General features: G+C 32.8%; 10 protein-coding genes and 1 pseudogene across 11 annotated transcripts; 8 read left to right on the top strand and 3 right to left on the bottom strand.

Moving 5' to 3' along the window:
* Positions 1-5,727: 5,727 nt before the first annotated feature.
* LOC114713139 (U-box domain-containing protein 34) lies at positions 5,728-11,250 on the top strand. Its single transcript, XM_028897728.1, has 9 exons — positions 5,728-5,996; positions 6,930-7,051; positions 7,127-7,242; positions 7,400-7,527; positions 7,708-7,991; positions 8,076-8,174; positions 8,597-9,025; positions 9,608-10,360; positions 10,611-11,250. The coding sequence occupies exons 1-9, from the start codon at positions 5,843-5,845 to the stop codon at positions 10,791-10,793; spliced, it is 2,268 nt and encodes a 755-aa protein (XP_028753561.1). The 5' UTR covers positions 5,728-5,842; the 3' UTR covers positions 10,794-11,250.
* A 139-nt stretch (positions 11,251-11,389) lies between these two features.
* LOC114713140 (uncharacterized) lies at positions 11,390-13,335 on the bottom strand. The gene is made up of 5 exons (XM_028897729.1): positions 13,235-13,335; positions 12,638-12,782; positions 12,275-12,358; positions 11,977-12,180; positions 11,390-11,720 (listed from the first exon to the last, which is right to left on the bottom strand). Exons 1-5 carry the CDS (start codon positions 13,286-13,288, stop codon positions 11,626-11,628), a joined length of 582 nt encoding a protein of 193 aa, XP_028753562.1. The 5' UTR covers positions 13,289-13,335; the 3' UTR covers positions 11,390-11,625.
* Positions 13,336-34,368: 21,033 nt separating this feature from the next.
* Positions 34,369-36,304, top strand: LOC114713115 (protein ALP1-like; annotated as a pseudogene).
* A 10,605-nt stretch (positions 36,305-46,909) lies between these two features.
* LOC114713166 (protein ALP1-like) lies at positions 46,910-48,342 on the top strand. Its single transcript, XM_028897754.1, has 2 exons — positions 46,910-47,011; positions 47,254-48,342. Exons 1-2 carry the CDS (start codon positions 46,910-46,912, stop codon positions 48,304-48,306), a joined length of 1,155 nt encoding a protein of 384 aa, XP_028753587.1. The 3' UTR covers positions 48,307-48,342.
* Positions 48,343-51,524: 3,182 nt separating this feature from the next.
* Positions 51,525-61,154, top strand: LOC114713138 (serine/threonine-protein kinase tricorner-like). Its single transcript, XM_028897727.1, has 11 exons — positions 51,525-52,061; positions 53,310-53,484; positions 54,931-55,014; positions 55,176-55,417; positions 55,514-55,757; positions 56,704-56,783; positions 58,352-58,436; positions 59,611-59,742; positions 59,826-59,939; positions 60,485-60,532; positions 61,062-61,154. The coding sequence occupies exons 1-11, from the start codon at positions 51,886-51,888 to the stop codon at positions 61,152-61,154; spliced, it is 1,473 nt and encodes a 490-aa protein (XP_028753560.1). The 5' UTR covers positions 51,525-51,885.
* An 8,436-nt stretch (positions 61,155-69,590) lies between these two features.
* On the top strand, positions 69,591-80,458 carry LOC114713134 (uncharacterized). Of its 2 annotated transcripts, XM_028897722.1 has the most exons (16): positions 69,597-69,726; positions 70,169-70,329; positions 71,657-72,191; positions 72,268-72,544; positions 73,097-73,395; positions 74,829-75,008; positions 75,234-75,992; positions 76,136-76,230; positions 76,322-76,381; positions 76,461-76,549; positions 77,591-78,181; positions 78,369-78,443; positions 78,625-78,695; positions 78,782-78,839; positions 78,921-79,179; positions 79,384-80,458. In XM_028897722.1, exons 3-16 carry the CDS (start codon positions 71,779-71,781, stop codon positions 80,082-80,084), a joined length of 3,927 nt encoding a protein of 1,308 aa, XP_028753555.1. In that variant the 5' UTR covers positions 69,597-69,726; positions 70,169-70,329; positions 71,657-71,778; the 3' UTR covers positions 80,085-80,458. The 2 variants fall into 2 exon arrangements, with proteins under 2 accessions (XP_028753554.1, XP_028753555.1); XM_028897721.1 differs by lacking the exon at positions 70,169-70,329 and having other exon boundaries at positions 69,591-69,726; positions 73,097-73,397; positions 74,828-75,008.
* Positions 80,459-85,586: 5,128 nt separating this feature from the next.
* Positions 85,587-89,448, top strand: LOC114713135 (protein phosphatase 2C 50). The gene is made up of 4 exons (XM_028897724.1): positions 85,587-86,786; positions 87,176-87,517; positions 87,791-87,896; positions 88,331-89,448. The coding sequence occupies exons 1-4, from the start codon at positions 85,998-86,000 to the stop codon at positions 88,660-88,662; spliced, it is 1,569 nt and encodes a 522-aa protein (XP_028753557.1). The 5' UTR covers positions 85,587-85,997; the 3' UTR covers positions 88,663-89,448.
* A 36-nt stretch (positions 89,449-89,484) lies between these two features.
* Positions 89,485-94,875, bottom strand: LOC114713136 (mitogen-activated protein kinase kinase 2-like). The gene is made up of 9 exons (XM_028897725.1): positions 94,564-94,875; positions 94,368-94,452; positions 93,374-93,508; positions 92,124-92,348; positions 91,847-92,029; positions 91,518-91,747; positions 90,927-90,972; positions 90,722-90,821; positions 89,485-89,982 (listed from the first exon to the last, which is right to left on the bottom strand). The coding sequence occupies exons 1-8, from the start codon at positions 94,638-94,640 to the stop codon at positions 90,732-90,734; spliced, it is 1,071 nt and encodes a 356-aa protein (XP_028753558.1). The 5' UTR covers positions 94,641-94,875; the 3' UTR covers positions 89,485-89,982; positions 90,722-90,731.
* A 2,921-nt stretch (positions 94,876-97,796) lies between these two features.
* Positions 97,797-98,210, top strand: LOC114713165 (uncharacterized). Its single transcript, XM_028897753.1, has one exon. The coding sequence runs from the start codon at positions 97,797-97,799 to the stop codon at positions 98,208-98,210; it is 414 nt and encodes a 137-aa protein (XP_028753586.1).
* A 2,115-nt stretch (positions 98,211-100,325) lies between these two features.
* On the bottom strand, positions 100,326-103,175 carry LOC114713137 (pre-mRNA cleavage factor Im 25 kDa subunit 1). The gene is made up of 7 exons (XM_028897726.1): positions 102,839-103,175; positions 102,701-102,746; positions 101,606-101,699; positions 101,421-101,494; positions 101,259-101,345; positions 101,075-101,185; positions 100,326-100,603 (listed from the first exon to the last, which is right to left on the bottom strand). The coding sequence occupies exons 1-7, from the start codon at positions 103,015-103,017 to the stop codon at positions 100,532-100,534; spliced, it is 663 nt and encodes a 220-aa protein (XP_028753559.1). The 5' UTR covers positions 103,018-103,175; the 3' UTR covers positions 100,326-100,531.
* Positions 103,176-110,243: 7,068 nt separating this feature from the next.
* On the top strand, positions 110,244-113,719 carry LOC114713182 (uncharacterized). The gene is made up of 6 exons (XM_028897777.1): positions 110,244-110,394; positions 111,144-111,212; positions 111,349-111,465; positions 112,313-112,418; positions 112,492-112,609; positions 113,437-113,719. Exons 2-6 carry the CDS (start codon positions 111,203-111,205, stop codon positions 113,509-113,511), a joined length of 426 nt encoding a protein of 141 aa, XP_028753610.1. The 5' UTR covers positions 110,244-110,394; positions 111,144-111,202; the 3' UTR covers positions 113,512-113,719.
* Positions 113,720-120,921: the final 7,202 nt, after the last annotated feature.

The raw sequence follows: 120,921 nt of genomic DNA, 5'->3' as shown, positions 1-120,921 counted from the left end.
TAAAAATAAAAATAGAACCAATAAAAATTATTTTGTAAAAGGTGAGTCAACTTAACCCACCAAGCCTTTGTGATAGTGATATAAATCTTTGCTAATTAAGATGCTTTTCTTTCTTTTTTTGACCAGCAATTAAGATGCTTTTCATACCAGTGAAAAAAAAGGGCTTTTAACATCTTATTTTTATATGTTTTTTGGCCCAAAAAAATCTGATCGTCATTGGTCATTTCATAGAAATCCTCTTTCCCCACGGTGAGTTGTGGATATTACTAGGAGTATTCATGTGGCCTGTTAGCCCCCTATGTCTGTCCAAACCCAGTAGAAAAATGCCCAGAACTATCCCAAAAAATCCCGAAGGGCATTTTTAAACAGGGCCATTTGTCAAGCACGACTGCACTTATGCCAGTTAGAAAACCTACGTTAAAATTTGAATTTTTTTTTTTTAATAACGACTCCTTCTGTAACTGGTGTATAAAATCAACAGTTATATACTTCAATTATTTATGAAAATTTCATGGGTAACATTTTTTACGCCAGTTAAAAACACTCTTTTGCACTAGTGTCATCTTCTAGAATGGATAATTTTCTTTGAATTCAACATCGCCTTCAAGAATATAAGCTTGTTCTGTGCTTGTCTTCACATAGGGCTACATAAGACAATAAACAAATTAGCTTGGAGCATCCAACCAAAAGAAAAAAGATTAGGTTTGGACCATGATAGTTCTTCGATCAAACGTCATTAAAACCATCCAGTTCATCATAAAATAGTATATATACCAACCCATTTATATATACTCTTGCTATCCTTTATATAAGACCTAATTGTTAGATTAACTTTGATCCTAAATATAAGACCTATTTCTCATATTTATCAATTTTTTCTAATTATCTTTATAGATACTCCCTCAACCATAATCAAGTAAATGAGGGAGGGAAGATATTAAGAAAAATAATTATGGTATTTTAAAAAAAATATGTTATATCTTTTATAATTAAATAACTTACTTAACTTTTTTAATCTAATCATATTAGTTAAAGAGGCCTTATATTAAGGACCGAAAGAGTATATATTATTGTGTCCTTCACCACAATAAATAAATTCTTTGCTAGCTAAGATTATTGGGAATTTGTGAGTTAGAATTAGACTTGGAGGTAATGAATTGGGTCATTGATTATTCTGGTTTTAAAAAACATGGAATGATTCCAAATTTAAATTTTATGTAAATAGTTTTGTAACCTAATGATATGAAAGTTCTTTTGTAAATGCGAGGTAATGCGTTAAATAGCACTTAAAAAAGATTAGAGAGATGGATTATTAAGTTGTAAAGATTAAGGGATTATTTGTACATAGTCTGTAATTTATAAGAGTTTTGTGTAATTTAGTTAAAGATTTAATATTTTGATGAAAATTTTTTAGAATAAAACGTTATACATTGGCAAACAGCAAGGAATGAGTTTGGGTGCCCATGATGTGCAAATCTAGACAGTCAAGCACTGATGATTTATTTATTTTTATTTTTATAAAATAATTACTTTAATAGATACAAAATCTAAAATAAAGACAATCTTTTAACTATTATTTTTTAAAAAAATACTACCTCCGGTCCTTAATATAAGACCCCGTTTGACTTTTTGTTTGGTCCTAATTATAAGACCCCAATCCATTTTGTCTCTCATATTTATACATTTTTTTCCAAGATAGTCCTTCTAATAATGATAGTTCTAGCCAATACACTTAATTAGCAAGGATATTTTAGGAATGACAACACTTATTTATTACAAATAACTAACTTAACTTGCTTCCTTAATCTCCTCAAATAAGTCAACTGGGTCTTATAATTAGGACCGGAGGTAGTAGTTATTTTTATTCAAAAATAATTATTTAAAATTTTTAAATCTTTCAATCAGATCTGAAACTGATATGCTTGGAGTACCCAGCAATCAACGCAATAACCCGCCGCCGCCATATATATTCTATCCGAATGAATGGTTTAAATATTATAATTGTGGAGGAAGTGCCAAATAAGATGCGAATCAACAAAGAAGGGTTAAACCATGTTATTCCCTGAGAGGTCATATCATCGTGGCTATGGAGGGTTCAATGAAACATATATTCCTCAACATCCCTCTCCTAATAACTCCTATATATGCACCACCAAGGATCCCGCTTATACATACACAAACCCTTGAAAACTTAGAAGCTCTCTCTCTCTCTCTCTCTCTCTCTCAGAGTGTGTGTGTGTGCGCGTCTTTGAAGCTATATATATATATTTACAGAAACTAAGAACAAGCTCAGAGAATTAAGTTGCAGAAGTAAGTTGTGGAAACGGAGGTGACAGAAGAGAGTGAGCGCTTGGCTTTTTCTTGCATGGCCATTTCATGCTAAACGCTGTGTGCTTGCTCTCTTCTGTCACCACCTTCCTCTCTCTTTCCTCTCTCTCTCTCTCTCATCTCTCTAGTCACACAATAATTTGCCTTTACTACATTTAACTTATGTATGCTTCTTCATGTACGTTTGTTTCTATACATGCTGATCCAATTTGTGTCGCTTCAGCTAAGTTATTACATGTTTTCTGAAGCCTGCTTCTGTTCCACAACAGATGCAAACAAGAAGACACCATACTGATAGATTGAAGCTGCGCGCGCGCGCGCGCACACACACACATCTCTGAATCAAACGATTCTCGATCTGTTTGACGACCACACACACACAATTGTCTTCTTCGGGAGACAGATGTTGTACATGTTTTAAGGCTTACTTATGTTCCATCATGGAGGATTCCACGCCTGTTCTATATATATAGAAGATATGAAATTGTGTGTGTGAGGAACATTTTAGTTATATGTCTTGTGTAAAGGCATACTTAAAGGTGCAGTAGTGAAATTATTCTCTCTTCAAAGAGACACCTATACATGTAAAAGTCAGCAGAGTGCCATACATGCCCCCACCACATGAAATCGTGTCGTCATAGACACGCACATATATGATACTCCTCCGATACTTAATATAAAACTTAATTAATTAATTTAAGTAGATTAAATATGTTAGTTAAATTAGTTAATATGAAATATTTTTTTTTCTGAAACGCCATAGTCATCTTCCTTAATTCTCTCCCTCCCTTCTCTAATTGATTGTTGTTGAAGGAATCAATGGGTTTAATTTAGAAAAAAATTAATGAACATGTAAAATAGGGCTTGTATATATGACCAATATTAATTCATTAATTAGTTTCTATATTAAAAATGAGTGTGTGTATCATCAGTGACGTGGGAAAATTCTGAAGATCAAACCATGTGTATGCTCATCATGTACAAGTTGGGTATGGGCTTCCGTCCATGCAAATTGCCAAGTAAAGTGGACATTCCGGTCAAAAATATAAGCATAGTGGACAGATTAGGATAAGAAAGTGAGAGATATCATTTAAAGGTGCTCTCGTTTGAGAGAAAGGAGATATACTTCATTTTCGCATCTTCATAAGGCAGTCTTTTGTGTGTTCATTAACAGTTGGATCAGGTCACTTTCAACATTTGCATTGATGATACGTTGCTTGGTATAAGAAAGTTGGTTTTGAACTTTATTTTCTGGGTAGTTTTTCAGCTTTTTTATTCTCTATTATAAATTTATTGCTTTTATTGTTTGGATAACTATTTGCACTTTTGTGCATATGATTGAGGCTCTCCTATATCCCATTTTAATTATAGTTGAACTAATTCTTGGTTTGGACGACTCATAGTTTTTAACTTGTATTTAGGGGTTTCTAACAATGATTCCAATGTCTGTTGTTGTTGTTTTGTTTAATTTCTGCTGTATATTTATTTACTCGCTCCTCTAACATTATTGCAGGTGAAGAGAATTTACCTTCGTATAGGTCATATTGGCCTCAATTGTGTTTTTCTTATTAGTACGTACACATAAAACATCGAACTTTGTGTCTGATTTTGTAATCTCTCGTGCCATTTGGATAAACCTCTTCAAGAGGGAAAATTTTATGTATTGAACTTAATTTTCTAGGAATTTAGTTTTGCAAATTAAAGTGAGTCATGATAAATTATAATGGAAATCCATGTCGCATCGTTATGCTGTTTGTTTTCCTGTATTATTATATGAACCGATATGCATGAACAAGATAAAAAACGGCAAGGTTAGGCTATTTATATATGGATAAGAAAGTTATATATTACCTCTCGTCTTTAATATAAGAATTTGTTTAATTTTTATTTTCATTCTAAATATAATATCACAATTCATTTTGTCTCTCATATTTATCTTTTTTTCCCTTTAAGATAACCCTTGTAATAATAGTAGTTCTAGTTAATGTACTTGATTAGCAAGAATATTTTAAGAAAAACAGTACTTACAAATAACCAATTTAATTAGTTTTCTTAATCTATTTAAATTAGTTAACTGGTTCTTATATTAAAAAACAGAAATATTATTATTTCTGCTTTTCTCTACCAATTATTGGTAATTAATTAGGCGGCATATAAATCTATCTCTTGGAAACAAGAATTTTGATCTGAGCATGTTGTGAGACTATATTCTTGACGATCATACACTTGACTGGGTTTTGCATGAAGCACAAAAACGTCACCTAATAAGTTGACTTTACCGCTACTACTAATAATAAGGGGGTTGTCCATCGTTGTCCCCATCTGCGGCCAAAACGCCTTTTTGCACTGCTTTCTAGGGCAACTTGTCCCACTAACAAATTTGATTGGAAAGAACACTTACAATGAAATTGTCTTAAATTACTTCCAAATCCCTTAAAACTTATTAGTAATAATTTGGATTCAAAATTTTTTTTTCCTTATTACGCATAAGTATTCCTTTAATATAAGTAATTTTGTTAGAAGCATTGTCAGATACTAAATGTGAATGTCTTTCCGAATAAAAATTTAAATATTAATTCATCACATTGTAAGATATGAATTCAAAAGATTTATCAATAATAATTCATTTGTTTTTTTAAAACTTATGTTTAGTTTTTCCTTGAATCTACTGGGAAAAGTTACAAGTTTCATTGGAATTCCTTACTTATTTTTTAATTTAAAGATATATAGTTTTTAACTTTCATTAAAAAAAAAAGAGAATTCTTTAACATAACGAATAAAAAGCTATAAATTTAAATCATTTAAACTTAATTTGAACGATACAAAGTTATAAACCTCATCTTAAGAATAAGCACTAAAGAAACATAAATGTAACAACAAATATAAGTTTAATTTTTATAGTAAAGATTAAAAAAATACTAAATTTTTCTTGTATATTTAACTTACAATATTTAAATATAAAAACTCCAAATTTATTTTTAGTAAAACCCAAAACTAAAAGAAAACCAGGTATATCTGAAATGTGGAAATTTTAATAAAATTTAAAGGTTGTAGCATCCATTTTGCTCTAAAAAAATACTACCTCCGGTCCTTAATATAAGACCCTATTTTATTTTTATTTTAGTCCTAAATATAAAACCTCAATCTACTTTATCTCTCATATTTATACATTTTTTCCAAAGTAGCCCTTCTAACAATGATAGTTCTAACCAATACACTTGATTAGTAAGAATATTTTAGGACAGATAACACCTATTTAAGACAAATAACTAACTCAACTTACTTTCTTAATTTTCTCAAATTAGTGAACTGGCTCTTATAATTAAGATTGTAGTAAAACCAAAAGAGAAGTCAACTGCAGGTCAAAATGCATTTGGTTATAGTTTGCGAACTAAAAAACAAGTTTTCTGATATTCGATCTTCCAGTTTTTGCTGCAAAATTTGAAGCCTTTGACGAAGAAACAAGTTCCGACGAGTTGACCACTCTACAATCCCTGGCCTTGCCGGCATAGGGATGAGATCAGTAGCCGTTGCTGTCAACGGCGGCTCCAGCGCTGGCAGGGGTAGCCGGCGAGCCGTCCAGTGGGCGGTGGAGAATCTTATGCCTCAAGCCGATAGGTTCATCTTAGTTCATGTTATGCCCCGAATCGCTTCAATCCCAACACCATGTATGTAACTGATTTATGCCTAATTCAACAATAACTCAATCTTCGTAGTTTTTTGTCCCAGTAGTCAAGTTTGCTCCTGTATAATTTTTGTATAACCAAACAATTCCTTTTGGTTTTGTGCTGCGAATTCAAACTGCATATCTCTAGAGACAAAAGGGTTTCTTTTTTTTTTTCCTGAATTTTTAAAGACATCTCTTCATTTCTTCAGACATAAGCAATCCACTCTCCAAACTTGAAAATGAGCTAAATTTAAGTCTTGATTATTAATAAAGTTGTTTTCAATTCCTTCAACTTCTTATCCATCGAAATGGTCATTAATTGCGAAGCATTTTCGTCTTGAAGAGAGAATCATGAAAATTAAGAAAAGCAGGTGGGAGGTTAGAATAAGTAGTTCAGCCGGTAGCGTGTTATTAGCTCGAACAATTATCTGGACTAGCCATGACAAATTGAAGTAATTTGCTATTTTCTAATTTTGATATGTTTTTAATTAGAAGTTAAACAGTGCACAAGTAGACAGAACGTTCCATTTCTTATGATTCTGAGGCCGATGGGTTAGGCAATATCAAACTATTTGAGTATTTTTCTTAACAACAAAAGCTTTCAACATAGACATAGAATCAATGCCCTTGTGACTAGGTCTAGATCTTGATTCTTATAGCACTTCTTGCAATTCTCCAGCGACGCCAAGCATAGTGAGCATATAAGAAATTGCTTCTTTCTGATAGATTTTAATCAGAAAATAGAAATTATGATAAAGCTATCCATTGGCCTAATACACTGAACCTCAAAAGTAATCTATAGTTCTAAACTGAACGCAGCTTAAGACAATCACATGATTTAATACATTTTTGCTTCAGTGAAGATGTTTTAGAGGTCACTGGAGACCCATACTGAAAACTAGTGCATTGATATTGTTGGATTTTCTGATGTTAGCTGGAGAGTGTATCCCTGTTATGGATCTAGATGCCCATGTGGCAACAGCTTATATTCAGGATGTAAAGGAGAAGTTCGAGCAAATCTTTACTCAATTGAAGAAACTCTGCAAAACAAGCACAGTGAGTACATATTCTTGTCTTTATCTATTGCCAAGACTGCACTGCCAGAGAATTCATATCCTGGAAATGTCGTAGGTTGAAACCTTGTTGCTGGAAGATGACGATCCTGCAACTGCACTACTTAGATATATATCAGAATCAGAGATTCAAATATTAGTGTTGGGAACTGGCTCTTCAAATTTTATAACAAGGTGCGCATCTTGAAAACTTCGTAACATTAAAATATGCAAATTCAAATTTTGAATTTTTATTACCTTTTCTGTGCTAGTGAGTTACTAGTACGTATGATTAAGAAAATGAGTATTCTTTTCATATACTTCCCCATAAATTCCATTTTTATTTTGTCAGGAAGCTAAAAGGACCAGGGATACCAACAACTGTTCTAAGATGTGCTCCTGACACTTGTGATGTATATCTTGTAGCTAGAGATAGAATTATATCAAAATTAGGCGATTCTTCATCTTCACCCTCACGTGGTATGGCGGAAATGCTTCCTTTTTAGCAATATCTGCTGCTAAGTCATAAACTCTTGAATGTGTCCACTGTCCACTTTACATTAATTTTCAATCATGCTTTTTGTAGGTTTGGGGTCATGAGTATATATATTAGTAGAGGCAGTTGTCAAGATTCTGACTCTCTCACTTTTCATCTGACAGAGAGCAGCTCAAGGTACTCCGTGTCTACACAAGGGAATCCAGGACATGTCGATGCTCAAATAACAGGACTTAATTCTTCCACAACGGGACTTGAATTTCTTGCAAACAGAATCCCATCAATGTCAGTCTCGGAGTGGAGTTTCATAGGTTCTCAAACATCTAGTGCTGCAAATTCTCTTAAAAATCTCACTATAAACGAAGGCAATCTAGAAAGCTTTAGAGATGATGCTGAAACTGCAAGCATCCACTCATTTGATTCCACGGCTTCTGCACAAATTGAACAAGTAATGTTTTTAGCCTTCCTGTTAGTATGATACTTGTGATTTTCCTATTCAGAAATGGTGTTCACATGATATTTACATATGCAGCCAGTCTTGCAAGAAATAGAGCAGCTGCAGCTGGAGTTACGGAATACTGTTGCCATGTATAAACAGTTTTGTGAAGAGTTGGCTCTCTCTCAAAGTAAGGTGAGAGTTTGCTAGTTTTATTCTAATTGTGACTTTTTGTGGGTCTCAAATTTAACTAACCTTATTTTCCTTTGTTATCAATTCTTAAGTTGAAGATTAATCAACAAGTTTTAACGTAAATATATGTTCTAAGTAATTACTTTACAAATATTTTCTAATTTTTGGACAAGGTAGACCTGACAAGGGACCTGAAGAATTCAATTTCTCAGAAATGGAAAAATAGCTCGTAAACTTTCTTATGTAATAAGACTTCAATTAAAGTTTACTTATCTGAAAGCCACAACCATGTCTGCTTCATTGTGGCAAGGTTGCCGGAACTGGAGTTCTATAATAACTAGGAGCTTGAAATACCACATTTTTGTGTCTCAAAATAAACAGCCTCACGGCTTGTTCTTACATCCTCTCATGTGTGTGCTCTGTAGGTTCATTTACTTTCAGCTGAATATCTTGAAGAATCAAGAAGAGTAAATGATTCCCTGAAAAGAGAGGAGGCTTTGAGAAAGATTGCTGCTGAAGAAAAAGAAAAGTATTTGAAAGTCATGGAGGAACTTGAGGAGGCAAAAATGAAGTTTGCAAAAGAGTCGTATGAAAGGCAGATGGCTGAACTTAATGTCCTCAAAGAATCTGTAGAAAGGAAGCGGATAATTGATACATTGCTCTCGAGTGACAAGAGGTACAGAAAGTACACTATGGACGAAATTAATGAAGCAACAGACAACTTTTCTAAGGATCTTTTGATTGGTGAAGGAGGTTATGGGAAGGTCTATAAGTGCAGGCTCGATCACACTACAGTAGCTGTAAAAGTTCTGCACCAGGATGCAATTAACAAGAAAGAGGAGTTTCTGAAGGAGGTTTTCCTTTCTCCTTTGAATTACTTCCTTATGAAGTGAGATTGATTGTGCTAACGTTTCTGTGCCAAGTTGAATTGGTTTTGAATTGTCATGTTCATCTGATGAAGTTCTTCATTCTTTTGATATTTCTAATGGGTGAACAGATATGTCTTATTATCAGACTTGATATAGGCAAGCTTCAGTATCTGATTAGTTTGAGAACTTTCAAAACTGGCAAGCTCACCACCAGAAGAGGAAAAGTTTTTATCCATAGATAGTTGCCAAATAGCTCCTCCTTGACTCATCTTGAATATTATTCCTGATGTTTTTCTTTCCAATTTGCCGCAAAAGCCCATGCTCTAATTCTAACCATGTATAATAATAATGGCAATCCCATATATTAAACTGACCTCTTGATACCTTGCTGGTTTATAAATTATTTAAACACTCATATCTGTGCTCCTTTACCTCTCATTGTTCCTTGTTTTCTAAACAACTGATGTGGTTTATAGTATCTTCAATGCATATTGCACTTTGTTCCCTTACTTTTTACAGTAATCACGTGGCTGGCATTCCTTTTGATTGTTTCCCCTTTTCTTGCAGGTTGAGATTCTAAGTCAGCTACACCATCCACACATGGTTTTGCTGCTAGGAGCTTGTCCTGAAACTGGCTGTCTTGTTTATGAATACCTGGAAAATGGAAGCCTTGATGACTACCTTTTCAGTAACAGTGGGAAACCCCCACTTCCTTGGTTCATTCGATTCCGTATAGTTTTTGAAGTGGCTTGTGGGTTATCGTTCTTGCATAATTCAAAGCCTGAGCCAATTGTTCATCGAGATATGAAACCAGGAAATATCTTGCTGGACAGAAATTATGTGAGCAAAATTTCAGATGTTGGATTGGCTAAATGCCTTTCAGACGTCATACCTGACAATATAACTGAGTACAGAGAATCTATGCTTGCTGGTACTCTGCATTACATGGATCCAGAGTATCAGAGAACTGGCACTGTCCGACCAAAATCAGATGTATATGCATTGGGGGTTATAACTCTTCAATTGATAACCGCTCGCCATGCACGCGGACTCATTTTGGCTGTAGAAAATGCGGTTAAAAAAGGCTCCCTCTCTCTTATTTTAGATAAATCAGCTGGAGATTGGCCACCAACTGAAACGGAAGAGTTGGCTCAAATTGCCCTGCGATGCTCGGCACTGAGATGCAGAGATAGACCAGATCTTGATACTGAAGTTCTTCCACTGCTCAAAAGAATCTATGATGTGGCAAATGCTACTGCAAAAGTGGGAAGAAATAGTAGCATGTGCCCACCAAGCCAATATTATTGTCCAATCCTTCAGGTAAAAGGTCCGCTCGTCTACATGATATGAGATTATAGCAGAAATTTTCACTGTGTTGACTTAACAGTTTAAGCTTTTTACATATATGGTCTTTGAAACCATTCATGGACATTTATTTAATAGTAATGAAGTTTTTCAGATGAAGTTGTTGTTTGGGTTGTCCTCATCGTATTCAAATACTTTTTGTTCTTTTTTTCTTTTTTTTGGATTTAGCTTTTTGTCTTTTTTCACTGTGACCTTGTTAATGTAGGAAATAATGGATGATCCACACGTCGCTGCGGATGGTTTTACCTACGAGTATAGAGCAATCAAGGCATGGCTCAGCAAACACAATGTATCACCTGTAACTAAGCATACAATGCAGCATTCTACATTGACTCCAAACCATACGTTACGTTCGGCCATTCAGGAGTGGAGATCACGACAGAAGTGAAGCAAAACCATATGGTGGTATTTGATATGTGAATATCTTAGTTTTCCAAGTATTTAAAACATGTTTTTGATCATACCAAATATGATAAATCCTTATGCTAAGATACACACAGACCAAAAGCCACGGGCTACAAGGGACAGAATTTTTCACCACACGTTTGAACTTTAGCATGTAATATTATTTGAGTGGCATAAAAGGGTTGCACCGTTCCAGAACATTATGGAAGCTGAGGTTTTCACAATTGTAAGGATGTAAATTGTCTTGTTTCTTTTCTTTTCAGTTGTAAAAAAAAAAACACATCATAGATATTTCAGGTATGTAAATTGTCCGATGGCCTTTTGGTTTTTCTGTTTCTAATCATTTTGGACTGAATTTTGTGTTTCTAATCTTGTCGAACATCTTCCCACGATTTCACTTACCACTACACATTGTCGCTCTTTTTTGGAGTGTCCTTAAATTGGAGGAGTTAATAGTATCTTTTTTCACATTTTCATATGCAACCGGAGTGCACTCCGTGCATTTACACATAACCTGAGATAAACTGGACTATTTACAAGCTTTTCAACAATGCATCTTCATCTCTATAGATATGTTAATATTAAAATATATTCTTAATATTCTGACCCAAAATGAAAAAAAAGATGTACTCTGAATATGATATCACTATGAAAAACAGCACCATCATACAAGATCAGCTAATACATTGATGCTGCTTCTGCATGGCAGGTTACTTGAGTAGTGTTCAATATGCGTAATCCTTTACATTACATATATGAATTCATCTGTACACTCATTTCTAGAGACTTTTTATCCAACTCAATAGCCAATAATATCAGACGTCTACTTGTGTAAATTCTAGAGCATTAGCATCTGGATCACGTGTGAAGATTGCTGGTCTTCCAGATTTGCTTAGTGTGTAAGGTATACCTGAAGTGTAAGAAAACACTCAAACTAAGAGTTTGTTTGGTAATCAGAAAAATAAATGAATTGAACAAAATGGTGATGAAGATGAAAAATGATCCTTATTTCCCTATGTATGAAAAATAACAAAAAGAAAAAACATAAAACTATTGAATAATGATTATGAAGATATAATAGACAGTACAAAAACTTCACAGCTAGGGGCCAAACAGGAAGACATGGTGAAGGGCAAGGTATTAAATTTAAACAAGGAAAGGAGTACCAGCTTCATCAAGGATTGTTTTCAGCTTCGACACATCCCGGATTGCGATGCATGTATGACGATCTCGACCTCCATGTTCAGGTCTTCCAGTTAAAGGATCAGGATTTGGAAGCTCCATCAAATGAATCATCTCAGAACCTACCCAAAGCCAAGCACCTCTGTATGGAAGCTTATCATGCGGCCTGGCTTCATTAATCTTGAGACCTGATTTGCATTGAAACCAGTTGTTGAAACAGTTTATTCTTGTCAAAAACAAAGTGTACAGAAAAAATATTAGTTAGAGAGCAAATATACATACCTAGCACGTTTTGGTAGAAGTCTAGTGATTTTTCCAAGTTCTCACATAAAATTCCAACATGGTGTACACTAACAACCCCATAATCTGAAAAATAACAGCAGCATGAATTGGATAAGAACATAAAATAGGAAAGGTAGGCTATATGCTTCCCTTTATGACTCAAATCTAAATAACAAGATGGATAAGGAAAATCTAGTCCGAAATATATTAATATCAGGAAATTAACAATAATTAGCATATTTTCCATTAGGTGCTTAAATAAAAATATAGCAGCAGTACGAGACACTATCTATTTGGAGCAAATAATGTGGTGTTCTGGTGTAAAAGATGACGGCGTGATAAAGGTATCCTTCAACAGCATACCCATTTCTTCGTTGGCGCGAACTGGTTCTTTCTCGAGCACATTTCCCTCAATCTGCTGAGCTTTCACTGACAAACTAGACACAGGACATCTACCAGTTCTTCCGAAAGCATGATCGAATTTCACTGGGAAGCTAACATAATTCGCCTACAAGAGAAGAGGAAAAGAGAAGAATAAGCCAGATGATTTAGAGAAGAATCAAGATGTTAAGAGACGAAAGGAAGAGAGGGAATCTGAAGAAAACGGACGTTAAATGAAAACTCTCTTTCCCCTTGTTTGAAGAAATTTTTCCCCACAGGAAAGTCTCTTCTCAAGCTAATGGATTACTACAGCTTAAGTTTCTTTAAGCTCAATTCTTCGTTCCGCATGATATTTCCCACAACACAAAATCAAATATTCCATTACCCTCTTCCTCTAACTCAAGACAAAGACTGTGTCATATTCATTCCCTAGATTCAAACCCTTTATTTCCCTGATCACAACTAGAGAACCAAATTCCCAATTTCCCAACTTAAAAGTCCTGTAAAACCTCAAATAACAAGCAACACAAGAGTTTGATGTATGCGAGATTGCGACATGACTGTAACTGGAAAAACTACCTTGTTAAGTTGTAGAGGAGAAATAAAGGAAGAAGCTTTGAGAAGGGAAGCCATGGTGGAAGTGCATTTGCTGAAATCTGGTGCGTGTTTTGTTTTATGAAGTCGGAATCAGACAAGAAGCCTCCAACGAGTGGACAGAACCCTTCTGCGCCTGAGGCTCACAAATTGCAGAGCGAAAAGGAGCCACTCGTATGGGGAATGGCGGACTAAATTAATATTGTAAATATCAAACATTTATGTGTTCATGTAATAAATACTAAGGAAAATCATATTGGAGGTACTTATACTTTTTTTCAATTTTCAATTTGGTATCTATGTGTTTTTTGTTCTTAACTAAATCTTTATTTTTCCTCTATTAACATCATTAATCCTTATGTAGAGACTAAAAATATCAATAGAACAAAGTTATAATAGCTAATGTTGCTAAAAAGATAAAATTAAATGTTTAATTAAAGGGAAAAAAACACATAAGTACCAAATTAAAAATTGAGAGAAAGTATAAGTACCTTCAATATGGTTTTCCCTAAATACTAAATACTTCCTCCTAATAAATAATTTATAGATATTTAAAAAATAATTAAACTAGTTATTTGTATATTGATTTCTATAAGATATTCTTTATTTGTAAAATTTTTACATTGATTTCTATAAGATATTCTTTTAATTATTTACATTGAAAATTATCTTATTAATAAAAATTCAGCGGTCAATAATGATGGTTTAAAAATAATTATAAATTTCAGGGACAATATATAGTCCTATTTATAAGTCACTTCCAGTATATTTTACACAGATCAAAAAAAAAACCTTGAACATCATTAACTCTCATTTAAAATTTAATAACTTTTTAATTTTATCCCTATTTAATATACATTATATCTTATGCAAACAAAGTCAACACAGTAATAAATGAGAGATAAAATTGTATATTCATATAAAAAATTTCTCTCAGTACTCTATAAATAGGGCCAAAAAGGATCTTCTCTCTACCATATAAATAAAACCAGGGGAGTATAAGAGTTAGATAACTAACTTAAAAATATTAAAAAATTTTATTAAATTAGTTATTTGTCATTGGTTTTTCTAACTATCCCCTTCAATCATATAAATTGGATGATTGAAATTGTCCCTTGATAGAAACTTCTTACAATCAATAAGAATATTTTAAAGAAAAATAGAAGACAGAGTAACTTGAATTCTTTTATCTAAGCATGGGAGATAGGTAGCATATAAATACCAAGATTCATGATCAAACTAGTGGTGGCCACCATGGATCTGATTCTAGAACTTTTTTTGTAAATTAAAGTTCAACTAAAAAAAACAGAGGATCTAGACTTCTTTTTGGGCCAGGCAAGTTATGGGGTACTAAATGTCAAGGAATAGATAGGGCCATGTTTGGTATGTTGAAATGCTTGGGTTTTCCTTTTTTGTAAAACATGACCTTATAACCAACCAAATGGGCCCAAAATTTTCCCGTACCCATAATAAGGCCAGTTTATAAAACCCTGAAAATAAAATAACGAATTGGAAGCTTTTCAGTTTTCAGTTTCTGGGAAGCTCTCTGTGGGGATTTCTTGTGAGAGCGAATAGAGGCGCGCTGGCATTTTAGTTTTATATGAAACACACAACTTTAACAAAACCATGAGCTGAGTCAAGATTTGATTTCAAGTTGAAAATTTCAAATTAAATTAATTTTTATCAAATTTTATAATGATATAAATCAAATACAGAAAATCAAATCGTTCGTAAAATTAAACTGATCAAAATAGTGGTTTATTCTTAATTGTTTATCACTACCTCCAATTTTAAATATAAGACCTAGTTTTAATTTAAATTAAATTATAAGCTAGGTTTTATATTTGAAATAAAAAGTAATATGATTTCATGGGGTTGTTACCCCACATTGTCGTAGTCCTTGTGGATTATTCTCCAAAAATTCAAACAGTCCTCTGGCGGGGTCTCTTCTTGTAGTTGGCAAAATAATACCTCCTTCTGTTGTTGTAAGCTTTAAATAATTAATTTTTAGATAATAAACTATTAATTAAAATTAGTTAAAAATAATAAATATATTAGAAATGTACTTTTATTTCTAAATATACTTTTGTAATAAATAAGAAAGAGGATTAAAGAGAATCTGTTTGGAAATATGGAAGAAAAGAATATGACAAATGAGAGAAAATAAATAATTAAGAGTAAAATGAAAAAAATGCATTAAATGTTGAGATAAAGTCAAATCGAAGCTTATAAAATGAACTACACTTATTTTTAAATTTGAATCTTATAAATATTACTTCCGATCTTTAATATAAGAGTTTGTTTAATTTTCAATTTGATCATAAAGATAAAACTCCAATTGATTTTGTCTTTCATATTTATTCATTTTTTTCAAAGTAATCCTTATAGTAGTTATATGTGTTAAATATTTCATCAAATGGTAATTCTAACTTATATATATGATTAGTAAGGGTATTCTAAAAAAAATAATACATATTTATAATAAATAACTAACTTAACTAATTTTTTTAATCTCTCTAAATTAATTATCTAAATTGTATATTAAAAATAAGAGGTAATAATACGAGAGGGAGTAGTTGGGATGAAAATTGAAAATCAAAGACCGTGAGCTAGGCAGGCGGGCAGGGAGGCAGGCACACGTGGGATAGATAACAACCCACCGGGATTCCACCGTTGGAAAGAAATGGTGTGGCCCACACATTTTTGGGGCCCCTCTCCGTCCATTTTAACCAATGAAAGGTCTTGGGTTTTTCCTACACACGTTTTCCGCTTTTCAACCCTTGCAAGCAAGAACCAACCCTTTTGATTTACGGGATATGCTTTGAAGCACCCTAATTTTCAAGTCAACCTTATCATTGACTTATCTTATGCTCAGTGGTCTACTCGGTTCTTCTGATTTAAGTGGCATTTCGGCAAAAGATATTAATATATTATTTCAATCTTTTTCTGGTTACTCTTTTTATAAAACTGAGGTTTTATTAACTTCTCATTAATGTCAGTCATAGTGTATAACTTTCTTCATTTCATATAATTTATTTTTTACCAAAAAAAGATATTACTTACTATTCTTATTATAAAAACTAGATAACTAATTTACGAATACAAAAAGAATTAATTAAATTATTTATTTCTAATAAATAAGTGTTGTATTTTATAAAATATTCTTATTAATTATATGCATTATAATGAAACATTTTAACACGTGCAATCATCATAAAGATTGCTTTAGAGAAAAATAAATAAATATGATAGATAAAATGGATCATGGCCTTATATTTAGGACTAATTTGAATATTTAACTGTCTCTTATTTTCAGGATCGAATATAGTACTAAATAAAAAATATATATACAGTCCCATGTTAAATGGATAAGCTAGTTAGAACATTTATTTTAGTATTAAATATAATATCTTAATTCATCTTTTTTTTTATGTTTATTTTTTTAAAATTAATTTATCTAACTTATAAACTAGGTTTATAGGACTATAAACCTAGTTTATAAGTTAGATAAATTAATATATAATATAATGTCACATATAATTACAAAAACTCATGGGCTAAGACATGGAAGGATCATAGTATCAAAATGACATTTGAATGATGAGGAATTTATAAAATTCCAGAAAAAGGCTAAGGTTAGATCTTAAAAAAAAAAAAGAAAGAAAGGAGCAAGAAGAAGAAATAAATAAAACGCACGAAAAGTACCCTTACATGATAAGGAGCATAGTTTAGTTGTGTAAATCCTTAAAACTCAATTGCAAAAATAAGATAGAGATAATGGAAAAGTGAAAACTCTATAAATTTCAAAGTTTTGAAAATATGTTACATATACCTAAATATAAGTTATATTTTCTTTGGTCCTATTTATAAGACTTCATTTATAATTTACAACAGAGATCTTATAAATAAAACCGGAAGCTGTGTCCTTTTAAGAATCTAAATCTTTAGATGCCATAATGAATTTTAAAAAGAATTACAATGAGATTTCAAAAAAAAAAATAATTATCAATAAGTGTTAATGAAGAAGTGAACAGTTATCATTTATTATCCTAAAACTTGTCATTGGAAGTTGTCCTGTTATCAATAATTTTTTTATTAATTATATTTCTTACTTAGAATTTGATTATAATTCTTCATAAATTTTACAATACAGATTTTTTCAGCAATTTTTCTAATTTTAATTTGAATTGAGAATAGATGCATGGTATGGGGTGACTTCCCATAGCTAACTAAAAATCAAAAGGAGACAGAAGGTGGGAGAGAGTACTATAAGGTACGCGTGGGATACTGACAAGACCAACGCTGACGTGGAAATTGATGGTACCAGAATCCGAGGTTGGACGGCGGGTGAGTGGTCAGCAAATTCCAGGCAGCTTCCACCAACCGCCTATCCGTCCTTTTTTTTTTTTGGCACCAAAAAAAGGCCAAAAAAAAATCAAAACAAAAGTCGTCGCTTCTCATTTACACGCATTCAACCGTTACAAGCAAACTCAATCCTTTTATCCCTGATTCCTTATTCTCTTACCCCCACCCCTCAAAAAACAAAAAAAAAACCCAATTGGTAATTCTGAAATTCGGTTTAAACATTTTATCCACAGTAAATTATTCTCGTGTCTAATATAAGAAGTAATTATGAGTTATATTTGATTATAAATGTAAAATCCTAATTTATTTATTCTCATACTTTTCAAACTATCCATGAATTTGCACTGAGGGTGATTTCAATACAAATTATTTATCAGAGTATTTTGAAAAAATTAACACACGTTTTTTTTTAAAATAACAAATTTTATTAATTTTTTAATATACTCAAATCAGTTAAATTCATCTATTTTTATTAAAAGCTAAGGTAGTATGTTCTTACCCTGTCGTATTTTTAAATTTGTGTTAACTTGTTTCAAAAATGAAATCTATTATTAGGACAAAACTAAAAACTCAGCCTCGAACTTAACACATAGTGCAATGAGCTATATTAATTATTCACGAGTTGGGGCCATTCGTTTACGTTTTATTTAAATTATTTCTAGGGAAAACCATATTGAAAGTACCTATACTTTCTCTCAATTTTTAATTTGGTACCTATGTGTTTTTTTCCCTTTAATTAAACATTTAATTTTATCTTTTTAGCAACATTAGCTCTTATAACTTTGTTCTTTTGATATTTGTAGTCTTTACATAAGGATTAATGATGTTAATAGAAGAAAAATAAAGATTTAGTTAAGAACAAAAAACACAGGTATCAAATTGAAAATTGAAAAAAAGTATAGGTACCTCCAATATGGTTTTCCTTTATTTCTATTAAGAAAAGTCTACCACTGATCCAATAAGGGAAGCATATAATCTGAAAGAAGAGAAGATGACAATGAGCTTATTGAGCAAGTTTGATTAGGTTGGCTTTGACGCTCAATTATTTAGACTCTAATTAAATATTTAGTCAAGTTTAATTATTATGCTATGTTATATACACTCATTTATTAGTCATTTTTTTGGAAAGGTAGAAGCTCAGATCTATAAATACTACATTCGATTCTTAATATAAAACTTAGTAAACTAGTTTAGAAATATTAAAGAAGTTAGTTAATTTAGTTATTTGTGGTAAATAGATGTTGTTTTTTCTAAAATGTCCTTATTAATCATGTGTATTTGAATTACAAATTTATAATAACTCCTTAACATATACAACTAATATAAGGTTTACTTGAGGAAAAAACAGATAAATATTAAAAATAAAGTGGATTAAGTCTTATATATATTTAGGACCAAATTGAAAATCAAACTAACTCTTATGTCAAGGATTGGAAGTAATATACTACCTCCGATCCTTAATATAAGGTCTTATTTGACTTTTATTTTGGTATTAAATATAAGACTTCCATCCACTTTGTCTCTCATATTTATACATTTTTTTTTTCAAAGTAGTCCTTCTAATAATGGTAATTTTAGTCAATACACTTAATTAGCAAAGATATTTTAAGAAAGACAACACTTATTTAGGACAAATAACTAATTCAACTTACTTTCTTAATCTCCTCAAATTAGCCAACTAGCTCTTATAATTAGAACCGAAGGTAGTACTATTTTATTTTAAAACCATGCTTATATCTATATATGATTTTTATACGTAATGTTCGGAATCGACTTAGCTGGTCCAGGAAGGAAAAAAGAAGAAGAATCGAATTAATTATGTGTTGAGATTAAGTCATATTCGCATGGGATAAATCATTCTTTGAACTTTGAAGAAAGGATTTGAATATAAGTTTACTTAGAGATTATATATTTTAAGAAAATATGTATTATAATATGATTCAATCAACGTGCTTTTTTTCCTTCATGATTTTAGTCAAAACTAAAACTGCACGAGAAACTACAATATATATTATACTTGGAATCTAATAGTAGAATCAAAACTAAATTTTTAATTTCTTTCCAAAACTCTCCTACATATTTGTTACACATATGAAGAAGGTTTCTTTCAATGAAAACAATTATTAAAGTAAGTATTTTTAAAAAATCAAAAAACATTTCTTCCTAGTAAAAAACTAATTTAACTAATTTTTTAAATATCTATAAATTAATTATCTAACTTCTATATATCAAAAGAGAACACCCTAAATATTAATAACAAATTAACAATCAATAATGAGGAAAACAAAATGCACGAAAAGTACTCTTACATGGTCAGGAGCATAGTTCAGTTGTTTAAAATCCTTAAAACTCAATTGCAAAAACAAGATACAGATGATGGAAAATCGAAAAATTTATAAATTTCGTAGTTTTGAAAATATGTTACACATACTTAAAAATAAGTTATATCCGTTTAAGAATCTGAAATATCAAGAGGAGAAAATAATTATCAATAAATCAAAAGAGCAGTTATTATTTATTATCCAGAATTTGTTATTATAAACTGTTCTATTATCAATCAACTTTTTACTGATGATAGTCTTAACTTAGGACTTCATTTATATTCTCCATAAATTTTACAATAAATTTTTTTTCCAGCAATGTTTCTAATTTTAATTTGAATTGAGAATAGATGCACATATTGGTATAGGGGGACTTCGCTTGGTTGACTCAAAATCCAAAGAGACAGAAAGTGGGAGCGAGTACTATAAGGTACGCGTGGGATACTGACAAGACCTACGCTGACGTGGACTCATTGATGGCATCAGGATCCGCGGTTGGACGGCTGTGAGTTGCCAGCAAATTCCAGGCAGCTTCCATCAATTGCCTCTCCGTCCATTTTTTTTTTTGGGCACAAAAAACAGAAAAAACAAAAGTCGTCGCTTTTCATTTACACGGATTCAACCTTTACAAGCAAACTCAATCCTTCTATGATTTATCTCAAATTCCTTGTTCTCTTACCTTTTCCCCCCAAATCCCAGTCCGTAATTCTGAAATTCGGTTTAACCATCTTATCCACAGTAATTAGTGTCTCTTGTCTATAATACAAGACAACTAAGAGATGTATTCGGTCGCAAATATAAAATATCAATTTATTTTATGTTTCGTATTTTTCAAACTATCCATAAATTTGCATTAGGGATAATTTCGATACAAATTATTTATGATAGTATTTTTTTAAAAATTTCTACTCAAATTAATTAAATATATCTATTTTCATTAACAACTAGAAAAGTACATTCTCACTTTGCCGTTTTTTTTTTTTGAATAATACGGTGTCTAACCCTATCTCATTACTTCATTATCATTCTTAAGTAAGTGATCCCTACAATATTCCTATATAACAAATTTCTCACTTTCTGAGAAGGTTTCTCAAAAACATTAATAACCTTACTCATATCAAAACTAAGGTTGGTAAGGCAATCTGCACAAGTGTTGTCCTCTCTATACACATGTTTAAACCTTACTTGTTCAAAACTATTTGGCTCAATATTTACACTCGTTAACAAACTAGAATCAGCCACTCTGTTGGGTTTTTAACTTTGTGTTCGCTTGTTTCAAAAATCAAATCAAATCAATTATTAGGACAAAACTAAAAGCCCAGCCTCAAACTTAAACACAGTGCAACGAGCCATATTAATTATTCAAGAGTTGTAGTTTATATTGGCCCCTTTTTATACAATGGATATAAAAATTGCTCCAATAAGGGAAGCATATGGTCTGGAAGAAGAGAACAAGACATTGAGCTTATTGAACAAGTTTGATTAGGTTGGCTTGGACGCTCAATTATTTAAACTCTAATTAAATATTTAGTCAAGTTTAATTATTATGCTATATTATATACACTCATTTATTAGCCGTTTTGGAAAGGTAGAGGCTCAGATCTATAAATACTACATTCGCTTCTTAATATGAAACTTACTTGACTAATTTAACTAATTTTTTTAATATCTCTAAATTAATTATCTAAGTTTTATATGCCCAAAAGAGAACACCCTAAATATAAGTAACAAATTAAAAATCAATAATGAGGAAAAGAAAATGCACGAAAAGTAGTCAGGAGCATAGTTCAGTTGTGTAAATCCTTAAAACTCAAATTGTGAAAATAAGATACAGATGATGGAAAATTAAAAACTTTATAAATTTCGAAGTTTTGAAAATATGTTACACACAAATTGTATCCGTTTAAGAATATGAATCATTAGATGTCATAATAAATTTTAGAAAAAATTACAATGAGATGTTAAGAAAAGAAAATAATTATCAAGAAGAGAGCAATTGTGATTTAATATCCGAAACTTATTATTGTAAGCTGTTCTATTGTCAATAAATTTTTTACTGACTATATTCTTTACTTAGGTCTTCATTTCTATTCTCCATAAATTTTACAATAAAATTTTTTTCAGCAATTTTTCTAATTTTAATTTGAATTGAGAATAGATGCATGGTATGGGGTGACTTAGCTTGGTTGACTAAAAGTCAAAAGGGGACAGAAGGTGGGGGAGAGACGGAGAGTACTGTAAGGTACGCGGGGGATACTGACAAGACCAACGCTGACGTGGAAGCATAATGGCATCAGAATCCGCGGTTGGACGGCGGGTGAGTGGTCAGCAAATTCCAGGCAGCTTCCATCAACCGCCTCTCCGTCCATTTTTTTTCTGCACCAAAAAAAAAAAAAAACTAAAGTCGTCGCTTTTCATTTACACGTATTTAACCTTTAGAAGCAACCTCAATCTCTTTTATGATTTTTCCCAAATTTCTTATTCTCTTACCCTTTTCCCCCAAAATCCCAATCCGTAATTCTGAAATTCGGGTTAACCATTTTGTCCACAGTAATTAGTGCTCCTTGTCTATAAAATTTTAGCTCATTTTATTTCTCCTATTTCTCAAACTATTCATGAACTTGCATTAGAGATAATTTCGATACAAATGATTCATGATAGCATTTTTAAAAAAATCTAATCAAATTAATTAAAAATATTTATTTTTATTAAAAGCTAGAATAGTACATTCTCACTCTCCCCCTTTTTTTTTGTGTGAATAATTCGGGGCCTTTGCCCACCGCACTACTTTCCCATCATTGTTAGGTAAGCAACCCCGACATTACTTTTGTATAACAAATTTCTCACTTTTTAAGAATGTTTCTCGAAAACATTAACAACCTCGCTCATCTCAAAACTAAGGTTGGCAAGATAATCTACACTAGTGTTGTGCTCCCTATACACATGTTTAAACCTCACTTGTTTAAAACTATCTAGTTCAACATTTACACTTTTTAATAGACTAGAATCAGCCACTCTATTGTGTTTTTAACTTTGTGTTTACTTGTTTCAAAAATCAAATCAATTATTAGGGCAAAACTGAAAACTCAGCCTCAAACTTAAACATATTAATTATTCACAAGTTGTAGTTTATGTTGGCCCCTTTTTATATAAAGAATATAAAAATTGGGTCCATTAATTTGCTTTTAATTTAAATTATTTCTGTTGAGAAAAGTTGGGAAGCATATGATCTGAAAGAAGAGGAGATGACAATGAGCTTACTGAACGAGTCAAGGACCCGAAGTAGGATAATATTTTATTTTAAAATCATGCTTATATGTATATATGATTTTATATACGTAATGTTCAGAATTGACTTAGCTGGTAAAAAAAAAAAAAGAACAATAATCGACTTAATTATATGTTGAGACTAAGTCATGTTCACACGTGATAAATCATTCTTTGAACTTTGAAGAAAGGATTTGAATATAAGTTTACTTAGGGATTATATTTTTTAAGAAAATATATATTATAGAATAATTCAATCAACGTGCTATTTTTGCACGAGAAACTGCAATATATATAATACTTGGGAATCTAATAATAGAATCAAAACTACCCTTTATATTTATTACATATATGAAGAGGGTTTCTTTCGATGAAAATAATTATTAAAGCGAGTATTTTTTTTAAAAATCAAGACACATTACTTACTAGTAAAAAAATAATTTAACTAATTTTTTTAAATATTTATAAATCAATTATCCAACTTCTATATGCAGAAGTTGAATAATTGATTATTAGTAACAATCAATAATAAGGAAAAAAAATGGACGGTTTGAATTAATTTGGTCAGAACATGAAATAGAATTCCAGCAAAATAGACAAAAGGTGGGAAAGCAATACAAAATGAGATGTCCACACTATGATGGAAATAAATGCAATATTTTTCCAATGGCGTCATTAATAATGCGGGTCGATTGTGATTTGAATAATGGTCAAATTGATTTACACATGCTAATGGCTAATATGCCAAATATTATTAAATTTCACTTGGTCTAACGCGTATTCGTTGACCATTATTTTTAATTAAAGGATTACGAATGATTAACATATGTGGGACCTTTAATGAAGGGGATAAGAGTGAAGTAAACAAGGGGCACTCTTACGGGAAAATCACAAGATGTATTAAAAAAATTTTAAAAAATTCATCCAATTAATAATTATAAAAATATTAATAATATAAGGAGTCGTGTTTGCACTATTTATAAATGGGTTAATATGTAAAAGTCTCATGAAAAGTTTTACTGAGAAGTAAATGTTGCCCCACGAGGCTCTTTGGATTTAAGGTTGCACCGAAAATGTTAAAATGGAACAATATATCGCCCCTTACTATTACTTTCGGTTTTTAATATAATATTTTAATTCATTTTGTCTCTAATATTTATCTATTTTTTCAAGATTGTCCTAACTAATATATATGATTAGTAATGATATTTTAGGAAAAATAACACCTATGTATTACAAATAATTAATTTAACTAATTTTCTTAATCTACTCAAATTATCTAGTTAATACACATGATTAGTATTATTATTTTAGAAAAAATACCTATTTATTACAAATAATTAAGTTAACTAATTTTATTAATATATTCAAATTATTCAACTAACTTGTATATTAAGGAGCGAAAATAGTATTAAAATTGTTAACAATCAATGACAATATCTTAACAGTTAATGTTAATTTTTTAACTGAATGAAACAATATTACTGCATTTTAAAATTTTCAAGGCAACATCGAATCTAAAACAGCTTTCGAGACAACTTTGCTTTTAAACGAAAACTTCTTAAATGAATTTCCACCTTAACCCATTGTAAACTGTAAATAATAATAGAACTTCTATGAGATTTTGTGCAAATATTTGGGGGAAAAAAAAAAGAGGGGTAATATGTATAAGTTAGGGACAAGCACAAAGATTTAGCCCAGAAAAAAAAAAAAAAGATAAGAACAAATATGTGCATCAAAACACACATAGAGCCACAATGGTACACTACTACAAAATACATTATTTTTGTCTATTCTAAAAGTCTTTTTTTTCATCTGTTTTAGCAGAGATGTTGATAGAAGAGATATAGATAGTAATTATATATTTGTCTATTTTAAAATAGATCAATATTGGCATCCATATATTCGTCTGTTTCCATAACAGACGAATATGTCCATATTCATCTCTTCTATACATGTCCATATTCATCTCTTCTGGTCAGAACAGATGAATATGGGCATGTATATTCATCTGTTCTAAAGAGAACAAATGAATATGTGTTTTTTTTACTAATAAAAGGCAAAAATATCTATATTGTCAGTTTTTATTTAACCAGTGATTCCAAAAGCATACATACAGTAGAACTAAAACAGGTTACAGCAAAACAATAACAGCAATTCAGCACAACCAAATCACATATTTTTCATATAAATAAAATTCACACAATCCACAATTTTAAGGGTTAAAACATTTAAAATAAATAACATCCTAATTAATTTGCTTAATTAAGCAAAAAGAACTAAACATTATAAGTTAGTCATATAACAATTAAAGCAATTTTATCCAATTAAGCTCAATTCCAACAAAACTAAAACAATTCAAGACTAAGTTAAGCTATCCAACACAATTAAACCAAACAATTGTAACAAAAAAAAAATCAAACAATTTTAGCAATCCATAACATGTAAAAACATATATACCAAAGTTTTCATCTTCATAATATCAAATATAATTTCAAGCTTACTTGCAATATTAATTAAGATGATTGTAATATTCAAATACTCAAGCTTCTTAATATAATTTGAAGCGTAGTTCTTCTAACATGATCCACCTACAAAGTAATAAAAATAAAGCTACATTCACATATACGTTGAAATAGCATCTAAAACTCTCTAAAATTTAATATGAAGATTAAATATTGAGAATACTTAATTAACTATTATATTCCCATCAAATTGCTCTCTTAGATATTTTCACAAACACTTTATGTTCAGTAAGATTTAAACAAGTTTAGCAAGCTTTTTAATCATCAAAATGTAACCCAATCGATATTGAATAATTCCTAAATGCAACTTTTACCAACAATCACATACACTTACATTCATTCCTTTTAACATCCAAATTAAAAACCCACATAATATAAGAAACACACCTCCATGTCACTTACTTTGTGTTGTAAACAAGCTTAAGTTGGACGAGGATTGCGACTTAGAAAACGTTGCTCTTGGTTTTGGGATGGAATGGATGAAGAATGGGAAAGAGAAGGAGAAGAATAATGGGGAAGAGAGGGAGAAGAAGACGATGAGTTATTAGCGAGGGAGAAGGCAGACTTGGTCGTCAACATTGGTGCTGGAGAGGGAGAAGTAGAAATCTAAAGAAGGGAGAGAGAGCTCACCGCATATGAAGAAAAGAGAAAAAGGAAGGAGAAGGTGTATTTGCTTGGGTATATTCAGATTTGTGTGCGGCAAAGATAAAATTTGAATTAAAAAAAACATTATTCATCTATTTTTAAGAAAAACATGTGAATATTGGGAGTTTATACTCGTCTGTTCATCATAATAGACGAGTATGGGAAGCTCATACTCGTTTGTTCCTCATAAAAGACGAGTATGAGAGCCTATACTCGTCTGTTACAACGTAACACACGAGTATGGTCACCCCTATTCGTCTCTTATGCTCTTATATTCGTCTGTTCCCTTTTAACACATAAGTTTAAAGACCTATATTCTTCTATTTTTTAAAATGGACAAAAATAAGTGACAAAAATGATTTTATTTGTAATAGTGGCGATTATAAGATTTTTGCCCTTATAGAATTTAATATTCTCACAACTTTTAAGATAATCCACTCAATATAATTGTGAAGGTTGAAGAATCTTAGAGACACAATCATAAGTTTGATTATATTAATATAAAATACTTTGATTAAACCACGTTACTTAAAAAAAATATAGAGACTCCGCCGACTGAATAGTATTAATTTAAAGTTCTAACTTCTAATTGGCATGTTTCTTATTACTATTGTTTTATCTCTAGATAATAACGCCACTTTACGTCGTCTCTCCAGTAGGCTCTCACGTGTATAATAAAGTAACATATTTTATTTATTTTTTTTCTTGGCCAGAATGTTAAACGTGCTACAAATATTGTTTTAACAACCCTCAATGATTGCGAAGATTTTTCTTTTAAACTTCAATGATTGCCTAGGAGAGAATAAAATATTTATTCATAATTCATTGATTATATAACTTAATTTTTAAATTTTTACAAGAGTAAGAAAATGTGTTTATTTTATATATGTTTTTAAAAATAAAATTTATATCCAATCACATTATCAATAAGTCATACGAGTAATTAATATTATATTATTTATATAACAGTCTAATATATAATACTAGTTATATTAGACTCGAATTTTTTTTTATAAGATAAACACTAAATTATTAAACATTGCATGTGATTATTGCACATGACTGTTGTGGGTTTTGTATGCTTGAATAGATATATACAAGATTAATCTTGTTATTTATAATTTACAAATAATGTATTTCTCAGTGACTTTTATAAATATATAAATACTAATGTCACCTTGTTACTTATTCAATTATTTAATTAGTAAAATTTGTCATGTTAATGATGTTTGAAGGTTTTGAGTTTTGATGTGTATCTTAATTTTTCTTGTGTAATAAAATCATCTAAGAGGGTATTTGGCAATTTTAAAAAATACTTCTGAGAAGTACTTTTTCACAAAACGAGACAAACTCCTCCACACATTTATTTTGTAAATCGTAAAAGTAATTTTAAAACCATAGTTTGGTTTCTATTTTTTTTTACCCCAATGCGCCAATCTGAACTTTAATCACACGCTATTGTTGGTTTTTTTTGAGATGTAATTTAGAGTTGCTTAATATAGGCACTTATATTTGGCCAAGAAAAATATATAAACACTTATAAGCACTTTTACATAAATTGATATAAAATTTTTTTGGCATTCTTACTTTATATGTGGTAGATTAATATTAAAATATTGTTTTTGAAGGTTCCAATAGTTATTCTAAATAAATTCTTACTCACCCACTCTACAAAGGCATGAAAATTTCTCTCGGTGACTATAAAAAATATTAAAAAGTATTTTCTTTTCTTTTAAAAATAAATTAAAAGAAAGCTCACAGCGCATCCTTATAAATGGGTTTGGATTTTAATCCACCAAGAGTAAAATAGAACCCAACAATATTATTTATACAAAACTTTAAATTTAGAAATATCAACGCAGAAGATAAGATAAAATTTAATGAAACTTGTTATTATTATTACGAATGGCATATACTAGGCTTCATGAATGAAGAAACATAATTGTCAAATAAAGATTATTTTCACAGATTGTAGGGGTTTTTAAGTTCTTGCAAGTATTTTCATATAAATTGAAACAAGATTTTCTTCATATATTTATCTCATTTATTATAAATTATAATTAAAAAGTTATTTTTAAAAGCTTGTATCACAACTCCAAATAAACATTGGGAGGTGTTTAGTTACTTTCAAAAATACTGTTAAAAAATATTTTTATGTAAATCAAAAGAAAATTTTATTCACATAAATTATTTTTAAAATTATAATTTCGTTTTGCCCAAACAATAAATAATTAAATTGATGTCCATTCTGCGCAACGCCCCAGAAGTAATGACACGTGAATTGGATGTCATTGTAAAAGTAAATGACATAATTATTACTAATTTTATGACGTCAGCAATAAATGGGCTTGCTGATGATATGCTTTATCTGTCGGTTAGAAGTCAATTATCAGCTTTGACTATTGACTCGGCCTCAGATTTTTTTTCCAAAAAAAAATATCTGTATTTCTTTTGCAGGAGGAGTAAGCAAACAAAAATTGATCAAAATACTTCGTCCGCCTGCTGGATCATCCAGATTTTATAATTAATCCAGTCCATTAAGAGTCACTTTAACTTTATCTAAACATTAAATATATTATTTATTGTTATCTTATCTTTAATTAATATACTTTCTCTCTCATTATTTTTTTCCATACATTTTCTCTCATCTTTTTTGACTCTCACCTACCCCACTTGTAAATAAGGCCATATTAAGAGCCCAAAAAAAAAGGAGTATACTTCCTACATATTCGGTGTACTCATCTGGTCCTATTTATATGATAGAGAGATAAGGGTCTTTTTATCCTATTTATAGGTCATCTCGTTAAATTTTCAGTGTGAATGTATTATTTTATCTTTTATTTATTTTAGTATAGTTAGTTATTTCTTTTAAAATGTGTATATATTAAATATGGATAAAGTTAAAAAATTGTTATATTTTAATAGAGAGTTAATACATTTTAAGGTTTTTCTTGGTCTGTGTGAAATATACTGAAAGTACCTTATAAATAGGACCAGAAGAGTATTTTACTAATTTTAACTGTTTTAGTTAACCATATATTCAAGTGTTTGGCTCTTGTATATAGAAAAGAAAATCTTTAGGTTTTGAATCATGACTAAAATAATATATATAATGATATTAAATATACAAGATATTTATGTATAATCTTGATAAAAAGGTAATATTTAAATAAACAAATATAATCATTAAGTAAATTAAACCTTCATGTATAAATTACAAAAAATCTAACAAAATAGAATTACAAAAAGACAAATTTAATGGAGTGTTATTTTCTCTTTATAGCTCAAAATATATTGTTTTAAGCTTTGCGAAGAAAAAAAAAATATAATATTCAACATTTATTTTATTTGGACACCGAATCATTCTCTGTACCAATGGACGTCCTTATTTTTACACCTAACAATTTTACGTACTAATAACTTGTTCAATGACATTTCAATTGTAAATTTCTATAAATCAATCTTTTAATTTAAGCAATATGCTGACTTAAAAGTGGTTGTTAGTTTTGTTAGGCGTACAAAATAATATTTTGAAGTTCAAATAATATCTTTAATTGTAGACTTCGTGCAGTCCTTGTTCTTAATATATAACTGCATCTGAGTTGTGAACGACATGAGTTAAGTCATTTTTATAATACTAACTTCGCTCCTAATTATAAAAACTAATTAACTAATTTGAAGAGATTAAAAAAATAAATTAAATTAATTATTTGTAATAAATAGGTGTTGTCTTTCTTAAAATATCTTTACCAATCAAGTATATTAGTTAGAACTATTATTGTTATAAGGATTACCTTGAAAAAAAAACTTAAATATGAGAGACAAAATAGATTAAGGTGTTATATTTAAGACCAAAATAAAAATTAAACAAAGTCTTATATTAATGATCGGAGGTAGTAGTACCTAAAAAATTTCTAATGGTAGTCAACATTTATTATAAAGTTTGAAGTGTTAGTAGCATTAATTACATATTACATTCTATTTTTAATATAAGAGCTACTTGATTAACTTGAGTAGATTATATAAATTAATTAAATTAGTTATTTGTAGTAAATGGTATTGTACTCCGTAAAATACCCATGTTAATCATGTGTATTAGTTACAATTACTATTTGATGAAATTTTTACATGTGTAATGACTATAATGACTACTGTAGGAAGAATAAATATGAGAGGCAAAATATATTTTTGTATTATATTTACAATCAAATTAAATGTTAGATTAATTCTCATATTAAGAAGTTGAGATAGTATGACATAAAAGTTAGGCGGTGGTATAATTTTGCATATTATCTATTTATGTAAATAAATTAACAATGCATCTCCCAAAAAAAAAAGAAAGAAAATTAACTATGACATCACATTACTAAGAATCGAACAGAATAAAAAGCCCTCTAATAGTAGTTACGAAAAAACAATAAGTAAAGACATCATTCATGAAATATGGGAAAGCAATGCAAATATAAAGATGCTGACTCAGAAAATAAATTATATCATGGAAAGAAACGTAATAATTATTTATGACGTCATGGATGACGTGGGCCGATTGCGACAGTCACATGTATATTGACTGTAGGTTAAGACTTTAGGTTGTAACATTAATTAATTGTCAACCTTGTCCATTGACTTAGATACTTTTAAGTTTTCAATGTATATATTCCAACAAAATTCAAAAATACGTTGTCGTGTTCAGGAAATATATACTCCTCCTGTCTTCCGGTCTTTAATATAAGACCTAATTCTTGAGTTGATTTTAGTTTTAAATATAAGACTCATTTATCATATTTATCAATTTTCTCTAAATTACTTCTATGGATACTCCCTCAATTATAATCAAGTAAAAGAGGGAGAGGGGTATTAAAAAAGATGATTATAGTGTTTTAAGAAAAATGTGTGACTTTTTTTATAATTAACTAACTTACCTAACTTTTTTAATCTAATCAAATTAGTTAAATGTGTCTTATATTAAAAACAGAAGGAGTATAATATAAACAAATAATTTAAATACATTTTTAATTTTAGAAACAAATATTTCGTGACTCAGAAGAAGCTTTGGCCTTCCATTCTCTAGTTCTTATATGCTGTCAAAGTACACCCTATTTTAATAAAGTTAGTGTTTATTCGGATTGGTAAAGACCATTCGAATACCTTTTCAAACATAATTTATAACATATTAATAAGTATATAAAAAAAATTTATCTTCATATATATGTACATCCTTATGAGTATTTATATTAAGTAATTTCAAACAAGCACTTGATATAGCCTTAATAGAAACTTCTTGAGATTTTATGGTAAAATTTAAATAACTTAACATGTGCTAACACCAAAATGATAATATTTAAGTATTTCAATCTAATCAGGAAAGAGATTATATTAATACTGATCCAATAAGACTTCTAATCTATAAACAAAAATTATTAATCACTAATCATTAATCAGGTCTCAATCATCTTTTTCCCACAGATGCCAATAAATTGAGCTATTATCTTCTCTTCGTAAAATTAAAATATAAAGTGCGCAAAAGGATAAAACACAAAATTCAAAATGAAAGTTATTTATGAAAATAAATGAAAGACTTATTATCTAATTTTTAGAGAAATAGATGTGAAAATAGTAATTCGTTAATATTTTTTTAAAAAATTATAATTATCGTTTGTAATAATTTAAAAAGTATAGCTAGGAAAAACCCAATAATTTAACTGCAAGAATTTGCAGACTAATTTTGTAAAATTAATTGACCAAAAATGAACATAAAGCTACAGGTTTCATCATGTATTCATGTGACTGTTCCTTGCATATTTCCCCTTTAGTGTTGACTAAAGCATGCATACAAGTGGTGGTCCTGAATTTAATTTCAAAAGCATTCATTTTTTAACTCCTAAAATCTTAGTTTTAAATAATACTCCCTCCGTTCCTTATTATAAGAGACAAATAACCGAAGTACATTGATCAAAAAAACAGTTAAAGTTAGTTAAGAACAATTAATGTATAAAAAGTATAATTTTTTTTTCCAAAAATGCCCTCATTAATAAGGAGAGAGAGTATGAGAGAGAACAATTAAATTATTAAAAGAAAGAGAAGTGGAAGGGAGAGAGAGTGTGAGTTGGAGATAATAAATATGGGTAAAATAGTAAATCAACACAAAAAAGTAGAGACAACTTGTAAGTGTCTCTTATATATAGAAACATGGCATAAGCATCAAGTGTCTCTTATAATAAGGAACGGAGGGAGTAATTTTCTGTAAGAATCATGATTTTTTGAAAAATTAAAATTAAAATGTTAATTTTTAAGAATATTTTAATTAATATTAAAAATTTTAGTATTATTATCATTTATAATGATTTTAAGGTTAAAAGACTAAAAATATATTTTTAATTTAAGAAACTAAATTAAATATTGTATAAAATTAAATTTATAATTAATTACTAAATTATCAATTATATTATTTTTAATTAAAGAAACATGTATTGACAATTTGAGATTATAAACGAGAGATAAAAATAACAATTTTCCACTTGTAGTGAACTCTTATGCTATTGTACTGCAAAATCATTGATAATAATATTTTATTTGAAGTAGAGAAGAGACATGAATACATATTTATGCCTCATTCCTTCACGTTGTCTCCTCAAATGGGTTAGCTAGGGGAGGAGGGGACTCTCCTTTAAAGAACAAGTCAGAAATGGTCAGAGGTCCCAGAAGTACAAAAGCGCGACTGTGCATTGTCACAATCACCCCCCATAAGTTCCATAATATCTTCTTCATGCCCCTATTCTGTACAAGTAAAATTAATTAAGTTTTAAAAAATAAATCATGTGATATTTACTGTGTTATGGATGGATTGATTAGTGACACTGTTATTGTTTAATGATATTTTAGTATTATTTTCTCGTTCAAAAAAATCTTTTTATAAGTACATAAAGTATAAAGACAATTAACGTGTTTAATTTATTGTAAAATTTATTATATTTTCATTACTATTAGTTTTTAGGTTTTTAAGCAGAAGTATTTCCTTTGCTGAAGAGTACTTCCTTGTGCTCAGTGGTCATTGCTCTTTCATAGCCTTCATTTTTCTTATTAACGTAGTATTGCTTGTCTTTAATATAAGGGTTAGTTTAATTTTTATTTTGATCCTAAATATAAAACTCTAATTTATTTTATCTCTCATATCTATTCATTTTTTAAGATAATTCTTATAATAATAGTAATTTTAATTAATATACTTGATTAATAAGAATATTTTTAAAAAATACATATTTATTATAAATAACTAACTTAACTAAATTTTTTAATTTAACCAAATTAGCAAACTAACTCTTATATTAATGACCGGAGGTAGTATATATAATATTTTTATCAATAAAATTTTTATCTAATATAAAATTATAAATATATTTTTATTACAGTACCAAAGCTATGTAATGTAGGTCAATGTTACACTGCAACAAAAAATATTTTATTTTCAATACAGAAAATGAAAATAAAGAATCCAAATGACCAGGAAGTTCACTAATATTTTTAAGATGTAGACCCAGAAAATAATCGATAAATAAACGTGTAAGAAGCAGGTATTCTTTCCTTAACCAACTTTATTTATTATTGAAAACCAACCCCTCATCTTCTTTTTATTCTTGCTTCGTCCCCACTCTCTCTCTCGCACGGCGAAGCTTCTCCCTTTCCCTCTCTATTCTCTTTCTTATCTTCGGTGATATTCCTTCAAGTTCAACAATCTCAACCGAAACTTCCACAGCCCGCGGCTTTTTCCCAACGTTTTTCATTACCACAAAATTCCAAAATTAAAAAAAAAAAAAAAAACCCATTCTCCCCGGCCGCGTAAAACGACACGCTTCCCAGATGGATCCATAAATTATTATTACGTCAAATCATTTTTAAATTGAAAAAGTTTCAACTTTTATCTCCAAAAACGAGTCATAGTCACCGTCAAACTACAGCATCCCCAACCACGCGTTCAGATTTGCTCACACGCTTCTTCTTCCTTGTCTATCTCTCTCTCTATATATCCTCCCAAGACTCCATTCTTCTTCCTCACACCCAATTCTTCAGCGTTCACACCTTCCTTTCACACAAAACTCACCTTTTGATCTTCCAATTGGAACCTGTTTCTGTTGCGAACCTTGATTTCACACCAACCCAGAGGACAAAGACCGATTCTTTGATGGAGATTAGCCCGGTCCCATTTCTTAATCAGGAAGATTATTCACACTTCTATAGCTTGTATTCAGAGATGGATTCATATTTAGGTGTCAGCGACAATGCAAACAAGAGGGGTCGAAAGGACGACGAAGGAGGGAATGATGGTCGGAGAAGTGTTAATGAGTACCATGATTTGAAGAAGAATTCGTTGAAGGATATTTTCACTTCATTGGTTCTGTTGGACGAAGAAGATAAGCAAGAGGAGAAGAAGAGAGCTATGGAATCCGAGGAAGACAGAGCTATGTTCGAGTATAACTATAAGCAGCAAACCCAAGCTATGAATGATTACTATGCACAGTTTCAGGACCACTACTCTCAGATGGATGAGCTCGACCATTCGGTAACCAAAAGGGCCCGCCGTTCTGCCTCCGCAACGTCTGCTTCAGCTTCAGCTTCAGCTTCTGCTGCTGTTTCCGAATCTGCTTTCATTCCTGATAATGTGGGTTCTGAAATTACGGCGCCGGCAAGTTCTGCATCGCCGTCTTCGGGTCAGCACCATCGCCGACTATGGGTGAAGGACCGGTCAAAGGATTGGTGGGAACGGTGTAACCATCCTGACTTCCCGGAGGAAGAATTCCGGCGATCGTTCCGGATGAGCAAAGCAACATTTGATATGATCTGCGAGGAACTTGACTCGGTGGTGATGAAGAAGAACACGATGCTTCGTGACGCTATTCCGGTGAGGCAACGTGTTGCTGTGTGTATTTGGAGATTAGCCACAGGGGATCCTCTTCGTCTTGTGTCAAAACGTTTCGGATTGGGCATATCAACCTGTCACAAGCTTGTTCTTGAGGTGTGTTCTGCCATCAAAACTGTTCTAATGCCTAAGTTTCTTCACTGGCCTGATGAAGGGAAGATGAATGAGATCAAGCAGGAATATGAATCGATGTCTGGAATACCAAACGTTGGAGGATCAATGTACACTACCCATGTTCCCATCATTGCACCTAAGATCAGCGTGGCTGCTTATTTCAATAAGCGTCACACTGAGAGGAACCAGAAGACTTCATACTCAATCACAGTTCAAGGGGTTGTAGATCCTAAGGGGGTTTTCACTGATGTGTGCATTGGATGGCCTGGTTCAATGCCTGATGATCAAGTGCTGGAGAAATCAGCTTTATACCAGAGAGCCAGCAGGGGACTTCTGAAGGACGTTTGGATAGTAGGAAATTCTGGGTTTCCTTTAATGGATTGGGTTTTGGTTCCATATACCCACCAAAACCTCACTTGGACTCAACATGCATTCAATGAGAAGATTGGGGACGTTCAAAAGTTGCCAAGGAGGCCTTTGCTAGATTGAAAGGTAGGTGGGCTTGCTTGCAGAAGAGAACAGAAGTTAAGCTACAAGACTTGCCTGTTGTTCTTGGAGCTTGCTGTGTTCTGCATAATATCTGTGAGATGAGAAATGAAGTGATGGATCCAGAATGGAACTTCGACCTCTTTGATGATGAAATGATAGCTGAGAACAACATACGCTCTGCCAATTCAGTCCAAGCTAGGGATTACATAGCCCACAATTTGTTGCATCATGGTCTTGCAGGCACCAGCTTTTTGTAGTAGATTTGGTTTCTTCTTCTTCTGATTTTGTATTTTTAATTTTATTGTCATTCTTTTGGCTATGTATTCTTAGTCATAGCAGAGAATAAAGGTTGTCATACCAGAATAGACATGTATCTGCCCATACACATTATAAATGAATACCTTTTTGTGTGAAATGGTTTTTTGCCTCTTCAATTACCAAGGTTAGGTTAGTGCCACATCTTTCCTCTGCTACCATGCCAAGTACTGTGTCCCACCATGTTTGACTCATGAACTTTTGGCTTTCGTACTAGCAGTATCTTTCCCAGGCATGGATCAATTCTAAATCTTGGCTCACCAAAACTACTTATCAACAATAAATTTCCAAAGAAATTGATGGTTGTTTCCTGAAATCCTCAAGTCAGCAAGCAGTTTCAAACTTATTTGGCCTTGTCTGTTACATAATTCCTGTGCTTCCCTTTGCTGGAGCAGAGCACACCTTGCAGAGTCAAGATCTCTAACTTTCCAGATGAGAGTCAACATGAAATCTTCTAGTCTCGGACTCTATTTAAATTTGAACAGACACAAATACAATTCTCAAAATCGTAGATGCCCACTAGAAAAAAGCTACAAATTTCCTCTCGTCACCTCAGAAAACAGGAACCCTGTTCTTTCCCCCATATCATTCAAGGCTTCCTCTATCACAAATAAGAGAAATTCGGAATATCGATCATTGCCGGACAGCTTAAGAGGACGGTGAGAAGCGATGCGATATAAGCCCGATGTACGCGCTTCATCATCCGCAACTGAGAGAAACAAGAAATGAACAGTGCATCTACTGCATTTCTTACACATAGACCATTGATTTTCCCTCAAGCTAGAAATGACTTGGGATTATAGTTAACTAGATTAGTAAATTTGGTCAAACCTTATTGTCACGAATAATTAGAGGTCGTCGTATTGGGGGAATGGGGGCTGGACGAATAGTGGTCCATGTTGATCCCAAGTGTTGTCTTCCACCACGAAATCTTCAATTTCCAATGTCGCGAAGATTCGAACGAACCAATTAGCAGCGAACACTAGTCCGACGGAGAAATTGAAACCTGAGAGATCAAAGAGAGTGCGAGAGAAAGACTTGTAACCGTTTATTCTTCTTCCGGAGTCTCTAGGCTTCACTGCCTCAATTATCCAGATTGTAAACCCAGAGAAATTAAGGAAGGGTGAAAAGATCTTCGAAGAAAAGGTTGGGAGAGGGAAGGGCTTTGGGAATGGAGGACGATTGGGAGGAGAAGGAGGCGGAGGAAGGGGGAGGAGAAGGAGGCGGGTTGGGCCGGACGATGGAAAAGAACGACATCGTTTCGATTAAAAAAAATCTGAGCCATCTAAAGTAAAGATTAACCATTGTCGTTGCTTCCTTTTCAAATAAAAATGCCTTGCGTGCAATAAAAATTGCAGGAAATTTTTTTTAAAATTACTAAATTTTAAGTGAAAATTAGAAAAATAGTAAAAAGAAGATTGCGGAAATTGTAAAATCACATATTAAGACCCATTACAAGAGTTATATAGGTTTTGACAATAATCGAATAATAAATGACAACAAATTTTTTTACAAAATACCTTACTTGCAATTTCACAATTTCCACAATTTTTCTTGTGATTTTTTTAAAATTTTTATAAAATATATTATTATTTATATAAATTCAGTGTTATCAAAATTTATTAAATTATTGTTATTAAACTTGATTTGGAATTTAGTAAATTTAGGGTTTTTTTTTATGGGATTGTCCTTGATTCTTTTGATGTATATAACTTCTTTTTGCCAACATTTTCAATTTTCATATATAACCCTTGATAAATTAATAATCCTCCTAAATTTTTAAATTTATAGATATAACCTCTTACTAATCCATTATTACGTTATTTCACTACCAGAATGTACCACAGCACATTATTGACCGAATGCCTTTCAAAATTTTATATGCATAATTATTTTAGTGAACTAAAAAAATGAATTAATAGTTTTTTTGATAAAAAACAATTAAAATGCATTAATCATAAAAATACCGAGGAACAAAAAAACAAATCAGGACTTAAACTAGTCAAGATAGCGCGAGTCAAGGATTACTGGTCACATCGGTCATATTAAAATAATATAATATAATTAATCAATACTTTTTATCGTGATGATTCTGAGGGACATTTATTACTTATTTCATGTTTGTGAGTGTAGATGACAGACAATTCCATTTTATTTACTCTAGTTGTTTATTTTTTATGTGTCTGACATTCAATGCTATTCTGAAAGTGATTGACCCATTGAAACATTGGCATCGCAGGGTCTGGTGCTTTCACTGCCTTTGCTCAGCATATTGTCCTTGATTTATGAGTGCGGGTAAATTGCTTTTCATGGATGGGTGTGCGAGAATTCCAAGCTCCTACACGATTCTTTCCAATGGATAACTTCTATTATGATTTTGTGTTTATTTAGACTCTGGAGATACTTCCAGGAAAGGTACAGATTAGAGTGACTTGTGTTATAGGGAATAGTCTGATTCTGCAACAAAATCAGAATCTGGATGAGTTGCAAATCAGAAATCATCCCTTAAGAGTAATGCAGAGAACCTGAAGCTAAAGCGCACTAACTTCTGTAATGCGAGTGGCAAAGGCGAAACAAGAGGTGGTGATTGGTGAGGTTGAGGGAGACTCAGGCTTGCGATGGCTGGTGGTGAAGGTAAAGCAGGGAAAGACCGAACAAAGAGCTTTGCCATGGACCGTGCTGTCAGCGACTCTAGGGAGTAGGGATTTTGGAGGAGGACAGTTGCGCGAGTAGAGGGGAATCAGGGGAGGGAAGTAGGGATTAGGGAACTCAACGGTGAACCACTAAACCGTGAAGGCCGAAAGGGAAGAACCAAAGAACTGAAGAAGGGTTTCTTTTTAAAAATAAAACTGTGTCGTTTTGGGCATTCTGGAAGGCCAAAAAAAAATAAACCGAGCACCCACTGAATGAGGGTTACCAGATTTAATACCAGTTAGATCGGTTTTTTACCGGTTTAGTAGACCACCAGTCCAGCAATTAAACCAGAATGGATTGCAGACTGGTTCACCAGTTTTTCGGTTGAATCGACCGGTTCGGTCTGATATTTTTTCCTTGAAAAAAAAACAATACAAGAGTATAACTAGATACAAGAAAGGAAAAAAGTACAAGAGCTAAGAAATAAAATTAATCTAGGCTCTAGAGAAGAAGCTACTTGCACAAAGGAAAAAGTAAAAAAAGAAAAGTAAATTAACAATATCCTTGTGAATAACATTAGAAGAGTTTGTAATAACTCCTTTTGTAGGTAAGTATCTCTTGTTAATGCAAAATACTTGTAGCTTTTCTTTACCATCCACTAGGAATAAAGGCGACCTGCAGATCCAGATAAAGTTAGCATGAAAACATGAAATGCTAAAGTGATGGTTTTGCCAAGGAGTTTTTTTCCACAAGAAATGTTGTATAGGTTGGCCCTGGTAGCAAATCCATTATCTGCATTTCAGCTGTCTTTGAGACTTGAATTTATACATTATTATTGTCCATCCTTCTTTGCTTATGGAGATATTAACTTTTTGCTGCTCAAAGCCCTTTTTTAATAATGTGGTAATTCCCCCATGCTTATCTTGAACTGCTAATTCACAAAAAAATGAAGCATTGTTGATTTTCTTTATGATAGCATGATGTGATGGTTTTACTCCATGATGTAGAATGGCATTTCTAGTCCTCAAATGGCACTTAGCAAGAGGATGATATTTTGCATAACAATGAAATGTCCATCTTTATGCAAATTCGTGAGTATGGTTTTGAGCCAGTTCTAGAACTCTGAGAAGGAAAAAGGTGGCAACTTGATATTGAGACAGTCAAACCAAATTGAACGAGTAAAAGGACAAGAGATAAAGAGGTGTTCTAAGGACTCAGGAACATTGCATCCAAAGAAACATAAATTAGAGACATTGAGATGGTGTTGGGTCAAAATATCACTTTAGGGAATTGCATTGCATTGTTAAGGATCTTCTAGACAAATACTAAATTTTTCTAAGGAAGGGATATTGGCCATAGAAATTTCTTTTTTTTGAGTTACAAAGGAGCGGGATCGAACCTGCGTCACACACACACCCACGCTCACACCCACACCACTAGGCCAACAGGCCGGTGGTTTACCATAGAAATTTCTAGAATTGATCATTTGAATCAACAGAAATTATTTGTCTATTAAGCTTGAATCCTTCCTCAACTGAGTAGGAACCTGAAGAGGTAACACCCCAACACAGTTTATTAGGAATATTAGAATATGAAAGGGGATAGAGATAATAAGATCATCTATCTGATATTCACAAAGATCTTTAACCAAGTCCTTATTCTAAGATAGCGGGTATAAATTACCTAAACAATGTAGTAATAGGTTTGCAACACATTAGATTGAGTTGGAAATTGCAAGCCTAGATTGCATGGGCCACCAACATGGGTGGTTAATGGGAATAGAGTTACCTGAACCCACCTTCCAATTCAAACAATCCTTAATGAGATTCCAGCATTGGAGGATACCTTTCCACATCCATGAAGAATTATAAGGTTGCTTGAAAAGATTTGGACTTGAGGTATCCAGATATTTCACTTTAACTGTGTGTGCTAATAGTGAGGAGTCAGAAGATGAAATCTCTGGATTTTTTTGGCCAAGGACATTATTGTTTACCAAATGCATTCTGTTTCTATCACCTATAGCTTCCCAGAAAAAAATTTAAACATCGAGCACCAATTCTAGAGCATATGCTTTGAGGCAATTTAGTGCAGGATATGATATGAATCTTAGTAGCAACAAGTATCGATTTAAGAGGGGTAAGTCATGATGCTTGTGAGAGTAGTTTTGTCTTCCACGCTAATTAAAGTGCGTCTCTCAATTGATTCAATCACTTGGATATATATTTGAGATTTATTTCTCCCAGGATCTATCCAAGTTCTGAAATATTTTCCCAATTTCTCAGAAAAATGTACTCCTAAAACTTGAGAATATTGCAACTTAAGACCATGAGGAGTACTTGGACTGAAGATAGTAGAGAACTTTGGGAGATTGATTCTTTGACCAGACCATAAGCAATAAGTATCTAGAACTTGCTTGACATTATTAATTGCTTCCTCTGAGACTTCAAAAAACAAAATTGAGTCGTCAACATAAAGCAGATGAGAGATGAGAAATAGCTTGACCTGTGTTGCAAATTTTGATTCCGTGTCATTGTCCTTGGGATTCCAAATGATTAATAAGGCAGGAAAGAAGATTAACAGTGAGAATGTAAAGGTAAGGACATAGGGGTCTCCTTGTCTAAGAGCTCTATGAGGAAAAATGGGTTGAGTAACATGTCCATTAAAAAAAATTTGGTATTGTACTGTTGTAATGCATTGCAAGATAAGAAAAAACCATTTTTAAATTCATATGAGTCAGTATAGCCAAAATAAAGCTTCAAGAAACACTATCAAAGGCCTTGGCAATATCAATTTTGAAAGCAGCCAATATTTTCTAACCTTTCCTTGATAGGTGAATTTGGTTTATCGGTTCTACAACTAGAACAATATTGTTCGAGATGAGTCTTTCCTTTAAAAAAGCACCTTGATTGGGAGCTATCAATTTTTGGAGTACCTTTTTAAGCCTGAGACATAAAATCCTAGAATGGATTATATACATGACATTGCATAGACTTATAGGCCTCGGGTCTTTGAAAGATTGCAAGTTGTCAAACTTCGGTATAAGAATGATGTGTGTTTTGTTAAAAGACCGAAGTAAGAATTCAAAGGACCAAAAACTATTGAACATTGCATGAAGATCATCACCTATTAAGTACCAGAGTTTTTGGGAAAAAAAAGGGCATGAAAACCATCAGGTCCAGGGGCACTATCTTTTGGTAGTGAGAACACAGCTTCCTTGACCTCTTCTAAGGAGATAGGTTGTAATAGCCATTCAGTGTCCTCATTTTATAAAGTTGGAACAGAGATTTCATTTAGAGTATTTAGGACAAACTGGGAGTCCAAAGTACTAGAGGAGTGATAGACATCTAAAAAATGCCTAAAAGCCATGCCAAGAAGCTCCTCAAAATGAATTGACCTACTTTTTATGAATATAGAAGTTTTAAGTGTTCGTTTTAAAGTTTTTTTTAAAAATTTATTTGCACATAACCCAAATTTTAAGGGCTCATAATAATTTGATTGAAAAAATGGTATGTACTCCCTGACTTCATCGACAATTGACCAGATGGATGGTCAAATTACCTATGAAACGCCTATCATAGTGTACAAATGTGAATAATGAGAAAAGCTAGTTATGCCAGCTTTTGTATTTAATATAAAAATTAAATAATGAATTTACGGATATTAACAAATAGTTAAATTAATTATCTATAATTTATGAGTATTGTTGTTTTAAAATTAAATATTATTATTAATTATGTGTATTAAAGTTGTTCTTTGATATAAACCTTTTAACATGAACAATTAGTATGACAACTACTTTAGGGGGAATGAATAAATATAAGGAGACAAAGTAAATCAAAATTTTATATTTAGGATTAAATTAAATTTTTAATTAGCTCTTATAACAGGATAAGAGGGAGTATATATTTCATTATGTATTTAATTATTTGTTAAACAAATAACTCCTTGACTTGACTGAATTATTGAGAATCAAATGTAAGTTAACGAAAGAAGAAATTAACTCATATATTATGTAACAATTCTCCCAATTTTATTCAACGTGCTATCGATCCTACTTTAATGGGTATATAATATAAAATAAGAATAATTTATTAACTGTTACTTTTTCAAAAAGAAATTTTTTTATTTAAATTTAATTAATTAAAAATATTAAATTTGTACCATTCAAACCGAATCGGAAGAATCCAAGTGAGGTAAGTTTTGAGCATCTGTTCCTCGTAAAAAAAGGTTGGATTGGCGTATTCTTGACTGTCATGCAAACTTTTTCAGGCTTTAAAATGGTAATTGTACCAGTCTTCCTAGCTTTTTGGCATCCACTTTTTTAATTAAAACCAATGAAGGAATTCAACACGGGGTTTTAACTTCATTTGGCTTTTTCTGCGGCAAAATAAATGAACGCGGGGCAGCAAGGCAGTACAGATGAGATGACAGCAAGAGAACTAAATGTAGTCCTGCGAAAATTTTCATGCTGTTGCTTTCATCCTGCATACGAGTATACAGCTAGCGCAATTTTTGAGATAAAGTTATTCTCTTTTTCAGTCTTTTTTATATATAAACACTATAAAAATAAGTTTTATATTTAAAACTGAAAAAATATTACGTACACTATTTTTTATTTTTTTAAAAAAATTATTCTCTCTCGCTAACTTTCTCAATAAATAAATAAGAATATATTTAAATTTTTTTACTTTTTAGGTGTATTCATTAGACGGGACAGAATATTTATTTTGATCCCGTCCTAGGGCTGAGCAATGAGCGGGGTGGGCTAACCCGAAGGTTAGCCCATAGCCCGCCCATTTATTTATAAATAGGCATGGGCTAACCCATAACCCGGTAGTAGCCCATTTAGCCCATATTAAATGGGCTACGGGGCAGCCCGTTTGGGCTGACCGGGTTATGGGGTAACCCATTTATTTTTTTAAATTTTTTTCAGTATAATTATTTTATATATGTAACCTTATGAAGCTGTCAATAAATTTTGCATGCCAAATAGCAAATCAAATATGAAATAACATCAACCATATTCAATCACACAACCTCACTTAGATTCGCAAACAATTAAAGTCTGATAAAATCATAAAAATAGTCACCAATCATAAAGTCTCATAAACTTTGAAAGTTCCAACTTTTACCTAAAGGATAAAATAAAAACTTAGACAAGTATGATGAAGGTTTAATAAAATATGAATGAGAAACAATATCATCAATTAAATGAAGAATAAAAATATTTTTAAAAACTTAAAACTTAAATGGGCGGGTATGGGCAGCCCAATACCTTGCCCATAGCCCAACCCGTTTAATGGGTTACCCCGCCCATTTAAGTCTGCCCGTTTATAATCTCTTATTTGGGCTAATTGGGCGGGCTTAAATGGGCAAAAATTTCATGGGTTATGGGCGGGCTAGCGGGTAATGGGTTTGTTGCTCACCCCTATCCCGTCCTGATAATCAAGATGAGACAGTCCTTTTATTTCATATCTTATTCTGTCCTATCTTTTTTTTTCAAATTTTTTTATTTGATAACTAATTGCAAATGAAATATAAGAACTCATGATAAAACTGGTACAATAAAAAAAAACGTTGGTCAAAAATGAAAAATAATTGAAAACTACCGAAGGAAAAAAGTTTAATCTTAAATAGACTAAAAGTAAATAAACTCAAAATGTTGGCTAAAAACAGCATATAACCGATTAAAAAAGCCTTGTAAACAACATAATTAAAATAATAATTAATAAGTAAAGTAAATTTATATTAAAAAAAGTTACATGATACGCGGAAATGGGACTCAGACAGCGCACTCTACCTCGCACCCTGTCCAGAATTATTATTATTATTATTATTGCCATTACGCACCCTTTCCAGATACTTTTGTTCCATTCTCTTTTTGTCCTCTCCCAAAATATATTTTGAGGCCAAGACGAGACATTATATTGTTAAATATTTTATTGTTTTTAATTAATTTTAACAAAAATTTTTTATATTTGATTTAGTTATTTATGGTGAGAGTTTTAACAACTCATATAAACACTTAAAAAAATGTTTTTATATAATTTGAAATACAATTTTTTTAGTTGAGAAATCATTTCTAAAATATTAATGTAAGCAGCACCATCCCCAGCAAGGAGTAATAATCCTTTTCCTACGGGCCCAGTGATGATGCGAGCGATTACGATACTCCCCGTGACGTATGTTATACATTAATTGACAGCCTTGTCCATTGACTTACTTTCAATTTCAATTTTTGTTCAAAAAAATTTAAAAACATATTCTTGCTATTTAATATCAATAGAAGATCTATATTGATGATGATTAATAAATAAAAGATGATATTATTAAAAAATTAAAAGAAAATGATCAAATTTGATGAATTTTGAGTAAAAACATGTGCGGAATTTTATATAATAAGTTGAAATTGCCTCCCTTAAAGAAAATTTTTTTTTAAAAATAAATTGAAGTCCTTGACTACCTAGACTATTCCAAACAATCCAATAGACCAAGTTCAATCTACTACCAACCTCGGGCGGTCTTTTTTAGTCCAAAGTTTTTACTAAAACAAACTTCGAGTTGATGGTAAATCCAATTCAATATGGTCTATAGATACTCTTAATGAGTTGTGTTACTACTTACTACTTGAATAACTAGCTGTTGACATGGTTTTTTGTTATGTGGCAAAGGGATATGGTTTATAAATTTGTATTCATTGTTTGCTTACCATGTGAATGCAACGGCAACAAGTCTCGATGAAATTGCTTATTATGTTAATAAATAATAAAAACATATGAAATGCCATGTGATATAGCTAGTAGGGTCCAACCTACAAAAATAGCTCAAGTTAGTTAAAAGCTAACCCGCTGAAAAATCGAAACCAAAACTTGTATTGCAAAATTCATGCCATACCACCAAACCTACAATTCGGAAGCTAACTCGCATTTTTTCAATTTTACTAATTATTATAATTATATAATTATATTTTATATCCTATCTAACAAATAAAAAGTACCATATCATTTATTTGGTGTTTTCAACCAAGTATATGAAGGGAAAATAAAAATTTCTTTATATTTTGTTTATATCGTATAAAAAAAATTTAAAAAAAAAAAAAAAATTAATTTAAAAAAATAATAGTTGGTGAGCTGGTCAACTTACTGTGATAGGTGCCATTACACAGAATCTTTTTAATTAGTACTGTCTAACCTTAACCCATTATGAGCTAATAAATCACAACCCGGGAGTTGGCTGTATTACCACTCATGATAATATTGATGTATGCCAATTGCATCAAAGAAAAATGATAAATACCATAGTTCAATAACACTTTTACATAGACCAAAAAATGAAAAATAACGATTTTACATTTTTTTTTTTACAAAATTTATTAAGTTATCATTCATATCTCATGTTTATTCAATTAACTTTATCTCACAAACTTCACTAGGATGAGTTGTTAATTGTTATATGCACACACATATATACATATTCTATTTCCTAAACAGTTCAACAAATATAAAATGCAAACAGAAGATCTCACGACTTGCTTTCATGTACGTTCCAATTTTTTTTTTGGCCAAACATATACTTTCCAATATTATTAAAAAAGCTTAGCAGCAGCACATATTGTATTTAGCATACACCTAACTTTTTTCCCTACATTTATTGAGGATATACCCATCACATTTTAACATTTAAGAGCCAATGCCCTTCAACATCATTTTATAGACTTATCTCATTGATATATGATCTCAATCGTAAATATGTTGTCAGGTCAAAAAAAAAATCGTAAATATGTTGCAAACTGGGAGTTGGTTGTCATTATCTTTATCTCTCCCTAACCTTTTTTTTTGGTTACCAAAAATGAGTCAAAGTCTCCGTCAATCAAACTACACCATCTTCAACAAGGCGTTCAGATTTGCACACTCACTTCCTTCTCCCTATATATTTCTTCATCATCCTAACTAATAATTCCTCAGACCACAGCTCAGGCCAACCCAGAAACAACAAAAACTCGTTCTTTATGGACCTTAGCTCTTTCCCCTTTCTTAATGATACTTCACACTTCCTTAACTTGTACCCAGAGATGGATTCTTGTTTCAGCATGAACAACAATGCTAACCAAAGGGGTATTTTTGGTTCGTTGATTCCGTCGGACGACGAAGATGAGAAGCAACCGGAGAAGAAGAAAGCCATGGATTCCGATCAAAATGAAGCCATGTTCAGCGTAACCATAACCAGCAAACTCAAGCTATGATTGACTATCACATCCAACTTCAGGATCCATGCTCTGAGATGAATGGGTTCGACCATTTGCTAACCAAAAGACCTCGTCGTTGTTGTACTTCTGGCCTCGTTTCTGACAATGTGGGCTCTAAAGTTCAGGCGCCGGCGAGGTCTGGATCGCCTTCTTCTTCGGGTCTGCGCCATCGCCGGCTATGGGTGAAGGAACGGCCAAAGGAATGGTGGGAAAAGTGCAGCCACCCTGACTTCCCGGAGGAAGAATTCCGGCGATCGTTCCGGATGGGCAAAGCAACGTTCAGCATGATCTGCGACGAACTCGGACCGGTGCTGATTAAAAAAAACACGACGCTTCGTGAGGCTATTCCGGTGAAGCAACGAGTTGCTGTGTGTATATGGAGTTTAGCCACTGGAGATTCTCTCCGCCTTGTGTCCGAACAGTTTGGTTTAGGCGTATCAACCTGTCACAAACTTGTCCTCGAAGTGTGTTCCGCCATCAAAACAGTTCTAATGCCTAAAGTTATTCACTGGCCCGATGAATCAAAGATGAAGATGATCAAGAACGAGTATGAACAAATCTCCGGCATACCAAATATCGGAGGCTCAATTTACACAACCCATATTCCCATCAACGCACCAAAGATCAACAACGGAGTTGAATATTTCAACAGGCGTCTCACTGCGAGGAATCAGAAAAATTCATACTCAATTACAATTCAGGGTGTCGTAGATCCTAAAGGGATCTTCACAGATGTTTTTATTGGTGGATCTGGCTCCATGAACAATGATCAAGTGGTAGAGATATCTTGTTTAAACCAGAGAGCCAATATGGGATATCTAGAAGATGTATGGATAGTGGGAAATTCTGGGTTTCCTCTGATGGATTGGCTTTTGGTTCCATATACAGAAGAAAATCGCACCTGGAGCAAACATGTGTTTAACGAGAAGATTGGGGATGTTCAAAAGGTTGCTAAGGAGGCGTTTGGGAGATTGAAAGGTAGATGGGGTTGTTTGCGGAAGAGAAGAGAGATGAAGCTTGAAGATTTGCCTCTGATTCTTGGGGCTTGCTGTGTTCTGCATAATATCTGTGAGATGAGGAACGAAGAGATGGATCCAGAGTGGAAGTTCGACGTTTTTGATGATGAAGTGATACCTGAGAACAACATAAGATCTGCTAATTCAGTCCTGGCTAGGGATTACATAGCTTATAATTTGTTGCACCATGGCCTTGTAAGGTATTAGGTAATTTTTCCTAGTTAGGAAAGGAATTCATTTTGATTGAAGGTAGGTCTCACTTTGCTTGAAAGTTTTTATATAAGAGCCATGAGTATTCAAAAATTTTTTTAAAGATCAGTATCATCCTAGAAGTGTTAAAAAAAGAGCAAATTCGCCCTAGTCATTAAAAAAATAATGGTGGTCTTTAATATTTTTAACTGTTAGGGGGCGATTCACTACTCATTTTTTAATACTTTTGAGATGATAATGATCCAAAGAAAATTAGGATATTCACAACTCCTATATAAAAGCTTTTAGGATAAAACTGAGACTTATCCCTGCATTAAATGATACGGAGAAGTGAGACATCTATTACTTGCTTATAATTTCTATTCAATAGCAGTGATTATAATTATTGAGATGCATGTGTAGTGACTTGTACAAAGACAAAATAGTGCAAGGAAAAATGGTGGTATTGCATATGGATGGTACAAAATAGATCTCTCCGGATTTCAACTAATTGGAAGAAATAATAGTAGCACATCCATATCATTATTTCTGATTCTTAATAGAAGAATTAATTAATTTAACAAGATTAAAGAATATATTAAATTATTTAATTATAACATATGTTACGTACGTGATTGCTAAAATATTTGTATGTATCATTAGATTATATATCAATTTATAAATTATGCAAATTAATTAAAAAATAATAAATATAATACTTTAAATAACCTAATAATTTTTTTTAATTTCTTTAAATTAATTAAGTTATACTTTTGACCTTTCGGTAGTCATATGAAAAGATGTGGCCGGAGACCAATTAGGCATTAAGAAAGGTTCGCGTGTTCAATGATTCAATCAATGTGACGACAAAGCCAGCTTTTTCAATCACGTGTTCAAAAAGAACTCCTCAAAGTGAGATTGAGATTATCATCTTCCAGTAGATATGATTGGCTGGGACGTTCTACCCTTTTACCAGCCTTGTTCTGACTTTTATGTTAAAGTTATTTCCTTTTCCTCATTTCCTAATATTTTCCAGAATCTTATTTGTACCATTTGGAAGCCAGTTCAGCGCTCATCAGATTAATAAGTATTATTATTCTCATCGGAGCATTTAGATTTAATATACACAGTCTAGATTTAATTTTTTTTATTCTTTTATGTTTTTTTTAATTTTTTTCATTTTAAAGTGTATAGAATCCAGAGAAAAACAATATTTCACTTGTTAATTTGTTCAAAAATGACTTTTTAATTTAAAGATTATTACTTAAAAATTTTAAATTAAGACCATTAAAACTATATTTGGATGGTGTAGATCTCACCATAATGAAGAGTACCAAAATACTCCTCCGGTTCTAAATATAAAACTAATTTTGTAGTGCAATTTACTATTAAAATGATCATATATTTAGGATCGGAGGAGTATTTATTAGTGTGATCAGCATTGAAAGTTCAAACTAATTCCGCTCTCCTCATATTGTCAGCTATTGAATGCTTGTTGAATTAATATCATTTTGTCTTTTTTGGGGAAGAAAAAAGAAGACATTTAGGAAGGTATACGACATGATCTCCTGTGAATGATATTTTGAACATCAAATTGTCCGTAGGAGTCTAATATTATTAGATGATTTATATAGTTGATTTCCCTTGCTTAGATAAAACTTTGCAATTATACCATTTCTAGTCCTTAATATACAAAATTATTAATTAATTTATATACATTAAGAAAATTAAATTAATTAATTTATTATAACAGATGTGATATAATCTTTTTAAAATATTTTTGTATGACAATAGATTATATATATTAATTTATAAGTTAAACAAATTAGTTTTAAAAAAAAAAAATATAAGAGATATAGTGATTCTCATATTTAAAATTAAATTTAACTCCCAACTGACTTATAGACATGGGTATTAATTTCTTTTTTTGTCTTATTTGTATCATCATATGAATAATTCAGAGTTATCCTCGCTATGATGGGTATTAATTTCTATCCATGGATACACAATTTTACACATAAAAGGTCCTTTTTTTAATAAAAAAACAAAAAATCCTTCTCCTGTCCGTTACTTCCCACAAGCCTACGTAAACCTCATTAGTCAAACAGGACACATTTGTATCTTGCCCATACAACATGTATAAATGGCTACCTTTTGTGTTGACTTTTCTATTCTTTTTCTTTTTTTGGTCTTCACTTCTAACTTCTCACATAAGCCTTTTGACCAAAAACAAACTTCTAACATAAGCTTAGTGCCACATTTTTCCTTTTGTTTCCGTGTCAGGTGCAGTGTCCCACATTGTTTAATAATTCTTGAACTCTTGTCCTCTCCAAGTCAAAGTCAACATCAACACTTTATATATTACTATTATCAACATGGTTTTGGCTTTTGTACTTACCATTTACATATAGTATTTTACTATTTTTGCCATGTACTGTCCCGGCAAAATTGCAAAAATATGAAGGTTTGATCTTCCTAGAGTGTTTAGCCTGTCTTATGTAGTCCCCAAAACACAAAATAAACAAAAATGACAATAAACTTTAACAAATTGCCTCTAATATGTCCTTATTAAAGTCATTATTGGGTTAAATGTTATAAGTTTCACTAAATCCTGTTCCTCATCATCACTTTGCTGGAGCAGAGAATACCTGAAGATTCCATGTTTCGCCTCCCCGGTAGAAATTCAAACATGAAGATTCCATATGTCTGCCTACCTGAAAAAGTGGGGAAAAAGGGCAAAAAGGAAAGGCCACAACTTTCTTCTTCTCTTCACCTCAGACTCAGAAAGTACGACTCTTTTCTTTTCCCACTTATTCCACGAGAGAACCCATGACATGACTATTTACCATACATTTTATGAGGAGGGTGAAGAGTTTTGCAATGAGAACCCGATTTACTCGCCGTATCAACCTCAAAATCAGAGAAGAAAGAAGAAGAAGAAGAAGAAAGCATGAACGGTGAATCTGCTTCTACAGTTCTCTCACATGCAGAGAATGTATCATCTTTGTTTGGTGTTTTCCAAATAAAGCCTGGTTAAAAATCCACAAACTTGTAGATGGCCGCTGTGTTTTGCTCCATTCTTTCTAAAAAAGAATATCAAAAGCCAGGATAGTACAGCCATGTCGAGCTATATTGGCATTGTTTTTTTTTTTTTTTTGACTTGAGAACCGTCACAGAGTCTTCTTCAGAGGTTCTATCAATGGCATAATTTTCGCTCAAGCTAGAAATGACTTGGGATCATAGTTAATTGGAGTGGCAAATTTAGAGAAACAACAATGTCGTCGATAACCGTTGGCCGTAGGATTAGGGCTTGATGAGTGGTGGTGCATGGTGATCCCAAGATGTTGTCTACCACCTCGACATCTTAGATGTCCGACATTGCGGAGATTCCGGAAAGGGCTAATCAGTAGTGAACACTCGTGGGAAGACAGACATGTAAGCGTTTCTTTGTAAGAGGTCTTCTTCGTCCCGAGTCTCGAGGCTTCATTGTCTCAATTATCCAAATCGCGAGAGAGAGAGAGAGAGAGAGAGAGAGAGAGAGAGAGGAAAGGAAAAAGAATCTTTGAAGAAAGTTTGGTACAGGGAAGGGCTTCGGAAATGGAAGACGTTCGGGTGGACAAGGAGGAGGAGGAGGAGGTGGGACCCATGGTTGGGGGAGAAGAGGAAGGAGAGGCAGGTTCGAGCTTAACGATGGAGAGGGTGGCTGTCGCCAAGAAGTTCATCGAAAACCATTACAAAGCCCAGATGAAGCTCATACAAGATCGCAAAGAGAGGTAATACAGTAGTACCCTCCTTTCATTTGACGAGACAATTCAGAATCCTCCAATTAGAGCGACGTGCATCTTAAATTAAGCTGGAGAATCTCAAAACGTCAACTTTTTTTTTTAATAAATATATTTAATTTAATTCTTATTATTTAGGATCAAAATATGTTGAGAAGAACTAACTTGACAACAATGCTTTTCTCCTACCACCAAAGGCAGCTCCTTTGACAATCTTCCCTCTTTACGCTTATGATTTTGTCTCCCATTTTCTTGCGTGTCGTTGGGACTTGGGGGGCTTTTCCTTTTCATGCTTTATTTATTCTGGAGGTGTTTTGGAAGTCTTCCTCGTCAAACATGTTTATTCTTGGACTTGATGCCAATTGCGAATCTGTTAATTCTGTAATTTATGCGGGTTATGGGGTATGGACCCTTCATATTCTGGCTATTCATACTCGGTGTATTATCAGGTCTGGGTTTGGTCTCTGCATGCTTAATCATGTTTGTTAATACTTGAAGATTATCTGGATTACTAGGCATCTAAAAGTTCTTTGCAGTTTTCCATTTAAACATTTTCTAAGCATAAGGCCCTTTGGAGTAGTATTTTATTACAATATCACTACTGAATCAATTTAGCATCACATTGAATTTTTTTAAAAGTTCTTTTCCATGTTAATTTGTTAAAGGACTTGATAATGAATATTTGAAAAATTTTTCTTACTTTTCTCCATACATAAATTCTGGAAAATTTTGAAAAACGAAGAAATGCTGTCCTTCCAATGCGTGCGCAAAGAAGTTGTCGATAATCATAGTAAATTTTATTTGTGGTCCAAGGCCATTTATTCGAGGATATATGAGCACACACCTCTGATCAATAGCGAAGCAGGTGGAAGATGAATTCATGTCAACTGCGTTTTTTTTTTTGAAGAAATCGATTGGTACTATGAGTTTTCAACTTACTGGGGAGGAGGGGAAGGTGGTTTCGATATTTCTACTTGAATGGGACAATCCTTCCTTTATGCACCGTATGCATGTATTGAAAGGCCTATACATCATCAGTGTGGCCGTCTCCTTTGCGCACTTGTTATGTTTTCTGTGGCCCCTCAGTAATTTAGTTCCGTTAGACACTTCACAATTTGAATTTCATTATGATGGAATATTATTGATATTTGATATGATAGAACTCTAATTGATTATTATCTATCTTTTTCTTTCTTGCTGATCTCAGTATATTACCTGACATAAATTTATTATTTGCAGGCGTTCAGTGCTGGAAAAGAAGTTAGCATCTTCTCATGTACCAGAAGAAGAACAGATGCATCAACTGAAAGATTTAGAGCGCAAGGAGACTGAGTATATACGGTTAAAACGACACAAAATATGTGTCAGTGATTTTAACCTTCTTGATATTATTGGGAGGGGAGCCTTTGGAGAGGTACAAATGTGTTCAATGAGATTAAGTCATTAGTGGCCTCTTTTTGTTCCTTAATTTTGGTGCCATTAGAGCATATTTTTTTGAAGTCTGTTGGAAATCTGGGACGCAATTCCCAATTTTATTTTTAACATGGGAGAATAATCAGTTCTTCTGGTTAAACTAACTATTTCCAATAATTTCCCGGCTAATCTTTGAAACAACGGAGCTTGCCGGGAGTAAACTTTTCTGATATGAACTAAGATTTCAACGGGAAAAAAATATTGGAAGAAAAAACTGTAAGAGGAAAACTAGAGGAACATCTGCTTTCAAAGTTTCACTAACTTCCATGAATCTAAATCAGAATTTCCGTTCGTTCCTAATAGCATGTTTTTTGTACATGGCAACTATGCACATGGTTGCCCATTGGTCATTTATTTTGCCTCGATTTGCCCTCTACATTCTCAAAGACAAGTGAATTCCGATCTTGCAGCGCAATTTCACAATTAAAAGAAAATTCTTCTTTAAGAACAGAAAATTATTTAGTCTGGAAAACCTGAAAGCCATTGAATTGATAGTTGCAACATGATGATGATGTCCTGTGGAAACTGTGATGCTGGGGATATTCTTTTGCCAAAAGCATAGGCATACGGCTACTAAATTCAGGATGTTAGGTATCTGTAGGTTTCCTTTCATTGGTGGCTATCATCATCATCCTAAATGTGCATAAGGTGTCTGGCCCAATGATGGTCAAGCTGCATGGGAAGTATTTAAGGTTCTCATTACATAATCATCTGTAAGATTGAAGTTTTCTTGTTTGCTGGAAATTGTAGAGGCATCATCAACGGGACAGTGATAAATGTTGATGCTGCAATTTAATTGTTATTATCAGATAAGAAGTCTTAAGTGGAGAGAGTATCAGAGTTGAAAGCATGAAGGAGGGGACCTCCTCCTCTTCACTTTTGATTGATATGGGAGAATTTATGTTTCCATTGTAGCTCAGAAGACCTTGTTAGAATAAGGTCATGGTTTGGTGGTTGCTGAAAAGATCTGTTGATAAATGAAAGCTAGTCATTCTAAGCAATACTTCAGATTTCTAAATGTTTTACCCCTATGCATTCAACTGATATAACAGATTATTGACGCTAAATTTCTTAACAGGTTTCTGTTTATAATTACCTCTAAAGAATCTTGGCCTAGTTTAACTACTGATTGTGCTTGAACCAGAAAATACCTTTCCTTGTAGTTTCTTCCTTCCTTAATCCTGTGTCATCCCATTACCATATTTACCATTCTTAATCTATCTCTTTCTCTTTTCTTCTAAGTTATTATTGCTTCAGTGTATGTTGGTTAAATATGCAGGTCACGCGTGATCCTCAGATCCTGCTGTGAATTTTACAAGCCATTTACTTTTTTTTCTATGACTGTACCATGAGATTGATTCAATGCTTTTAAAATACGATTACACAGGTAAGACTTTGTCGTGAGAAGAAATCAGGCAATATTTATGCCATGAAAAAGTTGAGAAAGTCTGAGATGCTCAGTAGGGGGCAGGTAAGTTATCATTATAATTAAGTTGTACGAAGTCCCGTTCTTTCCATTCTTAAATTATGTCACTCATAAAAGAAGAGTTCTTTCAGCTCTTATGTTTAAGTTTCATCATATGCTGCAAATTGTTTGTTTTTGTAATCTTGCTGGCTACATTTGCAATACAGGTTGAACATGTCAGAGCTGAGCGGAACTTATTAGCAGAAGTTGCGAGTCATTGCATTGTGAAACTCTATTACTCCTTTCAGGATGCTGATTATTTATATCTGATAATGGAATATTTACCGGGTGGTGATTTAATGACTTTGCTGATTAGAGAAGAAACCTTGACTGAAAGTGTGGCTAGATTTTACATCGCTCAAAGCGTTTTAGCCATAGAATCTATTCATAGACATCATTACATTCATCGGTTGGTAATTATATCTGGATCATTATGTGGGTAGCATGGTCTTTCTCTTGGAACCTGATTTCACCACTGTAAATTTTTCCTTTTTCCTTTCTGCAGTGATATAAAACCTGACAACCTTCTTTTGGACAAAAATGGTCATATGAAACTCTCTGATTTTGGTCTTTGCAAGCCACTTGATTGCACAAATTTATCATCAATAAATGAGGGCGAAGTCTTAGATGACGAGAACTTGAGTGATACCATGGACATTGATGAATCCTTACCAAATTCTAAATGTGGACGGCGCTGGAAAAGTCCCCTTGAACAACTTCAGCACTGGCAAATAAATAGGAGGAAGTTGGTAACTGCTTTATAACTACATTCAGAAATAACATTTTGTTGCTTGCCTGCTTAGATTTGATTTCATTTCCTCTTAAAAATGCCTAAAAGAAATATGTAATTTATTTTTCACAAAAATTAAAGGATATCTGTAAGTTGGAGGTAAACACGCAATCTGATATGTGCCATCTTATACATCATCATGCTTGCTGCGCAGTTGTCTTTCTTAAACAATATGGAAAATACTTTATCACTGGGGATTGATGGATCAGAAAATGAATCAAAGCTTTACAATGTTTGTCTTACTTCCAAATGTTGGGCATAAGGTTCAAATTCTCAATTCTTAACCAAATAGGAGATTAATGCTTTTCAGTTGTTTACCTTTTAATCTCTAATTTTCTAATAATCTTTTGGAATCATTTCACCCAAAAACCTTAAGCTATTGGGCAAGGGCTATTAGTGATTTTTAATATATATTTCAAGTATGCCTTCTCGCATGTAAGGCCTTTGAGTTTGACGCGTCAGGCGAAGTGTTGGCCCACCATACCCTAGAGTGAAATTTAGTTTATGGGTTACAAAGGTTGGTTGAGTTTATGAGAACTTGGCTCATACCCACATGGTATGAGTTTAAATCCTGTTTCCGGTAGTGGCAAATAAAATGTTCTATTGCGGACATCTTGTTGGTAGATAATCAGTAATTTATGGAAGTGCAGGGAAACAAGTATTCAACTATTGATCACTCAATCATGAAATCCCTAATACTGATCTGGCAATTTTCCAAGGTTAAGCTATTAGGAGAAGCTCCATAATGATTAATATACACATCATAAATAATCATTTAAGGCCTCAAATGTAGCATTAACACATGAAATTTCAGTTGTGAATTGTATTTTATCATTTTAACGGATCTTATCTTTAGATACCTGCATACATATCCTTCTCCTACTCATTTCTTTATTTCATGACAGGCATTTTCCACAGTTGGAACTCCAGACTATATTGCTCCTGAAGTGTTGCTTAAAAAGGGATATGGTGTGGAGTGTGACTGGTCCGTTGATATTCTGCTTTTAGTTTCTTTTATTTGAGCTGCATCTGATCATTAAGTTAGCACATTTTGAAGTGAAAGCAGATAATAAATTTGCAGTTTTCACCCAAGGAAGAAAGATAATGAATTTTCAGCGACTTCTTATTTAACATCTTTGGATGAGATTCATAGAGTTCTAGGTTCCAAATGATGTCATGTAGACTTTTAAGTATAACGGGGCTAGTGAATTGTGCATATGCTTATTATTATAAAGTCAATAGAATATCTCGTTTTTGAATATCATGCGCCAAATACTATACCATCTGCTAAGTGTTTATACCCAAGATAACATTTGTCACAGTGAAATGAAGCGACTTGCGATATTTCAGCCAAAATTTGTATGTAGGAACCGTTTTGAAGCATGTTTTCTAGTGAGATTTTAATTGAAAGATACTGCAAAATGAATATCTAGGCTAATTTTAAGATTTAATGTAGTGACCTTTTCTATATGTGCATGCTCCTATCCATAGGGACCATGACTAAGGATGTTTGGGAGGAAACCAAATTATGATTTTAAAAGTGATTTTACGTGCACAAATAAGTATGTGAGAAAAGTTTCATCTCGATTTTTGTGAAAACACTTTTTAAAAGTGCTTTTTGATCATCCCAAACACCCCCAAGAAAAGAATCATAATTTTTTAGTAAATGTTTAAAATCATTTTTTACATGAAAAGAAAAGCATCTGTGAAAAGGGTTGGGGCGCCCTGAAAACCTTTCACGTTTATCCAAATGAAACTTGATAGTTCACCCAAGTCCAGTTTTAGCTGCACTAAAAATTTAGCACTCTCGGATATTCCTTGTCTCTTGTATTAAATGATTTTGCAATTGAATCTTCCTAAGGAAAAGGATCAAATTTAAATGCAAAGCTGGATAGCTTGACATGATTAATGTAATTCTTGCAGTTCTCCGATGTTTTCTACCATGAAATGTGACTCTCATTCGCAATTTATTTATTTATTTTTGGTCAAAATATTAGCAATTTATTTTAAAAGGAAGAAATATTAGAATCTAATGAAAGATGGCTGTTCAAAGAGGATAAATATTTCCTCCCTCATAACATAAATTGTTTATGAGACAAATACAAGAACTTGATTGTTTTTGGTATCTATATATTTGATGAAGAACAGAAGTCATTATGTCCTGCTGTGATCATTTGACTGAAGTAACATCAAGTGATATTGAAGTGAGCCTTGGCAAGTTAAGTGGTCAAATACTAGTATTTCAATAGATAATAATTCTGACTGGATATTTTCCCCAGTTGATCTTTACGAACTAGATGTCTTGAAATTTAAAAATTAGTTGAACTGAAATGAAATCATCAAGAGCATTTGAATGATATGGAAAAATGTGAAAAAAGAGAGAGTAAAATTGAAGATTTTAAAAGACTCCTGTGTTTAACCAGTATCTGGTGGAGATTATTTTTCTGTTTCGCTGCTCTTACTGGGAAAATGCTGCTTTTGCTTAAAACAACGTTTCCTTTCTTGAAGTGGAACTGTAGGCTTGTTGCTAATATCAATTCTGCCTGGTTGCAGGTGGTCTCTTGGTGCTATCATGTATGAGATGCTTGTTGGTTATCCCCCGTTTTACTCTGATGATCCAGTAACAACATGTAGAAAGGTTTTAATTTCTTTATTCATTTTTCCTGTTCCTCATCCGCCTTCCCTCTTCTTTAGAACAACTCAAAATATTTTTGTCTCAGCACTACTTCCGAAGCCCCTAGATAATAAAATATGATGATTGGGAATTCCAGTCTCTTGTATTATAAATTTTTGTAAGGGCTAGACAGCAGTTATTTGGAAAACAATTTGACTGTTAACAATCCTTCATAAGTCCTTTTAAGGAAAAAAGTTGGACGTGGCCGTAATGGCAATTTCGATCTGCTAATTTATTTAGATTGATGTTTCAAAAACAAAGGTGAGTAAATAACAGATTGTTTTAATTGTTCTCACCACCATAAATTTTACTGCTTTTCGTATATCTGGTTTCTAATTTTTTAATCCAGAAAATATTACTTTAACTAGAAATATTTTACATAAGCTCATGGAAAGCTCTATAATCGTAAATTTTGATTCTTCACCCATCATAAATGAAATACCACACAATGAACCAAACTCTGAGAAATTGTGGAAATCCAAGGTAATATAGAGTTTTTACTCCCTTGTCAAGGATTTAGCATGAGAACATTTAGATGGAGTTTTATGAATTCAAAACTTGAACCCTCTAGTAATTATTTGGGCTTGATTAGTTACTTTGAACCATTTCTCATGATACACTTTTGATGTCAATTATGTGGTTACTCAACCCTGTGGCTTACTTGTTAGTCTCATTTGCTGTTGGTTTTTTTTTTTTTTTTAAATACAATGGAATAAAGCCTATACTCCTCTGGGTCCTATTTGTAAGGCAGAGAGAGAAGACATTTTTTGGTCTATTTATAGAGCACTAAGAGAAATTTTTTTGCATAAATGTACAATTTTACCCTTCATTTATTATTGTTTGACTTTGTTTATATGAGGTGTAATGTATATTAAATAGGGATGAAGTTGAAAAATTGTTAGATTTTAAATGAAAGTTAAAGAAGTTTAACGTTTTTCTTGGTCTATGTGAAATATATTAGAAGTGACTTATAAATAGGATCAGAGGAGTATTAATTATCTTCCTTCTAAAGTTTATGAAAATTTGAGTAGATGCTAGCATTTATCAATTATTTTACCTCTTTTTGTTTGGATTTGGGGCTTTAAGTTGAGGTTGAAATTACCTTCCTTTCTGTGGCCTTGGTGATGATTGGCTGCAGATTGTACATTGGAAACATCATTTAAAATTTCCAGAGGAGGCAAGGCTGACACCTGAGGCAATGAATCTAATTTGTAGGTTGCTCTGTGATGCTGACCGAAGACTTGGAACTAGAGGGGCAGATGAAATTAAAGTTTGTAAAATGTGTTTAACTATAGAACTTCACAATTACATCACTTTTCCCTGTCTTAACATTATCGCCAACTAATTGACCAGGCACATCCTTGGTTCAAAGATGTTGTATGGGATAAACTCTACGAAATGGAAGCAGCATTCAAACCACAAGTCAATGGAGAGCTTGACACACAGAATTTTATGAAATTTGATGAGGTTAGATATGATGAATTCTTTCTGGCTGCTATGCCCGATGGGGTTTACATCCATGATCTCTCTGACTCTGTTTCTTGGTCCTGCCAGTTGTCCATCCCTTGGCCATCATGACCAATCACTGATTTGTATTTACTCCGTTCATTCAGATGCAATATGTCACAACTTCTGTAACTCCTAACAAATACTTCTTGTTGAATATCAAAGAGAAGGGCATAATTACTTTGTCCTGTGATGTTATTATATCGTGCTGTTTCATTGAGCCAATACTAATTGCAGATAGAACAATGTCTGAGCTCCTTCAAATTGTATGCATATGTGAGTCTGTTTGCATGATTACTTGTTTGTCTGATTAGATCCAGTCTCATTTAGTAGAACCATTCTCTAATAGAATGGATTTCTCTAAAAAAACGTTGTGATGAAGTGATTGTTTGTAAATGTGCCTTCTTTTGGATGCTATGTTTGTTATGGGCGAATAAATTTTCATATCTGTTTCTCTTACCTGGTGTGATTACCTTCTTATGACATGATTGTAATTGTGTTAATAGGTTGAGCAACCAAAACCAACTAGAATTGGATCTGGTCCCATCAGAAAGGTATCCATTCCATTTACTTGAAAATTAATTGCACCTGTAAGGCAACAATCTAGTAACTCACTTCATTTGTTTACTTTTGTGTCATTCATTTTGAAATGGAAAGTTTCAGCTGCCTTAGTGTGTATCATCATTAGAGTCCTTAAATCTATTTTCTGATCTTTAGGCTTCTAATCCCTCATCAGAATGGGGTGTAAGAATAATTACTTAGTAGTTATATATTTTTTTGAAGTCAAATACAAAAAGTTCAATTCTTGCTGGTGCTAGGTGGGTTGGCTCAATTGGTAACATTGAGCTATATCAACCAAAAGGGTCTTTGGTTTGATTCTTGCTGGTAATGAACTTTCTAAGATTGATGGTTTGAGAAATAACTTAGCAATCTGCCTGTCCTTATGATACAAATTAATGCATCTGATCATATTTTCTTCTTTCCTGCTGGCGTTTATAATTTTTACCTTGACACATTTTCGCTGAGCTTTATGGTAACAATGTGTTTGGAAACACCTTGGGACTTTTTTTTTTTGGTATGCAGATGCTATTGACTCCTCAAGATCTTAGCTTTGTTGGTTATACATATAAGAATTTTGATGCTGTCAAAGGCATGCATCATACTATGGGTACGTGATTTATTCCCCAGAAATTCCATCATACTTTTCCCTTCTTATCTCTAGATCTCTCGACATTTTGTTATCAGCTGAAGTCTTACAAGGGCAGTTATACCTTTTTGGCATTTTTTTCACTTTTCTAGATAACTAAATAGGCAGGCCCCTTGCATTGCAAAAAATTTGAGAAATAAGCCGCATTGTTCATGGTTGTTAAATAATACGGCCAGATCCAAATTTTATATTATATGCTGGTGATAATTTGGCTGAATGGGGATTCATTATGCTTTTAGTCTGAGATACAAACACTTGTTCAATCTCTGATTGTAATTTACCAGGAGCAATATGTGGTTAAAAGTTAAAGATCATGAATAGTTATCTTTTCTGAAAAAATCCCTCCCCCCTTCCTTCTCAAGGTGTAAAACAGCATTAGCTGCATCAACATCCACTTGTGATCACATTGACGTTTTCTCGCTAATTTGGGTATCTTAGTAAATATTACTCGAATCTCTGAAAGAAACATGTTCTGCTAATTCAGTCCTTAGAAGAGGTTGACTATTTTTTTTAAAAAAAAAAAATTATGTGGTCATGTTGTGGACTAAATTGATAGTTAAACGAACTCTTAATAGGATTATATCGATGGGTTTTAAAAAAATGTTGGAGTCAAATAATGGTAAGTTGGCAATGGCAGCCGTCTTTTGTAGATTTGATTGATAGAACATTTATATTTTAAGACCCAAGTAATAATTTTTAATTTTCTTTGGTTTATCACTTTGACTGGCTATTGTGGAGAGGAAGAGACATGATCATTAATTTGTCATTGGGTTATTACTAGAAACATTTTTCAGTGTATTTATACAAAATCTGAGAATGAGCCGTATGTGGCTGCTGAATAATTCGGCTTGTTATAAATTTTATTATATATATATTGAATATATGTATCAAATATTGATATTAATACTATATTATTTCCATTCAACTGTCACAGATAAGGGGATGAGGAGCATGTCATCACCTATCCCACCAGTCACTGAATCTCCACAGAGTAATGAGCCTGGCTTCTATTAGTACTCATTTAGTTTGCATTATATCAAAGTTAAATTGTTCTGATAGATGCATTTCTTTCTAGGTGATTCTGGAATAGACTATTCTTCAGGATTCTCCAGCCGGTAGGATTCTTAGACAGTCGCGTCCTAAGGGAATGCAGCTTTAAGGTGAAGCATGACCGGACTCCTTGCCATATATAGAAATTCTGATGTAACAAATGGATATCAGAACCTTCTATGGTGATGTTGGGTAGGCCTGTTTGGTGCTTAGTTTCCAGCCAGCTTTGTCATTTAGTTCTGAGATTGGTTGGCATATCGGTGTGTCTTGAGGTTTGGCTTGATTAGAAGCTGCACCAAAATACATAGTCTATAGTAAATCAAGCTAGTTATGATTTAAGCATGTCTGAGAAATTCTTATCTTCATATTATGTACAGCTAGTTGCACAATGAGCTCTTGAAAATCCACAAAAAATTGGTGGTGCAACTGGAAGTTTCATCTTCTCCTTGCACTTTTCTGACTATGCAAGAATTGTACTTCAGAATTGTCTGATCCACTTTTCAGGGGGAACCACCTCTGTTTTTTTTTTTTTGGTATGCTTGTTTGTTGCAACCCAGGTTTCTTTCAGAATTGTGTCTAGAAATTGCAATTGCAACACGTCTGTGTAACAGTGAATGTTTTGAAGATGTGCAGAGACCACTTTGTTAGATAAAACTTTGTGGTGGTATGAAGCTTTTGATTCTCCTTATGGTAGCAACTTTAGGGTACCAAGAGGTCATATGTTGATTTTAATGACCATAAGGAACACGTCATATGTTGATTTTAGTGACCACAAGGAACACGTTTTGTTTCCAAAGATTTCATGATCAAGCCATGATTGTTTTGTACAACACTGTACAGTTAACATAGCATTTTTGTCAATGTTTGCTCTTTTTCTGGCACTGCCTTGTCTTCCAGCCAAATTTCCATGTTTAGTCTGCTCTGCACCTGTCGTTCAATCATAGCTTTCCGGTACAGTGCAACCTCAGCTTTAGTATATCTCTGGTCCTTAATATAAGAATTAGTTGACTAATTTGAGTAAATTAATAGAATTAGTTAAGCTAGTTATTTGTAATAAATAAGTATTGTTTTTCCTAAAATACCTTTGCTAATCATGTGTATTAGTTAGAACCACTATGTGATGAAATCTTTAACATGTGCAACCATTACAAGGATTACTTTGATAATAAATAAATAAATATGAAAGACGAAGTGGATTAAAGTCTTATACTCAAGACCAAATTGAAAAGTCAAACAAGCTCTTATATTAAGATTAGAGGTAGTATTTGACAAATGGATTTTTTTCCCTAGCACATAATATTTAGCACCTTGATGTTATATTGTTATTTCTTACTGGCACCACAGCATTCTAATCTTATTTATTGTTAATGATGCTTGATGCAACTAGAAAATGATACCCGTGTGTTGAATGCCACTTTGTGTTTTTGTTTGAATAAGAAGGGCAGACATCCTTGACCTAAACAAGATTAAACTCATGACTTTTTGTTTACAAAGGAATTTACTTATCATTGGGGTTGGTTTGGACGGAAGGAAAAATGGAAGGAAGAGAGGGGATTATTAAATGAAAAATCCTTCCCCAAAAGGAAAAAAAGGAATTTTGGGAGTTTTTCCTTCTAATATTTTTTCTCCATTTTCCCATCCAAATTAAGGGTTAGAGTATGTAAATTTTTAGTCTAATGTAGATGAATTTTCAGACTCAACTCACCGATTGTTTTTATTTATTTGCTAAAAAATTTACCATCTATTTTGATTTGTTGTTTGTGCTTGCATCATGTCATCTAATTCATACCTCACAAGTAAGAGTTAAGTTTTCTTCCCTATATTTTTCTTCATTACATTTTTTGCAATCTTGAATTGTTTATATCAAATTTTAACTGAATAATTTGCATTTTTACAAATTATAAAATTTAAACCATTAAATTTAATCGGATAATTTACCATTGCAGTGAACTATCAACTTAGCAGAGAAAATCCATATGGAGTTTTTTCCCCCCCCTTTCATAACAATGGACTAAAGACACGACATGATATCCTATTGCAACAAAGTAGACATACAAATCTATATATGTGTGTGTGTATGATTAAAATGGGAATTATTGAACATTTAGATTCCCAAAAAAAAAAAGGGTTTAATTAATTCGTAAGTCCTTATAGTTTCAACAAATTTGAATCAGGTCCTTATAGTTTTTTTTCTTTTTATCAGGTCCTTATACTTTTACCTTTTTTTAATTAGATCCTTCTATTTATTTTTCTTTTAATTAAATCCTTATAATTTCACTAAATTTTTAATCAGGTCCATGTAGTTTTAATTTTTATTTATTAATTAAATATAAGCTTAATTAAATAGATTAATACTGAAATATAAAATATTAATAATTAAATTAAATTAATAATTATGTAATAAAAAAGTAATAGAATTAATTAATTCAGAAATTTTTTAGAACGATTAATTTTTTTGCTGAAAAAAATAAAATCATTATAATAATTCAATATCTTTAGAATATTATTGTTTATAAACTAATATTAAATAATATATACTATTTTATGTTTATATAATAGTACTATTAGAATTTATAAAATAAAGAATAAAAAATTCAGGGACTTAATTAAAAATAAGATAAACTTATAAGGACTTGATAAAAAGAAAAATAAATACAAGGACCTAATTAAAAACAAGTAAAGTATAAGGACCTGATAAAAAGAAAAAACCATAAAGACCTGATTCAAATTAGTTGAAACTATAAGGAGTTGTGGATTAATTATCCCAAAAAAAAACTTATCAATCTTTATTTGGGCGAAAAAATAATAAAAAAGATGATGATGATGATGTACGGTGTTTTTAAAGGCTAAAATCAACAAGCCCAAGTGCTTTAATTAAAAGGACGGGATATGCTAGCCCAAACCTATGACCCATTTAATTCTGGCTCTATTAATTTTTAATTCATTGTGTATAATTTTGTGAGAAAATATTCGTATACCTGAACTTCTCACATCGTTATAAGTACTGAAACATAGCTTGTGTAATTTTTGGACGATAACCGGTGCATTTGTGCTTTTAGGCTCATAATAGTTTCATTTTCTTTCCAACTTTATTGGGTCAAAATTACCTTTTAATGTCTAAGCTGATTCCTTTGTATCTCATTTACAATCTTATGATAACAAAAGGCAATAATTCAATTAACTAATTAATTTTCTTGTATCTATATAATTCGTATGATCTAAATTCATTACTTTAATTACGTGAATACATTGTTTTTAACAAAAAAAAGGTACAATAAAAAATTACACCCAATATATTTGGGTTTCATAAGCCTCGTATGGCAAAATAAGTTGAGTTGTTCATCATTTTGTGAATAATGTATGATAAATAGCAATATTAATTCTTGGACCAAAATGAAAAAAACTAGTAACTACAAAGGAAAAAAAATTTCTTTTAAGCTTAAATATTAATTTTAACTAAAATAAAAATCCCCAAAAAATATCTCTAAATTTTTAAAATCATAAATTAGAAATGACTACAAAATATTGCTGTTATTTACTTTTTAAATGTTGTTAATTGTTATTAAAGTGTAATGAATAAGATTGATATAAACTTTTAAAATCTAAAAATATTTTTTGGGATTCTCTCTGAATTAAATTACCATAATCAACATAATTTTACTTGAAATGAGATTTAATTTCTTACAAGAAATCCCAAGTATTGCATCACAAGTCAAATTGTGAAGTTGAAAAAGCATCACTGCTTTTTCTTTGTTTCTAAGAAATTTAACTTAATTTTCTTTTCAAACATGCATTTTATTTTCCCCCCTTATAACACTAATCAATTTCGAAATTATATTAGACTCTGACTAATCTAGATCAAACTAGATCAAACTACTAAGGTTTAGATTTAATGAACACATTTTAATTATATCAAAATCATCACTCATACTTGCTATATTTTGATTTGTTTTAAATAATTACTTTCTCAATATGCATATTATCTTTTTTCCCCTCTTCGTGGACTAAAGAGTGCCACTAACTGACATGATGGTTATGATGAATCTTCACAAACTGTGGCCTTAAATAAAGCCAAAAAAAACTTATTTAACTTTCAGCTATCAACACCTTTTACAAATAAAAAGATAGTTCCGATAAAATGAAAAAAAAAGGAGAAAAGCAATTTTATTTTGTTAAATAGATGGCAGAATTTTTTTTCCCCCCAAAAACAACTTTTTCATTCTCATTTTGCACACAACAACCTCAACATTGACTCAACCCAAATCCTCTCAAATACCTGTTCTCTCAATTTTGTCTTCACTTTTCATCTCGTTCATTTGTACAATCAATGGGTTGAAAAAGGAGCTAATAGACATAACATGTGCCCATAGTCACCAAACCAAAATTCCAGTACATATTTTTTTTATAAATAACTAATTTAATCAATATTTTTTAGTTTCAGCTACATTTAGAATAGGAGAGTATAATATGTACATATACTTGTAATTTTTTTTTAATTTGTCTTGGTCACAATGAATTCTTTGATACATATGTTACCTAAATTTTCAAGGAAATAATAAAAAAGCATTTATAAAAACTTTAAAAATGTATAATTAAAATTTAAGAATAACTTCAAATTCATGATTTTTTGTGCAATATAAGAGCCTGTTTGGGGGTGTTTGGCAACAATGTAAAAAGCACTTTTAAGGTCTAAACCATGGTTTGGATTAAAATATATCCAAACACCTCACATAATTTTGAAATCATGGTTTCACCAGAAAATCATGATTTGGCCAGTGTTGGCAACAATGTAAAAAGCACTTTTAAGGTCCAAACCATGTATCCAACCATCTCAGATTAGGGGTGTTCAATTTGTCCCGTCCCGGTCGTCCCGTCCCGGTTCCGGTGATTTCGGGACGGGACAAAAAAAAATTCGGAACGGGACAAGTACAGGACGGGACGGGACAGTGACCGGGACGGGACGGGACGCGGGACGGGGTTGTCCCGTCCCGTCCCGTCCCGGGATATTTTTTTTTTAAAAAATTATTTATTAATAATTATTATTAGATTATTCAATTTACTTATTAATAATAATAATTATTATTATAGTGATTTTTAACTCTTAAGTTGTAATATTATCTGAACAATATCTCTTTCCTCAATAAAATAATTCATAAAGCCATTATATAGTGTTTCTTTTATGTATTTTTTTTTACAGTATTGTTTTTACACCTTTTTTATACTATATAATTGAGCTTTCTACATAATATTTTTTATAATGTTTTTATCTTTAAAAGCCTAACAAAAAATAAGCATTATAACATAAAAAAATTTCATATAAAAAATTATAGTATTTTTTTTAAAAAAAAGGGGAGGGGAACGGGACGTCCCGTCCCGTCCCGGTTCCGTCCCGGTCCACACGACGAGACTAAAACCCTGTCCCGTCCCGTCCCGTGAACCCCTACCTCAGATAATTTCGAAATCATGGTTTTACCAGAAAATCATGGTTTGACCCGGTAAAACCATGGTTTCATCTTAAGTGAAAAAATTTCGCTTCTGAACGATTGAATGGGTGGGTATGCATGATTATTACACTGTCAGAATACAGCTAATGACAAGTGTCCAGAAATACCCTTCAGTAAAAATCCAAAACTTTACATTTTCTCTTTCCTCGTTCTACTTTTCTTTCTCATTTTCTTCCACTTTCTCGTTGCTTTTTATTTCAAACGCTGTATATAGTTGCAACCTCACAATAGTTATGACACTTGATTATTAATCTCATACTTTATATACACTTTTAATTATTAATTAGTTATATAATTAATAAATTATTTTTATGTATGTTTATTCAATTTTGTAAGAAAAAAATATTATGAGATATCATGTTTAAAATCTTTAAGATAAAATAACATTTTTTTTGTTGAAAAAATTATTTTTTATAAACATATTTAATCTTATATTTTATAAATACATTTACACATATTAATTAATTATTAATTATATTATCTTATATATTATTAATTATGTTGGTAAAAAATATATTATTAACAATTTTATTCCTTCAAATTAAAATATATTATAAAATCTATCTTTGATGTAATTATTATATTAACTTATACCCTTTTTAGTAATTTGTACATATAAAAAATGTTTCTGATAATAACTATCCAAACATTCTCACTTTATCAAAATCATTTTTTTACAAAATCTATTTCTAAAAATCTGTTTTTCAGAAGCTATTTTTCAAACCATGGTTTGGTTTTATCCAAACACTCTCGATGACATCACATGGTTTGAAAGGTAAAACCATGGTTTGGATAAGATAACATCCAAACAGCTTCAATTTTTTGAAACCTTGATTACAACTGAAACCATGGTTTTGAAGGGTGAAACCATGGTTTGGTGAGAAGTGAAAAATTGTTCCTCCTGGGAAGTGAAAGCTGAGTCATTAGAGTGATAATTAGAAGTCAGATGGGAGCAACAATATATTTTAACCAAAAACACCCAAATTAATAATTTTCACGGAAAATTAATAATTTTCTGCTTACAATAAAATAATTCATCTTCTCCAAAAATATTTTTACTCTTATATTTTATAAATATATATACATGTAGTAATAATTAACTAATTAATTATATTAAGATCGGAGGCAGTATGTTGTTACAAAAACTAGTTGTGAAAAAATATTATGGGATTTTATGTTCAAAACTTTAAAGAAAATTAATATTTTTTTGTTAGCGAAAAAAGAAAAGTCATTTTTTTTCTAAACATATTTAATTTTATATTTTATAAATACATATACACATATTAATTATTTATTAATTATATTATCTTATATATTATTAATTATGTTGGTAAAAAAATATTATTAACAATTTTATTCCTTCAAATTAAAATATATTATAAAATCTATCTTTTGTTTAATTATCATATTAATTTATATTCTTTTTAATAATTTGCACATATAAAAAGTGCTTCTGATAACAACTATTTAAACACTTTCTTTTTATTAAAATCATTTTTTCATAAAATTTTTCTCTATAATCTATTTCTCAGAAGCTTTTCTCTAAACCATGTTTCATATTGGCATAGAGGGAAAAATTACTATTGGAGGAGGATAATGCCGAAATCTAGGAATTGTTGGATTGCGTATATAATGTTTTTGTGTGCTATAGTACAGGGTCGTATAATCACATGTAACTCTTTTGCCAGGTATATTACCGTATTGAACATTGTTATGACGATAATACCCCTCGAAAAATGCTCATCTTGATTATTCAAAAGCCAAAGCCGCATGGGCACAGGGGTAATTTTATAATGGTCCAATTCATTGCCGATCAAAACACCGGACTCCTCGTCCTCCATGGCTTCGTACGATTTGGAGCTCCAACTCAGGCAACTGCTCACAATATCCAATTCCAAGAAGCGACCTCTGCAATTCTTCTGGTGAGGGAATTCTCGTTGCTGAAGCAAAATTTATAGCTCTTTCGTTCATCATTGCGAGATTGAAGGTAGATTTTGCCGTTCAATTTTGATTTGCTTTCCTTTTCTTTCGGTTTTGTTGATTTAACTTCTAGGGTTTTGTTTCTTGGATTTGTGATTCTTTCCTAGTTGAGGAACGCAGTTTGTGATTTCTCTTCGTGGTTTAAGGTTGATTCAAACCCTAGGATTTCATTTGCTATGTGTCTTTTTTTTTTGGCTAAAAAAATTAATTGACCGTACTTATTAAACGGTGATGAAAGCAAGAGAGGAGAGGGCGTATCTGCATGCATGAAGTAGCTAGACCATATGCAACCGAACTTATATTGTTGATAGATTCATATTTAATTTTCTTTTGCTTTTTATGATAATTCTACTTGCAATAATTTTCACATATATGTGAGGGGAAAAACTGCTCGGGGTTTAGGTTGTATGAGAATTTTTAACCTTGGTGTCATTGCCTAATACGAGCAGATGATGATTTGAACTAAGTAAGTGAGCTTAAGAGCAAGGGAAGACGGGTTGGATGGGACAGGAGGAAGGATATTAGCTGCGCTGTGCATCTGATGTAACTGGATGACGCATGGAGAAAGTATTATTCAATTGGTATCGTGGGATTACTATCAAATATCAATGTTACATTTAGAAATAATTATATGAAGAAACGATAATTATTTGCATTTTCTTGTTTGAAAATTCTGATAGTGTTATGTTAAGTTGTCATGATTTCCTGTCTGATTTATAGGATAAGGTTGATTTTTTAAGTGGAGAGGGTTTAAGTTATTGCATTCTGCAGTTTGCACATAGTATGTCATTCATGAATCTTCAGGGTATTTTCTAGTCATAATAACATGGATTTTGCCTTGATTCATGTTTGAGCAGTTATTTCTATTTACAAATCTGTATATCATCTTGGTGTTTGATGAAATACTAAAATGCAACCTTTGTGACTTCTGTGAGACGAGCTTGCTTGCAATGCATCAACAGAGCACCATGTTGAGTCGCGTAGGATTGTCAAAATTTTTTCACTTGCTTACGGAGACACCTTTTTTCCCTCATTCTCACATGTTGGTGCCCACAGGTGTTAATCGCAATTGTTCTTAATTTAATTTTCTTCAGTTTTGAAAGATATCTGCATCTATAGCAAAAGGGTGCACGGTGGTAGATTTTTGCCATTTGAAGTACGGGGAAATATACAGCATCATTTAATTTGACCTTTTTTTTTCCTCTCTAAAGAAAAGCGGGGGAGAACAAACAAGTTTTTGCATATTTAAGAAGTATGTGGCAGCACCAACTGTCAACGAGATTGTTGAAGTCATTTAAAGAGTTTGATGTGGTGTGAAGTTTTATCGCATCATCAGCTGTGATGTTCAATTTTGTTCAAATAAAATTTTATTCTAGATATTGAGGTTGATTTTTTTTTTTGGTTGAGGGTGCATATGTGTGCGGAATATGACAACTTGCTGATGTCAGAATTGGATATGGTTACAAAGAGCAGGATGGGATGATATATATGAAATGATAATATTTTTTTAAATGAAAGATTTATTAAGCAGATTACCGTCATAACTATACTTTACAAAGACTCGGGGTTCCTTTTAATTGTAATCTTCACCTCATATTTTCGTCATCCATCTTGAAAACCTGTTATGACTTATGATAATGGTGGTACTGTAATTGTAGTTTTTTTTTAACATCTCTAAGTATATAAATTTTTGTGTGTTCTTTGATTGTTTTGATAATCTTTTCTTGTGGTATAATTGGCATGCATGCTGATTAAATCATGCCTTTTCTTATAGGAGAGAGGATGGGACTTAAAGTATCATTCTTATTAACCATGCGGATGAATTTTCTACTCTGTCTTAACAATACATTTTCTCTTTATATTTGAAAGAATTACTTTTCTGTGTCTCAGTGTATGGAGGTTAATTTTAATTTATGGTATGAATTTAATCCTTTCAGGTGTGTTGCCTGATTGTTCGGCGCTTTAGATTTGCACTTTATGTGCCATAGTAATATATCTTGGACATGCACTACTCTTTGCTCTGGATTCTTGTCTCAAAGGATGTGTGGAAACTAGTGCAATGGCAACATCTAGTAAGTTTGATGTATCTTCTAGTAGTCCTGATAGACCATTGTACACTGGGCAGCGTGGATCCCAGATAGCTGCTTCATTAGATAGATCAGGTAGCTTTCGTGAAAGCATGGAAAATCCAATTCTATCATCTCTGCCTAACATGTCACGAAGCAGTTCTTCAGTGACACAAGGGGATGTGACAAGCTTCTTTAAACATTTGCGATTCGATCCAAAGTTGGTAGCTGCAGAGCATAAGTCTAATCGTCAAGTGGATCTCAAACGACATGTCAATGTTGCTCTTGGGCTTCCACCTGATGAATCTTCACCTGGTTCCTCCAAAGGCAAACTAGTGGCCACCCCAGTCCCAGAAGAAATAAAGCGAGTAAAGGGTGGATTATCTGAAGGCTTGGTGAAGGCTAGGTATTTTTTTAATATCTTACTAGTTGCAAACTTATAGTAAAATAAGGCTGTTTAATGACATTTTGTTATTTGACAGGCAACGTATAAAGACCTTTAATGAAGCCTTATCTGTGTTCAACAAAGTTTTCCCAAGTATCCCTTCAAAGAAGAGATCTCGATCAGAATGCTTTTCTAATGATCGTTCTAGTGTCATGTTAAGTGATCGATCAGTCTTGGGACCAAGTGGAGGTAAGGCTGGAGTTCAAGGTCATGCTGTCACTGGTGGTTATGAACTTGAGCAGCAAAAGACAGAAGAGAGGACCAAGAATCTTGTTCCAAGCAAGCGCACTCGAACTTCTTTGGTTGATGTAAGGGTAAGTATCTTGGATTTTGCAGTTGCATGTTTGCTGGCTTCCCAAACTTATAATTTCATTCCTATTAGTGTCTGATTTTTTTGCTTCTCCAGTTTCTTACTATTTCAAGCAAGTACTGCGTGATTGTAACATATAATTAATGTACACTTCTGAGTGGCATGTTTGAAGCCGTGCTCCTTTTATACTGCTCTCCATATCTCTGTTCTATGTTATTTTCCTTTTCTAGAGTTGTGTTAGAACTTTTGCCCTGTTTTTCTGGTGGGGATGTAGTCTTTTATTTTTTAATTGTGCATCTATTTATGTAGTTTAAATACAATTATTAAATTTTGCATAACACTCTAGGAATTTGTTTCATGAACCTTAAATTTCTGTTATGCCTTTCTCACTGTTGTGATGAAATCCGAAATAAATTGAAGACTATGCTTTTCAGTCTTCATGATCTAATAATAACTGTTTGTAGTTTTCCTGATATTATGAAATAGCTTCAAAACTAATTCAGTATGCCTAGAGCCTGTGGGGAAAACTTAACATTTTTTTCTTTTTTGAATGTAGATGGATGTGCGGACTAGTTCTCTTGTCAGGCCATCTGGGACTGTAGATAGAGATAAGGACATGCTACGGCTTGCGAGTAGCAGTGCTGCTCAGGCTGAGGAACGAACTCTACCTCTTGGAGGAGATGGCTGGGAAAAGTCAAGAATGAAGAAGAAGCGTTCCTGCATCAAACCTGATGGTTCTCCTAGTGCAGCATTGACTAAACCTATTGATGCTTTCCAGGAATCTAAACAGGGAATACAACAGCGACTTGTTGCTGATACTCGGTCTAAATTGAGTAACGATTCCCATTCTTTTAGGTATGAATGCATTGAATATATGTATTTTTTCTTTACTCGGTAACTAGCGTGGTATTATTTTGACAAGCACTTCAATTATCATATTCATATTGGTTTTTGTTCTGTTCCTTAAGAATAGAGCGAGAACAATGTAAGAGGATGTATTGCTGATTGATGGTTTAAATCATGATTTATTATAATTGTTAGATATTAATTTTAAGTTGTGATCTCCACAGCCACACCTTTTAATGCAGATTCTAGGGCAAGAAATTTGTGTGTGTGGGGTTTATTATATACACATAGTACATATACATTGTATGTATGCATGGATGGATTTATGTATGGTATTACTGTATGGGTCCTGTTGAAGTTGTGCTACTTCCTGATTCTTACCTTTGTTTTCCTTGTATCATTTTATGAATTGTAATAAAATACTTTACTTTTGCTGGTGATATTTTCATTTGATCATATGTTTAAGGATGTGCAGGAGTTGCATTTTGGCACATAACTGTTGACTCTGTTGTTTGATATTTTTGGTCCATATGCAGTTACACTCACATGGAACGATAAGTAGTTCATATCAGTTTCTATGTCACCATATATAAAGTAGTAGTTAGTAATCAATGAATCAATAAATGGTCCATGAATCTTTTAAGAAGAAAAGGCTAGCAACCTGATGTTCTGAGAAGACAGTGAGTCCCATATAAAGGAAAATCTAGTCCATCACTTTTATGTTTACTTGCTAATGTCTAATGTAATAATAAAATGATTCTGTAATATCTTACAGGGATCATTTTGTTTTTGGAACTAAAACGAAAACAGATCAATGCTTGGTTCAATCTTAAAGTGTTAGGGAGGCCTGAGTATTGCTTTTATTGTAATGGGGCTAAGCAAATATGATTATGGATTTTTATTGCTTTTATTATGATTATATTCTACGTGTTCGCGTACAAGTATGCCTTACTGTGAATTTCTGTTGTATTTTGCTAACATAAGTTCAAGGTTGCACCATCTTCCAGTTCAATTTAAAACTGTCACTGGTGCTATGTTAAGCTAATGCTAGATAAAAATAAGGCCAAATCAAGGAAGTATTAGACAGTTTAAGATTTTCCTGTTCCATACAGGATTATTGTACTACTGTGATTAGTGATTGGTTGAACTTTCTGCCTCTTGTGGTTAGAATCCAATTATGGATGGTAATTAATGAAATGATATAAAGGAGACAACTCTAAGGAGTTTCCTACTCACACTAGAAAACGTGAAAAGCTTCTCTTCAAATACTGTGAAAAGCAAATATTGTTGTGGGGGACTTTGCTAGGTAGGTTATATGTAGATTTGAGGTTCATAACTTTGACTCCTCAGTAAAAGATATCATGTTAGAGTTTCTTGATTCCAGTTATTATTTTTAAATGATCAAGGCTGGGATTATAATGTATCTGTGGGGCTTTGTATAGGGGAGTTTCAAATGGAACTGTGGGAGCTGGAAAATCAGATGGCACCTCTCAACAGACTGGACTGGGTTTACGTGCCTCTACTCCTAGAAATGACCAAGATAATAGTTCTCTCATTAATGATAGGCGGGATCGTCCTATTAATTCTGACAAAGAAAGGCTTAACTTCAGAGCTGTTAACAAGTAAGTGCAAAATATGAATCACTACTTTTTTCCATGATCAATGCTTTTGGGAAGAAAATGCTTTTAACCGCGGCATTCAGGTTTCTTTTTCATGTTGCTTTCTATATTTTCTTGTTTTGGTGTAGTTGTTGCTTTCTTATGTTTCCATATGTGCGCCTTGCAAGGTATCCATTGATCTTTGTGACATATTCTATTATTAATCTCTAAATTCCATGCAATGCCTAGGACAACTGTTCGTGATGAGTTTAATTCAGCTAGCCCCACCTCAAATACGAAAATGCATACTTCTATTCGGGCTCCACGATCAGGCTCAGGGGTTGCCCCCAAACTGTCTCCAGCTGTCCCTAAAGCAGCTGTATCTAATGATTGGGAGTTGTCTCATTGTACCACCAAGCCCCCTGCTGGTGTCAGCCTGAGCAATCGCAAACGTGTGGCATCAGCGCGGTCATCTTCTCCACCTGTAGCCCACTGGGCTGCACAGAGACCACAAAAGAACTCCCGCACTGCCAGACGGACAAATTTCATGCCCATTGTTTCTAGTAATGATGATTCTCCTGCTTTGGATACAGGATCTGATGTGGCTGGTAATGACCTTGGGTTGGGATTTGCCAGGCGTTTAGCTGGCAATTCTCCCCAGCAAATTAAATTAAAAGGTGATCCTTTATCTTCAGCTGCTGCCTTATCTGAAAGTGAAGAGTCTGGGGTAGCTGAGATCAAATCAAAAGATAAAGGCTGGAAATCTGATGAAATAGATCAAAAACCTGGACAAGGTGTTCAAAAGGTTTCTAACTTGGTCCTGTCAACAAGAAAAAACAAGCTTGTGTCTGGGGAAGAACATGTTGATGGTGTTCGGAGACAAGGGAGGACAGGGAGGGGTTTTACTTCCACAGGATCTCTGATGCCTATTACATCTGAAAAACTTGGAAATGTGGGAACAGCAAAACAACTTCGAAGTGCAAGACTAGGCTTTGAGAAGAGTGAAAGGTCAGAAGCTTCTTATCTGGTTATCTGTAAATGTAAACTTGTTTGCTGATTTGGCAACTATCTGCTTCTGTGCTTTTTATGGAATTATTTGAACATGCGGATTAAAGTCTTACAAGCTTTTATATTTTAAAAAAATTATGCAGCAAGGCAGGCCGTCCCCCGACCAGGAAACTTTCAGATCGTAAGGCATACACACGTCAAAAACATGTTGCTATTAACACAGCAGCAGATTTTCTTGGTACTAGTGAAAGCTCTTCTGAAAGAATAATTGAATAAACCTCTTAATAATGCTTCTACTTCACAATTGACTTTTTCTTTCATTGATTTAGTTGGTTCAGATGATGGGCATGAAGAGCTGTTGGCTGCTGCAAATGGTGTTATTAACTCTGGTATGGATGGTTCTAGAATATCATTTTTATTTGATAGCCTAAATGTTTTCTCTGATGGAGGATTTTGTTGTTGCTGCAGCTCGTGCCTTTTCAAGTCCATTCTGGAGGCAGATGGAACCTTTCTTTGGTTGGATATCTGAGGAAGATATCACTTATTGGAAGCAAAAGGTACTGATTTCTGTTTTGAATGTTTCTGAGTGACGAACCTGTTGGTATTGCTATCATTCTTTGCAACATTTGTTGTATGATTTGGTATGTGTTCAGTATGGTCCTTGTCACACATAACTAAGCCATGGGCTTTTGAAAAAGCACAATTGAGCAGCGGTTCTGATATTTGCAGTGACATGATTTTAACCTATAAACTATTTTATGCATAAGTTTTTATTGAAGAGGAACATGATATCTGATCCCCCCATCCTGGGTAATAAGGTTTGTTTTAGTTCAATTGCATGATGTAATGACATCATAACTATTATACCTCTGGATGATTGTTTATTCTTCTGGTGATTGCAGATCTGTTCATAACTTTTTTTGGCTGTTTTTTTGCTAGTGATTCAAAATGAGAATTTTCCTTAATGTCATGTCATAAACGGTGATCTTTAGTTGATTTTTATATTTTTTTTTGTCCGACGTTGGATTTCTTTTTGTTTTATTGAAAAAAAATCTTATATTCTGATGCTGCATGCAGGACTGATGTTTACTGTGATATATTCTGCTTAATTTTTAAACATGTTCTATAATAGTTTGTGATAAAAATTGAACAAAATCATAGTCAAATGTGGATATAATTGCCTCTCTGTTTTCTTCTTCTTTGTTAAAGAGAAAGAGTGGCGTCTGGAATGGAAACATGAGCTGCACAGTTTGGCAAGTCTTTTTCCACACAAACATGGGCTCTCAAACTGAAAACAGATCTTAGTACTAATCATCCTGAAGCACCAACTGCTGTAGTAAAATTACTGAAACAAAATACGCAGTGCGAAAAAATTGTAAATGTTAAAGCAAGCTGAAGGCATCAGTTTTGCCACGTGACTCGTACAGCACGGCAACACTGATATTCCACTATTTTTTTTTTTTCGTTTAGCACATATAAATGATTAAAGCATAGTTGAATTGATCTAAAATGTCTAAAAATTTTGAGAGAAACTCAACAGAAGAACTTTCTTCTTTGTTTTCTTATTTTTTAATTTTAATACTTCATTTGTTCGCCAGGAAAATCATGAATCTAGTGCACCAGTGCCAACTCCAGTTTCTTCAAATATTGATGGCTGTGAAGCATTTGTTAATGGTTTTGCATTGATTGGTGGTGAAAGAGATGTTGGACTTGGCATTCAAAGTAATGCTGGAGTTGTTCCAGAACAATTACAGCTTGCTAAAGTAGATCATAATGTAATTCCCCTCTGTCAAAGGGTTATGGCCGCTCTTATCTCAGAGGAGGATTTTGGCAGTGGAAGTGAAGATTTCAGTTTTGATGCTTATGAATCTGAATATGAGCCAGATGGGGAGTTGGAACTGAGCAGTTTGGATCATCACTCAAGGGCAGATGCTCATTTTTCTTGCCATTCTGCTTATAATGGTCATAGGAAGACTGGGAAGCCAGAATATGATGAGACCGAATGCAATATGGCTCCTATTCCAACATCTGGGTTGAATGCAAGCTTTGGTAATTCTACAAATGGTTCACTTCAGGACAAAGCTTTACTTCCTAGTTTGACCTGTTCAGAATTGCAATATGACAACCTTGATATGAATGAAAGGCTTCTTTTAGAGCTTCAAAGCATTGGGGTTTTCCCAGAACCAGTGGTAAACTTACTTTCCCTATTGACTCATCTGTTTCTCTTTTCATTGTTCTGTCATGTGATCCTGTTGATAATCACTATATCACATATCAGATTCTGCTAAAGTGTGGGATTCTGATTTGCTCCGTACTTCTGTGAGAAGTTTGTTACATAATCATTATTATGATATTGATTTCCTTTTCTTTTTCAAGCCTGACATGTCACAGAAAGATGATGAAGGCATTTGTGGGGACATTGCTAAGTTAGAGGAGAATTACGAAGGACAGGTACTAACTGTCCTTTTTTGGTAATGGTGACGTGTCGTTAATTTTTCACAATTGTTTCCCAACTTTATTTAAATACATAAATTAGTTGTAGAATTGGAGATAGTTGATTAATAAATATTCCAAATTCAGAGAAGTTAATTTTTCTATGTAAATAATTTAGATTTGCTTTCTTATATTATAGGTGTCCAAGAAGAAATGCTTGCTGGACAGATTAATGAAGTCTGCCTCAGTGACAAAAGAACTTCAAAAGAAGTAATTGCACAGCCAATTATATGCTGATTATTTGATTTAATGTTTGGGTCTTGCTCTGAGTGGAAATATAATATTGTGTATAACAGGGAATTTGAACAGAATGCTCTGGACAAACTTGTTGTCATGGCTTATGAGAAGTACACGGTAATGTCTTTGACATTCACTGCTCTCTATATATTGAAATTAGGTCTTGTGGCTGAGTAGATGGACATCTTTGTTTTGCAGGCATGTCGGGGTCCCGGTACCTCAAGCGGGAAAAGTTCAAGTAACAAAATGGCGAAGCAAGCAGCATTGGCATTTGTTAAACGAACTTTGGAACGATGCCATCAATTTGAAGATACAGGGAAAAGCTGCTTTAGCGAGCCTTTATTCATGGATATGTTCCTTGCTGCATCTTCCCAGTTCAGTACTGTTCAACAAGTAGATGGCAGGGAGGGTGAACTCTCAAGACTATACCCTTCCCTTTCTCTGGAAGCAAGAACAGGTGTCTTCATTGTCTTTTGGATTGGATGCTCTAAGAAAATTGTTTCTTCTATCAAGGAGAGTCTGTTGTGACCATTTTAGGCTGCCTGCTCTGATAGCTTTACTTTTATATGCTATTTTTGGTCCTGTCCGTTGTTATATCTTGTTTTCTTTCTTGCCTGCGTAGAGGTCAATATCTTATTCTAACGTCTTTCTCTTTCTGCAGCTTCAATTGGTTCACAACAGAGCCCTTCACAATTTAGTCAGAACATGGATAATCATGATTTCAATTCATCAGATGCACTTAATACATCTGAACAAACAAGTGGGAAGGAAGATCTCTGGTCGAACAGGGTGAAGAAGAGGGAATTGCCGCTTGATGATGTTGGTGGTTCTACGATTACTTCAATTACCCCACCGGGCATTGGAAATTCTCTATCAATCAGTGCAAAAGGAAAGAGGAGTGAGAGAGACAGAGATGGAAAAGGACACAGCAGGGATGTACGAAATGGATCTACCAAAGTTGGTAGACCAGCACTATCCAGTGCCAAGGGAGAAAGGAAATCTAAAACAAAGCCCAAGCAGAAAGCAACTCAACATTCTGTTTCTGTCAATGGTCTTGTTGGCAAGCTATCAGAGCAATCACAACCAGCATTGCCTTCCGTTTCAAAGTTGAATGAAACGTCAGATAGAAATGCCAAGGAAAAAGATGAATATGGTATGGGTGTAATGGATGATCCTGAGCCAATTGATTTGTCCCATCTTCAGTTGCCTGGAATGGATGTACTTGGTGATGATCTTGGTGGCCAAGGCCAGGAGGATCTTAGTTCATGGTTTAATATAGATGAAGATGGATTACAAGATGAGGATTTTGTGGGCCTTGAAATTCCAATGGATGACCTTGCAGACTTGAATATAAGGGTTTGAAGCTGCTCTCTTTGTATAGTCCTGTTCATTATACCAAATGACAAAGGAAACAAAGTAATTTTAAGAAACGACTAGTTACATGGGATGGTTTTATGGCTATCCTGTCCACAATTAAGTTATATAGATTCTTTGGTAGAAGACTCCTCCCCAAGTTGCTTGAGTGACTTTTCCAGCTGTTTCAGATTTTGCTCGTGTTAAAGTTTGTGACTTCCACTGTAAAGATCTTTTTGTTCAAAGTTCAAGTTAGTATCCCTAGCGATTATATCCTAGCAAACACTGTCCTGTTTGTAGCTCTTACGAATCAGAGAACAAGGCCTCTTGTACATACATTTAATATTTCTAATAAAATCACCTTTTCATTTGCTGAAATAAAACCTGGCTATCCACTTCCCCCCCCCCCCCAAAAAAAAAAAACCCAAAGCCTCCAGAAAAAGTCTTTTGTATTTTGCAGGACACGTGTCCCTCATAGTGCAATTGAAAGCTGTTCACTGCAGGAGTTACATCCAGAAGTTTATCCAGATTATCTCTGGGGGATGAGGAATGATCTGTGTGACTATGTTACATCAGATAATGCTCTTCACACTTTGTCAATCTGCTGCCTTGGTTTTTCTACTTCAGATGTATGTAACAATCTGATGTAGTGAAACCATTTGAAGGGAATCAGAATTACAATATAACCTGAGCTTGTAATATAATCTGTACAGAAAAGCTCATACCTGGTTGCAGGAACATCTCATATTCTTTTAGTTCGTTTTGACTTAAGCTATTCTTCTGTTGGACGAATTCTTTTGTCTGACAATTGCAGGAACATTTTGTTTGGGACAAATCTCCAATGATTTTACAAGGTCTGAGAAACTGAATACGCATCAAAGTCTTTCTCTGGAAACCATCGAGTTGCAGATTCCTTTCATGCATGGAGTTAAGCTTTGGATTATTGCAGGTCTGTCTTACTTGCATCTCTCTTATAACTTAAAGAATGTTTTCTTTTGATCATCTTTTTCCCTTGGAGTTTGTATATGTTATGTCCTCAGGAGATAGACAATGCTATGATTTTGTGTTAAAATTCCTGTGGAACATGTAGCTTGTACTATTGATTTACTTCCTTAAGCCTGCCTTTTGTTGAAATTCTATGCGAATTCAAGATTGGTTGGTTGTTTTATAGACTATTGGTGCTGTTATTGTATGTGATTATTTATGTTTTAAAACTGTGGTCCCATCAAATGATTTGTCCACTGCATGAATGGCTTGTATTGAATTAAAATGATGAACTGACCTGTCGAGTAGTTTGATATAATCGCTGTAGACCTCTGACTCCCAAAAAACTCTGCTTTTCATTTCAGACATGCCTTAAGTATGAGTTGTTGTGTATTGATGGTTTTTGAATGCATGAAAGCTTCCTATAAACAGAATTACATAACATATATGGAATGATAGTTGCACAGTCTTGCCTGCAAGCTGATCTACATCATTGACAATTATCAAAGTCGCCAATGGCCTCTTGGCCTAGTGTTATAGAAACTTTCTGACAAGTAGAAGGTTGTGAGTTTGATCTCAGTTGTAACATCAGACCATTAGTGTCTGTCCCTCCATTTTCTTTTTTTTAAAAAAAAAAGATCAAGGTCAGATTTCCGATGGCGTCCATTTGCCTTTACATTAGGCTGCAAGTTAATTTTCTATCCCGTGACCCAGTAAATATCTTCTATACTTTACATGCTCGTATTTGGAAAAACTGCATTGAGGTAAGTTTTGGGATTTTAGAAATATTAAGCAAGTCAGTGCTTAACACTTGCGAATTCAAGTGATTTTTGCATGGTTTCAGAACTCGTTGGTGCATGTATTGCCGTACAATGAAATTTCAGTACGAGGTATGTGGATCTGTTTTTAGCCTGAAGTCCTCAGAATATCACCGAACAGCTTGCTTTTCAAGCTGATTTGGCCTGTGAAATGGACAAATGACGAGGTTTCTGGTTTTCATTTCAGCAGCTTTGGCATGTTATCTGAATTACCCGAACCTCAAAACCCTCAATTCTTTCTATCAAAGCGTTTCCAATATTGTAATGTTTATGAGTGCATGAGTTCCCTGAGCATTACAATAGGTTTTCGCAGCTCAATCATCAACTACCATTAGCATCGAACAATTTTTTGGGATATTCATGTTGAGCCCTTTGATTCTTTGAACATTATTTAATGAAAAAGTTTGTTTTGGAAACAAACATTGTCCGATTGTTGGACAAAGTCATGAATGCACCAATGCATTTAGCAATGACATTTCTCCTTTGTTAATTTAATTTGATGTCTCCTTTGAGGTGTGAAAAAATGTATTTCTGGTTCATATTTGCATCCCTTGCCTCTGATTGATGAGTGATAAAACATGAACCGTAAGGAAATTTTTTTCAGGAAAAAAAAAAAAAAGTTCAATGGTTGCTTCTAATATTGATCAAGTATGTTCTACAAGTTGTCATACAATTGGCTGCAAAATTTACATGTTGACTGTATATGCTTTTGCTTAATCATTTTGTTTGGTATATTCCATTTCATTATGTGCGGCGCAGAAATCTCCTAGTTCGAGTTGGTTTATGAGAGGATTGACTTTGATGTGACAGATGAATTGATTTTGTGTCGAGAAACATATTTGTTAGGTTAGGAAAGTTTAAGAACATAGTTGCTGATTTGAAATTTAGGGATTATTTATTGATTATTGATGGTCGGAAGTTTTAAAAGAATTGTTTCATAGTCACATGATTCAACTTGTTCATATAAGTTTAAGAATTAATTTTCGAAAGTTTTAAATAAGTTGTTTAACCGTCATGATTCAACTTGTTCATATGAGTTGTTTAAGAATTAACTTTTTTACCAAGAGGCATTGGTGATGGGGAAAAAGGTTTTGGCTGCCTAAGCTATGAGCACGAGTTCTTGAGTTTGAATTCTTTTTTATTTTTGGGCACATGACTTTTTTTTTTTCATGTGCACGCAGAAAACTGAAAACATCCTTTTAAAAGCTGTATCCAATTGGGCCTGATAATGCTGATCCAATCAAATAGCCATACCAAAAAAAAAAACTTAGTTCGGGGAAAGTTTCAGAGCATAGTTGTTGATTTTGAAATTTAGGGATTATTTACAGATGACCGAAGGTTTTCAGAGAATTGTTTATATGATTCAACTTGTTCATATATACTGTTTGTTTATTTCATCGAAAAAGTATATATTGTTTGTTTAAAGTCAACATGGGGGGTTAAAAGTTAGGTGTCCAGGATCTTGGATGCTTCATTCATGCTATTATATTGTCAATGTCGTTATATACCTCTCTGTTATATTAATTTGTAAAAACATGTAAATAATTCAATTAATATAAACTTAATTATTGTGACAAAATTTAACAAGTGCCCAAATTTTTTTTCTTTTTTGGGTGTACAACGGGTCACTAAAAGGAACTAATCTTGTATGACAAGCACCCATAACAGATGCCCAAATATTTTAATCAACACTAAATACTAAAAAGGAAGATTTATAAGGTATGAAGAAATAAACTTGCAATTTTTGACTAAATGAAAGAATTAATTTCAGGAATTTGTCGTATTAAATTGTGCAAGAAAGTGTTTGTTTGATAGTTTGGTTGAGTGAAAACTTAAAAAAAAAAAAGTACTAAATTCAAATATCAAGAATGAGAAAGATCATAGTGAAATATTTATTTTGAAGACTTCTATGTTAATAGGCAAAATTAAATACAAGCAAAATCAGTCAATAATAATATTAACTATGCTATGATTGTCACCCGCAATTATTGTATGTGGAAAATTTAGCTCCATAAAAGTTTTAGAATATTCTGGACCCTGGGATATCCACGTGTCATGGATTGATACCATATTGGCACTTATAATATTTTCAAGAACATAATAAGTAAAAGGCAAAGGAGATACGGTCGGCGGGTGAGGATCCGATTAAGGGCACACGTGGCGATGAGGAACAGTGATTGATTAGCACCAAACCCAAAAGTGTAGTTGTCATTCGCGCCAACTGTCACCTCTCTATTTGATGTAATAATTTATGCAACGAGTAGTACTTATTTTTTAATAATGGTTATTATTATCTGAACATTAGAATTATTATTATCTTGAAAAATATTTAAATATGTGAAGTTCTTTAATTATATATGACCATATATCCTATTTTTTCATGTTAGTTTATAAAATTAAATGATACTCCCTCCGTTCCTTATTATAAGAGACATTTGATGCTTATGACATGTTCCTATATATAAGAGACACTTAAAAGTTGTCTCTACTTTTTTTTGTTGATTTCCTATTTTACCCATATTTATTGTCTCCAACTCACACTCTCTCTCCCTACCACTTTTTTTTCTTTTAATAATTTAATTGTTCTCTCTCATGCTCTCTCTCCTTATTAATGAGGGCAGTTTTGGAAAAAAAATTATACTTTTTACACATTGATTGTTCTTAACTAATTTTAACTGTTTTTTTATCAACGTAAATCGGTTATTCGTCTCTTATAATAAGGAACGGAGGGAGTAATATTTTTAAAATAAAATATGTATTTTTTTTTTGTTGACAATAAAAAAAATGTGTTGAAATTTGGTTTATTTTTATGAAAATAAAAAATCATAATTAAAAAAAATAAAATTTGGATTATCTAAATTTCGCCTAGATAATTTACATCAAAATTAACATCCTATACTTACAATTGAAAGGAATGGGAAATTTCTAAAGTAAAAATTATAGAATTTCTTTAGAATGAATTTAACTTCTTTCTATTTCAGAAAATTGTATAATAAAACTTCAAAATATGCAACCAAATTGTGTGCGTATTATGAAAATTACTAATAATTTTAGGTAAATTGTATTATAAGTTTTAAATGAACTTAAATTTGATGCTTTCCTCCACTTACTTAAAAAACAAATTAAATGACAATTTTTAAATGGTCTATTCTTTCAATAAGGTACGAACTCAAGACTACATGATTCTCCAGCTCCCAAAGCGATTAACTTGAAAGATTAATATCTTTGAATTAAAAAAAGAATGTTAGGCGTAATTAGCCTCACTGGCCTGTGGGCGGTGAGGGTTGACACGAACAATAATATTATTGTTTGTTTCGATGATTTCGTTATGCCAAAGTTTGATCTTTTCTTTTGTTATTTAAATATTCTTGAGATTTACGTGTATGTGAATAACTTATAAAAAATTTATATTAAAGCTCCAATCTTTTACATGACCTTATAAAAATCGGCAATAAACAACTCATCAGACCAACTTCTCCATTAGAAAGAAAAAATCTTTTTAAGCTCAAAATGTCGTTATCAAAGGGGGTGGTGACCTCACTTGCACTTGACACATGGAAGTAATTCAATGGAGAACCTTAGTGAAGTTTTCAATGGTTGATGGAGGTTGCCTCACATGGAGGGAACTTTTTCTTCTTGTTTTTATTCTTTTGCAGGTTTCTTGCACAATTTTTCTTCCTCATTACTCCCATTTGCATATGTCAACCTTTCTTTTTTAAATAATTCAGCTCTTGAGTCATCTTTTGCCTTTGCCATTTCAGAAATAAGAGGTTTGGTAAGGAGGTGGAAGTGTCAGATTTTGGGAGCTTCACTTGTTCATCATTGTTTGGCTGGTCGAATTTCAAAATAGAAATCTATAGGTTTTCTATTTCTAGCATCTAGCTTCGCTGTGTCAACAATAGTTTTTTGAACTTAGATGCTTAAATAACGAAATTTTAAATGGGTTTTTTGTTATAAGCTCCTACTGTAATTTCTTGCCGTCTAGGTGTCTGTTTCTTTGTCGGAATGAAACCATGTTCTATAAAAGAGGCTTGTGAAAAAGGATGGAGAAAAAGTAGGTAAAAGCTGGCAGATTATATAGAATCCTAGAAGGAGTGAGAGGATAAAAGCTATTGCTACAATGCAAAGCAAGGCTATGGAGGAAATATCCTCTACTGTTGCAGTGCCATTTACACTTGGGAAGTTGACTCAGGAGTCATCAGTAACAACCCACATGGAGATATCTGGGTTGAAGCTTATGGCTAATACAGCAGCTTTGATTTTGAATCCTGCAATGGGGGATTGTGAAAATCAAAGGGGTTTAAGTTCACAACATCAGATTACTGTATCTGCAGAAAAAAAGGAGAATCAAGTTGGAGATGCTCTTGTGTCAGATTTGACTATTGAACGTCACAGAAGATGGATTGGGAATGAAACCAACAATCAGAAAAGCGACGATGATGATTTTCATTGTCCAAATGATTCAAGCTCTCAAATTGTTGCAGGGGACCAATCTTCAACTTTAAGAACTAATTGTTCTGAGATTGATCCACCAATTAGTACCATCGAGGTTGAAGAACATATAGCACTAAAGCCAGTGCAGAAAGTGGTCTCTGTTGAAGTGGATATTGAGATTTATGATGGCAGCGGATCAGATGGGTGTGATTCTAAACCATCAGATTCGCTTCTTGCGATGTCAGAGGAGAAAATATGCAGGAGCCACCCGAATGGATTAGAAATGAATAGTGGGGCCCTTTGGGGATTTTCATCAATCTGTGGAAGGAGAGATGAGATGGAAGATGCTATTGCAGTTGAGCCTCAATTCTTGCAAGTTCCTTCACAGATGCTAATGGAAAACCATGTGACTGAAAACCCAAGATACTCAGAAGCCCACTTTTTTGGTGTCTATGATGGACATGGGGGATGCCAGGTACGCCTTAATATTTACTGTTTTTAAATGATACCAAAAGTCTGGTTTACAGAAGTTAATTCATTTAACTGATGGTATTCTTTTGGGATTAAGAAAAAGACTATAAAAGCCCAGGTTGACCGGGTTTAAGGAATTGAGATCTTCAGAATAATATACCTTGCATTCATGAAAGAGAATGACACAAAAGAATGGAATTCTTGTATTCTTTTCTGCATATGTTTACTTAGACCGAAATCCATGTTTGACTCAAAGTCCAATAGATTCCCCTGTATTATTGGACAAGAGTAGGCTAAACAAAACCTGATTTAGGATATCATCATTAGAGGCTGAGTAACGGATAAACATGGGCTAGGTCTACGCTAATTGAGAGGAAATTCTTGGATTCACAGGTTGCTAACTACTGTCGGGAACGTCTCCATTCAGTGTTGATTGAGGAGCTAGATGCTGCCAGAACAAGCTTGGGAGACAACTGGCAGGAGCACTGGAGGAAAGCATTCTGCAAGTGTTTCCAGAAAGTTGATGATGAAGTTGACGGAAAAAGTGAAGCTAATAATGAAGATAACAATCATGGATCTAAGCCTAGCTCTGAACCTCTTGCTCCTGAAACTGTTGGTTCTACTGCAGTGGTAGCCATTTTAAGTCAAACCCACATAATAGTGGCAAATTGTGGGGATTCAAGAGCAGTCTTGTGTCGCGGAAAAGAAGCCATTCCATTGTCTACTGACCACAAAGTAGGACACAACTTTATACATTTACAGATATTTAAGAAATTAACAGTGTGAATTTCCCTGATACAAATATTGTTCAATTTGAATCCTCTATACTCACAAATGATAAGGATAATGCATTCGAAGAAAGATAGAGAGAAAAGAGTGATTAAATGTAATTATGAGATATTCTCTTGTATAATACCTAATGGACACATGGTGCCTTTCTCAATTTTTGTAGGACTTGCACTTGAAGCTGACATTGTCTGATTAATTTCCCTTTTATATGGTTTGCAGCCAAATAGGGATGATGAGTGGGCAAGAATAGAAGCTGCAGGAGGAAGGATTATACAGTGGAATGGGTACAGAGTTCTAGGGGTTTTGGCAGTGTCAAGGTCCATAGGTATGCTTTTACGGCACCTTTTTAAACTCTCGAGTTTGTATTATCCAGTATAACGCAAGAGAGTTTCTACAACTACGTGCTTGTTATTCTTTAGATTTGATATCATGTGCTTGCTTGTTACTGCAGACTTGTTACTCAGAAGAAAAATTACTTGTCATGATCCACTTCTTAAAATATTTGGATTGATTAAGGAATGGTGGAGCATAGGCATAACACGAGTTTTCAAATCAAACATGATTGTTTCAAGTTTTGTCACTTGTTAGGGTTTGCGTTTGTATTCTGAATTGTATTTGGCGTATGTGTGATACTTGTTTGGGTTAAGGGATTAAATTAAAGATCAAGGGAATTAAAGGGTTTTTCTTCCTGCGCCTTGTTTCTATTGGCTTTCATTTGACTCATTTAGATTTAGTTCAAATTTGCTTCCTCTGCGCCAGGTGACAGATATTTGAAACCATGGATAATTCCTGAACCAGAAATAGAGTTTATCCTTAGAGAGAAAAATGACGAGTGCCTTATTATAGCCAGTGATGGTCTATGGGATGTCATGACAAATGAAGAAGCCTGCCAGGCTGCAAGAAACAGGATTCTTCTTTGGCACAAAAAGTATGCCAATGGCAACAACAAAGGATCTGCTGAACAAGATCCTGCAGCTCAGTTTGCTGCAGAGTATCTATCCAGACTTGCCCTTCAAAGGGGAAGTAAAGATAACATATCTGTTATTGTGGTAGACTTGAAGGCACAAAGAAAATTTAAGACAAAGGCATAAACATATCTACCTATCATCTCTTAGAAGATGATGAATAAGTAGAACAAACTAAAAATGAATACATAGAACTATGGCAGAAATGGATCCTGCATTAAAAACGTGGGATATGAAGAGTTCCTCTTCTGAAAGAGGTTGAGGATTTTCATTGTTAGATTTACTTTATGGCTGTGTTTGGCATATGAAAATGGGATTTGAGGAAAGGGAAAAGATGATAGAAAGTATTTTTAGTTGTATTAAGTTTGACAAAAGCTTCTTATATTTATGGGAGAGAGCTTTCTCATTCTCCTTTCCTTTCCTATTCCCATTTATGCCAAACTAGCCTGGAGATTCTCATATTTCTGATTAAAAAGGGTGTTGCTATTGAAAGTAATACCTTCAAAGAGATCAATCTTATTTTACTATTGGATTTGTATCTTTGCCAAGATAATTTGCATTATATCATCTGACTTTAGGAGCTCTCCAAAGAATGATACAAGTCCAACGGTAAAGGACTTCCAGAATGAGAATCTCAAAGTATATCTTATAATGGAAACAGAAAGCACTCAATTTCTTGAGAGTTCTTTTCATATAACTGTTCAAATATGTGTTTGACATTCTTCAATGTCTATTCATGTTTAGTTTATTCTTTTCTTTTTTTTTTCCAGGGAAATATTGTCTACATTAGTTGGTAGCATATCTAGCCCCTCATTTTTATACCAGGGCTAAGTCACCTATGTATTGTGTACAGATTTGCAGTGGGAAACATTGTCTACATCAGAATATTAAATTTATTTCTTTCCTCAAAAACAATTATTAATAATGAAAGTCAATTAGAAGCCCAAATGATCAAAACATGCATTGTACATTGCATTAACAAGGCTTAATCGTTTCAAATACAACCACAATTAACAGAAGAACATCCCAACTGTCACTTGATGGAGCACATAATCTCGAATTGAACTTGGAAAACTAGTTTCTATGGAATAACAATTTCAAAAACCTCCAAATGTAAACTGAAACATGCCTCTGCAACAGCCTGACAAAATTTTCCATGTCTTATAATATTGTACAGTAACCCATATAATCTGTATACAAGGCATGTACCAGTTATAACTTTCATTACAATCATATAATTCCACAACTTTTTCTTCAAAGTGGGCCCTAATTCTAAACGACAGCATTGAGAGTCTACGTGAATTGCCAATCATCGCAGATCTCATGGCACTTGCATCCACAAGAATCTCCCGACAAAATCTGGAATTTCAATCACTCAAAGTCACTTTCATAAACCAATCCTAGAAGCTTGTTTCTGTGACTCTAATCTGCAGACGGGCAGTGATTCTACACAGAAAGGAGTTGAAAGTACAGTTAATATAACAGGCTGTGCGTCTGCTACCATAGGGTGCAATGACTTCCAGTGTAAAGCTATATCAGTTTTTCGAAGACACTCAGGTTATCCAGAAATATTTAGCAGGGAAAAGTTGCATACAAACTAGATCAATCCTTCATACCGGTCATTTCGTTTATGAAAAAATATCAGCACCAATCAATCTATATCAAATATATTCAAATAAGTAAATACACATATATATAGCGAAAGATGGAGGGGTGTGAATTTCACATAAAATCAATCATACTTCTTTTTTTTTTTTTTGTGAACATATTTCTTTTATACTACTGTCTCACACCAAATGCAATAGAAAGGATCCAATTGTCAAAACCCAATGAGTAAATGGACGATATTGGTTCCACAAAGAATGTCTCTTCCTCCCAAGCAACCTAATACAGCTAGCTTCCAACACAATAGCCTTTTTCAATTGAAGATTCATGTGGCCATATAATGTTTTAGAGCCTAAGCAGGGCTTATATAGTTTACATAGAAAGTGCATGATTTAGGAAGGAGGAGTGATCAAGCCCAAGACATCAGGTGTAGTTCAACTTGGAAGACTAAGTCAGCGCTATGTGAGGTAGTAATTATAAAATGGCACTACATTCAACAGTATAATTTATACTTAAAGCAAAAAGAACATGCATTTACCATCAAGTCAGAACACAGGTTAGGATTAAAGGTAAAACACACCTAGTAAGTTTTATAAAGTAGCAAGCGGAGATCCTGCGGTGGAGAAGTAAGCTGAAAGATCCACATCCAGGTCCTCATACATATTGATAAATGGATGTCTCTGGGTTTCAAATTAGATGCTATATTAGAATGGCAATTGAATAGAGCAAAGTTCTATACATTATCTTTAATACAGGGTATACCAATAAATGAGATTTACACATACCAAAAGTTCTTGAGCTGACAATCTATTCTTCGGATTTTTCTGCAAACTGAACATATAGGATATAGAAAAATGAGAATCAGGAACCAAATAAGCACCCAGCGAAGGAACTTTTATGAAAAGGAAGGGGGGAAAAAAAAGGTAAGGCATCATGTTTTAAATTGAAAAATAGACTGGTTCCATGAAGTCATGAAAGATAGATTATGTTAAAATCTAAACTACCAAGTCCTGAAAAATGCATGTTCCATCAATTCATTCCTTGGGAAAAAAAAATTACAATAACTGAATCCAAAAATTTATAAGAAGAGAAAAAGAAAAATCATCAATATAACTCTGCCTTGAGTTTTATTAATCATCAATTTGTCAGAGACCCAAATGATGTTTTTCTCGAAAATAAAATATTTGACCATAGCCTTGCATCTATCTACTTGTTTTACTTCAAAGTTAAAGGACAATCAATCATTCCATCTAATTTCAGGAGATAGCTAAGAAGCTTCTAGTATTTTAAAGCATCTCCTTCCCCCGGAGAGGGGTTTCCGTAGTTTTAGCACGTCAAGATTCTAGAGATTTTATACAAGGAAACTCTATACTTACCATGCTGATATGAATGAGCAGAACTCTGGAGAAAATTGATCAGGTGGAGCAGAGGGAGGAGGAGCTTCAACGACAGATTCAATAAGCTGAAAAACATTTTCCCATCTTTCCCCTTGATCAGGCGGTTTATATGGAAACCTCCCTGTAGCACACTCGAGCAATATTAGTCCCAAACTCCATATGTCACATTTGTAGTTGTAGCCACGCTGGAATCCATCGATTCTCTCAGGCTGTAAATCAAGCAGAATGAACAAAGTCATATCCAAGAACTAGCAGTATCACAATATGATCGGAGGAAAATGATATATAAACATCAATAATTTACTCACAGACATATAGATGCGTGTTCCAATGAAAGTGTTAGCCTGACCAGATGTACTTTCCATGATTGCACTGACGCCAAAGTCAGTGATCTTTACTTCCCCTCTGTGATTTATCAACAAATTGGAAGGCTTTAAGTCCCTGTGAATAATATGTTTTTCATGGTGAAGATACGTTAAACCCTTCAGCACCTACATTGAAAGGGGGAAAAAAAACACAGGTCTTATTTGATATTCAGTAAAATAACTATATGTGTAAAACTGAAATATTATCTTTACTCCTCACCTGCTTGCAAATGGCAGCAAGGTGTGGCTCTGGAATTGATTTCACTTTCTTCAGAAAATCTTCCAGAGACCCTCCATCCATATACTCTAAGACGATTGATATTACACCATTTTCGTAGAAGGACTGGTAACAGACAACAACATAGGGACACTGAGCTGATTGATTAATTTTCAGCTCCTGTGCTATCTGCTTGCGCGTAGACTCGTCAATATTCATTTGAATTACCTAAATGGAGGAGACACAATAAAAAATAATGAATAAAGTAATGACTGAGATGGTCAACAAATCAGATAATAGGAAAACTTTCATAAAATGAGGGACCTAAATTAGAATAATGTGTTGAAATTTTATAAATCCATAAATATGGACTAGCATTAGTCACATCACTTTACAAATTTAAGTAGAAACTCACATCGGCATGCGTGCACAAACCTTATATGATATGTCCATAGGTTAACTTATGAATGGATTGTGATATGCTGTTATGGGTTCAAGTTGATGATAATCAGTTTACTCAGGAAGGAATAATTCACGCTAATAAACTAGATAAATAAGCTATACAGGCAAATAAAGATTAATAGTTTATGAATGTCAGAAACAGAAAGAACAACATGATATTCATTATTCCTATGTTGCTCTACTTTCAAAACTAATAAATGCATCCAATTAATACTCACGAAAGAAATTTAAAGAAATGAATGGGTACATTTTCCTTGAAAAAGAAGGAAGAGCTTCTCATAGATATCCTGGAATGATAAGCTAAACTTATTCCACCGAATGATTGATTAAGATTGAGAAGTTTCCAGGAAATAGGTTTGCATCTCAATCATGTTCAGAGACATCAAAAGATTTAATCATGCGTAAAGAAAGACGTGTCTGACATGAGGAACATGAATGTACTGCAACAAGTTATCACTAAAAATAAACAAGCGTTTTCCATATGAATAGTACGCTGTCAAGATAAACGTCATATTCTAAAACTCAAGGTAAGTGCTCTTTTATTACACTGAAATTGCAGGGAGGAAACAAGTTTTAAACATCACACTAACTGAAGCAGGCTGAGGAAATTAGAGTGAATATTTTTTTTTGGGGGGGGGGGCATGAAGGATGAGAATTAAATAACCTTTGAAATAATGTTACTTGGAAGAAAATTCGAAGATAAAGGGAACAACTAACCACAAACTATGAAAGAGTAGAGAACAGAAGATGAAATTTCCAGCAAGGTTATACACGGCAGCCAGCAAGCGTACCTTTAATGCAAAAAACTGATTAGTCCATTTGTGTTGCACCAATTGCACTGTACCTCCGCTTCCTTTTCCAACCACTTTGATTGCGTCTAGGTCTTCCAGACTTAACTGGTTGTCTATTGGCCTGATAGGGGGTGGCTGATATTAATAGCAAAGATGTTAATCCATAAGGGGCAAAAAAATCGGACAGCATGAAGATCTGTTAGATTAAAGATTTCCACCAAATATAAGTTCGCACGGGAGATATTTTAACATATGGTGGTAAATTGATGGTTTCCCTTCATCTAATTCTACAGTTTGCTAAGATACACAGGTTAGTTCGTTAAAACTAATATGACAAATGAAAAACAGGTGGAGTGTGTGTGTGTTCTATAGGTTCTGACTAGTGACAATTCACACAAAAATGCTCGCAAAGAAAGTGTTCAATGATTGAATTCAAATCATTATTCACTGCCCCAAGTCTGGCGAGAAAATAAATGGAAACACTGGCATAAAAGTGAAAGTGCATGGTTGCTCCTCTACTGCATGATGTCTACTGAGCTCAAGCTTTCACTTCGTAAGCATGCAGCTTATCCACCACGTCAAAGACAGAATGAATAAAACTAGAAAATTGATAAAGGATTATGTTCATCAACATTTCCGAGTTCCAAACAACTGCAAAAGCTATGAAACCATGCAAAATTCACCCGACCTCCCCTGCCTCCCAGAAAAAACCGAACACTCTAATGAGCACATTGACATATGGAACATAAAAGGATACATCCTCTATATGACTCACTGCCTTTCCCTTTACAAATAAATAATTCCCATCTGGTTTTTGGAATTCAAAATAAGGAAACTACAAATTTAAGGAGTCCCTCAACATTTCAGCATATAGAAATGCAGCAAAAGAAACAAACACGTGAGTAATCCGAATAAAAAAATAAATCCATAAAATCAAATAAAATAAAAGTAAGAATGAAAGAGGAAGAGGGGCAAGTGGAGAGAAATATCTTACAGCTTCAACTTCATTGTGAGAGATAATTCGAACGCCATACTTGTTGACCAGAAGATCCCCATCTTGGAAGGTCCCGCTCTCAGTTCTACCATATTCACACAATTACGTACTGATCACTCCAATCCGACAAATTCAAAACAATACGAACACATTCTTTCGCGAATAGAAACAATCACACACCCAAAGAAAGACTTACAGGAACTTGGCGAAAGAAACTTGATCAGATGCAGGGACTGTGAGTTTGAGATTTGGACCTAAGCTTCCTTTATTCATGATCACGGGTTTTCTGATGCGTTTCGCCAGCTTTGTGCCTTCACCAATGGCAAAGACTTCGGCGGCGATGGAAAGAGAGTAGTACAGAATGCAGGAAATCAAGATGATTTATATATACTCATGTGATGCAACTATTTATGAATGGACCAGTATTTTAAGTTGAAAAAATAAGATGTTCATCACAGAGGATTGTGATACTAAAATTCTGATACGCGATTGGTTAGTGAAAGAGCAGTCACCATTGACGACCTGGAAAAAAGAAGAGAGAGACTTTGGCTGACTTTTCAGACTACTCGCTTTCTTACCAGCGCGTTTGACCTCATTTTTCTCCTCCTCCTTCATCACTTCACTCCACACTCACTATACTGCACAAGAATTTCAATTCAACTGCGTGTGTACCTATATCTATATATATTTATTGCCAACTACATATACATATATATATTGACCAAGGCGATTCAAGTAAATAAAGACTTAACAAAGTTACAGTATCTTTAGTTTTTTTTATGAGTTATAAAACTTTCAGACTCTGTATAATGCATGAAGATCATACCGTAAGAAGATGATGAAGTTAAGCATCTAGCTTATGAAGATATCACCTTAATGTTACTTTTTCTGAATTATATCTAACACTGTAATCTCTCAGTATCTCAAATTATGGTGTAATTCATAAATAACGCAATGATTTGTTGCCAGATTTACAAGTACGAATAACATGGTTGATTTAGTGAATTTTGCATGAAATATTTAAAAAATAAATTGTCAAATTTCTGAATATGTATTGTATGCAATCAGAAGAAGACTAATCTAGAAGTTCTTAATAAAAATTGATAATCCAATGAGAATAATATAAGGATATTCCCTTGCAGATCAATCATATTATTATAAGATGTTTTTTAGCTGGAAGGTAGGTAGGTAGGCGAGTGATGCGCTATTTAATGAGAAATTAAAGTAACAAAAAGAAAACGGAAGCAAATAATAAAAAATTAAAAAGTGGCAGAAGCACGTGTTTTGGAAAAAAGGCAGTTGACGAACCGTCCAAAAAAGAAGCTCGAGGCAAAAGGAAGACATGGATTGCTTGTTTGTTATAACATTTAAAAAACTCGGATTAGACATGAAACGGAAGAAATCGTTTCATGGTTGACTGGTAATATTAATAATTAAATAAAAATTTATTACATACATACAGTATATGTAATAAATTTAATTGTCAACATAATAACGTCACAATGTATGTAAAATTTTCAATAAAACAATATCATAAAACTGTAATGTAGTCTGAAAATATTAGATTTTCTGATAGGGTCAGTTTCTTTTTTTTTTTAATATAATTTTTTTAAGCATTTAGCCAAAAAATTCATCATTTTTTAAAACTATTCCGATTTTATTTAATTCCAAGTGCCAACCCAACAACTTTCAATTCTGCTTAACAAAATGCTCTTCTGATTCTTAATTAAAATCTAATTAACTAATTTGATGTTAGTTAAAGTAGTTAATAGTTAATGCTCGCAAGGTCCTCGTCTATCATTTATTTTTTGTAGATGGTTTGGTGCTTTTTGGAGAAAGGCCTCCTCTTATCAGGTGGATGTGATGAACGAATGTGTGAGTAAATTCTGTTAGTTTTCGAGGCAGATGATGAATAGGGCAAAAACAAAAATATGCTTCTCACAGAATGTTCATATATCTAGGGCTTTGGATTTGAATTAGAGGATGGGAGTAGGATGAACAGGCGACCTGGGAAAGTACTTGGGAATTCCTCTCATACATAAAAGACCCTCCTATGTTCTTTTTGCTCCAATTTTGGAAAAGACCCACTAGAAGCTTGTAGGATGGAAAAGAAACTTTCTGAATCTAGTTGATAGAGCTACACTTATTAAGGCAATTCCATCTGCCCTACCCTCCTATCACATGCAAACCATGCTGTTACCAAAACAACTGATCAAGGACCTAGAGAAAATGAGCAAAAATTTTCTTTGGAATGAAAAAGATAATACTGAGAAACTCCACTTGTTAGCTTGGAAACACATTATTCAAGAGAAGAAAGCTGGTAGCTTAGGGATCAAAAATCACAAGAAGCAGAATGAGGGTTTTCTAATGAAACTTTGCCGGAACTTGGTTCACGACAGGGAAGCGTTATGGGTCAAGGTTCTGAAAAACAAATACAATTGTGGTAACATGGTTTTACCAAATGTTCAAAAAGCTGCCAAACAATCCTTGACTTGGAAGGGTATCTGATAAGTTTGGCATTCTTTTAAAAACGGTTTAGCCAAGAAAATTAGTAATGGCATGTCTACATCCTTCTGGTTCGACAACTCGTCAGAACTGAACAGGCCTCTTCTTGAGTTGATACTAGGGTATGAAGGTTGGGTGGATAAGGAGGAAGGAGTGATCGATTATGTGACCCCATTGGGGGAATGGAATATGTAAAAACTCAACTATTGGTTTCCTTAACATGTTACGAACCGAATCACTTCTGCACACTCACCTGATGAGGAGAGAGGAGAGGATAAATATTTTTGGTGGCCCTCAACTGATGGTCGCTTTACTGTTAAATCCGCCTACAATTTTCTTCTTGCAAGTCACTGAAGACAGGAGGACAACATCTGGAAGCTCCTTTGGAGATGGCAAGTACCAAAAAGATTCATTCTTTTATGAGGCTTTTCTCACATGTTCAAGCCCACACAACAGCTTTGAGATGCATAATAGGACTTGCAGGAACAGCAGATTGCCCTTTTAGATGCAATGAGGAGGAATACTCTATGCACTTGCTGAGGAATTGTGCCAATGCTATTCACAAGTGGAAGTCAGTGGTCGATCCACAATTTTGATCTAGTTTCACTACTTTACAGGGAGCGGAATGGATCAAATGGAATTTAACTATAGAGGCAGGTTATTCTTTCACAAAAGAGATCCAATGGTCGACTCTCTTTGATTATATATGTTGGGACATCTAGATTTCTTGATGTAACGAGCTGTTTGATTCTGGAATAGTTGGTAATGTGATCAATGCACATGATAGTCTATTCCGTGCTTGCTGGGATAGAGATTTAATAACCAAATGTAAGTTCTACGATACCACTCACGTTGTAAAAGACTGTAACAACCATTTCCAGGATGATTTTACCAAATTGGAAGTGGATGGATCAGTCTTACAAGATGGCAGAAGTGGTTGTGGTGGTACTGCTTGGACAGTCAAGGAAATGGATTGGGGAATTTGGTTGCAAGATTATATCTGTACTGCTAGCTGTTGCAGAACTTCTTGGCGTGATTCATGGGTTGCAACTTTGTTGGAGCAGAGGCTACAGGAAGATTGTGATTTTTACTGATTGTGTAGATGCCATGTCTCTTTTTTGTAGAGGTTGTGATGAGAATTATCCGTTTAAAGATGTAGTTGATGATGCTAGGCTTTTATTCCATAGGGAGTGGACGATTACTCTAGTACATACCACTAGGGAACAAATTCCTATTGCTGACCAGTTAGCTAAATTCTCTCATTTCATGGAGAGTATTTTTTGTATCCTGGGCCAACCACCTTCTATGAGTGAGGGGGAGGTTGTGAAAGGAAATTAGGGTCTTTGACTTTGGCAAGTGTATTGACTTCTGGTTTTTTATTATAAAAAAAAGGCAATTGAGGTCAAACCGTCCAAAAAAAAAGCTTGAGGCAAAAAGAAGACATGGATTGCTTGTTTGTTATAACAATTTAAAAACTCAGATTAGACATGAAACGGAAGAAATTTTTTCATGGTTGACTGGTAATATTAATAATTAAATAAAAATTTATTACATACATGCAATATATATAATAAATTTAATTGTCAACATAATAACGTCACAATATATGCAAAATTTTCAATAGAACAATATCATAAAACTGTAATGTAGTCTGAAAATATTAGATTTTTTGATAGGGTCAATTTCTTCTTTTTTAATATAGATTTTTTTTTTAGCATTTAGCCAAAAAACTTCACCATTTTTTGAAAACTATTCCTATTTTATTTAATTCCAATTGCCAACCCAACAACTTTTCAATTGTGATCAACAAAATACTCTTGTGATCCTTAATTAAGAATCTAATTAACTAATTTGGTGTTAATTAAATTAGTTAATATGATATGCTCTTTGTAAAACCCCCTAACCATCTTTGTTAATTTTTTTCCTTCCTCTCCTCCTTGATTATTGTTAAAAAATATTAATAGGATTAATTTGAAAAAACATTAATAAATACATGAAATAAGTTTTACATATAGCACCAATATTAACTTCTAAATTAAATCTTACATTAAAGACTGAAAAAGTATGAGATAAGCATGTAAAACAAGTTCTCGCCTCATGTAAAAATGCCTATAAACATTCAAACAAATGCAAAAAAGCCAACAAGTGTGACTATCCTATTCAGTCTACTTCTTTAATCATCAGTTAGTGGAAAAATTGGGGATAAATCCCCATTTGAAAAGTTAATTATAGAATGAGACCTGACTTTAGATGACAATAAATTTGAGAGGTAAAAGGATCAAATAACCCAAGTTGCATAGCCTTGATTTTGAGTTAGATAAGTTTGATCCTAATTACATATTGAGAATGTCTAGTTGCATATAAGACCTAATTGCATATCACTAATCCTAAGTATATATCCTTGATCCCAAATTACACATCTTTGATCCCAGTTGTATATTGAGGATGCCTAGTTGTATATATAACCTAATTACATATCACTAATCCTAATTGCATATCATTGATCCTCAGTTGCATATGCTTAATCCTAATTGCATGTTACATATGCCTAGTTGCATATATTTCTTCTGTCCTAAATATAAGACCTTTTTTGTAGTATAAATATACAATACAGAAAGAGTCAGAGTCTTATATTTAGGACTGGAGTAGCGATACTTAATCACATATCACTGATCTCAAGTTGCATATGATTGATGCTAATTACATGTTGAGGATGCCTAGTTGTATATGCTTGATCCTAATTGCATATTAACGATATCTAGTTGCATATAGAATTTAATTGCATATACTAATCTTAATTATATATAATTAATTTCCAGTTACATATGTTCAATCCTAATTGCATATTGCATATGCTTAGTTGTATATAAGATTTAATTGCATATCAATAATCCTAATCACATATCTCTGATCTATAGCTGTAATGATTCATTCTAATTGCATTTTATTAAGAGTATTGTAGTGATTTTTTTTCCTTTTTTTTTTTTTGAAAAGATCTCAAAAATTCAGGACCCATTGTGCAATTAAGTATTAACTTTTTAACCGGAGATTTGTCCCCAATTTTCCTTTAGTTATTTAGTTTGTTATTTGAAATGCATTAATAAAACAATTGGTGATACATCATTAATTTATTAATGTCCTTAAAAAAACTAATAAAAAAATTACAAATAAAATATCAATAAAATTTTATGACGGATTATTATATAGAAGTATTTATAAATTTGGCCAAAAAAACATGGGTAAAAAGGAGAACAAGCCAACATAAATTTAACTTCCATGTCCAGCCCCCTCCATTAAAATCAAGAAACTTCACCCAAACATCCTGACAAAAATTGCTTTAAAATATGCGATTTCCTGTCAGAATTAACGTTGGAGGGGAAAAGAGATAAAAGTAAGAGCAAAGTGATCCCGACTGACACCATTCGTGTGCTACGTGAACTCCAGTCATGAGGGAAAAGAGAAATATACTCAAACCATATATGATATATGCATCTGTTTTCAACTTACAACATCACTCTTTTGGTAAAAAAAACAAAAAAACAAAATTTACAATATCACTCTGTTATAGGATGGCATATAATATAATCTAAAATATATACAAGGCCCTGCACGGAACCAAATAAGCAAGGAGGGAGTCACTAGTGAGTCAGCCATTTCATTCAAGACTCGATCATGTTGAAAGAAAATTTTGACAGTAGCTGGGGAACTCCTGATATGATTGTCCCATATGTCTGCAATATGCCCAAACAAAAGTAGCACAGACACATCAACATGAGACCCCATCCAAAAAATTGCGAGTTAATGTCAAACTTAAAGCGTCACATCTTGTCTAGCCTGAATATCCAATAATATAAATGGAATACAAACACAACCAATCAGTTTGGTGAGCATATAAATCCTTTTTCTGTATTGTCTGTACTTCACGGGCAGCTCAAAATGTCAGAACCACACGTTAAAGAAATAAAATAGGGTACCAATGTGAAACCATCATCACATGCGATAAAATGAACACATGAGGACTAGTTAACCTCAAGTGTTTACATATAATCTTTTGGGGGTCATTTATGCCTAAACCAGGCCAGTGACACACAAGCTAATATCAAATATTCCCAAGAAATTCCAGTCCAGAACAAATTTCCAGCGTACTGCATGGAATACTCAAACATACCCATATATTTTCCATGACTGATAGAAACCCATACCTTGTGATTTTCATGAATTTGGCACAAGGGGACAGCAAGCAGTTTGTGATTCTTAGGCACAATGAACTGTCGTGACTCTGGTAGCTTCACAAGGTAGAGTTTCGTGCACTCCTGCAGTTAAAGGATTTAAGAGAATGAGACATTTTCCCTCATAACTTGTTCAAGAAGCATTTGAATAGCGTACCTTTGGGCTCTTCACATTAGGTGGCAGGTACGGATACAGTAAAGTTTCAAAATCAGGTCTCCACCACATTCCAAGGCATTCGCCCACCTAAATCAAGTAAGATACGTTTCAGCATTTCTATATGCAGTAAGGTTCACAAAAGAAAATATACGAATTTAATACCTCCCATTCAGCCCCATCCCTATCTTCACCAGCATAAAGCTTCCTTGCCAGCTTACGCTTTAATCCATCAATATCTGAAAATTCAGAAACCCCTGACTTTAGCAAGAGCTTGAGAAAAAAAAAATCCCCAGATAATGCATTAACTTTTTAGATTCTATTAGAAAGTTTGCAGTTTGATCCCCTACCTGACTCGCCAGGTCTTAGGCGACCACCCGGGAGTTTAAAGATGGAATTTTTTACTTGTAGCAGCAACAAATGTGGGTGTTTGAACAACTCAACCTGATCCAAGAATGTTACATTCTCTCAGTTCAGAATCATATTCTGAATCTTGACTCAGTATCAAAAGATGTCAATATCTAGTGTTTCAACAGCAAAGCCAGATGACCAGTAATCAAGATGAGAAGTATCAATAAATTCTTCAAGTATAGTTCACCAACCCTAACTTCAATCTTCTATATGAATCTTATATGTTAACCTTCTACAGGAAGCTTGGAAGAGATTATGCAAAGAAAATACCCCACAGGCTTCAAGATGATATCTCTGAATTAGAAATTAGTTTGTGTCTTATATGGCACGGATGCCCACGGTAGAACAGAAAACTGAAGACGACCTTAAAAGAAAACCCATGATATTGCCAAATAAACTGATTTCTCAATCTTGAAGTATGCTCGTTGCACAACTACATCAGGCTTTCTCTATGTCTAAAACCAACTTTCTAGTATGGGATAATAAAACAGTGTGATGAGGTTGCGGAAACCCAGGCCTGGTATCACCAAAATATGGAGATTATAAGGATGTGAAGAATTTACACAAAGAGGGAGCACTAAAAGATTTTAAAGTTGTGATAGTCAATCACAATAACAAGCTTAAGTAATAATTTAGGAATATCCCATTTATTCACACAGCACCTATTTCTATCTTGTTTTCTGATCCAAGTCAGGCAAGGCCAAGTCTCCCCTCCCAGTCCCAAAGGATATAAGAATGCAGGACCTACGTTCTATGAATGAGACTGAGAAACACCTAGATAGCTAAATGAGAAAGAACCCAGCAATCTAAGGTCTCAGCTAAGTCACATAGACGACTCTTTAAATGACCTATATACAAACATTAAATTCGAATTTTTGTTATATCTTTTGTGCACAAGCATCTAGGTGCCTTAGTGATCGAAAATTATTATTCCCACAAATACATCTAAAATTAAGGAGTTCAAATCTTAATTCTTTGAACTTGAAATACTGTGGACAAACAAATGGGCAATACAGAAATTGTAGAGAACGAACCAGCATGACGGCTTCCACGCAATTTCGTATCCCATGAGCAGCATAGCTAAAACGAAAAGGCGGTTAAAAGTTGAAACTGTAAGAAAAGGCTTCCCGACAGAAACGAACAAGGAAAAGAAAAAGAAAACGAAAACGAACTTAGATTTCATTCTCTGAAGACGATCAGCCAAGGTCTCGTCCTTGAAGGCAATGGTATTTTTGGAGCCAAAGTAGTAGCTATTCAAAGGGTATATGTCAAATTCAAGACTCTGATCACTGCTGCCTCCATTTTGGTGCCTGATCACTTCAGTAGCATCCATGCCGGCTTCTTCCCCCATCACCAAAATCAGACAACACCTGTATCTGTTTCGGCTTTTCAGAGCGTGCACTAGAAGAAACTGCTCAAGGCGAGGAAGAGGATGGGGATGAAGGTTGAAGAAAAAGGAGTAGAAATAGACAGGCGACTAACGAAACGAGTCCATTCCAGAAGGGTGATTGGAAAGGCGTTGGCGCGTTCTGGAACGTGGCGTTCCAGAGTAACCTCAAACCTGGGTGGGCGCCACGCGTGCTCTTGGTCAGCGTCGAGGCGCTCCAGGTCAAATCCATTAAAGTTTGAAAAAATTACAATAGAAAATTAAATACCAAAAAATTTCCTTAGATGATCAAATTAATTTGAAATTTTAAAAAATTTCAGAGATTTTACTTGTTTAATTATTAAATTATTATGATTTTTTTATATTCATTGACAACTAAAAAAGTGGTAATTAATAACTTAGGATGTAATGATTAATAACTGTTTTGGTAAGTATTAATAATATATTTTCTCAATATATCAGAAAAATGTAATGCATAAGTTGTTAATATCTGTCGCGATAGTTGTTAATTGTTATACCTTAAGTTAGTAATAACCGTTTTTTTAGTTGTCAATATATACTTTTAAAAAAAATAAGGGTAAGGTAGTACCTAAACAAGTAGAATCTCTAACAATAAAATCTCTTGAGACTTTGAATTAATTTAATAAGTTCAAAGCACATTTTTATATTTGATTCCCTTAGATGAAAGTTTATTGCAATTTTCCCATAAAAGTTTTCAGGGGCATAACAGATGAGAAAGTTGTTTATGTTTATTTGTTGGGCTGATATAAGATTTGGTCATTTAAATTTATTTTTATTTTTCAATTTTCAAATTTTAGGTTTTTGTTTCTCAAATTTCTTTTTATTTAAAATATTGATCCCTATAATCTAATAAAATCTCATACCATTTTACCCTTTGAGGGATCAAAACCCATGGTTTAAAATTTAAGGAACTAAAACCAAAATAAAAACAAATTTGAAGGACTAAAGATTATATTAACCCCCTTTTTTTTTAATGTTCCTCCTAATTTTTTTTTCCACCAGTGTTCCTCCTAATTAAATGTATTAAATGTGAACAAAATTTTACTTTTTTTTTTTTTGCCAGAGTGAAAATTTTTGTTATGCCTTATCAAAATTGCAAGGAAAAAAAAACTACCTTCTATAAACCTTGTTTATAAATGAAATCTTATAATTAGAACCGGAGGTAATATTAGAAAAGAGACAAAGATGATAAAAAAAAATTAATCTAATATATTTGTTGTAATTTAGCGGCATGAAATATTTCCTTTCTTAAGTTGGAGATCGTAAATAGAGATAGGAGAGAATTTTTTTTTATTTGGAAATATAGAATTGATTTGAATGATTTACTAAAACGGATAAAAAGAAAGATTAAGTTCAAGTGTTCTTATTTTCTTAAAGACAAATTGGTTGTGGTTTAGTATTCAAATTAATCAATTTCTAGCTCTCGGATAGTTGTTTTTTTTTTCATTAATATAAGTTAATTTGGGCATCGGTTTTTACTTTTATATTTGTTTTTTCCTCATATATTAGTTCTTTATCAATAGAGAATTTTGTTTTTCTTATTATTTATCGTAATATTATATTAGGATTTTAGAGTGCCACACGAATTTTTTAGGAAATCAAAAAAATGATGCCAACTCTAGGCCAAAGAATCATCTTATTCATATAAATAACCATTAAAAACTTTGAATGTAATAAATAACTAGAAATTCTTCCCAAAAAACAAACTAGGAAAATAATGTAAAGAGGAGAAAATATGAAATTTAAATGTTATTGTTGTCTCTCCCATGAGACAAAAGGAAGGGATTAAAATTTTAATCTTGGATATTCATTTTCTATAATATTTACGTCTAATCTTTGCCTCCAATTTGTTACTTAACGGTTTCATTCATTATATGCGTCAGCACCTGGGATTTCAAATTTTATACACCCGTTAATAAGAGTTAATCCAATTGGTAAAGGGTCGGCCCATAATCTAAAAGATTGTGAGTTTGAATTCTACTACCAATGTGAGAATCTTGTTAGTGGATGATCGGTAAGTACCTTTAAAAAGGTGAACAATGACCCTAATAAGTTCTCAAGACCTAATTCATTTGATTTTTTTTTGTAACAAAAAAAATTATACACACATGCGTTGCGTGGGTCCTAAACTAGTTTTATAATAAATATTTCAGGGACTGGCTATTGAGCCATTTAAGAGACTAGCTTTGTGGAGCAGTTTAACATCAACTCCATGTAAAAAACTGTTTCACATAGACGGACGGACGGTGCATGTGCTTTATCTACTCAGATGGCACGATACATCGCTTCCCGAATTTGAATCACCCTCGTCGCCGTCTTCAAGGCGAGTAGTATACAAGGCATACTTCCTTAATTCTATTTATAAAGCTAAGAAAAACATTTTTCTTAATTTTATTTATAAGTTATTTTATTAAAATTTTAGTATGAATGAACTATTTTATTCTTTATTTATTATAGTATAGATAATTATTTTTTAAAAAAAACATATATACTCCTCCGGTCCTTAATATAAGACCTATTTAACTAATTTGATTAGATTAAGAAAGTTAGGTAAGTTAGTTAATTATAAGAAATGTGACACGTTTTTCCTAAAATACCACAATCATCTTTTTTAATACTATCTTCCTCTTCTACTTGATTATAGTTGAAGGAGTATTTATAGGAATAATTTAAAGAAAATTGATAAATATGAGAAATAGGTCTTATATTTATGATCAAAACCAACTCAATAATTGGGTTCTATATTAAGGACTGGAGGGGTATTAAATATGGATAAAATTAAAAAGTTATTATATTTTAATAAAAAATTAATACGGTTTAAGCTTTTTCTTGATCTGTGTGAAATATATTGGAATTGCCTAATAAATAGGAGCATATGAGTATAGTGCTCATATTAGTTCAACCTTTTTCAAAATGTCTAATATTGATTAACAAATTATCGTAACGATGGTGCCTTGAACGGTCAAGAGCTGAGGGTGATGTTACACCGTTATTACTTCAATTGAAGTACGAGAATGCGTTCCATATGGGTATAGACGGAAATAATACTGCAGTAATGGATTGGATCTGTGCTCAGGCAGTTGTTAGAAACAATATACACACTAACTTAGCATGTCTTGTAATTTGCTTAATTAAGTCCATTGCTTTCTTGTGATACCTCCCTCTCTCTCTGGAAAGGATTATTCAGGCATTGACATGTTGATCATGATATCGAGAAATCTTAATCAATTATGAGTTACTTTAAAAGTCTACCAATCATTTTGAAAAAATTTAGGAGTGTTATTCAAATTTAATAATCAATTCCATCTTACCAACGCTATAAAAAGGTTGTATTAGTGTAGAAACAGGTGAATTTAAATTTTTATGAGGAAAAAATGAAGGTATTAATAACAAAAGTTAATTAAAAGATGAATCATGAGGGGGGAAAAAAACAAATGTCATTGGCAGATTGAAAACAAGTGCTGAACTAAACAAGGCTAACCAGGTAAGATCTAAAATATTAGTAAGGATATAATTCCTAAAACAATAAAACAAAAAATTTGAAAAATTGGTGACATGTTGGCTTTGAAATCAATGCAATACAAAAACAGCAAAAATTAACTTTTGTTGTTAGTTTATTAAATGTCATATATTTTAATAAAAATTATCATTATCAATATCAATATAAGTGAGTAAAAGTGTTCTTTTGGTCCTTTAAATCTAAATACTATGTTATCTTAATCTCTATCTTTTCAATTAAATGACAATTTTTTTGTAACAATTAGTCTTATTTCATAATAATAATTTTTTGTAATAATTAGTCTTATTTCAAAAATTAAATTTTATATGTGAGCATTTGAAAATATTTTCCCTAAAATCTAAAGCTTTAATATTAGAATTTTTTTAATGGCTTTAATATTAAGACTAAAAAATACTTTATAAAATATTATACAAGGTTACAAAATCAAAAATATAAGTGTACTTTTGCCATATTTTATATCAAGGTTAAAGTATATATTTGATTCTTTAATTTTATATCAAATTTTAGTTTTGCCTTTTAACTTTAAAAAGCATATTTTTAGTTTTTTTTAATCTTAAAATTATTAGTATTAAATAATAATTTTTATAATAGTCATAGTTATTTTGAAAATTAAATTTAATATTAACATTTGATAACATTTTATCAACATTTAAAATCTCAATATTATTTTTAAATTATTTTAAGATTAAAAAACTAAAATTATATATTTTTAAAATTAAAATCTTGTGTAAAATTAAAAGAGTAAATGTGTGTTTTAAAGCCTTAAATATAAAACTATAAAAGGCAAATGAAGGCCCAATGTTATATCTATTTGTTAAACCATATAATTGAAAATATCCAATAATATTGGGTTAAGCTAAAAAGAATGCCTCATATAATGACAAATGACATGTCACTCTCCATATGAAATAATCGGGCGTCCAATGGAATAAAAACGTTACAGAATCAAACAAACACCAAAAAATTGGAAAACATTAAGGGTGGGTTATATTACTTCTTTAATATAAAAGTCAGTTTAATATTTTATTTGATTCTAAATATAAGATCCCTAATTTATTTTGCCTCTTATATTTATTTATTTATTTTTAAAATAGACATTATAATTATTACATATATTAGATTTTTCATCAAATAATTGTTCTAACTAATACACATTATTAGTAAAAGTATTTTAGGAGAAATAATATCTATTTATTATAAATAAATAATTTAATAAACTTTATTAATCTACTCAAATTAGTTAAATAATTCTTATAGTAAAAATAAGAAGTAACATATTAGTTTTTTAACTGTTGGGATGGCGATGCTCTTTTTTTAGTATTTTCTAAATGATATTGAATTATAAAATTTTTTTGAATACCATACTTGCAAAATAATCCTTATCCCTTTAATTAATTATAAGTTATTTACTGTATCAAAATACTAGCGGAGATTAATATTAATGTCAACTCATGAAAACATAAAAAATATTTTTTTATTAAATATAGGTATCTTCTACTATCTTATTGAAGGTGATCTGATTCGAGTTGCATTACGCCAGTTTTCCAGGGAGCTTTCGCTGAGTTGGCCGTTGCAGACGTGGGCTCCTTGAATTCGCCCGCTTTATGTGCCAGCAAGTTTTTTTTTTTCCTCCCTCGTTCGAGCCATGTCCATACCCTCTTTTTTTTTTTTTTTTCTAATGAGTATTTTCAATACAATAATGATTATAGAGGGTATTTTATGAAAATTAACATATAATTTTTTTCAAATAATTAACATATTTTAGGGTCATAACCAACATCTCCTCAGGAAATATTTCTCAGATATTTTTACATTTTAACCCAATATCTTTATTTTAATTGTACCTAACCTTTTTTTTTTTTAAGAAAAAATTTACACGGTAATTTAAATAAGGGAGAATGAAAAAAAAAGCTGAAAATTACAAATCCCAAATAAGATTTATTAACAACACTTTATTTGGTATTAACAATATTAAATTTATAAATAATAATAATTTTTTGTTGACATTCCTTATTTAGTATTTACAAATTTTCATCTTTTTTTTTTATCATTTTCCCTAATTCACTTTAATACAATGAATGTCCATTGTTGATGCTGATGCCTTGCCTTATCCACTTATTAGAGTGATTACAATTATCAAACTCTGCCATTTGCCGGTGGTTGGAGACTGTTTATAATATAAAATGTATAGAAGAAAAAAATTATTCATCAGTTTATTAATTCGTAAATTATTTGTTACTTTTTTTCTATCTATATATTGCATTTATGGGATGAAAACCCCTTTATTAAATGAATTTGTAAATTATGCATTTGAAGTTCGGATTTATGGAAGAAGATACGGTGGGCATATGAATTATGTTAAAAATTACACATTAGCAATAAAAAATAACAGCCTAATAAAATAATATATCAACATTGGCAAACAAAAATAAAATAACATATCTAAAGGATAGAAAACCTCGCACGTAACGGCATTCTCTTATATTATTGTACTACTTAATACTTATCCTTTGAATAAAATCTAAGCTAAACTAATTCATTCCCTACTTTAACTTTATATAGAATTTTAATTTGATTTCTTAATGTTAAAATAATATATTGTTAACTTTTTAATGCTAAAGTTATTAATTTTAAATAATAAATTTTTTATAGCAATCATGATTATTTTAAAAATTAGACCTAATATATTAACATTTGATAATATTTTATCATCGTTCAAAATTTTAATATCATCATTTTTCTTAACAGTTTTAGAATTGAAGAATTAAAAAAAATATTTTTTAAAATTAAATGCCTAAATTAAAACTTTACATGAAGTTAGGAAAATAAAAGTATATTTTACCTTAAAATTTCATTTGCAAAATTTTCAAATAACTCTGTTTCATCTTTGGAACAAAAGATATTCTCACACCATCAATTGATTTTTTTTTTCCAGACACTATCAATTGATTACAACTTATAAATGGTTAAAAATGGTATACCATTCAAGGTTAAAAAAAAACAATGTTATATTATTTTAAGTATCATTAACTTAATATTAGTCCAAATATTATAAATTTATTTACTATAAATATTTTTAGACATTAGCCAACTATACAAGGGACAATTCCCCCCCCCCCCCCACAAAAAGGGGCTATCTTATTTTTATTATTTTAGCAACACTATTTAATACAATTTGATTTGCTCGGAATCATTCACATATAAGTTGCAAGTATAACTACTTTGATGTGTGGACAAAAACTGAAGGAGTCAAATTTTTATTTGATAATAAATAACTGAAGGAGTATTTATTATCAAATATTCTAATATAAATATAATATAAGAAAAAAAGCGATGTCACTTTTCATTTTTAAGATAACAAAAAAAATAAAAAAATAAAAACTCATACCTAACGTCAAAGAAATATCCATGAGGAAGCAGCCAAAGTGGAACACAATGCGTAGAGACTAAATAATCAAATTTATTTATTTTTTAAAAAACTTTTTTCAGAAATTTCATAAATAATATTTATCACCAACTTTTTCTTCGTCTTCATTTTTAGTTTTTTAATATGAAAAACAAATTTAGAACACTAAAAGTTAATATAGTTTAGTCAATTCTCTACAGCTCTCAGACCCGGTTGTTTGATGTTGAAGAAGGGGGCTCTCTGCATCAAAAGGAGGACAAATGGAAGGGAAGAAGCACCAATAGCTCATCGCGTAAAACGACTGCCTTGTGCAGAGAAAGAGACATTCTTCTTCATGTTTTAAATATTTTCAGTTCCTTTCTTTCATCCTGGCTGAATTTCCTGCTCTTCCAAGGCAAGTGATTTTTTTTTTTTCCTCTTCCCGAATTGTTCTCAATTTTCTGGTGTTTGTTTAATTCTCAATTGTTTTGGTTTCCCATTGGGTACTTGATTTTCCATCTGGGGATTCCTTAGGTGCTAATGATGAAGTCTCTTTCTTTCTTGGCTCTTTCGTTTCTTAGGTTGACGGAGAATTGGCGAATTCTGATTTTGCCTGTTAATTTTTCCGATCTCCGTATGATTTCTTAATGCTGCATGTAATAATAGAATTTCACTGGAGTTTATATGAACTGGAATTAGGAATTAGGAGAGGTTCACTTATGAATTTGGATATTTGTTTCAGGATAATTCAAGGTTTGTCCCTGGCAGATTGGGTTTTCCTGCAATAATAACAATTTCCCCTTCATATGATCAAATATGATTGATTGAAATATATTGCAATCTTGACTTCAATTCCCCCGTTTCTCATAACATATGAACAGGGTATTTTTGCAATTTTTGGTGTTTTACATTATTCAGATTTTCAAATTAGAAACCCTATCTGGGAAATTTTACATAGTTCAGGATCATTGATATTGCAAAAGAACATTTCTCCAATGCGTAATTGTTGGACATAGTGCTTTAAATTAAACAAATGGAGAACTTGCTGTGCTTCATAGTCCTGCAAGGGTCATTTTTTCATTTGATCCCGTATTGCTATTGGCTTCTGATTAGAACATTTTGGTCCAGCAAATGATGGTCTTCTGTTTATGATTTGCATAGCAGGGATTTTGAGTATCTCTTGAACAGCTGAAGGTTTGTCCTGCAACCTATCCTCTGAATCCATGGAGAAAGGTAATCAAACTTCAATATATTATATTTATAATTCCATTTGTTCAGTTGTTCTTCTGAAAGACAGTTTCATGGTAATTTCACTGTAAAGGATGCAACTTGATACGCTTATAACGCAATTTCACCTTTGGTGTTACAGATGCTAAGGTAGAAGAGACTATTGATTTGAAAAAAGGTGTTGAATTGACAAAAGCAGTCTCTGAAAAGCATCGGGATCTTTTGAGACCATCAGCTCGATATTATTCAATATTTAAAGGTGAAAATCCCTCTCGTTGTTTAATAGGCAAGATATCTGAAATCCAAAATACGCTTTTAAAGGTTTGCATTCTGTTTTCAATTACTCCTTTGTTGTTCTCTGGCATGATTTGCAAGTTATGAGTCACTTATTCCAATTAGATTTCATAGAAAGCTTGGATTAGCATATTGATGGTTCCAAAATATTTAATTCGTCCTCTGTTTTTCTCCTCTTTTAGTGGGGGGCATCACACCGTTATGGGGTTTAATTTGTCTTCTAGAATCTGCTTTAAGACATGTTGTTTTCCAAAACATGACAAAATTGGTAGATATTTTCACAATATAGCTGCTTGCTTCATTTTTCCCCGCGACTGCCTTAGTCCCTTACAGTATGAAGCCCTGGGCCAATTTTTTTATCAGGAAGTTGCCCTTGTTTACAGATATTAAAAGAACCAATGTTGTATCACCACATGATTGCTTGAAGTTTTTAAGTTGAATTAACTTTTGACATGTTATTAGAACCTCTATCAAGCAGCCATGATATGATCCTTGCCTTCCATATTTTTCTTGTTCATTCAAGTATTAGCAGAGAGGTCAGCAAACTTGAGCCTTTCATGTGATGGGGCTTGCTAAAGAAATTAATAAAATCATTGGCCTTTACTAAACTTCTTTCAAGTTGAATTGACCCTTGACACCATTCATAGTATGACTTTTCATAGACCTGGGTCAAGTGTTTCAAGTTAAATGATGTTCAGGCTTCTGTAACAGCAATGCTAACCCTGTAGCAAATGTGTCTCTTTATATTCAACATTTTAATGTTTTGACATCTTTTCTTTATGAGCACTAATTGGTTTTACGGCCAACTGCAGATCGGGAAAAGGGCAAGTATGCCCTACTGAGAGATCCAGAGGATTATCAACAAGGACTTTATGACAAGCCTCTTCCATTTTATGGATGTGGAATTGGATGGTTTTCGTAAGTAACTTTCATCAACTCTCTTTTCCGATTTCTATGTTCTTGTCTCATGGCTGTTTATGTTGAGTTCCAGGTTTCTCTTGGGATTTCTTTGCCCAGTTATGTGGTTTTATGGGACAATTCTCTATTTTCAAAAACATTATCGGAAGGATCCAAGAGAACGCGCAGGGCTTGGAGCTTCTGCAATCGCTGTACATTCTCTCTTGCCCCCCTCTCTCTTTGTCTGTTTGCGTGCTCATATGATGCCCTAGAATGAGATCAATCATATTATTGAAATAGTAAAGCTTTTGAGGTGGAAGAGAATGCAACATAGGGAGGTGGGTTGTGAGCATTCAGGGGGATCATTTCTTCTTTTTCCACCAATTATCTCTTTTCTCTTTTTATCTTTCTCTCTCTTTAGAACACTTTTCAAGCATGTAACTTGGATAATCAAAGTCCATTAAAGCACAGTTGTGTTCTGGTAACCTTAGAAATGTACAGCTGTGTCAGCTAGCTCAACTCGTCTCAGATCAGGCAAAAAGGATGTTGGTGGAACTTGTTTTTGCTATATAAACTTCCAAAACCCCCAGAGAGAGAGAGAGAGAGGGAAGGAGAGAGAAGAGATAGTGAGCGAGGGAGGTTCCATTTTGATGGGATTTTTAAAAGTTCTTTCCTTCATTTGCATGGATATGTTGAACAATATAGATCATCTTTTCACTTGGTACTTTTCTTGGAAAATGATAGCGCAAAATACTTGGAAATTTGATAGCTCAAATGGAGGCAAAACAATGTTAATTTTGTATGAAAATCAAGAAATACAATATTATGTATCCATGGTGGTTTATGCATAACTAGATGAGTTTCCCTTGTATTATACGGAACTTGAAGAATAAGTCACTCTATTCGCAACTTATAAATACTCATGTTTTGTCATTGAATATTGGTTATCCGTTATTAGTCAATAAAATCATACTAGACCAAGAATAATAACTATGCATCCCTGTTGATTACTAAGAGTGACATTTTGATAATCTTGCAGGCACTGTTATGCTTGGTAGGGTTGCTGGTTACGGCAGCCATTCTTGCCTTAAAATTTGGATTACGGCCTTCATAAGTGAAAGTACAGCACAAATTCATATTGGTTACCATTGATTTGCAGCAAAGACTGTGCTTTGTATATAGCAATTTGCAAATTATAGATCAAAATGGCTTTCATATTATGCTTGGGAGTGAGACACAAGATTGCCATCATAAAAGTCCTCTAAAATCTGTAATCTTTTTGTTTTATATGTACTTTTGAAATCCATCTATTATGTGTATGTAAAAGCAGGGTTTTGAGCTGCTCCCCTGTTGTTCCGCCTCAGTGACCTGAATGACAAATCAACAAGTGGCGCTTCCTCATGCCCTTAAATTAGTTCTTCGATTTGATGATATAATAGCAATCATTGCTGATATTGCTGCCAGCCATGATGTTGCGGAAAAATATTTTTCCTAACTGGTAGGTGATACAAGAGAAGACTCTCATTCAGTAACATAAATGGCATTTCGGGTTTGATTATGGTATGGCTCTGAACGAGGAAATAAGCTGTGGAGTCTCCTTGAAATTGTGTTTGGCGGGAGGGAAAACCCTTTCTATTGGCATTCTGGAGGGGTGTTAATGCGGGTCGCCCCTAGCCACTTTGGGCCAAAAAGGCCCGCTTACAGCCGGATTGCAACCTGAGCCTATCTTATTTATTTACCTTTTTCAAAAAAACTATTTTTTCAACCTTTTTATAAAACAGACAAAAAATAATTATTGCGGGTTAGCTTTGGGGTTAGCAGTCTTACTCGTCTTGAGTTGCAGTCATGACAGCGTGAAAAAGGTATGCACTCAGACAGGACGGCTTTTAGTTAACTTGAACCAGTTTAGTTTTGACAAGCTAGCGAGTTGAACTCATGGACAACTCATATTACTGGCTCTTGATAAGTCATTTTAGACTGTTGGTGTAAAAAATGAGTATAAAATTAAGAAAATTAGTTCCAGGCTTTTGCTCTTTCCCCGCGAAAAAGGGCCTTTTTAACCAATTCTATCACTCGAGCCAAAAAAAAAAGAAAAATGTCTACCCTTTAATCATGGATAAACAATGCTAAAATAAGCTAGAGGAATAGGCAAGCACTCCCTTTCAAGCAGGAATCGGTGTTCCCTCCTCATCTGGCAATGAGATACCACCTCCTTCCCCCCCCCCCCCAATTTTCATTAATATTATTTTTTTATTTATTTCGGTTAACTTGTATCTAGCATTCTAAAATATTTTCTAAGCAACACTTATTATCTTAAATTAATTAATTTTTAGTGCATCAAGATTTTTTTTTTAAAGTTAATGAGACTACTAGAAAAATAATTTAGCGTGCTGAATGCACTATCAGTTAATTTATAATATTAGATGTTATTGAAAAATACTTTAAATGCTAAATTTACTAAAAATTAATTAATTTAGAATACTGAATGTTATCAAAAAAAACTACAAAAGATGAATGTACTAAAAGTTAATTAATTTAGGATAGTGGGTGTTACTGAAAAAATACTTCCAAATGTTGGATTCACTAAAAAATAATTAATTTTGGATACCGGGTGTTACTAAAAAATGTTTTAAGATATTGAATGCACTAAAAATTATTAATTTAAGATGTTGGATGCTACTAAAAAATTACTTCTAGATACTTGATTCACTAAAAATAACTAATTTAGGACACTGGGTGTTACGGTAAAAAAATTTTAGGATAATGAATACAGTAAAAATTAATTAATTTAGGATGCTAGGTGGGTGCTACTGAAAAAATACTTTAGGATGATGGATTTATTAAAAAAATAATTAATTCAAAACACTAGGTGTTACTAGAAAAATACTTCATGATACTGAATTAAAGATAAATTAATTTAGGATAATCAGTGCTGTAAAAAAATATTTAGATTGCTAAATACAAATTAATCCAAATAAATAAAAAACAAAATTAATAGAAATTATTTTTTCCAAAAAAGGAGGAGGGGTATATCATCTCATTCGTTAAACATGGCATGCAGACTCAAATCATGTTTGAAATCGCTTATAAACATATTTTACGTAAGCTAAGATAAAACTCTTCTTTAAAGCTTATTTTCTATTTTGTAAATTATGATTTAAAAGCTGTTTATAAATTATTCTAAAATAAGTCTTATACCTAACTAGATGTGAAAATTAAGAATACCGTACCATGATTATTTCTTCTTTTTTTTTAGGGTTAAGGTATAATTTTAATAACAAAGTTTTCATCTATAGGTATCTATCACGATGAAATTTATTTGAGTGCAAAATTATATATAACCTTTTCAAAATGGGGCAATTTTGGCAAAACCGTTAACTTGGACAAACTACCGTTACTTTATATTACTTCTTGTCCTTAATATATAAGAGCTTATTTGATTTTTATTTTGGTTCTAAATATAAGACTCCAATCCACTTTGTCTTTTATATTTATCCATTTTCTTTCAAGGTAATCTTTTTAATAATAATAGATCAAACTAATACACTTTGTAACAACCCCCGTAATTCATGGTAAGTAAGCATTTTCAAAACGATAATTGCTTTAAAAGGTTAACCATGGTAAGGAGGACAAACCTAATCAAATAGAAATCTACCATAGTCAATAACAATCCAAATCTTTAACAGAGTAGTAGCTACTGTTCTAGAATAGTAAGGATAGTTAATCAAATAAGAAAGGATCATCATTTGATTTTTCATGTATATATCAAATCTATCAGCAATACTCTGGAATCTCAAATACAATTAAGACCAATTGTAAATGGGCTAGGGCATTTAAAGTCCATCAAAACAACTACCACTGCTACGCATTATCAAGTGCAATCAAAATAACAATCACATATGTCCAAAAAGGGCTCCGCCCAATAGTACAAGTTTAGAATGCAGCGGAAAAATTAAAATTATGTTAAGTATAACAAAAAGGCCCTAAAGTTTGGCAATATACATGAGTCAAATCATGTATATCAAAATAGAGGCTATACAGAGTGGAAAGGAAAACTCAAGCCTCGGACACCTTTCCCTTGGAACCAACACCTGAACCCTCACCTGAAAAATGTTAAATAACCACAGATGAGTCAAATTAACCCAGTAACCACAATTCCAATTCAACAAGTATCCAAGGAGTGATTACAAGATAGCTAAGCGAGCAAAGTACAATTTCAAATAACATCTAAGTTAAACATCTTTACAGAAAATAATATATAATAATTCAAAAATAACTTGCATGTACAGAACTTCATCAACCATCCTTATAACCTCCTTGTAACCTCTGACAGAACCCATGGGCTATTCACACATAACAGGATTCGTCTCTTTTACAAGACTGCACCAAGCTCTCCAATAATGAGGTGTAACTCGGCTAAAAGTTACAGAGCTCATATCAGACCATGGGTTCTCTTTCCTTGGAGTATGGAAAGGTGTCATGTCCCTTGGCTGACCCTTGACCCGGCCAAAGGAAGGGTGATACCGAGAGCTCTAAGAATGTTAATGCCAACCACTGGGAGCCAAGTGGCAGCTATACTTGTAACATCCTGAGTTTTTATCGGGTTTTAATAGCCTCTTTTGGGTTGATTTTGAGGATAGATTAGTGATTTAATCTTGATCTTGGTGTTTGGGTTGGATTTGAGGTATGTTGGAAGAATAGGTAAACGTACCCCTTTCAGGGTATGTTCGCCGCGGCGAAGTAAAACTTCGCCGCGGCGCACCGAGAGTTCCAGGTAGGGGTTGTCTTTCGGGCAGGTTTGGCCGCAGCGAAGTCTTGGGAATGCCGCGGTGAAGTTGTTCAGGTGAGCAGGGTTTCCCTCTCGAGAAGGTTTCGCCGCGGCGAAGGCAGGGGTATGCCGCGGCGAATGTTTTCTAGGCGAGCGAGAGTTTCCTTTCGGGGAGCGTTCGCCGCGGCGAAGTGGGGTTTTCAGGCGAGTAATCCCTCTCGGGATTAGTTCGCCGCGGCGAAAGGTCGCGAATCTATATAGACGCTGAAGGGTTCAATTGTGCGAAATTAGAAAATCTGAAGGAGGAGAGAGGAGCTCTGCTAGGGTTTCAGTGTTGAGGCTTGGGAAAGACATTTCTAAGGATCCATTACCTCAAGTAAGTGATTTTAACCTCTAATCTACTTTCTTTCTTGGAATTTTTGAGGATTTTTGGTGGAACCCTAGGATTTTCTAAGTTGTGATGGAACTGAGGTTTTTGACCGATTGTTTTGAGTTTAATTGATTGCTTTGGGTTAGTCTAAGTATTTAATCGGTGTAGTTTTCTTGGATTTAAAGAATCTTGAATTTTTGGAGTTAGGGTTTATGGAAATAGGTGATTTGGGATTGAGGATGACAATGTAGAGATTGATTTTGAGTTTTGTGAATTGGGTTATGTCAAAGGGGGTTAAATTGGATGTTTAATCGGTTTAGATTTGTTGTTGGAACCTTAATTGCTCAAATGGGATGTTTGGGTGTAGAATTCCTATAGTGGGTCCTTGAGGTTATGAATTTTAATTGATGTTTGGAAAGAAATTAAGGTTTTAATGGATTGGTATGACTTTAGAGTGTTGCCTTGATAGTTATACCCTTTGAGTTGGGTAGACTTTTGATGGGAGATAGGAATTTTGTGTCCCCAAGTGTTGTTTTGGCCACATTATTAGTTTGAAAGCTAATATATGGTGGTTGTGTGTTTGTGTGCTTGTGTAGACCGGTTGTGAGTCTTGTTGGTGCGCGAGGCCACATTGTGGATTTGTTATTCCTTGCTCAGGCGAGAGGTAACCACTTTCCAATCCTTGGTACTTGCTTCTGTGGTATTGTGAGTAGATTCATGTTTTGTGCTTTGAGTAACAATTATATTCAAATTGTATGTTGTATATATAGAAAGGAAAACCGTCTTGTGGGGTTTTGATTGGTAATGAATAAATCTTGGAATTGTGAAAGATATGCCACTGAATGAAGTTACTTATGAAATGTTCAATTACTATTTGATTATGGTTTGAGCATGATGCATGAATTGGGAATTGGTGAGAGTTTTTGATAGTTATTACCACGTGGTAAGACCTCCATTAATGCATGATGGTTGGTTCAGTACGTCCCCCATAGTGAGGGATAGGCCTTTTGGCTCCCTACGTCCCCTAGAGTGAGAGATAGGCCTTTTTGGGCTCCTTACGTCCCCCATAGTGAGGGATAGGCCGGGTTCGGCTCTTGAAAATCCCCCAAAGTGAGGGATATGGTTGATGGGATTGCATCATTGCACTTACATAACTTGTTGTGGCTATCTTGTTATCATATTATTTGTAAACTGCCCCACTTGACACCTCACGAGCACCTATTTAGTAGTACCTTGAATTGGAAAGGTTGGTTACTGGGACTCCGTCTCACCCCGTGGTTTACAATGTTTTCAGGTGAAGTTTCTAGGCGTGCGCCTTCGGGAAGAGACGCAGAGGCTTGAGCTTGGTTAGCTTTAGGCCTCTAACCTTTGTATATGTATGGATAGTATATATATTGCCACATTTAGGATCTTTTGAGATATTTTGATTACCCGGCCTTATTGTAAATTGGAGAATATGTTATCTCCTCGTTTTAGTTGGCCGGAGGCCATTTCTATTGTGTTATGAAACTTGGTTACATGGTTAAAAACTAATTGGATGGGCTGCTTTTGATGTATGTTGTTACCCGGGTCGGAGGCTCGGAGGCCCAGTGTATATGAATGAATGATTTTAGTTGCATGCAACGGATTACGGGTTGACCCGAGTTTGAAAGTCAATTTCTAAAAGTATGAAATTTTCCTTCTACTATGGTAGCTCATTTTAACAGCTTTCCTTTTCTACCATAGTAGTGATTTTATGACGAGTTATAATGTTTTTAAGGTTAAGGGTTTTACAATACCACGTGGTATAAATAATCAAACCTTCCACAATTACATTTCAGCACAACCAATACAGCACAATTCAACCATCCAATTCCACACAATTCAATATCCATAAAGTATTCTCAGATTCAATAATCAAATTCACTCAATATCAACAAGATATTCATAAGATGAAATGATTCATGCCCACTTAACTAATAAATTTATCAAAACATAAATCTTGATATAGATATATAAATTACTTTTCATACAAAAACCACCATAACACATATTGATAACATTTATAATATCAACACATGCTTATAATCACATCAACAAGCATACAAGGTAAATTAGAAAGTGATTACCTCAAGTGTTTGACACAAGAACTAAAAGTAGGAGGATTCAAGACTTAAGAGCCCAAACCAAGCTCACTCTACAATAGTAAATTGATAAGCATATATTAATATGAAAAAGACTAATTAATATAGCATTAAAATAGTTTATTAACTAAATCCCCATAACTGGCTTACCTAAAAAAAAATTATCTTTAGGAAAAATAATAATTCATCTATTCTTCCAAGTGACAATTTCTAGTACTTCCCAACTCTATTTCTCTCATTCACATTATTAATAAAAATAATCCCTTCAATCATCTAAAAATCTCCAAAAAGTGCTTACTTAACTCTTAGAAAAAATAACCATATATCAACTATGCCTTCAATCATTATTAAAATCCTATTCCCTTCTTCCATTAATCATTTCCCATTCATTAGAATCAATAACTTATAATATTTTCCTCAACTTACTTCAAACACCCAACTTCCACTAGTTAAAGTCTCTCCAATAATCATCAACATTACTATTTCAACAACAATCTTCAAAGTTTAAGCATTGGATCCTCAATATAACCTCAAATGAACTCAACTAAGAGATAAATTTTGAAATTAATATCATCATTAATACAAATCACAATTTTCCAACCAAACCCTAGCTTATATTGTTTCAAATCAACCATCCAACTAAAATCTAAGTCATAAGACTCTTATTCTAACCACATAAACTCTATTAATATCCTAATACTAAATTAGAAACCTTAAAAATTAAAAATCTAACAAGCCCTGATAAACTTTATTTTCAGCCATAAACTTACAGAAATAAAAAGAAAAGGCTAAATAAAAATAGTAGGATGAAAATAACTTACCGAAATATCTTATATGTATCCAAATAGAGCTCTTTTCTTTCTCACACCCTCAATCTCCCACTCATTCTCACTCACTGTTTCGGCGAAGACGGAGGAACAACGAAGACGAAAGAGAAAAGGGGAGGGGAAAAGCGGACGAAGGGAAGGGGAAATAATAGTGGGTCACTTGACCCACTATATCATTCCAATTTTCAGATTTTTTTTTTTTTTAAGAAAGCCACGGTCCAACGGCTACCCCCTCCTTCCAACTGGCAGTGGGTGGCCCACGTGCCACCGGCTTGCCACCCTTTTTTTTATATTTATATATATAATAAATTATATATATTTTTTAAATTTTCATTTATTTATTCTTTTCATAATTTATATATAAATCACAAAAATTATGATTTACAATTTATTCAATAAGATTAAATTTTAAATATTATTAATTAATCTCAGATTT

Source organism: Neltuma alba, unplaced genomic scaffold (genome assembly GCF_004799145.2).
Source record: "Neltuma alba isolate B1F8T4 unplaced genomic scaffold, ASM479914v2 tig00011419_pilon, whole genome shotgun sequence".
Lineage (NCBI taxonomy): Eukaryota > Viridiplantae > Streptophyta > Magnoliopsida > Fabales > Fabaceae > Neltuma > Neltuma alba.
This window is presented reverse-complemented; position numbering and strand designations above follow the sequence as displayed.

Coding starts and splice junctions, on each gene's coding strand:
- LOC114713137 (XM_028897726.1), bottom strand. CDS start 103,017: ATGGGGGAAGAAGCCGGCATGGATGCTACTGAAGTGATCAGGCACCAA. Junction 101,700..102,700: donor GCGTGGAAGCCGTCATGCTG/GTTCGTTCTCTA, acceptor TTCTTGGATCAG/GTTGAGTTGTTCAAACACCC. Junction 101,186..101,258: donor CTAATGTGAAGAGCCCAAAG/GTACGCTATTCA, acceptor CTTTAACTGCAG/GAGTGCACGAAACTCTACCT.
- LOC114713166 (XM_028897754.1), top strand. CDS start 46,910: ATGGATTCTTGTTTCAGCATGAACAACAATGCTAACCAAAGGGGTATT. Junction 47,012..47,253: donor AGAAGCAACCGGAGAAGAAG/AAAGCCATGGAT, acceptor GGTCTGCGCCAT/CGCCGGCTATGGGTGAAGGA.
- LOC114713134 (XM_028897721.1), top strand. CDS start 71,779: ATGGCAACATCTAGTAAGTTTGATGTATCTTCTAGTAGTCCTGATAGA. Junction 75,993..76,135: donor GGCTTTGAGAAGAGTGAAAG/GTCAGAAGCTTC, acceptor AAAATTATGCAG/CAAGGCAGGCCGTCCCCCGA. Junction 78,444..78,624: donor AGGAGAATTACGAAGGACAG/GTACTAACTGTC, acceptor CTTATATTATAG/GTGTCCAAGAAGAAATGCTT.
- LOC114713135 (XM_028897724.1), top strand. CDS start 85,998: ATGCAAAGCAAGGCTATGGAGGAAATATCCTCTACTGTTGCAGTGCCA. Junction 86,787..87,175: donor ATGGACATGGGGGATGCCAG/GTACGCCTTAAT, acceptor TTGGATTCACAG/GTTGCTAACTACTGTCGGGA. Junction 87,897..88,330: donor GGCAGTGTCAAGGTCCATAG/GTATGCTTTTAC, acceptor CCTCTGCGCCAG/GTGACAGATATTTGAAACCA.
- LOC114713139 (XM_028897728.1), top strand. CDS start 5,843: ATGAGATCAGTAGCCGTTGCTGTCAACGGCGGCTCCAGCGCTGGCAGG. Junction 5,997..6,929: donor CGCTTCAATCCCAACACCAT/GTATGTAACTGA, acceptor TTCTGATGTTAG/CTGGAGAGTGTATCCCTGTT. Junction 7,992..8,075: donor CTTCTGCACAAATTGAACAA/GTAATGTTTTTA, acceptor TTACATATGCAG/CCAGTCTTGCAAGAAATAGA.
- LOC114713140 (XM_028897729.1), bottom strand. CDS start 13,288: ATGGCTTCCCTTCTCAAAGCTTCTTCCTTTATTTCTCCTCTACAACTT. Junction 12,359..12,637: donor TCGCGCCAACGAAGAAATGG/GTATGCTGTTGA, acceptor GTTATTTTTCAG/ATTATGGGGTTGTTAGTGTA. Junction 11,721..11,976: donor AACAATCCTTGATGAAGCTG/GTACTCCTTTCC, acceptor CTTACACTTCAG/GTATACCTTACACACTAAGC.
- LOC114713182 (XM_028897777.1), top strand. Junction 112,419..112,491: donor TGTGGAATTGGATGGTTTTC/GTAAGTAACTTT, acceptor GTTGAGTTCCAG/GTTTCTCTTGGGATTTCTTT. Junction 112,610..113,436: donor TTGGAGCTTCTGCAATCGCT/GTACATTCTCTC, acceptor ATAATCTTGCAG/GCACTGTTATGCTTGGTAGG.
- LOC114713165 (XM_028897753.1), top strand. CDS start 97,797: ATGGCAGAAGTGGTTGTGGTGGTACTGCTTGGACAGTCAAGGAAATGG.
- LOC114713136 (XM_028897725.1), bottom strand. CDS start 94,640: ATGAATAAAGGAAGCTTAGGTCCAAATCTCAAACTCACAGTCCCTGCA. Junction 94,453..94,563: donor GTTTCTTTCGCCAAGTTCCT/GTAAGTCTTTCT, acceptor TGAATATGGTAG/AACTGAGAGCGGGACCTTCC. Junction 91,748..91,846: donor GAACACGCATCTATATGTCT/GTGAGTAAATTA, acceptor CTTGATTTACAG/CCTGAGAGAATCGATGGATT.
- LOC114713138 (XM_028897727.1), top strand. CDS start 51,886: ATGGAAGACGTTCGGGTGGACAAGGAGGAGGAGGAGGAGGTGGGACCC. Junction 59,743..59,825: donor GAGGGGCAGATGAAATTAAA/GTTTGTAAAATG, acceptor CTAATTGACCAG/GCACATCCTTGGTTCAAAGA. Junction 60,533..61,061: donor GATCTGGTCCCATCAGAAAG/GTATCCATTCCA, acceptor TTTGGTATGCAG/ATGCTATTGACTCCTCAAGA.